We start from the raw sequence: 123,450 nt of genomic DNA, 5'->3' as shown, positions 1-123,450 counted from the left end.
AGTGAAGTGTCCTGTTGTGGTTGGGGCGCGCGACCTGAAAGCTCGCTCCACTTTGTTTTTGTCCGCTATTGAACACAGTTTATTCCGTCTTAAATTTGATCAATTATTTACATAAAAAATACCTAAAGTTGTATTAGGAAAGTTGTTTGAAATGTTTGGATCAGGATTACAGCTAATTTATTAGATATTTTGTATTTATTTTGTGTGAGTTGGAACCAGTTTATTTTCAGAATCAAACGCGCCAAATAAATGGACATTTTGGGGATATAATGACAGTATTAATCGAACAAAAGGACTATTTGTGATGTTTAATGGACATTTTGGAGTGCCAACAGAAGAAGATCTTCAAAGGTAAGGCATGAATTATATATTTTATTTCTGACTTTTGTGTCGTGCCTGGTGGTTTGAATTATGATTTTCATGTGTATGTTTGATGGGGTGCTGTCCTCAGATAATAGCATGGTTTTCTTTAGCCGTAAAGCCCTTTTGAAATCTGACACTGTGGCTGGATTAACAAGAAGTTCATCTTTAATCCGATTTATAACACTTGTATGATGTATTAATTATTATTATGAGTATTTCTGTTTTTGAATTTCGCACACTGCTATTTCACTGGGTGTTGTCAAATCAAACCCGTTAACGGGATTAGTGCGTGAAGGGATCACTAAGAAGTTAAGTGTGCCTTGAATTCTAAATAAATTACGACAGTGTCACCAGCATAGCACACCCACACCATCACACCTCCTTGCTTCACGGTGGGAACCACACATGCGGAGATCATCCATTCACCTACTCTGCGTTTCATAAAATACGGTGGTTGGAACCAAAGATCTTACATTTGAACTCATCATACCAAAGGACAGATTTCCACTGGTCTAATGTCCATTGCTTGTGTTTCTTGGCCCAAGCAAGTCTCTTCTTATTATTGGTGTTCTTTAGTAGTGGTTTCTATGCAGCAATTTGACCATGAAGGCCTAATTCACGCAGTCTCCTCTGAACAGTTGATGTTGAGATGTGTCTGTTACTTGTACTCTGTGAAGCATTTATTTGAGCTGCAATTTCTGAGGCTGGTAACTCTAATGAACTTATCCTCTGCAGCAGAGGTAACTCTGGGTCTTCCTTTCCTGTGGCGGTCCTCATGAGAGCCAGTTTCATCATAGCACTGCATTGAAGAAACTTTAAAAGTCCTTGAAGTTTTCGGGATTGACTGACCTTCATGTCTTAAAGTAATTATGAACTATCTTTTCTCTTTGCTTATTTGAGCTGTTCTTGCAATAATATGGACTTGGTCTTTTACCAAATAGGGCTATCTTCTGTATAACACCACTACCTTGTCACAAATGCATTAAGGAAAGAAAAGAAAATCCAAAAATGTACTTTTAACAAGGCACACCTGTTAATTAAATGCATTCCAGATGACTACCTCATGAAGCTGGTTGAGAGAATGCCAAGAGTTTGCAAAGCTGTCATCAAGGCAAAGGCTACTTTGAATAATCTAAAATACATTTTGATTTGTTTAACACTTTTTTGGTTACTACATGATTCCATATGTGTTATTTCATAGTTTTAAAGTCTTCAATATTATTCTACTATGTAGAAAATAGTTTTTTTTTTAAATAAAAAAAACCTTGAATGAGTAGGTGTGCGCAAACTTTTCACAGGTACTGTATACACTGTATATAATGCCTGTTTTGCATGTTATTTTGGCAATAATATGTGTCACCTATCAGTTTGCAAACATTTTAAAAAATCATATTAATTGAGTTAATAAAGCTGCATACAAACATGTTCTCTTTTTATTTTCTTGAGTAAGGCAGCTCCAAAATGCAGGTGTTTCAGCCTAGTTCAGTGCTTTCTGTGGTGGTGGGGCAGCCAGTGGAAAATACAGAGCGCAGTTGTTGGTAATGTTCTCTAGTTGCGTCGTGATTGGCTCAGTGTTCTGTCACTCATGGGGACACTACGTCACTGCAAAATCTACGTCGAGAGCTTGAAAATTCTAGTCCCTTGGGTGCTGCCATAGATTTACATTATAACTGCCCATCCAAGAAGGCTCGAGGTAGTTGACCACAGATAAAAGGACATCAAATCACGTTATATCTACCGTAGCTTTGATTGGACTGATGTCAATCTCATACTTTCAAAATCTTAGCTAGCAAGCTAGACAAGCAGTCATCTTCATGAATCAAGTCGACAATCTACTGGCAAATCCTTTTCAATCCTTATGAAGAGAAATTATAGATAAATGTATCAGTGCTCATCGGTCATTGGACATAAACATTACACAACAAGTTGGAAATCGCAAATTCAACAATGAGTGGTTTGGAAGGAATCAGTGGCTAACTACAAGCTTTGCAAAGCAATCACTAGCCTGCTATACAGTGGAGACGGTGTGTTGTCCAAGTCGCGGTTTAAGGGTCTCTTTTCCAAGCTTTAAAGGATAAACATCAAATCAAAGTTTATTTGTGAGAAACATCAGACTCGATTACCTCTCTGCGCTATATTTTGAGTGGCAGTTAATAGAAGCACATCTGAAATTGTTTTAATATAAGTGCAGTTTTCCTTTTTTTTTATGGTCCTCATTGATGACATCTAACATTGATGAGTTGCTGTCAATAGCCCTTTTATGCTGATTCCAAGCATACATAGCATTGATATGATGCTCTGCCTTTGAATGGAGCTTAAACCCAGAATCTTTAAACAGCGCCTTTTTCCAGTTAAAAAATCATGACTGGGATGTGAAGGCCGATTCAGGTGTATTGGGCAGAGAAAAATGCCTACAGGTGAAACATTAAGTTGAATCTTGACTTACAGAATATTCAAGCCATGAAATGTCCTTATACCAGGAGCTCTTTTCCTAGTGCCATGCTGAGTTCTGGGAAATGTTTTCAAACACGGCTGTACAGGACCCTCTTCTCTGGATCTTGAAATGTCTGAAATACACGTTAAATAATGTGTCATATCTCTATGGAAATGTAGAATTAAGGGATCCACAAGATTAGATACTAACAGCTGCTAACTATAATGTGTAGTTTAAAGTATAGGCCTGGCCTACCATTGGGTGTAGTTTAAAGTATAGGCCTGGCCTACCATTGGGTGTAGTTTAAAGTATAGGCCTGGCCTACCATTGGGTGTAGTTTAAAGTATAGGCCTGGCCTACCATTGGGTCCTTCTGGAACAGCATATCTGGTGCTTGACGCAGTTGGGAGGGACTCGATGACATCTCCTGGCAGCTCTGGCTCACTGTCTAGCTCAGAGTCAGAGGTCTCTGTGTCATTCCTTGATACATCTATTACATTAAAATAACACAAGAATAATTAGTGTATAATCACAATAAAAATGCCACAGCCATCAAAACAAGAAAACATATGAATCAACAACCAACATTTTAAAGTGAGGCTTAATCTGACAAAATCATCTATTACAAGATTAAGCTAAATTTAAATTCTGAACTGGGCATGTGACTGACTGCCTGGTAGATGCTCTGACGTGGTGGTGGTAGACTGGGTCCTTGTGAAGTTTGACCACACTGACTCTGATTAGCCTGACTCTAACTAGCCTCAGGTAGGGAGCTGCTCTGGGGTTCGGTGGTGATGCAAGGGCTGGGGTCTGTTTGCACCTGATCTGCCTGTTTGTGCTTATTTAAAAAGAGTCTGATATCTCTCCATTTCTTTTCATGTTTAATTTACCCTATGCAAAAATAAGACAGTCTAAGCATCCAATTACCCACATTTTAGTGCAATCTCAATCTTAATTACAAATCCCCATTATCATAACTGTACCTTCAAATCAACTACCAGCCTAAGTTACTGTTAGATCACGGCTAGCTCTGCTCTGCAGTAAGTAACTTAGCTAACTATAATTTCGTACACCTTTACGATAGCAAACAGGCTATCTGCAAATTGTGGTAATCTTTTGAGTAACGTTAACAGATTGATAATAATAACAATTGCTCGTTTTGAGTTCAAGTACGAAAATCTAACAGAGTTAATGGATTTCAAATTGCTGAATGTTAACTTGCCTGACAGATGTAGCCTACTAATTACCCCACATTAGTTAACCATTCATATACTGTAACTTACGACACTGCACTGTATATGCGTGTATTACCAGCACAGATGTGAACATAATGTTAGGCTCCCTCTTCTCTGATTAACTGTCTTTTTTAATGGAGCCAAAGGTCTAACGTTAACTTACACAGCGACTCAACTTTCATAAAAGTTGTTCAGGAAACCTAAACCCGATGCTAAACCTTAAAACTTACTTCAAATATGATGCTTTCGCCAATCGCGAAAAGAGCTTGTGGAGCTGTGGAAATATTCTCTCTTCTTCTTCTGTATGTTATTCTTATTATTATTCTTCTGTATCTCGCAACCTACATTAATATTTTCTCTTCCTCGTCCTCGATTAGAAAAATGCGCCACCTAACGTCAAAATAAATGCTTCTTTCAACAACAGGTGAAATGAGATGTCAATCAGCATCAAACTGCCAGTAGGGAATTCAATTTTGAGGTGGCACCCAGGGTGGCCAATCAGATGTCAGGGGTGTCCAGTGCCCACCGGAAACTCCTCTGGCTTCGCCCCTGCTTATTCAAAACAACTGGAAACTCGGAACTGGGAAATCTCAGACTTCAGTGAGTTCAAGACAACTGGGAACTCGAACAAAAACTAGCTTTGTTTGGCTGGGAATGGTCATCCAACTCAGAATTCCATGTCGGGAACTTGGGCCTTTTTTTTAGAGCGGTAACCTGAAGACCACTGACGTCATGATTCAATCTTGAGTTCCCAGTTGTCTTGAAAGCACCACAAACTGGTGAGGACCGGCCGCCCAACAACCTGCCCACTCGACCCCATTACCTTCTCCCTCCTCCAGACCCCATTCCCTTCTTTCTCCTCCATCTCTGGAGACCTTCTCACTTCCCTCATCAATTCATCCCTGGTTGCATCCCCTCTGACTTGGCAAGAGTTGCTTCCCTCATCTAGAAACGAACACTCAACCCATCTGTCAAAAACTACACACCGGCATCCCTTCTTACTTTTCTTTCCAAAACACTTGAGCGTGCTGTGTCTGACCAACTGTTTCGCTATCGCTCTCAGAATGATCTTCTTGACCTTAACCAGTCAGGCTTCAAGACCTGTCACTCAACCAAGACGGCTCTTCTCTGTGTCACGGAGGCTCTCTGCACTGCCAAAGCGGACTCTCTCTCCTCTGTTCTCCTCCTCCTAGATCTATCTGCTGCCTTCGACACCGTGAACGCTCAGATCCTCCTCTCCACCCTCTCACGGCTGGGTGTCTCAGGCTCTGTACACACGCTCTTGGATTGCATCCTACCTACGTGGAGAGAATATGTGTCTGCACCACGTACTCTCACTATTGGCTCGGTTTTAGGCCCTCTCCTCTTCTCTCTATACACCAAGTCACTCAGCTACGTCATATCCTCACATGGTCTCTCCTGTCATTGCAATGCGGATGACACTCAGCTACTTTTCTCCTTCTAACTTTCTGACACACATCTCTGCTTGCCTGGCAGATATCTCAGCTTAGATTTTGGCCTACTACCTCAAGCTCAGCAAGCTCAGCCTGCCTAGTGTTCAACCTTCCCAGGTTCTCCTATGTCACCTCGCTTCTCTGCACACTTCATTGGCTTCCAGTTGAAGCTCGCATCCACTACAAGACCATGGTACTTACCTACAGAGCAGTAAGAGGATCTGTCCCTCCTTACCTTGCTTCTTCAAAGAGTATCATAAATAATCCCACAGCACCCCCTCACCCCATGCCCTCCCACCCACAAAAAAACGTGCCTTTCTTGAACTAACACATGTACTTGACTTTTCCCCCTACTATCCCTGACTTTGTTGATAACTACTTTATTTAGGAAAAATATACTTACTATGACTGAGATATGTGGTTGTCCAACCTAGCTACCTTAAGATGAATGCACTAACTGTAAATCACTCTGGATAAGAGCATCTGCTAAATGACTAAAATGTAAATGTATTTCATGTGATTAGTGATTCATTTACATTTGTACCTCATTTTAAGGTCAACCCTTTTACGTGAATTTAACTCTCATTTTAATATGGTGAAACTATTCCTTTTTAAATGATTTTTCAAGGAACATTGAACATCTAATAGTCAAATCATAGTCTAAAAGCAGGTGTTCTTTCTGACAGAATTCTAAAATTAGATGAAATAAATAAATAATTAAATCGACTATGCAAAAGGCACTCTATTGATGGAATAGCCTAATTAAAGTGTATATGAATTACTCCTGTGTAAATATTGTTCTGTGATGTTGGTCTATGTGATTTCAAGTCTATACTAATTAAGACATTTGCCATCTGTAATACATTAAAGCCCCAATGCAGTCTTTTCAATTTGATTTTTAAATCATCACTAATAATGTCTAATAAATCACTGGGTTTTTATTTCATGAAAATAACTCCAAATATATTTTTTATAAATTATTTCTCTGAGCCTCTGCCATTGAAATGCTCAGTCTGATCGTGTGGGCGTGTTGATACAAATGTAGTCATATTTCCATACACAACCCTGATTGGCGGACAGGATTTCTAGACCAGGGGTCTCCAACCCTGTTCCTGGAGAGCTACTGTCCTGTAGGTTTTTCCTCCAACTCCAATCTAGTGCACCTGATTCTAATTATTAGCTGGTGGATAATACCCCACCTACCCCTTGGTTACATCTGCAAATAAAAGATGACTGGTCATTGGTCAGAGTAATCAGATCTGGGTTCAAAATCTCCATCCCACCTGAACAGGCAGAAATTCCAGGCAATTACACAAAAATCACATTTTTGACTGCACTTCCCTTTTAAGATTATTAGCACTTCCAAAGGGAATTCAATGAAGAAAATAGCCAATTGTCAGTGTTTGTTTATTGAGAATTTTACACATAATTGCATGCAATCACTTAATAAGGACAGGCATTTTATATAGCATGACACAAACCACAGAAGGCCATTTATTACAAAGGGATACATAACAACTTCAGCAAACCACCATTTTGCTTAAATGTATTGAAAGTGGGTAGTCTTGTGGTTTGTCTAAAAAACAAACAATGAGAATCAACACCTGAGTGAAACTTTCTGGAGTTATGATAATCAGTCAATAATGCAATCATGCAGTGGCAAGCATGACCTTAGCAAATGCCTAACTAACACCTAATTCTGAATGACTGTTTTCAGAGGCGTGGTACATTCCCCACAAACAAAGATATGCAAGAGACTGCAATAAAAATGAAGAACTTAACCATAGGGGGAAAAAGCTCACCTACTGTTTTATTAAGCATGTTTATTCACAGGGTGCAGACAGCGAGATCTGTAATCACATCATTCGGCAGTGCTCCAGGGATGTGCAGTCCAACCTGGACTCGGTTAGACGTAACATAGTAAATGTAAATCCAAGTTACTTCAATTAGTATGATATTTGACTTCTGGGTATGGTATGTATTAGTTTGTGGATGTCCATTATCCATTTTGTATGATATATTGCGAATTACAATTCATATGATGCATTACGAATTGCATTTGTACAATACGTTAGGAATTGCAAATCGTACAATATGTTATGAATTTGCAAAATGTATGATATGTTACGAATTCCAATTTGTTGTAGCTAACATTAGCTAGGTGGCTAACATTTGCTGGGTGTTAGGTGTTAAGGTTAGGGTGAGGGTTAGGAGTTAGGTTAAAGGGTTAAGGTTAGGGTGAGGGTTAGGAGTTAGGTTAAAGGGTTAAGGTTAGGGTTATGATTAGGGGAAGGTAAAATGCTAAGTAGTTACAAAGTAGCTAAATAGTAGTAAGTAGTTGCACAGTTGCTAATTATCTAAAGTTGTCCGTGATAAGATTTGAACACGCAACCTTGGGTTAGTAGACGTTCGCTTTAGAACCCATCCACCCCGACCAACCACCCTACTTTCTGTTTGTAACCATACCAAATGTATCATATCATACTAATTTGGGTCTTTACAGATTTACATTTACTATGTTACATCTAGTCTATGAGACCAGGCTGACCAGTCTAGGGACCAAACCTGCAGTTGACTATTAACACAATAGACAGAAGCATACTGGACACTGAGTTGAGTTGACATTGTATAGTCTGTCCACTGAGTGCTGCACTCTAACTTCAGCAGACAGCTGTCCTCCTGGATGAATGGAAGATGTCTTCCTGTAGCAACTACTGTGATGATTACTTAACTAATGGTATTATTTACAAGACCTCTTATGAGCATTGACAACATTTTGTGGATTCAGATTTTCCTGTTTGCTACTGTTCTCCTAGTGTTAAACATGAATCTCTCGTGGATAGATTGACGGGAAGTGACATCTCCCCCTCTCTCTCTCTCTCTCTCTCTCTCTCTCTCTTCCTCTCTCCCTCCCTCTCTCCCTTTCTCTCGTCTTTCGTCTCTCATCTCTTGCTCTTTTTGTCTATTGAATTTCACCTTCTTCTTATTGTTGTTCAATCTGCTCATTTAATGATTATTTCCAGTCAATCACCTAATTTATGTTCAATTGATTTGTTTACCTATGAACAATGAGGAAACCACCTCATATCTCAATAATCAGCTGTAATTCCAAGATTTCCTGTATTGTTCATGATGATCTCTTGTTATGTCTACATTAGGTCACAAACAAACATGAACATTATCAGGAAATTGGACCTACAACATGCTTACACAGGTATCACAGGTCTTGTGTCTCTTCTATCTCCTTGTCCCTGCACAGTCAGAGGACCACACTGGCCATAGCACAGTGGTTGGTGGGGATGCCGATGCGGTGGTGGCAGGTGAACATCTTGCGCAGCTCAGCACGAAAGCGGTCGTGCAGCCAGGCATACAAGAAGGGGTTACAGCAGGAGGAGCTCATGGCACACAGGTGGCACAGCAGCTGAATGAGCAGGAAGTGGCGCTTGTTGATTAGGCGGATATCGATGTCACGCAGCACGTTGAACACATGGATGGGCAGCCAGCACACCCCGAAGGCCGCCACCACTAACGCCACCAGACGGAAGATCTTTCGCTTTCGGGCTCGCTGTGCCTCTGCCTGGTCTCGGGACCGATGTCCCGGCGCCACGCAGTTCCTCAGCTTGAAAGAGATGCAGAGATAGGAGGTGCAGACAGCGGAGAGTGGCAGGACATAGGTAACCAGCAGGGTGCTGTAGGCGTAGGCTAGCCTCTCCTTCTCCTGTCCCAGCCAGAACTCCTCACAGATAGTGAGGCCCTCCTCTTTGAACTCCACGTGGTACGTGTGGGCCACGGCCGGAGCCACCAGGCCACAGGACAGCAGCCAGATCCCTGACAGGACGTAAGCACAGGTGGACACAGAGGTACGCTTCTTCAGGGGATGCACAGTGGCGTAGTACCTGGCAGGGAAAGTGCACAGCAGTATTCATTTTAATGAATTGAAGAAAAATAAATCATAGATATAGATCAACAATTACAACGTCATTATTCCAGATGTGGTGTTTAATTAATTTTTATTTTCACAGTTCATGTGTTTCACTTAATTTGAAACTGCCCTTTGAAAACCCATGGGCTTTTCGTTCTCTCGAGTCAAAGTGGGTACACTCACCTGTCAACAGCGATGGCGGTGAGGGTGAAGACAGACACATAGACGGTAACCGGCTGGATCAGGAACACCAGGTAGCACATGAACCTCCCAAACACCCAGCCACGAGGGTTGAATGCATAGGCCAGGGTTAAGGGTACACAGGTCACACACATCAGCATGTCTGAGAAGGCCAGGTTCCCTATGAAGAAGTTGGTGACATTGTGCATCTTGCGAGTGCGGCAGATGACGTAGAGCAACAGGTAGTTCCCCAACACACCCACCACCACCACCAGGGAGTAGCAGGGGATGATGAGCAGCTTGAAGCTCTGCAGCAGAGCCACGTCTGCAAACAGGGAGCTGTGGTTGGCCGAGTCATTCTGAACAGCCATCTCAAAGACCGAGTCCCCCTCTGTTGTCTTCTCGCTAACAGAGGGCAGCAGACCTCCAGTCCAGCCACTGCCACTGCCGTCCATACTGTATCTGATTAACCGCACAGCAATAGGGAGCCCTGGGTAGCAGCCTCTTAGCACCTTACCCTGAAAGAGTCAGAGCACAAAGGTTGGGAAAGTTTTAGTGACAAACAATAAGCAAAAATGTATTTTAACTACCGGTAAATTCATCATAACTGGAAATGAATGGCATTCAAACATGTGAATGATTACACAGTAGATCATACATTAATGTACAGTATATATTCATCAACAAAGCCAAACGGACTTTAACTTTTGCTTTTACATGACTTTTTCCCTTCGATGATTGGTTAAGAGTTTGATAGTCCCCAGGGGCAGAACAAATTGAAGGAAACGTACAGTACTATACAGAGCCATGAGTGCATGGAACTCCCTTAATCTTATATAGCCCAAGTGAACAGCAAACCTTTGCTTTGTTTGTTTAAAACAAAAACAAATAAAGCAACACCTCACAACGTCTCTCCCCCATGTGACCTACTTGTTGTGTGTATGTACTAACATGTATGTGTAACTGATAGACGCACACACAAAACTACATGTTCATATTTTTAAATGTACTGTATGTAAATTGTAAAGTACTTTTTTGTCTTTTTCGTGATGTGTCGGACCCCAGTAAGACTAGCTGTCGCCATTGGCGTCGGCTAATGGGGATCCTAATCAATCAAATAATGTAAAAAAGATCCATGACTATCTACATTACTTTAATCAATCAGAACATGCCTGTAGTGTGGGGCTTGCTACAGGATGTCTATTAAAGTGAATTAGCTCTGGAGTGATTGAGAAAATGTTCCCAACCCTTCAGATAGACTCAGCTGCACAGTATTCCAAATGCTTTCTGGGAACCGAGTTTTGGGGAGGGGAAGCTCTTGTGAAATGTAAAGAATTTTCTACAAAAATATCTTATAGGATAAGTGCATGCATGGCCAATTAAAGGCCCATTGCAGTCAAAAACGGGAATACCTGTGTTGTATACACAGTGCCAGTCAAAAGTTTGGACACACCTACTCAATCAAGGGTTTTTCTTTATTTTTACTATTTTCCATATTGTAAAATAATAGTATAGACATCAAAACTATGAAAGTAGCCGCCCGTTTCCTTGATTACAGCTTTGAAAACTCTTGGCCTTCTCTCAACCAGCTTCACCTGGAATGCTTTCCCAACAGTCTTGAAGGAGTTCCCACATATGCTGAGCACTTATTGGCTGCTTTTCCTTCACTCTGCGGTCCAACTCATCTCAAACCATGTCAATTGGGTTGAGGTGGGGTAATTGTGGAGGCCAGGTCATCTGATGCAGCACTCCATCACTCTTCTTCTTGGGAAAATAGCCCTTACACAGCCTGGAGGTGAGTTGGGTCATTGTTCTCAAATCAAAATCAAATCAAATGTATTTATATGGCCCTTCTTACATCAGCTGATATCTCAAAGTGCTGTACTGAAACCCAGCCTAAAACCCAAAACAGCAAGCAATGCAGGTGTAGAAACACGGTGGCTAGGAAAAACTCCATAGAAATGCCAAAACCTAGGAAGAAACCTAGAGCGGAACCACGCTATGAGGGGCGGCCAGTCCTCTTCTGGCTGTGCCGGGTGGAGATTATAACAGAATATGGCCAAGATGTTCAAATGTTCATAAATGACCAGCATGGTCAAATAATAATAATCACAGTAGTTGTCGAGGGTGCAACAGGTCAGCACCTCAGGAGTAAATGTCAATTGGCTTTTCATAGCCGATCATTGAGAGTATCTCTACCTCTCCTGCTGTCTCTAGAGAGTTGAAAACAGCAGGTCTGGGACAGGTAGCACGTCCAGTTCTGTTGAAAAACAAATGATAGTCCCACTAAGCCCAAACCAGATGGGATGGCGTGCTGCTGAGGAATGCTGTGGTAGCCATGCTGTTAAGTATGCCTTGAATTCTAAATAAATCACTGACATTGTCACCTGAAAAGCACCATCACACCTCCTCCTCCATGCTTCACGGTGGGAACCACACATGCGGAGATCATCCGTTCACCTACTCTGCGTCTCACAAAGACACTGCGGTTGGAACCAATAATCTCTCATTTGGACTCATCAAAACCAAAGGACAGATTTCCACCGGTCATTTTTCTTAGCCCAAGCAAGTCTCTTCTTCTTATTGGTGTCCTTTAGTAGTGGTTTCTTTGCAGAAATATGACCACGAAGGCCTGATTCACACAGTCTCCTCTGAACAGTTGATGTTGAGGTGTGTCAGTTACTTGAAGCATTTATTTGGGCTGCAATTTCTGAGGTTGGTAAACTCTAATGAATTTATCCTCTGCAGCAGAGGTAACTTTGGGTCTTCCTTTCCTGTGGCGTTCCTCATGAGAGCATGTTTCATCATAGAGCGTGATGGTTTTTCCGACTCCACTTGAACAAACCTTCAAAGTTCTTGAAATGTACCGGTTTGACTGACCTTCATGTCTTAAAGTAATGATGGACTGTTGTTTCTCTTTTCTTATTTGAGCTCTTCTTGCCATAATATGGACTTGGTCTTTTACCAAATGTGCTACCTTCTGTATACTGTACCAGCCCTATCAGTCCCACCTGTTAATTGAAATGCATTCCAGATGACTACCTCATCTGACATCCCCAGGTGGTAAATTAGTTAATAGACCAATAAGAAAGAGAGTTCCACATCTCTGCCATAACAGCTAGTTTTCAGTTTTCTCCTCCCCACTCCGACCACTCCCAGACAGTCCGAGCAAAAATTATCGCTTGAGAAATTGCTCTGTGCTAAGAAGCTATTTAAAAATATATTCTTGACAATTTTGGCTTTGATGAAATGAAACAGTTCAGATTGCTGACATGCCTACATGACCCTCAATTTGATGTACAAATACCTCTGGTTAATAATGAGTGTTATAATTATTAATACATACATTTAACATGATATGATGCAGTGATGGGCAACTTTGATGGGGGTGGTGGCCACAAAAACAATAGAACTTATCATGAGGGGCCGCAGGGGATCGTGGGTCTGATTGGAGACGAAGTAGAGAATCTAGACTATTATTCATCTAAGCATTACACCCACATTACACACACTGCCTAAGCTAACAGATACAACTATATCGAGATAAAGATGGATGCAATGTGAGATATACGCATTCTATTTAAAAAAAAAAAAATCTAGTGGCTACCTGGCTGCAACTCAATAATATGCAATTATTTTAAAACCTGCACTAAATAGATATGTTCTCAATATCTTTATGCCAATGGCCTCTTGGGCTCCAATAAAGTATGGGTTAATGAGAACTATTGTATTTTATTATCTTCTTGCCTGCTAGTCATTTTTATTCAATTCAGAGTAATTGTTTCCAGGCATCTTTTTTCATATTTGCTAAAAGGACAACTGCAGGGTGAATGAAATAAAGGTTTAGACATTAATTCGATGTGGAATCTTGTTCTAATAAAATACTAGTGTACTCTTGCTATACTTATTTTACTACCACTTCTATTATAACTACAACAACAACTTACTACATAACATAATGATAACCACAGTAATATCCTGATTAATATCAACAACAAATTATTTTTGCAAAATCAACACTTGATCAAACACTTTTTATAGTAAAGATAAGAATGATATCAATTAATAATAGTAAATCACAAATTAACTTATCCTACAACTCTTAAGGCTACCTTGCTTATGAGGTCAAAATGAAAAAAAAAATAAATGAAGGAAACAAATATATTTTATCAAAGGCATCGTACCTCAAGTGCTGATGAGCAAAAGGAGAAGGGAACTCCTTGAAAGACTGAGAACCTCAGTGCGCTCTCGACACATTCATATCCTTCCTGAACAGTGGTGAGTACACAGTTGCAGAGCCACTGATGCTGATATGGAAAGAGAGAGCAAGAGAGAGAGAGAGAGAGAGAGAGAGAGAGAGAGACGGGAGGTTATCTCTCAGTCGGGTGGAGATTTTATTTTCTCCAATGTCAGACTCTATTATACATTTTATTATCATTTTAGTAGGCTGCCCATAGGCTATAAAATAATAGCCAGAAAAAAATGGGTATCCTGGTAATTCACTTGGTTACTGAGCTTGCAGGATGTGTTTTGAAGAAAACCAACTGATTGATCAAGATTGATCTCTTCAAGTCCATTACTTACAGACACCACGTGGTCCTCCTGTGTCAGTCATCCATGTGCAGGGTGACATAGTTATTGTCCAAATTGTTCAGTTGGTTGGAGAATGCTCCTGGCAAATACAAGCTGTTACTGCAATGCTCAGGTGAAAGGGAAACATTTAAAAAATGGCACACACAATGTGCCTCAATAGTAAGTCACATGAACAAAGGTGTATTTTATCAACTATTCTATGGCAATCTAATCCTGGCTTACCTACTGTATTGTCACTCCAGGGATGGGATGAGGTTTAGGGCTCATATTTCCAAGGAAATGTACTGCACTGGCATATTCATGAACTATTGGGAACATGCCTCCCATGTTTTCCATGAAGTACAATATAATCTAGATAGATTGGTAAGACTTTACAACAGGATAGAGGTTGAACTCCATTCACCTGTTTTAAAGCTAGAGTCCTTAATTGAAACAACAACAAATCGGACACCCCACCTCTGTCTTGGTAAAAAAGCTGAGGTAGGAGCCTGGAGAAATGTTACCACTCTCAAATTCATTCACAGAGCTATGGATGCAAGGACTGACCATTCATGATATCAAAATGATAGTTCTAACCAGGTTTTTAGTGGTTGTTTACATTTACTTTGTTTACAAACATTGGAGTAAAACCATCTATATTTTGTGTTCTGGTGGGGTACAACAGTTGAACTAAGCACATTAGGCATTTCTAAGTTATATTCTTCAAGAATCAGCGGGTATACAGTATATCATACATTTATACGTCCAGAAATGGATGTAGAAACTAAGGATTCTAGCTTTAAGTCTGCCCTGGTCTGCTCTACTGATCTGTGAAATTAAGACAAATTGCCTGCACGGGATGACTGTTTTGGGGCAGATTTAGGATCTTAATTTGAGCCAGTTTACTACAGCAGGAAAATAATCCTGCAGCAACAGGAAATTGTAAAAAAATATATATATATATATTTATGTGGATTGTAATGAAACTACATGTAGGAAAATTCTCAGCAACCAAATATGATGACCCTTTGGCTGGAGAGGATCTCTGTGAGCTGCAGACATATTTATGAATAATCGTCTCTTCACTGAGAACAGCCTACCTGTTTACTCAGTGCACTCAAGGATGTTGTTATTTCAGTGTTTTATTTGTCTCTTTCTTTCAAAGATGTCTAGTTATCTGTGTCTGTGTCTATTCAGACCTCTCCAAACCACATCATGTCTGAAGAGCAGGTTGAGAGCATTAATACCTCTTTCAAACACAGCAGAGGACAATGGAACAGAACAGAAAACAAAACACTTACAATTCCTATTTCATTTGCTGGGTTAGGCTTGGGTGAGTTTTACCTTATACCTTTCGGTATAATGAAGAAGCCGGTCAGTATTACCAACAGTGTAGGTAATGGCGTTTCCATTTCATCGGTCCTCCCTTATCATCTGATAACACGTATTTCATGTTTCCATGGGTACCTATTTGTGTGCTGCCGAACTATTGGGTTGTTACCAAGCCATGAACAGTCACTAAATATCACACAGGGAAAAGTTCTCCTTTGAATCAATTGATCACTCAGGGGTGAGTTCGCCACAGGGTTTCTACCTGCACATGAATCTCTCTACCTTGAAGGGATTATTGTGCCGAGGTTAAACTCAGTGAAGTGCTGATGGTTTTCTCACAGCCCATTCTGTCCATGTCTCAGAACCATATGGGGGAACGTTATTCATCGACGGTGTGTAATGCATCACATAAAAAATCCATTTCTATGGTGTAATAATAACACCACTCCCAGTATTTCTAGTGGATGCATCAGTAACAAAGAGTCAAATAATGACGAGCTTAAAGAAAGCTTTTACTAACCGTAGGAGGTGCAGGTGCAGTTGAGGGGGGGGCCTGGGGAAATGGAACAAGACTAAAATAACTGTCTCTTTTCTTTATACGTATTTGACATTTAACACAATGTGTAGAAAACCTGTTCGCCGTGGAATATTCTGCGAAATGTCAGTATTAAAAAAAGAAAGTCACAGTAGAACTTGAGTGTCACATCACCAAAGCAACCCAGCTCACAAACATAAACATTTGTCAAGGTTTCCAAGAATACAGTTGTGTGCATAGCTCTGAAGAAGAAAGAAAGAAAGAAAGCTGCTCCAATTGTTCTGTTCTGAGAAAACGGTGATGGGTCCTGACTCCTCTTTGTACCATGAACCAGAGGATGAGATAACGAGAGCAGCCTGAACATTGGGATGAATGCTGTCCACCCCCTGTAACCAGGTGCTCAATTTGTAAATGCATGAATTACATCAACAATCAACACATCAACCAAAACATCTCTTACCATGTCCAGTAGCAGAATATCCTCTCTGCATAGGTTTTCATATTATATAACAAGGTCATTTGAAAATTGAATTATTAAAAAAGAGAGGTCTCACTTGACTGTACCTGCTGTTGAGATGCCCCTGCATGCATTTTATGTTGTGTGAGATGTAGTTTTCCAGCTGCCATCTCCTTGTTGAGATTCATCCTCTATTTTTACACTGTCATTGGGGTTTCAAGTGTGCCTGTTCATTTAGCTGTCTGTGTGACCAGTGTTAATCAATTGAGAGAGAGAGGCATTGTCCGCTTGCTGGCACACTATGCCCCCATTTCCCCACACCTCTTCTCCTCTTACCCAGGCTGACATTTCCATTAGGCAAATGCTGCATACTGCTTCCTGCATGGCATTACCCCTGTGTACCCGCTAAGATATCTGCCAGCGTGGTTCCAGGACAACAACCTCTCCCTCGATTTCAGGAAGACAAAGGAGCTGATCGTGGACTATAGGAAACGGAAGGCCGAGCATGCCCCCATTCACATCGACGGGACTGTAACAGAACGGTTGGACTCACTGGACTCTACCCACACACTCACAAATACGACACTTACATTCTAACACACGCACACACACACACACACACACACACACACACAGACACACACAATGAGACAATATTTTCGTGTTGCACACCTTTAAGTTTTCTCATTAAAAGCTTTCAATATTTGTACATGGTTTCTACAATTTACAGTTGGTTTGAAATTTGTAGCTATTGGAATTTTAACATATTGTCCCATGTACATTGTGTAATTTACCCATGATCCCTAACCAGCCCCATATGGATATCCAAAGTCAACCCACATTTACTTCAGGCATTATGATGGGGTCATATGAAGCTGCACTCTGAATTGATGATTACTTCTGTTTTGCCAGCTGTGGGCAGAGCATTAAAATGAATGTGCTGATGCTGTCATGACCACAAGACTGACTTTATGACCAAAATTATCAATGCCACATATTGTAGGCTGTTTTCTCTAAATGATAAGTCGTTTTTTAGGGGCTGTTGCTCTTTAAAGGTTTTTGCCAATGACAGGTTCAAGCAAACTACCTTTGACATTTACTGAGGTTGAGACATCTTAGGAGGAGGAATGAGCTAAAAATAGAAAATTGCAAGGTCAATTAAATGATTCCAATAGAGACAATTCCATTCCAACTTCTGCCTTGACACTGACACCATAATGTATCTTCAAAAAGGCTTGTCTGCCACCTTCAGCAGCAGAAGCTGCTGTAGATGACAGCTCTGCTACCTGCATTGGTAGAGGCTACTGCCTATGTCAGCACTGTTACCTCCACTGGCAGCATTAGATGACAGGTCTGCAGTCATTCTGGGTAGTGTTTATTTATTCTCCAAGACAAATGATAATACACACGAAATGAATGTGTTGAACAGTGGAACAATTGTAGTTATAAGAGCTGTCATTGTTTTGACAAATGATTTATGTATAAACTAGAATACTAACAAGGGGAGCTGTTTTGAAGCCACTGGGCCTCCATCTTGGCACTCCCCCACCATTATTTTTTATTTATTTAGAAGCTATAGAAATGCATTTATTCATGTCTGTATTTGTTTTTGCCACTATATTCTATTACAAAAACCTTAATGCATACTTCTGCATAATATTATGTGAGCTAAATATAAACAACTTAAAATATTAAAATATAAAATAAACGTTTTCGTTAAAGTATAATTTTTGGAAAGTTATAATGTCACTGTCCCCACTACAACAACAAAATATTTAAATACATGTAAATGTGTCATTGAAACATTTAATTGAAATACTGTATAATTCCATTCATTCCAATGGAGGACTGCTTCTTCTGGGGAGTTCCAATATGGCAGATCATTGGCAACAAAACCTGGCCATTAAATAGCATTACCAATCTAGGGTTGATAGATAGGTTGGTTGTTTAACAACAAAACCAAAATGTCCACAACTATGGAGCAAACAGGCAGGATTGGCTTCATTTTTTGACCACATATATTTAGTCTCCAAATGTTTATTGAAAACATAAACCCATTTGCACACTGAGCACTTATTGTCTCTGAAATACATTGTTACAGTTGTTGGTTAAATATCTAGCCAATTTTAGTCATATTAGTATTGATATGAAATCAGTCAAACACCTCAAAACAAGATGTGGTATCAAGAACAAGCTAAAACTGAAACGAGCCACCTACAATTCCCCACATGGCAGCTTATTGCTGCTAGCTATCTGGACGTCCAGAATCATAACAAAGCATGGTTTCCGATCCCCTATCGATGGGCACGCATCATTTTCATGATGTTGTCAGCTAACCCGTCTATATACCTCATTGGTTTTGACAGTCAATCAAATCTAGATTTATTTTCAAAATGGTATTTGTTTACTTGGATCCCCATTAGCTTTTGCAGAAGCAGCAGCTACTCTTACTGTGGTCCAGAAAGAACACAAAACATGACAACTAACAAAACACTGATACACTTATAGACAAGGACATTCACACAAATGCTATAAGTCATTACTGAGGAAAACTGTCCACAGCAGCAGCAACAGAATGAGATGACAACCCCCTCAGGTGTTTCAATCTTTCAATTTTGGATATATCTTTTCATTCATTTGTCATCTTAAATGCAGTCAGTGTCGTTATTTTGTTGTCTCAGAACTAATTATCTGCTGTCTGCCTCTTCTGCCTCTGGCTATTGTTGAGGTATGAATTTTATTCTGAGTTCGTAGGTGGAGAATGATCAAATATAAGAGAGAAAGATCCCATTTATAATGCATGCAATTACTATGGAATAACATTAGCATGCAAAACTGCTAAGAATCCCATGATGAGAAAAGCAAAGTAATCCCACACTTTTGATTGGTGGGTTAAATATAATCTTATCTTGTCAGCACTAATCACACTGTTTCTATTACCATAATCACACACTGGGCTCGAAGTAATCTGGAGTCTTTTTATGGTACTGTACACTGAATATGCAGACAGGTAAAGACAGCTGTGTGACTGCTTGATTATCTGCGATGAGCCAAGAACGGCAAAGAGCTGACAGCTTGTCCAACAATGCCTGTTGCTGTTGTCAAGGCTGTCGATCTCGGTATTTTCCTCTCTATATATCTCCATCAGTCACGATTCACAGAGCATCTTACTCTGTTCTATTCTAGATCGCCTCAAACTGCCTGCCTACGTCACAACTCTGTTTTTAACTCCATTCGTCTCTTCTGCCCCAATGTCACTAATCTGTCAAGGAAATGGGCAAGCAATTTTCTTTACCTTTGCAGATGATATGGTGTCCATTATAGTCTGTTGCTTGTCAAGTTACCATTCTTGGCTCAAAGAGTTCTCATTTAAAGTTTCAAGTTGTTATATAGTTTCAGTCTATTTCTAGTCATATTAATGATCTGTTCTAATAGGACACGACTACCGTAAAACATTTTCTATTTTCTAAATCACAAACAGCCCCAGAATTAAGCTTATCCACGTTTTGCCCTGGTGATATAGAAGAGATAGTGAGAATTCTAACATCTGATTTGTTGCTCTCATCAGTGGAATCATCTCTACAATAAGACTTTAGTGAGTGTGAGCACACACTGATTCAGTGTTTTCATTCAATACTAGCCTTTGTTTGTGTCATCGAAGCCCCCAAGAAGCCCAGTTAAAATCTTCCTCTAACACTTTCATGTGCATGGATTGACTTTATTTATTTATTTTTATTTCACCTTTATTTAACCAGGTAGGCTAAGTTCTCATTTACAACTGCGACCTGGGCAAGATAAAGCAAAGCAGTGTGACACATACAACAACACAGAGTTACACATGGAATAAACAAACATACAGTCAATAATACAATAGAAAAGTGTGCAAATGAGGTAGGATAAGGGAGGTAAGGCAATAAATAGGCCATAGTGGTGAAATAATTACAATATAGCAATTACACATTGGAGTGATAGATATGTGATAGATATGCAGAAGATAAGTGATACAGTAGAGATACTGGGGTGCAAAGGAGCAAAAATAAATAAAATAAATAACAGTATGGGGATGAGGTAGTTGGATGGGCTATTTACAGATGGGCTATGTACAGGTGCAGTGATCTGTGAGCTGCTCTGACAGCTGGTGCTTAAAGTTAGTGAGGGAGATATGAGTCTCCAGCTTCAGTGATTTTTGCAGTTCGTTCCAGTCATTGGCAGCAGAGAACTGGAAGGAAAGGCGGCCAAAGTAAGAATTGGCTTTGGGGGTGACTAGTGAAATATATCTGCTGGAGCGCGTGCTACGGGTGGGTGCTGCTATGGTGACCAGTGAGCTGAGATAAGGCTGGGCTTTACCTAGCAAAGACTTATAGATGACCTGGAGCCAGTGGGTTTAGCAACGAATATGAAGCGAGGGCCAGCCAACGAGAGCATACAGGTCGCAGTGGTAGGTCGTATATGGGGCTTTGGTGACAGAACGGATGGGACTGTGATAGACTGCATCCAATATGCTGAGTAGAGTGTTGGAGGCTATTTTGTAAATGACATTGCCGAAGTCAAGGATCGGTAAGATAGTCCGTTTTACGAGGGTATGTTTGACAGCATGAGTAAAGGATGCTTTGTTGCGAAATAGGAAGCCAATTCTAGATTTAATTTTGGATTGGAGATGCTTAATATGAGTCTGGAAGGAGAGTTTACAGTCTAACCAGACACCTAGGTATTTGTAGTTGTCCACATATTCTAAGTCAGAACCGTCCAGAGTAGTGATGTTGGACGGGCGGGCAGGTGTGGGCAGCGATCGGTGGAAGGGCATGCATTTAGTTTTACTAGAATTTAAGAGCAGTTGGAGGCCACATAAGGAGAGTTGTATGGCATTGAAGCTTGTTTGGAGGTTAGTTAACACAGTGTCCAAAGAAGGGCCAGAAGTATACAGAATGGTGTCGTCTGCGTAGAGGTGGATCAGAGAATCACCAGCAGCAAGAGCAACATCATTGCAGTATACAGAGAAAAGAGTCGACCCAAGAAATCAACCCTGTGGCACCCCCGTAGAGACTGCCAGAGGTCCGGACAACAGGACCTCCGATTTGACACACTGAACTCTGTCTGAGAAGTAGTTGGTGAACCAGGCGAGGCAGTCATTTGAGAAAACAAGGTTGTTGAGTCTGCCGATAAGAATGCAGTGATTGACAGAGTCGAAAGCCTTGGCCAGGTCAATGAATACAGCTGCACAGTATTGTCTCTTATCGATGGCAGTTATGATATTGTTTAGGACATTGAGCGTGGCTGAGATGCACCCTGAGATTGCATAGCGGAGAAGGTACGGTGAGATTCGAAATGGTCGGTGATCTGTTTGTTAACTTGGCTTTCGAAGACCTTAGAAAGGCAGGGTAGGATAGATATAGGTTTGTAGCAGTTTGGGTCTAGAGTGTCACCCCCTTTGAAGAGGGGGATGACCGCAGCAGCTTTCCAATCTATGGGGATCACAGACGATACAAAAGAGAGGTTGAACAGGCTTGTAATAGGGGTTGCAACAATTTTGGCAGATAATTTTAGAAAGAGAGGGTCCAGATTGTCTAGCCTGGCTGATTTGTAGGGGTCCAGATTTTGCAGCTCTTTCAGAACATCAGCTATCTGGATTTTGGTGAAGGAAAAATGGGGGAGTCTTGGGCAAGTTTCTGTGGGGAGTGCAGGGCTGTTGACCGGGGTAAGGGTAGCCAGGTAGAAATCATGGCCAGCCGTAGAAAAATGCTTATTGAAATTCTCAATTATCGTGGATTTATTAGTGGTGACAGTGTTTTCTAGCCTCACTGCAGTGGGCAGCTAGGAGGAGGTGCTCTTATTCCCTATGGACTTTACAGTGTCCCAGAACTTTTTGGAGTTTGTGCAACAGGATACAAATTTCTGTTTGAAAAAGCTAGCCTTTGCATTCCTAACTGCCTGTATATATTGGTTCCTAACTTCCCTGAAAAGTTGCATATCGCGAGGGCTATTCAATGCTAATGCAGTACGCCACAGGATGTTTTTGTGCTGGTCAAGGGCAGTCAGGTCTGGAGTGAACCAAGGGCTATATCCGTTCCTGGTTCTTAATTTTTTGAATGGGGCATGCTTATTTACGATGGTGAGGAAAGCACTTTTGATGATCAACCAGGCATCCTCTACTGATGGAATGAGGTCAATATCCTTCCAGGATACCTGGGCCAGGTCGATTAGAAAGGCCTGCTTGCTGAAGTGTTTTAGGGAGCACTTGACAGTGATGAGGGGTGGTCGTTTGACTTCAGACCCATTACGGATGCAGGCAATGAGCCAGTGATCGCTGAGATCCTGGTTGAAGACAGCAGAGGTTTATTTTGAGGGCAGGTTGGTTAGGATGATATCTATGAGGATTCCTGTGTTTACTGATTTGGGGTTGTACCTGGTAGGTTCATTGATAATTTGTGTTTGAGGGCATCAAGCTTAGATTGTAGGATGGCTGGGGTGTTAAGCATGTCCCAGTCCCTAATGAACTTGAGAGTCTGATATTTTGTCAGACATCCATGCAGCTTATTTCTTGACCATTGCAAAACAAATAGTTTATTAATCATTTATTAATCCTTACTTCCACATTTATAAATGTTGGTAACCTAGTTATTCACACATTTATAAACAACTTTTAAAGTATTTAATAATCATTCATAAGATCATTCATATGATGTTTAATATACGTCCTTATAAACCATTTACTAATCGTTAGTTAAGTATTTTGTGTGGCCTCATCTAAAGTGCGGGATATTTATACTTTATAGACATTTTATAAATGTTTTGGATGACCAATGTAATTTCTCACAAAAATAGGGACATGCCATTGGTAGACATTCCAGCATAGTGATCTTAAACATAAACTGTATATGACATGAGTTTTATGATATGGAAATGTGAAGTGCACATTTGGTCTCACGGGTGTTTGGCTTGTATGACATTAAAGCATTATTTATTATAATCTTTAACGTCTCATCTTTCAAAATACATCGAGTCCTTTTACTTTACAGCATTTCTCTCACTCAGACAACAAAAAAAATGTGCATAAGTTGCCCAATTAGCGGGAGGGATGGGGGCAACTTCTTGTCACATGCAGTGCTCAAGTGTGTTGGATGAGGGAGCTGAACACTGTGGGATATTTGGCACTGCCTAGCTTGCTTGCTAGCTTGTTAGCACCCACATGAGGGTGAGGCTAGTGTTTCTAGGCAAGTGCCACTTGTATAGTGTAAATGAGACAGCTCTGTGAAATGCAGAGCCTGAGATCTGATGTCATTTATAGCATGTTACACTTATCAGGACACAAATCTGCCATTTTCAAGCCATGTACGGGTAGGAGTGGAAAGGTCTACACAACAAGCACACAATACCAAGGATGTTTAAGAAAATTGCAATGTGTAACTTCTTGGGCAACCGACCAAATTCACATAGAAATGTGAGTTATAGATCTGTCATTCTCATTGATGATTTATAGACCTGTCATTCTCATTGTAAGCAAGTCTAAGAAGTGGAAGATATGTTCTATGTATACTATTTCTATGCATCCCAATCTTAAATGTAGTTTTTGCTTTTACTTTTGGTTTTCTACACCAGCTTCAAACAGCTGAAAATACAACATTTTGGATTATTGAAAATATATTTCACTGCGGATTAGTACAGATGGTACAATGATTGTCTTCATTGCTTGTTTTCTCACATAAACTGAAATTATGCGAAATATTTGAATTTTAGCGACCAGGCAAAATATCAGAGCAATTTTTGCATATTGCACCTTTAATAAAACATATTGATCATTTTATTCCAAAAACAATCACTGTTGTAATAGTGTGATGTGTAACTTCAGACACTATGCTGAGTAAAATTGAGTTTTTAGTCTGAAAGTGCTAACATAAGCGTTTCCTGGCAATGAATGTTCTACCTATGTGGATTGCAGTCACTCTTTAGAGCAGTCTAATATTGGTTAACACAGAACTAAAATCTTGCGTAATTTAGGCAACCAGGTGATTAAATTCAGCTCCATATGTGTTTGAGAAGTTTCTCCACCCTTGCAACTCTCAGCCAATTATTAAAGTGCCACCAGGTTATTCTTTCTAATGAAGATTAATGAGTGTATGAGACGTGTGTGTACAGTTGAAGTCGGATGTTTACATACACTTAGGTTGGAGTCATTAAAACTCGTTTTTCAACCACTCCACAAATTTCTTGTTAATTAACAAACTATAGTTTTGGCAAGTTGGTTAGGACATCTACGTTGTGCATAACACAAGTAACTTTTCCAACAATTGTTTACAGACAGATTATTTCACTTATAACTCACTGTATCACAATTCCAGTGGGTCAGAAGTGTACATACACTAAGTTTTCTGTGCCTTTAAACAGCTCGGAAAATTCCAGAAAATGATATCATGGCTTTAGAAGCTTCTTACAGGCTAATTGACATCACTTGAGTCAATTGGAGGTATACATGTGGATGTACTTCAAGGCCTACCTTCACGCTCAGTGCCTCTTTGCTTGACATCATGGGAAAATCAAAAGAAATCAGGCAAGACCTCAGAAAATAAATTGTAGACCTCCACAAGTCTGGTTCATCCTTGGGAGCAATTTCCAAATGTCTGAAGGTACCACGTTCATCTGTACAAACAATAATATGCAAGTATAAACACCATGGGACCACACAGCCGTGATACCCCTCAGGAAGGAGACGTTGAGATTAACGTACTTTGGTGCGAAAATTGCAAATCAATCCCAGAACAACAGCAAAGGACCTTGTGAAGATGCTGGAGGAAACAGGTACAAACGTATCTATATCCACAGTAAAACGAGTCCTATATCGACATAACCTGAAAGGCCGCTCAGGAAGGAAGAAGCCACTGCTCCAAAACCGGCATAGAAAAGCCAGACTGCCTTTTTGCAACTGCACATGGTGACAAACATTGTAATTTTTGGATAAATGTCCTCTGGTCTGATGAAACAAAAATAGAACTGTTTGGCCATAATGACCATCGTTATGTTTGTAGGAAAAAGTGGAATGCTTTCAAGCCGAAGAGCACCATTCCAACCGTGAAGCACAGGTGTGACAGCATCATGTTGTGGGGGTGCTTTGCTGCAGGAGAGACTGGTGCACTTCACAAAATAGATGGCATCATGAGGAGGGACCATTATGTGGATATATTGAAGCAACATCTCAAGACATCAGTCAAGAAGTTAAAGCTTGGTCGGAAATGGGTCTTCCATATGGACAATGATTCCAAGCATACTTCCAAAGTTGCAGCAAAATGGCTTAAGGACAACAAAGTCAAGGTATTGGAGTGGCCAAAATTCGAAAGCTTGTGGAAGGCTACCCAAAACATTTGACCCAAGTTAAACAATTTAAAGGCAATGCTACCAAATACTAATTGAGTGCATGTAAACTTCTGACCCACTGGGAATGTGATGAATGAAATAAAAGCTGAAATAAAATGTTTTCTCTAATATTATTCTGACATTTCACATTCTTAAAATAAAGTGGTGATCGTAACTGACATAAGACAGGGAATTTTTACTAGGATTAAATGTCAGCAATTGTGAAAAACTGAGTTTAAATGTATTTGGCTGAGGTGTATGTAAACATCCGACTTCAACTGTATATGTGTGTGAACGTGTGGGTGGATGTGTATGTGTGTTTTGTCTCGGTGTGAAGCTGCACATTTTGAGTCCATTTAGACCATGTGTAAAGGAAAAATGTATTGATTAATTATTTTCCAGTATTTGATTTACTTTCAATATTGATTGATATACAGTGGGGATATCAGTATTTGATACACTGACGATTTTGCAGGTTTTCCTACTTACAAAGCATGTAGAGGTCTATAATTTCTATCATAGGTACACTTCAACTGTGAGAGACGGAATCCAGAAAATCCAGAAAATCATATTGTATGATTTTTAAGTCATTCGTTTGCATTTTATTGCATGACATAAGTATTTGATCACCTACCAACCAGTAAGAATTCCGGCTCTCACAGACCTGTTAGTTTTTCTTTAAGAAGCCCCCCTGTTCTCCACTCATTACCTGTATTAACTGCACCTGTTTGAACTAGTTACCTGTATAAAAGATACCTGTCCACCCACTCAATCAAACAGACTCCAACCTCTCCACAATGGCCAAGACCAGAGAGCTGTGTAAGGACATCAGGGATAAAATTGTAGACCTGCACAAGGCTGGGATGGGCTACAGGACAATAGGCAAGCAGCTTGGTGAGAAGGCAACAACTGTTGGCGCAAATATTAGAAAATGCAAGAAGTTCAAGATGACTGTCAATCACCCTCGGTCTGGGGCTCCATGCAAGATCTCACCTCGTGGGGCATCAATGATCATGAGGAAGGTGAGGGATCAGCCCAGAACTACACGGCAGGACCTGGTCAATGACCTGAATAGAGCTGGGACCACAGTCTCAAAGAAAACCATTAGTAACACACTACGCCATCATGGATTAAAATGCTGCAGCGCATGCAAGGTCCCCCTGCTCAAGCCAGCGCATGTCCAGGTCCGTCTGAAGTTTGCCAATGACCATCTGGATGATCCAGAGGAGGAATGGGAGAAGGTCATGTGGTCTGATGAGACAAAAATATAGCTTTTTGGTCTAAACTCCACTCGCCGTGTTTGGAGGAAGAAGAAGGATGAGTACAACCCCAAGAACACCATCCCAACCGTGAAGCATGGAGGTGGAAACATCATTCTTTGGGGATGCTTTTCTGCAAAGGGGACAGGACGACTGCACCGTATTGAGGGGAGGATGGAAGGGGCCATGTATCGCGAGATCCTGGCCAACAACCTCCTTCCCTCAGCAAGAGCATTGAAGATGGGTCGTGGCTGGATCTTCCAGCATGACAACAACCTGAAACACACAGCCAGGGCAACTAAGGAGTGGCTCAGTAAGAAGCATCTCAAGGTCCTGGAGTGTCCTAGCCATTCTCCAGACCTGAACCCAATAGAACATTTTTGGAGGGAGCTGAAAGTCCGTATTGCCCAGCGACAGCCCCAAAACCTGAAGGATCTGGAGAAGGTCTGTATGGAGGAGTGGGCCAAAAGCCCTGCTGCAGTGTGTGCAAATCTGGTCAAGAACTACAGGAAACGTATGATCTCTGTAATTGCAAACAAAGGTTTCTGTACCAAATATTAAGTTCTGCTTTTCTGATGTATCAAATACTTATGTCATGCAATAAAATGCAAATTAATTACTTAAAAATCATACAATGTGATTTTCTGGATTTTTTATTCCGTCTCTCACAGTTGAAGTGTACCTATGATAAAAATTACAGACCTCTACATGCTTTGTAAGTAGGAAAACCTGCAACATCGGTAGTGTATCAAATACTTGTTCTCCCCACTGTATAAGGGGAAGGGAAACAGGAGTTAACCATTTATGTTGAAGTAAGTAGTTTGCTAGTCTATAGTGATCTGTTTTACCTACTATACGTACTGATGTTCTAACTTTGACCTGTATAGCTGCCAGTGTCAAATGTCAGCTGTTGAATGTTATCATTAAAGCTTGAGGCCTGACTGACAGGCACACTAATAATGTATCTGTGACACTATGCGATTCTGTAGCAGCTGATGTTGTGACTTCCTGCAAGCCTCTCGGGCTGGTGTTTACAGGACAGAAGGTGCTGTGTGATTATTGTATAAGTGATTTTCTCTGCTTCTGTGCTGGAGGTGAAACTTGTATTAGACCAGATTTACTTCATCTGTGACTGCTCTTCTCTTTTATTCACCTTTAAAATCGCCATGTGACTTCATCCTCTTCCCACTCAACATTAAGAAACACTTTACACGCCGTCACTAATGATGCTCATTCAGAGAGAAGAACTTGTTTCCCTGCTGAGAGAGGCTTTTCATTCAGAGAGGGAAGGTCGATTTGACTAAATGGCAGCAGGGACGTGGGAGTACTTGTTTAGTTTTGTGAGTTTCTTGAGGGTAGTCACATAAGGGGCAGAGTTGCATGCTGTTGCTTTTGAGCAAAGGGGAGATTCAAGGATTCTGCGTGTCAAAGTCGGCATTGCTCAGTATATTTTATTTTATTATGATCTCTTTTAGTCTTCATTTGGACTAATCTTCCAAGAGTCCTTAAACATTCAAATACAATTTACACAGGGAGCTTTGCAAAGAACATATTCGGCCCAAACTAAATGTACTAAAACTGGGAGTGCAATGCTCCCAGTGCAATTCAACCTCATGTCCAGTACACATAACTCTAGCTACATACTGTTTAGCACATGGGGATGTGTAAAACTTACTCATCAGCCTGAAGTGTCCCCACTTGCGCCAGCAAATAGGTAGCTTTTAGCTTGGCTCCCACTGGTAAGACGCTTCAGGAGAGTGGTCACGTGCTAGCAAGGCAGAGGTCCCGAATTTATGCCAGGTATGGGCTGAATCGTGAGGAGGTGATACTCGCTAAGCAAGCAGCGTGGCATTCTTTACACATGCCACTCAAAATAATGTAATAATGATTAATTCCCTTAGTAGGCACTTTCATCCAAAGTGACTATAAGTACAGGGACTGCATACAAAAATAGGATTATATGTTCTTTGCAAAGCTCCCTGTGTTACTTTGTCCAACAAAGACCCTTTGTGATTCCGTTGGGTGCAGCCTGTCAAAGGACACGTCTTGTTCCAATGTCAATGTGTCTCTGGCGAGAGAACAGTGTACCTCAGCAGTCCTGCTGCTATTTCATCAACTACAGTTCACTACTCTGACCATGGGGAAAACAATCCTAACCTGAAATATACATGGCATTTTACTTACATTGTCATTTTTTCCATGACTGAAAATAGAATGGAGAGCTACAGCACAGTGGGATTTCAGACATTGCAACAGGGTCATAGCTCTCCACTTTTACTACTCCAACTCATCCTTGTCTTCTAATGTGTTCTATTACATAATTACAAAGCAGCTCTGTCTGTCTGAGAGGATGGCACAATTTGTCCATGTTCCCAGCTGGGGACAATAAAAGGCCACTCTAAAATGTGCAGTTTTCGGTGAGCGGTTCACTGATGTCAATGTTGTGAACAGAGTGTCCCAGGGTGGCGGTGGGGTTATGGTATGGGCAGGCATAAGCTATGGAGAACGAACACAAGTGCGTTTTATTGATGGCAATTTGAACGCACAGCGATACCGTGATGAGATCCTGAGGCCCATTGTCGTGCCATTCATCTGCCGACATCACCTCATGTTTCAGCATGATAATGCACAGCCCCATGTCGCAAGGATCTGTACACAATTCCCGGAAGCTGAAAATGTCCCAGTTCTTCCATGGCCTGCGTACTCACCAGACATGTCACCCATTGAGCCTGTTTGGGATGCTCTGGATTGACGTGTACAACAGCATGTTCCAGTTCCCACCAATATCCAGCAACTTCGCACAGCCAATAAAGAGTAGCTGGACAACATTCCACAGGCCACAATCAACAGACTGATCAACACAATGCGAAGGAGATGTGTTACACTGCATGAGGCAAATGGTGGTCACACCAGATACGGACTGGTTTTCTGATCCACGCCCCTAGCTTTTTTAAAGGTATTTGGGACCAACAGATGCATATCTGTATTCCCAGTCATGTGAAATCCACAGATTAGGGCCTTATGAATTTATCTCAATTGACTGATTTCCTTAAATGAACTGTAACTCAGTAAAATCTTTGAAATTCTTGCATGTTGGTCAATGCTTTTTGTTCAATTACGTCTTCAAGAAGCAGGCCAACTCAAGAGCATCTGAAATTGATTGAAAGAAATAGACTGTATAGGAACATGCCCAACTAATGACCAAACTATGTATGATCTAATGTCATCTCCTATTTCAAGACTCTCAGTTTGATATAATAGAACATTTTGAAATGTTTCACCTTCAGACCTGGCTGAAAATCACTGGAGAAGCAGCAAAGATTATTGATCACAGAGCTCATTATATTAGGCTTGCTTGCTCATTCCTCTCCTGTATCTCCAGCACTCACCCCCTAATCCTTATTTCATGTTGCTGTGCTTAGTCACCTCACATCATGTGGAAGTTCTTATGAATTATCATGACACCTCAATTGTGAAACATGTGGCAGCACTTAGAGGGATCTCTCTCTTGGGTTCTCAGTTCCACCTTATGGACAAGAGCAGAGCTCAGATACCGATTGTGAGTAAACAGAACTTTCCTTCCCTCTGAGCAGCCAGCAATGTGCAAATAATGACACAACCAGCAGAACCACTGCTTTGCAGTCATCAGAAGCAGAGGGATAAGAATAAATGCTTTTATCCAGCCCAGCCAATTCACTTCAATTCACTCTGATTGAGAACATGATATTGGTGGAAGGAGAATATTACTTTCCCCAATGCGACAGCGGGTTGGTATATCCATGTGAACATTAGAGGTGTGAATGGAGTCACGAGAGATTGGAAATATTGAAATCGTAAATCAGATGATGTGAAACGTGATTATTTCCGAGTCACGCGCTCAGATCATTTCCTATTTGATGGAAAACCTCTGTGAAAGGAGAATAGTTGAATTCTGCTGCTGTTATTCACTCTGATGAGTCTTTTCAGAATGAACGGCTCTTTTTGAACGTCTCTTTTTGTTGAACATTGAGAACCGAATCTCATTTGTGAAAGAGCTGTTCATTTGACTCTGATTGACATACTGTTACTACTGCTTAAGTTCTAAAAACATTCTCTGACGATTTTGATTCCTCACTCCAGGAACAATAGATAGTGAGGAGAGATACTTTTTATGGGCCACACACATTTTTACAGTGCGTTATTTTCAAAAAAATTTGCAAGCCATCTAATAATTTGGTCAGGTAAAATGTGTATTAACTCACACGTCACGATCTGACATAATGGCAGGCAACTTTGTAGACTTTACATTAGAGATTTGCCATTTTTAAGTACTACTGAACAAAGAGCTGATTGGGAGCCCGCTTGGGAGCCAAATGAACATCTCTTTTAGCTGAACGGAGCCAAATGATACGGCTCACTGGAAAGACTCAGAATGCCCATCACTGATTTACTCCCTCTGACCGGTAAAAATAATGCATACAACCTTGTGTGCCATATGTCTTCCTGTGGCAGGTCATCACCTTAGATGGAGCGTCCATTTGCACATAATTAGCAGATTTCATTTTGACTGGGCCATTCTCTGTCTCCATGGAGGTCATGCATAGAATGAAAGATATGTGGAAAAGGTCTGTCTGACCCTGTCCTAAAGAAATAACTTTAACTAAGATTAGTAGTTAATACAGTTAATACTATTTTCCTAAATTCACAGTTAATACTCTTTTCCTAAAATGTATTTATTTGTTCCTCTCAAGTTTTTCTTGGATAGCAGTAATGAGATTTTTCCAAAAATTACCTTGGTTATTGCATTCTTAAACACAGGCAAATATTTTGTCAAAGGTTCTGTGTGCTCAGAATAGTTGCCCATTTATTTTAGCTCCTCTTGCCAAGCCAAGTGCGAAGAATTAGCATTTCTACTTGTCTACACAATTATAAACCATAAGCAAAATATGCAGAAAGTTTTCATACCCTTCAATTTATTCCAAATGTTTTTGTGTTTACAGCTGGCATTCAAAATTGATTAACAGATGTTTTTTTTCCTCACCCATCGACACACAACACCCCATAATGACAGTGAATTTTTGGTTGTTGAAATATCTAATTTGCATACAGTACCAATTTAAAGTTTGGACACACCTACTCATTCCAGGTTTAAAAAAAACTATTTTCTACATTTGTAGAATAACACCGTATACATCAAAACTATGATAAAACACACATGGAATCATGTAGTAACCAAAAAAGTCTTAAACAAATCAAAATATTTTTTAGATCTTAGATTCTTCAAAGTAGCTACCCTTTGCCAGCTTTGCACACTCTTGCCATTCCCTCAACCAGCTTCACCTGGAATGCTTTTCCAACAGTCTTGAAGGAGTTCTCACATATCTTGAGCACTTGTTGGCTGCTTTTCCTTCGCTCTGCGGTTAAACTCATCCCAAACCATCTAAATTAGTTTGAGGTCAGGTGATTGTGGAGGCCAGGTCATCTGATGCAGCACTCCATCACTCTCCTTCTTGGTCAAGTAGCCCTTACACAGTGTGGAGGTGTGTTAGATCATTGTCCTGTTGAAAAACAAATGATAGTCCCACTAAGCGCAAACCAGATGGGATGGCATATTCTGTGGTAGCCATGTTAAATACATCGACAGTGCCTTGAATTCTAAATAAACACTGACAGTGTCACCAGCAAAGCCCCCCCACACCATCACACCTCCTCTTCCATGCTTCACGGTCGGAACCACACATGCAGAGATCATCCGTTCACCTATTCTGTGTCTCATAAAGACACGTGCATCTCAAAGTTTGGACTCGTCAGACCAAAGGACAGATTTCCACTGGTCTAATGTCCATTGCTTGAGTTTATTTGGGCTGCAACTTCTGAGGCTGGTAACTCTAATGAACTTATCCTCTGCAGCAGAGGTAACTCTGGGTCTTCCTTTCCTGTGGCGGTCCTCATGAGTGCCAGTTTCATCATTGAGCTTGATGGTTTTTGCGACTGCACTTTCAAAGTTCTTGAAATTTTCCGGATTGACTGACCTTTATGTCTTAAAGTAATGATGTACTGTCATTTCTCTTTGCTTATTTGAGCTGTTCTTGACATAATATGGACTTGGTCTTTTACCAAATAGGGCTATCTTCTGTATACCACCCCTACCTTGACAAAACACAACTAATTGGCTCAAATGCATTAAGAAGGAAAGAAATTCCACAAATGTACTTTTAACAAGGCACACCTGTTAATTGAAATGTCTTCCAGGGGACTACCTCATGAAACTGGTTGAGAGAATGCCAAGAGTGTGCAAAGCTGTCATCAAGGCAAAGGGTGTCTACTTTGAAGAATCTCAAATATATTTTGATTTATCACTTGTTTGGTTACTACATGATTCCATATGTGTTATTTCATAGCTTTGAAAAACCCTTGATTGAGTAGGTGTGTCCAAACTTTTGACTGGTACTGTATGTTACAGTGCTAATAAATATGTTTTAATGGAACCAAATGATCTGTTTCTAGTAAATCCCTTCTAAATGGCTAGATGGACTAGATGGGTTATATGGCCTACGGTATAGGTCAAATGTGATCGTCTGCCTATAACCAGCCTGAGTAGGCCTATCACTCCATTCCTATTCTATTCAGAGTTTAGAGAAATTCATTGAATTAGGAATGAGCTAATATTAGGCTGGTTAATGCAATGCATGTCTGTTGAATTTGGAAAATCCCCCTGCACTCGGCCCCGGCCTACCTACTCAGCCAGTCAGGATCTGCTACTGCGTTGCGGCCATGCATACTGCATAGTTTTGACTAAATGATACGTGCTAAATAGTATGTCACAATGAGTACATAGTATGTCATTTAAGTATGCAGTACGCTGGTATGGGTATTTGGACACAGCCGTTTTTTGCGGCTTCATGCTGAGAGTCTCCTCTGTAAAGGAATTCAAATAAATAGTGTGTCAGCTCTCCCAGTCTTAGTGTTTAAAGCAACAATCTACCACAATGTTAACTACACTCTTAGAAAAAAGGGTTCCTGAAGGGTTCTTTGGCTGTCCTCATGGGAGAACCCTTTTAGGTTCCAGGAAGAAACCCTTTTTGGTTCCACGTAGAAACCCTTTTGGGTTCTAGATAGCACCTTTCTTTCTAACAGTGTACAGTATTAAAACAACAGGGCTTCTGTTTCTGTGCCATGTTTGTCTTAGTGGTAATTGTACCCCGACATGGAACCTGGCACTGAACGCCAACCTGGGTATCCATCACCTGGTATAAAGATGGACATACAGGATCACGCCATGTTGTGTGAAGTGGAGACACGACATAGTGTAATTACCAGTGCTTTTTCTTTCAAAAACACGGACTCATCTAACTGCAGACATGAAACCCTGTTTGAAGTGTGCTGTGCTGGCTCCATTTCACCAGGATCTTGTCTGTTGGTGTGCTAAAGTGAAGTGTTCTGATCAGTTTCACTATAATAGCTTGTATAACGGCCTGAACCTGGAACCTGATATATACGAACCTGACACAGAGCACTAGAAACCAAGTTTGATACAACCCAAACAAAACAGTACATTCCCATGGAAATATGCTTATAGAATGTGTGTAGTGACGAGGTTCCTGTTCCAACTGAAGTGACCCACTAACTGTAAAGCTTATGGAAAAATCTTTAGTTTAGACCTACCAAAAATATAAATCATGTTTCCAGCCACCTAACATTGCACTAAATGAAGCTGCTTTTTATCAGAACTCATAACTTGTTTCTGAGTTTACCATTCCAGAGAATGGTAAGGGCTCCTCCCCATGGTTTTACAAGGTACTACTACATATCTATTCCCTATAAAGGATAACATTTCAAGGTTTGAATCTCACAACTCTGTGATTAGGCTGTAGGTGTATGAGGTATGGGGGCCTGACTAAGTTGATCAGCTACATTTGTTTATTTTATTTACCTTGTATTTTATTTTATTGTAACTTATATTTACCATGCTGAACCATGAATGACCTGGTGTACTGAGGCGGCACAGGAGTAAATAACTGTATAATCCACGTAGAGATGAATGTTACAGGTTTTAACAGATAGACCAATATTATTTACATAACTTGTGAAGAGAACAGGGCCCAAATCTGACCCCTGCGGCACACCTTTTGCAATATTGAGGAAACTAGATTTGATACCGTCAGTAAGCACACATTGTGTTCTGTCAGTTAGATCGTTTTTGAACCAATTGCATTTCAGACAACCTTTGAACAAGTAATAAATGGTCAACCGTATCAAATGCCTTCGACAGGTCAATAAACAAGGCAGCACAATGATTTTTATAGTCTAAACTATAGCACATCATCTAAGACACATGTAGCTGCTGAAACAGTGCTATGACCCAGTCTAAAACCAGATTGGTGCTCATTAAAAACAGAATGAGAAGTTTAAAAGTTCTAAGTTGAGAGTTGGCCAGAGACGAACATTTTGTCAAGGCACGATAGCTTGGAAATTGGACAGTTGTTATCCAAGTCAGAAGGATCTCTGTCTTTGTGTAGGGGGAGGACTTGTGCCGTTTTCCAGATCTTAGGGATAACCCCAGAAACATCTGTCAAGTTGAAAATATAGGTTAATGATTCTGCAATAAGTGGGACTGAAAGTTGCAGCAAAAAAGGATCAAGCATTTCACTACACCCACAATAATCTTCTAAACCCTGCCTACCCTGGGGCGGCAGGGTAGCCTAGTGGTTAGAGCGTTGGACTAGGAACCGGAAGTTCAAACCCCCGAGCTGACTAGGTACAAATCTGCCGTTCTGCCCCTGAAAAGGCAGTTAACCCAACTGACTTGCCTAGTAAAATAAATAAACATGTGTAATGTGACAAATCCATGTTGATTTGAAGTGAGTCAGCCCCAGTGTATTTGTTTTACATCAATCTTCAATAAGGTACTTAGTACATCATAGACATCAAATGGTTGAAATGAAAATGAGGAATGTATATCTGGGAATGTATCGTTCTCTGCAACCTGGCTCGAGGTGAGTAATGGACTCCCTCAGCTGGAATCAAAGTTTGCAGAAGCTAGATGGCCTGCTGAGGCAAAGTGGTTATTAAAATAAATCACCACAAATGTCCATCTTATCTGTTATGGGACCAGAGGCTGTCATAACCTGCTGGGGTAATGAGGGATTGGAGTTTTGTTTGAGATTTCACTACCTTGCAGAAGGCAGTTGGATTCCCACCATTAGTAGAAACACAGTTCAGTAATTATGTCGATTTTCATTTTCTAACCAGGGATAGACATCTATTTCTTAAGCGTCTGAAGGACTGCCAGTCAGACATAGAATCAGTCAGCCTAGCCTTAACCCAAGCTAAATGGATCTTCTGAAATGTCTCTGATAGTTAATGAACCAGGCATTAGCTCTATCCCTTACCCTTAGTTTCTTGAACGGATCAGGCTTATCTGTAATAGAGTTGAGCAAAGAAGTAAAAAAAATGTAGGGCCCGATCCAAGTCTGAGATATCTGACACAACCTTCCATTCACACAATCCCAGATCAGAAAATAATTGTTGCCTATAATTTATCTTTGTAATAATACAAGAGTGAGATATAGGTAGCTTTGCATCTCTTATGCAAGCAACGAGACAATGGCCACTAATTACCAAAAGTTCCATTTGGAGCATTTGTCAAAATAATATCTAAAAGAGTAGATTTTTCAGGGTGTTTAAAGTTGGGGCGAGTTGGTTAATTTATCAACTGAGTTATATCTGCATTGAGCTAAATCTCTTTCAGCCTATCAGAAGCTGGCATTTAAACATTTAAGTTGTCCTTTGTAAATATGGCAACACATCCATCAACTGTCAGATCTAAAAAAAAAAAAACATAACCAGCCAGATACACATCCGGCATAGTCTTATTATGTTTCAGATATTACCAGAATGTCCATGTTGGCTTAAGAAGCAAGAGTTGAAACTTCTGGCATGCCGCAGCTGCGGGATTTCAGACCAGACGGAGTCTCTAATACAAGCATAGACCTACTTTGCTCAGTTGGTAACCCCTTATCTGAAAATTCCACAGGGCTAGTTTGAATTGTTATAGATACAAGATTGGATGGATTAAAACAAGTGGATTAAAGTGGATTAAAACAAGTCAATGAGGGTCACCTGTTGCGCGGGCCTGTGGTAGAATGAGAATGCGGATCATTTATGGTTGGGATTACCTGAGTGAAAGTCTCAGCGCAGCCTTGAAATGCGAGGACAGGGTCTAGGCACAAAGATGACGACATACTTTGCCTTCAAAATCAGACTAACATCCAATTAAGGTAATTGAATCAAATGACTCAGAGCTGACTCAATGAACAAGCCATCCAAACAAATTAATTAAATGGACTTCAAACATTAAGAGATGAAGATGGCTTTCTGCTGAGATGGCGGTTGGGAGGCAGAGGTTCAAAAAGTCCATATTTTATGCTTCCTGAGATGTGGCAACAGGGGATCAATAAAGAGAATGCAAGCAGGTGTAAAATGTCACCCGTCTTTGGTTTAATCAGTATTACAAACTGTGAATAAAGGCATCATGGTCAGTCTAAAATGCTCTGGCTACAGAAGAGCAGAGGATATTGAGAGACCTTTAAGCAAAGGAAACAGAAGATAGTAGAGGCACCAATGGTGTTTTTGCAGAGTGAAGTCGTCGCTGAACGATGTCCTAGATGTTCAACGTCCTACTCTCCACATAGCTCCAGCAGGATTTTGCGGTAATCTCCAGATGTGTCTCCCTAAACAATACAGAAACACTCAGATTACATCAAAATAACAGAAAGAAATGGGGACAAATCTAACTTTTACTGAGACAAACCATTACTTCATCTCTCGTGACCAGGGTCTCACCTTGATGAAGGAATGGAGAGTCTTGCCGTACGCTTTCAAGAACTCGGTCTTGATGTCCAACATGTCAATCTCGGCCCGGGCCACCATGATTCTAATCAGTATGCTGTCTGTAGTTCCCAGACCCTGAAAAGACAGGAGGGAAGGAGCGGTCAACATTCTGATGAATTCAGTCTGATAACCCACAAGTGTAAACAGATATAACACACCTCCATGGGAGGTGTGTTAATAAAAGTCTCAATTTCAAAATCTTTACCTTCATGGATTTATATAACCGCTCTGCAAAGAATGCTGGCTTGTTTTTAAGGCATTTCACTGCAAAAAAAATTAAATCAGATCGATACATCAGGCATGATAGCTCAACAAGCTTAAGTTTTGCTTATTTTCATCAGAACTGATTGGACTCTGTCTTATCAGTCTTCGGTACATTATTACAAGAGGCACTGAAACAAATTGGATCCGTCTGACCTATTGCCAGAAAGACATTCTCCAGAGAGCCAGACATCTCCCTCTTAATGCTGTCCTCGATGTCCCTCCCAGAGATCTTCTGATACTCCTTAAACACTGAGACAATGTGAGAGAGATATGGAATCAATCATACTGTTGTAGTGAGTAAGAAGCACATGACAATGTTGGTTCCTGAAATAACCAGAACAGGTCAGCAGAACAGTGTTTGTGCATTACATTTTGTGCCAAAGTCAGTGTGGAAGTAAGTATCTTAACTGAAGAGAAGTGTAAAAGCGTAATAAACAAACAACAAACAAGTACACTGTGAGAAGGTCACTTCTGGTGATGTGTAACTTGTTACTCTGATCTTAAACGTGAGTCTCGACAGAAATGTAAAAATATCTCTTATTTTATTATGATAAAATATTTTGGGAGTGTACCACTGGGGCGACGGTGGTGTACCGCTGCTAAATGAATATACACTGAAATATTTTTGTGGGGACAATACCTTGGAGTAGGTGATTTCTGTTCCTCACACAGAGCACAGTGAGGAACTTGACCTCATCTGTTCCCCAACGAGCCTCCCCAGCCTCGTAGATATCCTGAGAACCCACGGCAAAAGTACTTCACAAACCCAAACAGAAAATCTCCCAACACTGACTGTTTTGGGACATATTTGATGTGAGATTATGTTTTTAAAAACTATGTCTAAAGTTGATCTTACTGTTCATCTTCCTAACCGTGGGGTGATCCTGATACCCCAGCATGTGCTACTATGCGAGATAGACAGAGCCAGGTCACCTCCTCTCTGGGTCCATATTCTCACCTTAGCATCCTTCACAGCCTGGGCCTCATCCACAGTGTTGCTCTCATCTCGCCCCGCCTGTCAGTCACAGGACAGACACAGAGGCCATGTTAGCAAAGAGTCAGACAATGACATGACCATTACCTGGCCATAAGAGGCCTCTAAAAACTACAAACATCCATTATGTGTTAAATTGTACCCAAGTGATGAAGTGAAGTGGGAGTGACTATTTCCTTTACAACAATTCATGTACTGTAGTTTGGTTGGCTTTCCTTTGATTGTTGGAATATGAAGGTCAACCAGGTGTGTATTCAGAGAGTTCAATATTGTCACGGTCTATTCTCACCGTGAGCAAAGACACCAGAACCCTCTGGAACATTCCGGAAGTATCACCATCGATATCTTCCTCCAGGTTCTTTTCATAATCTGCCATCACACACAATTAAGCAAAAAGTAGGAGTTAAGAATGACCTTAGACCCAGTCAGGGATCTGACTCTGCAATTATAACACACAACACTTGAAACGGTTTGTGAACACCCTGTCAAAAGCTATGGCCGGCAACAAAAGTTGAATATTGCTCTATAGAAGACACTAATAAATCATTCATATCATGCATTGTGTTCATGTTATGTGATTCATTGTTTGCCCGTACACTCTCAAGAGGGTGAGACACTGATATCCTAGATCAGATTTCCTCTTCATATACAGTGATCAATACTAAAGTATTGACTTGTACCATACACCGTATGCGATACCTCTTCTACAGGTGGAGACTCAATACATGGCACAGAAAGGCTGTGTACTGTGTAGCTACTACCTTTGAAGTACACCGCTGTGATGGCTCTAATTTCAGCGTTCGTCCTTGAGGCAAGGATATCAATGAGAGCAGCCTCCTCTGTTCCAGCACCCTAGCATTCAGTAAAATAGAGATGTGGAGAGCTATGTAAGTACCTCAAAGAGTAGTGTGATGCAACACATTTATGGGTTGTGGATGAGGTGAATAGCCCGATACAATGTCAATAGCTATTGAAAAGCGTTACAGTATTGAAAGCATTACATCAATCCCCATTGTGATGGTGTCTCTAGCAGTAATAACCTCTGACCTTCATAGCGTTCCTCAGCTCGTAGGCATCATACACAGGAGCGGTCATCAGGAGGCCCAGCACCACGTTCTCAAAGTTCCCCGTCAGCTCTCCCTGCAGATCATCGGTCAGGTCCTACAGGGACAGAGACACAGACATTTAAAATGGGCCCCGACTGACACAATCTCCTGCCTAGTGCTCAAGTAAGCATACACTACTTCTCTCATTACACTCGTATCTCAGAGGTGATAAACAAGGCTTTCAAAATGTTTAATCTGTCAGACTAAATGCTTCAGACATTCCAGATACGAGTCTGCTTCCAGAAGGGCGTGGCTGCGAAAGAGCTGTACACAGAAGGTTTGTAGTAGACACATTCAGCTTCTTCATGAGCCTGCCTGTGGGCGTCCCCGTGCACTGTATGACTCACTGTTTCTGACCAGGAGGATTCCACTAGCAATCTTTGTCCTTCCCTGTGGCAAGCTTCCTCATTCATGGGAACCTTTTAGATAACTTTATCAATGATTTATTGTATGCCAGACTGTGCCAGCTCCTATCTAATAGTGTCAATAGAGTAGACATTGATCAGACTTCCCTTTTAGTTTTAAATGTCGAGTTTAGTTGTCGTTTAACATGGGGCCTGTCATTCTATAATCTCCCTACTTCACTTAAACACAAAGTGCAGTGTCCTGACTGACATTGGTCTTCAATTAAAAATCAGGTTAACCTCAACCCTCATGTAGACAAGCTTCTCTCTATTCTCTGAAACACATAACCATCTTTGTGTAAGAGTTAATGATCAACCTGAGGCACCAACTGTCTGCACAATGTTACCAATAACACCAGACACCACCACACCCATAAAAACACACACACAAAGCCACACACCAGAAGGGTATACTATAACACATTAATAAGTTAGCCAGCTAAAATTTAAAAAATTGCCAGAAATATTTGTTGATTTTCCACTTCATTAAGAAAGCAAAACTTAGACATGTGTTTTTGGTTGTTGAGTCAATTAGAGAATGCCCATTTCAAGCTTATCTTAAAAAAAAAGTAAAAGTTATTTCAGAATATTTAGGCCAGTTAGCTGGCTAACTCCATGATCCTGCTTTGTAGTATATCCATCCATGACTGATCACATGATAAATATAACCATTTACACAACCCCTGCACTCTCCTGTCACTATAAACTATTAAATACACCCCCCCCCCCAATTACTGGAGCTGGTGGTGTTTAGATTTGGGAAGGTTTTGAGAATAGTCTGATAATTCAAACGGTGATATGAGAAATGTAATAAGACAGGCATAAATCAGCAGAACACTTACCTTCCCCACGGTCTGCTTGTAAGCCTCCTTGATGCGTTGCCTCTGAGCAATGCTACGACGTGCCAGGACCTCAATGACAGCTGCCTCGTCCGTGCCTATAAGAAACCATCACAGGGTTACATTACTGTATACCTTCACATTATACTGATCCATTAGGTAAATTAACTTGCTGTTGATAAAACTGCATCAATCACCATTGAAATATCCTAAATATCTCCCCGATATCACACAGTTACAAAGAACTCCAGATTTCAACCTGGATGTTGAACAGACATACTTCTGGCTTCCAAGCTCCTCTCTCACCCTGGGAAAAACCCTGGTCCCACAGGCACAGTTGGTTCTCAGTGCATGTGCCATCTGTTTCTAATGCATCTCACACTAGAATCAGGTGAAACCTATTACATCTAGCTAACAGCATCAGCATTCCCGAATGTGGAGCTAAGATTCACCCATTCAGAAACAAATTGCACAGGCTGTATACTATCTTGTAGGCTTGTGTTTAACGGCGTGTAACTTGTCTTCTTACAATGCTCATTGTATTTTCTGCGTTGTATCCCTACAGCATAGACGTGTAAAAAGCATAGACACAAAATATAACACAGGTGCAAAGATTATGCAATCGTACAGTAACTTTTGACTAGAACAGAAGGCAAAAATAATTATGAAAATGGAGGGGAAAAAAGGAAAAAAAGATGAGTCAAGTATACTGGAGAAGGAAAGAAATGACTCCCAGGCCACACAGAGGAATGAATGAGGTCTTAGAAATGGAAAGTAACTACAGTCCCGTGTAGAGGGCCTGTAGAGAGTTCTAGAATAATTACAACTGATGTGAAAGTACTGGTAGCATACAGTTCAACAGGAAGGTCTTTTTGAAGCTTTCGTTGAAAGGAAAGACGTACAACTATTTTAGAATAAAGACCTATTTATCAGTAGAAAGGGGATCCTACCATACTAATCCAAAATTGTTTTCGGAATGTCTGAATTGTTCATAGAAACAAAAGGCTAGTCATCGCTTAGAATGTTGGGATCACTCACCAGCCCCCTTCATGGCTCCTCTCAGTCTGTTTACATCCTCCTCTACCTTGAAGCCAGCGGCTTCAGTCACAGTTCCACGGTTGCCAATCTGCAGTGGCAAATATTAAAATGGCATACATATAACTCCCTATGAATTCAGCAGCTGGCATTTATCCAGTCACTATCCAACACCATTTGGATATTGTACTTTGAGTCGTAGGCGATCGCCCTCAAACTCAACTCTGGACCTCTGTAAGTTCCACTGCATTTTTTCATTGTTCACCTCTAATCAGTGAATGATTTTGACCTGGGACATCAGGTGTGTGAAATAACAGAAAACCAGCAGGCTCTGGACATCGTAGGGTAAGAGTTGAGTACCCCTGGGCTATAGGTACACACATGCACAAACATACACATCTCAACAGATCCGTGTGTGTTTGTTCAGTAACAGCAACGCACATTTATTATGTACAGTATAGGTGTAGCCTATATGTCAGTCTCAGTAGTATACTGTGGCTGCTACTTTCAAAAAGCTCTCGTCTGTGCTGTCAGTAGGATTACAGCAGTAAAAATTGAATTGGACAATTTCATTGGTAGAGTACATCATACATGTTTTATGCAAGCTACAATGAACATACTGTTGATAATTAAATCCTTTCCAATACTAAGCAACGAAAACAAACAAATGGAAATCTGATCATGCAAATGTATGAAAATGTTGAACACTACAATCATTTAGTTCACTCACACTACAGTAGACACGTTTGGGAGCTGAGACTTACCGCTGCCATTATGCCAGTGAGATAGAGTTTCCAAACGTGAGCAAGAGAGATGGGAAAAGCTATCGAAAGAAAAACAGTTATATTATTTCTCAGGATGGTTAATAAACGCACATACCGCATTTTTCCTGAGATGCGCATTATGTTACCATTATCCATACAATACCTCTGACCCTTGAGTAACAGATAAAGATGGGCTAACAAAACATAGACCATCTACATACATTTGTTAATTCCCACTTTGGTCAGTTGATCAAAAGCAAATGGTCCTGTTGCTACATTACCTAAACCAGCTCTGTAGAGAATAACAATGTGGTGGGCTTTCACAGTAGGAAAGACTGGGTTAAATACTCATTACCCTCATTAATGTTTCATTACCACACACACACACACACTTTAGCTTTTTTTCCAACCCCCCCCCCCAAAAAAAAATCACCTCTACCAACTGAAACAATTAGCCGACAACACTTCCCCCAAAATCCAAATCAGACAAAATCCATCTCTGGTCAGAGCTGATTTACTTCATGGTGTCACTCAATATAGTTTATGTCGTTAATTATTATATTAATAGGAGACAGCATCTTTATAGTCCGGGGTGTTGTCCCTTTTAGTGTCCCTTTTAGTCCAGGGGTGTTGTCCATATTGTGCCTCTTCATTAGCCAAGGATGACAACTCATTCAGAAATGTGCTGTCTACATCTGCTCAGTTTGGGGTGGAAATACCTGGCACAAGAAGAACCCTTTTGACCCCTGCCTCTGTCACACTGCCATATCAAAACATTACTAGATCTAAAGTCACACCTTTCTGAACCTCTTTTTACATCAATAGGCCTATATTAGTAACCTACATTAGCCCACTGAAGTAAATGCAATCAATGAAATGCAGTTTTCAAAGTAACAACTGCGCAGACTCTACAAACCTTTGGTAAATATGGAGACATTGTTACGCAACACAGTTCTTATAGTTAATTGTTAGTTTCCAAGTTGCGCCGCTTGTGATTGTAACTTATGGCCCAATTCAATAAGTATATAGTTTGCAGGAGGCGATGTATGTCTGTCTGCTGGCGGCCAGCAACGGAATAATAACTTTTGAAGTTCATTTTCTGTTCGAGACACACCCTTGAATGTGTCAGATAGTAGGTATTCTAAAGCTTCTAGCTAAAAACAACACAATACACATCGAGCCTATATTTCTCGTTTAACCTCAACCTATAAAATTACATACAAATGTTTACTTACCCTATAGACAGTAAAAACGACCTATCTTTTCAAATGAGGAAGACCGAAAGGAAGCTCTCTTCTGCGAACGTCGGCCGTTAAAACGCAACAGTGGAAGGCATAAAGAGGAGTTTTCGGTCCCACCCCTTTGTGGTTACACTAGGGCAGGCTACATTATATTTTGCAGTGAAGAACACACACACACACTCTCTCTCTCTCTCTTTTAATTATTATAAAAAAATGTTTTACAATTCTTAATTGTGATGGCAGATAATTGTGATTCGTGTACCATATTGTTTGTTCTCTCTCTCTCCACCACAAACTTATTGATTGTATTATTATGCTTCAAGAGGAAAATAGCCTGTTATCCCATTCTCATATTCTAGTATACTAATGAAAAAAAAGTTAATTAAATGAATTAATTTGAGAGATGCTCCCTAGTGGCTGCTCACCCGCGCCCCCACCAGTGTGCCCCCCTCACTACAGACCTCATGACTACAGATCCCATGACTCCACTGCAGTAAAGCGGTAGCTGCTGATATGTTGGTGTGGTCGAAGTAGCCGAAGCTTGTATATCTTGCGTACATCTAACATATACTAACTGACTAGCTAGCTATATCTTATCTATATTTTCTAAGGGAGCTATCAAACCAAACTGAGATCGAAAGTAGCTACAATTGGTACATTTTCGGAATTACCATTTCCTGTCATTTTGATAGGCATTTCCTGTTGCGAAATAGCTAGGTAGCGGTTCGTGGCAGTAAGCTAGCTGACGTTGGCTAATTGGTAGCCTAGCTGGCTAGATGATGAATTTGTAGCATACTTGGAAATAATCATTATTTGCTGAACGACATTGAATATGGAAGGATCGTGTAATATTGGCACGTTTTACCGGGGATATATTACAACGGACATAATTTTTACAGGATAACCTTAGCTACATGAAATGTCATAACGTTAAGATAGCCGCGGAGATGGAGGGACCCACAACCCCCTGAATAGCTGCACTGATGGAGAAATGTCCTCCTCCAAGATGAGCAAGTCGAATACTGCACAAGGTTTAGCGGAATTATATTAGCTTCTATCTTATCTCTATAGCTATATTAGTCTGTCAAGCAAATGGGAGACTGGTTATTCGGGCATAGCTCATAATTGACAGCTAACGTTAGCTAATGGTGAAGAAATCACTGCTGTTTTTGGCATCTGCAAACAACAAGACTGGCTTTGTCAGACAAACCTTAGGCCTTGTCCAGAAAACAAAGTTAATTTGTGAAACTGACATCGCTGGAAATAAGGACATTTGACCTTTCTGCATCGTCATTTGAGCATTCTGCGTCGTTTTGATTGAAGTGAGGATAATATTTCCTCATCATCTGACTGATTAGTTATCATGAGGAAGTTCTTTGATTCATCTCGTCGGGAGTTGGTCAGTTCAGGACCTGGTTCTGGAGGAGGTAGCAGTGGATCCAGCCATGTAGGTGGCAATTTAATTGGACGTTCATGTACCATAGGGCGGCACCAAGTCACTATTGAAGAAACAGTGGCCGAAGGTGAGTGAGATGGAGGAATTGAGGCTTGTCTTTTGGAAATGTTTTGGTGCCCATGCTGACTGAGAACATGAAATGTGACATTTCAGTCAGACCGCAAACTGCCACAATGTTTGAACATTGATCAGTCATTACCAGTCAGGTAGCTGCTACACGCATGATGACATTCAGTACTGCTTAAGCCAGAGGCAGGCCTAGGTTTCAGAATGATATGGCTACATTACAGTAGGCTATGTCATTGGCAGACACACATATTTGTCAATTTTTCACTCAATGCCATGATGTAATCCTATTCCTGACATTTGAATATCGGACACACCCAGCCCAATTACCATTTCAATGTAGGTGGATAAGCAATTCAAAGGTGCCATGCTGTTTGTAGTATTCCAGTTTTTGATGATCAAGTGTAAGGGCTGCTGCCTGCCAGTGATTTATATGTCGCGTGACTGACAGCTCTGTCTGTTTGAGCAGCAGCTTAATTTGGTAAATCTGTTGGCAGGAAATCCCCTTACATATGAGGCGCTGATTAAATGTACTCAGGGACAGTCTGTTTTGGGTGTTGTATGGTTTATTAAAATGTGTGACCATGGACATGAGAAGATGCTCATTTTCAGGTACTGAAGAGCACTGCGAGATGTCTGGGGTGTGGATGTATCTGTAGGCCTACTCTTAAACTAAAGTCCATTGGGGACATTAAATCTGGTATCTGTGTCCTTTTGACAACCCAAGACCATACAGTTCAACTTGCTGATCGTTTGGATATCACTTGGGTACTTGGTAGTGAAGTCCAAAGAACCTGAAGAGAATGCCTTGATGTGAGGAAGTGACGTAATATTAGGCTAATCCCTGACTTCCTGTGCAAATGGTAAAATCGCCTCCAAAACAGTATATTTTTAAACTTAAGCAGCCATCTTGTTCAAGTTTATGTAAATTTAATCAGTTCTTGAAATGAAATAGAATAGAAAAATTAAATGGCCTTTAAAAATGCCAAATGCATAGCCTAGCCTAAATAAACACAATATACATTACAATAATTGCACATCTCAATTCTCAAATTTATCCCAACCCCTGGTACACATTCAACGCTTTTGTTGGTTTCGAAGGCAAATTGCATCTCATGATTTCTGCCTATTCTGTCCATCCTTCTGAAGCGCTGCTTTGCGGTGTACACTGTTCAGGAATCGAGTCTAAAACATGCTGAATAGAGAGAGAGTCAGTGTCTTGCATATCGTTGAAGTAGCCTATCCCTGCCCAAGTCTTATTTCAGCAACTTGCACTGCAACACTGTATAGATCTCAGTACACTGCAGTTTCAACACACTGAAATTGAACACCAGTATGTTATAACATATAGCCTAGATAGGTTATCAACATTAGCTAAAGACAGTGGATTCCATGCTAAGACAGGCCTTCAGTTTCCCTGGGGCAATGCCATCATGGAGGCTTGAGTTGCACTGAAAGTCAGGAATTAAACATGATGCCACTAAGGCAGTTGGCAAAAGATGACTAATGATGCTGTTATGGATGCTACTCCAGGGTTTCTTTATGTAATTCTATGTGCTACGCACACTATTATGGATGCTACATTTTACCGAATGGTTAGGCCTATTCGATTTCTTTACTCAAATATCTTGCATTGTCTTCTAATCATATTGTTTTGTAATGGGACGCGAATCACCATTTTATAAGAGTATTTATTTAATATTTTGTGTGACTTGCTTCAGCAGTCACATTCTCAACCTTTCACTCTTGTATCCTCATTCATTTCAATGGTGGAATACAGGCTTCAACATACTACACTGAAATCACTGCCACAAAACTTTCAGAATGTTCAAACGGAAACATTTAGAGAGTTTAAAGACACATTATATGGATTATGATGCTGTACTACTCAATCTAGCCTACTATGCTAACCCACTATAATCCGCTGTAATAACTCCACACCTACTAACCACCCAAAAATAGGTCAATATAACTAAACCAGAGCCTATGAAAACCCCATTGCTACAATACCATTACTACAACTACCACCATTACTACTGCCGTCACTAGCACTACTGGGTCGTTCCATTTGATTGCAATCAAATTTTGACCACACCCCTTTGGATTTGAACAAAAATTTCCATAAATATTGGTCCATTGGTAGAAGTGGTCAGAAAGTAACTTTTTGGACCTGAAAGCCAAAACATTCAGGAATGTTGACCCAATTAGCATACCCCACCATACCATGAGACATGTCTTCATCACTGGAAAATATGAACCCTCTAGTTTGATATCATTTAAAAGCAGGTGATGAAGGGTGAACTCCTAGGAGTAAAGGGAAAGGGGATACCTAGTCAATTGTACAACTGAATGTATTCAAATGAAATGTGTCTTCCGCATTTAACCCAACCCCTCTGATTCAGAGGTGTACCCATCAATATGTGCTGTGATTTGTTGATGTTGAACTCAACTGACATTACAAAAAATACATTCCATTGCATGAGCCACATCAGTTAACATAATCTGAATGAACATTCTATACCAGGCAGCCATTGCGAGTTTAATAGTCATATTGCCAGGGCTAGATATTCCATGCCTGTTCAATTCATTCTATTTCTATGTTTGCTGTTGCTGCAGGGAGGGGGGTGTTGCCTAGGCAACCGAAGACTTGTTTGCTACAACACCCTGCTTATTTCAGCAAGGAGCAACAAAGTTTCATTTTTGTTACCACACAAACAGACCCAACCGCACCAATGCTCAGCTGTACTGTCTTTAATCAGCTGTTATTTAAAATAAAAAAATGATTTTTTAAAATGATTTAAAAAATGATTAAGACAGTTTATTTTCTGTAATTGTGCCAGCCCTAGCACATAGTGGTGTTGCCAACACTTCAGACTTCCAATGGTTGCTTGCCTCCAAACACTGAACCTTAATTCGGTCTCAATCACTCTCTTTCTTACAGGGGGTTTTGCCATCGTGTTCCTGGTACGAACCAGCCAAGGACTCCGCTGTGCCCTCAAGAGGATGTATGTCAACAATGAGCACGACCTGCAGGTGTGCAAGCGAGAGATCCAGATCATGGTGAGTAGCTGTGAGATTACCCCACTCCCACGGCATGCTTGGAGGGGAGCTGTTCTGTTTATTATTCTCTTCTGCTTACATGAAAACACGGGAAGGCCCGTGAACTCTGCACTACATTGTCTATCAGTTATATTTCCCTTCTGGGGACAATCAAGTTGAACTTGAACTTAAATGGCATGATAATGTTCACTTTGTCTGTTAATGTAATCTGGTTGTGCATGTGCTCTTGCAGAAGGACCTGGTCGGCCATAAGAACATCGTTGGGTATCTGGACTCTAGTATCACCACTTGTGGAGGAGGAGATGTGTGGGAAGTGCTCATCCTCATGGACTACTGTAAAGGTGAGTGCTTACTGAAGGGTCTGTGTTCAATCAAGTGTAGTTGAAAGACAAGAATAAAGCCAGACAACTGTCACTCCACATGAGGGCGCTCTCTGTTTAACTATTAGTCTAACTTCCATCTAGGCCACGGGTGTCGAACTCAGTCCATGGAGAACCTAGTGTCTGCTTGTTTCGTTTTTTAATTTTTTATTTCAATTAAGACCTAGACAACCAGGTGAGGGGAGTTCTTTACTAATTAGTGGCCTTAATTCCTCAATCAAGTACAAGACAGGAGTGAAAACTCAGACACTCGACTCTCCATGGAATGAGTTTGACACGTGATCTGGGCCTACCACTGGTGTGGGGACTTTGTTGTTGTACTTGTCTTTGCATATCATTTGTGTTCTGCGCTGCACCAGGTTTTTTTCCATGATGTGATTTTATGTTATAGGCATAGTAGATGTACAAAAAGTGTAGAAAACATAGGAACTCCTGCTCGTTCCATGGCACAGACTGACCAGGTGAAAGCTATGATCCCTTATTGATGTCACTTGTTAAATTGACTTCAATCAGTGTAGACTAAGGGGAGGAGACATGTTAAAGAATGATTTTTAAGCCTTGAGACAATTGAGACATCGATTGTATACATGTGCCATTCAGAGGGAGAATGGGCAAGACAAAAGATTGAAGTGCCTTTGAACGGGGTATGGTAGTAGGTGCCAGGCGTACTGGTTTGAGTGTGTCAAGAACTGCAACGTGCTGGATTTTTCACGTTCACCTGTTTCCCGTGTGTATCAAGAATGGTATACCACCCAAAGGATATCAAGCCAACTTGACACAACTGTGGGAAGCATTTGAGTCAACATAGGCCAGCATTCCTGTAGAACGCTTTTGACACCTTGTAGAGTCCATGCCCTGTTGAATTGAGGCTGTTCTGAAGGCAAAGGGGGTGCAACTCAATATTAGTAAGGTGTTCCTCATTTTTTATAAAGGCCCCTATTGCGAAGTGGGCATTTTCAATCAGTGGTATTCAAAGTTGGGGTCATGACCACTAGTGCGGGCGGGGGAACTGCCGTGGGGTAACCCCCAAAAAACATTAAGAATACATGTTATTTTGTAGGACAATATACACAAGTTTTAGAAGAAGATTATTCAGTAATGGGGGAGGGGTTCTTGAAAATGTAATCAATTGAAGGTTATTTATTGATGTGAAAATGTGAATTTACCGATTTTATGCCTGTCATTTAGATTTGGGGTGAGGTTTGGTCACGAGAAACTCTTTTAGAAAGAAAATGGTGGTGAAAAAAATGGCGTCCCCGCTGAAAAAGTTTGAGCACCACTGTTTTACATGATCAAGAGACTGAGTGTCTGAGTGCGAGACGGGTGTACTGAGGAACCTTGCTAGCTCCATACCTTGTGTGTGTGTGTTCAGTAATGAGACTGAGCGATGTATCTCTGCAGGGGGCCAGGTGGTGAACCTGATGAACCAACGTCTACAGACAGGCTTCACAGAGGCAGAGGTGCTGCAGATCTTCTGTGACACATGTGACGCCGTGTCTCGACTGCACCAGGGCAAGACACCCATCATCCACAGGGACCTCAAGGTGCGGAGGAATAGAATCCTTCTCCTGTGTTTTCTCTCACCTCCTTACTCTGCTCCCACTCCCTCTGTCTCATCTCGTTCTTGGCTAAGTCTTCCTTTCATATAAATTATATATATCACACACACACACACACACACGGTGTCTTCGGGAAAGTATTCAGACCCCTTGATTTTCTTTTACATTTTGTTAGCTTACAGCCTTATTCTAACATTGATTAAATTGTTTGTTTTTTCCATCAATCTACACACAATACCCAATAATGACAAAGCGAAAACAGGATTTTAGAAATGTTTGATAATTTATTTAAAAAAAATACAAATGGAAATATCACATTTACATAATTCAGACCCTTTACGCAGTACTTTGTTGAAGCACCTTTGGCAGCGATTACAGCATCGAGTCTTCTTGGGTACCTGTATTTGGGGAGTTTCTCCCATTATTCTCTGCAGATCATCTCAAGCTCTGTCAGGTTGGATGGGGAGCGTTGCTGCACAGCTATTTTAAGGTTTCTCCAGAGATGTTTGATCGGGTTCAAGTCCGGGCTCTGGCTGGGCCACTCAAGGATATTCAGAGACTTGTCCTGAAGCCACTCCTGCGTTGTGTTGCCTCTGTGCTTAGGGTCGTTGTCCTGTTGGAAGGTGTAAATTCACCCCAGTCTGAAGTCCTGAGCGTTCTGGAGCAGGTTCTGGAGCAGGTTTTCATCAAGGATCTCTCTGTACTTTGCTCCGTTCATCTTTCCCTCGATCCTTATTAGTCTCCCAATCCCTGCCTCTGATAAACATCCCCACAGCGTGATGCTGCCACCACCATGCTTCACTGTAGGGATGGTGCCAGGTGTCCTCCAGACGTGATGCTTGGCATTCAGGCCAGAGTTCAATCTTGGTTTCATCAGACCAGAGAATCTTGTTTGCATTTTGGCAAACTCCAAGCATGCTGTCATCTGCCTCTTTACTGAGGAACGGCTTCCGTCTAACCACTCTACCATAAAGGCCTGATTGGTGGAGTGCTACAGAGATGGCTGTCTTTCTGGAAGATTCTCCCATCTCCACAGAGGAATTCTAGAGCTCTGTCAGCGTGACCACCGGGTTCTTGGTCACCTCCCTGACCAAGGCCCTTCTCCCTCGATTGCTCAATTTGGTCGGGCGGCCAGCTCTAGGAAGAGTCTTGGTGGTTCCAAACTTCTTCTGAATACTTATGTATATGTGATATTTTTTTATTTCATACATTTGCAAAAATGTATGGGGTATTGTGTGTATATTGATGAGGGGAAAAAAACGATTTAATCCATTTTAGAATAAGGCTGTATCGTAATAAAATGTGGAAAAGTCAAGGGGTCTGAATACTTTCCAAATGCACTGTATACCGTTCAGCAGACACTTTCATCCAATTCACATTATGTGACTCATATTTGATCCTTCTCTGGCTTTGCTTCTCTTTTGTATCTCTGCAGGTGGAGAACATCCTGTTACATGATAAAGGCCACTATGTGCTGTGTGACTTTGGCAGCGCTACCAATAAGTTCCAGAACCCACAGATCGAAGGAGTGCCAATAGTCGATGATGAAATAAAAAAGTTTGTGAACTTGCGTAGCTTAATATATACAATATGCTGCCGTTTTGTTTCCTTTGAACTTATTATTATTATTATTATTTATTTTTTACAGCTGTAGAAGAATACAGTTCAGCCGAGCCTCGTCAGAGGTTAGCCCTGTGTTAGTTCAATAAGCATCATGGTGTTTTTTATCCTCCTTGTGGCCTTTTCCTATTCTCTCTCAGGTATACCACTCTGTCATATCGTGCCCCTGAGATGGTAAACCTCTACAATAGCAAGATTATCACTACTAAAGCTGACATATGGGTGAGTGGACGTTGTTTTTTTTAGATCTAGGCTTTAGTCATGGTATCAGTGCCAGCTTCTGATTTGTATGGGGCTTTTTTTACAGTCCACGTTGTAGCGTATCTTTCACAGAATGCTCATGAAACTAAATGAAAACGTCAAGCTAATATTTGGTTTAGTTATTAGTACAGTAGGAAGTTAGAAGAGCCATATTTGTGTGGAGAATCCTTTTCCCTTCAGGCTTCTCGAGGCATTTGGGTGTTGGCTCGAAATGGTATGTAACTTTATTATTGTGTGTGTGTTCTCTCCAGGCGATGGGCTGTTTGCTGTATAAGCTGTGCTACTTCACTCTACCCTTCGGGGAGAGTCAGGTGGCCATCTGTGATGCCAGCTTCACCATTCCTGACAATTCCCGCTACTCCTACAACCTGCACTGCCTCATCCGTCAGTATTCCACCACTCACTGTATCTGCTATGGAAATTAGTGTAGATTCTACAACGTCATTACGTATTTTATGAGCCCTGTGCTACATGTTACCTCCTTATCTAACCATGCGTAATCTATAGGTTGTGGGATAGTCAGTGTGTCGCTTTTCTCTCTTCTGGTGTGGTTCAAATGGGCTCACTTTTTCTCTCACATTTCCACCTCTCCTCCTCACTCTGTTGGTGTTTGTCAGGGTACATGCTGGAGCCCGACCCTGACAAAAGGCCTGACATCTACCAGGTGTCCTACTTTGCTTTTAAATTGGCTCGTCGGGACTGCCCTGTTCAGAATGTGAAGGTCAGTCTCTCTCTGCTCTGTGGTCAGGGTGACATCTGTAGGGGGGTGACCTTTTCTAGTCTGTATGTCTGTCTCTCTCTCCGTTTGGGGAATAGTCTGTGGATTGGTCTCTAATGGGCTCTGAGCCAGACCTACCAATGGTCTATTCAGTCCATGCCCTGATGCTATTGAATGTGCTTGTCGTCTGTTGTCATGTGGTTCCATTCCCTCCTAAATATAAATGTACAATACTTTCATCTCTAATCTACCCCCATATAGAACTCTCCAATTCCTGCTCAACTCCCTGAGCCAATCAAAGCCAGTGAGGCAGCTGCAGCGAAGAAGAGCCAGAGCCAGACACAGAGTAAGGCCAGGTAAGTCTGTGTGCTGGTGTTTGTCATACAGGGGCGCTGCCTGAGTAATCTTCTGGTTATACACGCCAGTATTGAGGCTAGTATCCTTATTTTTTGTCAGTTGTGTGTTCTCTGTTCTGTTTTGATATCATTCATGAGGTAATTTCGTACCATTGACAAGTTGACCACCAACTCTTACCTTTGTCCCCCAGGTTGACAGATCCAGTCCTCACCACTGAGACCTCCATCACGCCACGGCAGAGGCCCAAAGCTGGCCATGCCCAGCCCAGCACTGGCATCCTGCCAATTCAACCGGCTGCCCTCACCCCTCGCAAACGGGCCAATCTCCCTGCCCTTCCTCTAGGTATGTACCAACCGGCCACTCTGCTGTTGTACTGCAACTAGGCTAACATTGGTTTATTTGGAGGCATGTTAGGTACTCGATACGTACACAGAAGCGACTGAGTTAGATTCTCTACCCCAGGCCGGAACTTACTTACTAATCATTTGTAGACTGCAAATTGACTGCAAGAAGCCCAAACGGATACATTATTTGACAAAAAAATAATAATTAAAAACCTTCCTTACATCAGCATACGATCACATGTACCTCTATTTATTTTGCAGGAAGAAATCTCTTCAGATGCACCATCTTGTTTTCAATAGTGTCCAAATGAAGAAAAAAACAAATACTTGGTAACAAGAATAATATGGCAGCTACTGTATAATAACAATAAAATAATAATGTAAATGTTCCATAAACAGCATAAAGTTAAACAACTACTAGGCCTAAAACAAATAAAAACTACAGATATAACTACTTATACAAACAATACAACTAGGGACCTATAATACTGTATATTAATGCATACATATTTACAAATATCTTCATGTTGATGTTTGTATTACAAAACAAATCCTCCTCACCCTGTTTGTTTTTGCTCAGAACCCTGCTCTACCCTAATGGTAGCATGCTAAGTTGGACAGAATTGAAGTAGATGGAGGACATTGAGTATTAGCCACGATAAATACATGTCTGCATAAGTGGGCATGTACCAGAAGAAGCTAGGTAGCTCACAGAGCTGTACCTGAACTGACCTGAAACATACTTGTTTCCCCCCCAGTTTTGATAAATCAAAAATATTCTCTTAAGGCTCAAACTGCTCAGAACATTCTGCCAAATTTGGTTGAATTATTTCTCAAATTAGATCCAAGTTATATTTGACTAAAAAAATGATTGGGCTCTCATTAGAAACCAATGGAGAGAACACTTGGCTGGTCTGTTTAGTCTGTCTCTCAACAGTCTCATCTAATGAGGTCTTGCCAGAGAGTTGCCGTGCTCTGATTATTTTTCCCGCCTCTAACCAGACTGACTGCTCTTGAGCAGAATGACGTCACTTTGTTTTTGTGCTGCTTTTCAGCCAGTGATCGACAGGACACTGGAGAGTTGTGTACTTGTTTGCATTTTGATGGGGAATTACCTTCACTCTATTATTTAACCAAGCAGAGCCAAGCCACTCACTGCTTGTGGCACCTTCATTGTCTAATTATGTTACTGTATTTCTCAACAGGGAGGTAATGCGGTTAACAAACAAAATAACACTTAGCAGCCAATTAATTTCCGTATCTATTAGACCACATTACCATGGCAGCAGCATTATGCAGATGGGACATAGGCTAAGCTAATTCCCTATAAATCCTATAGGACATGAACCGTCATTGTTGCGAGAAAAAAAAAATCCCTTTCACCAATTACACTTCTTCTCAATGACAACTCTTCCATGAACCTTATGGTTTGCGGGAAGCGTATATGGCAGCCAAAAAGATGGTTGCGTTACATTGGCAAGTGCCTCCCTCTCTGCCATGGTATCAATGGGGGTGCTTTGGAAATTGCTTACATGGCACTTTCTCTGTCCCATGTGCTTGGTGCTAAAGAGACAAAGGTTGAGCTGTGGACTACTGTTATTGAACAAATAAGATGACTGCTATAATATCTGCAGTAAACGGGGTCCTGTGGGGATGGGTGGGTGTTTAGTCTAGTCTTTAGTCTTTTGTCCTAACTGTTGTCTTGTCTGTGTACCATTAAATAAACCAATGGAAATGCATTTTATATTTCTGTCCTTTAATGTAATGTGTGACCATGACATTTTATGTATGTATATAGCATGAAAAATATATTTTAATTGTTTCATGGCTTGTATAGTAACCAGATTCTGTACTCCTTGCAGGAATCAACTTAAACCTTGCCCAGCAAGCGGCAGCCCTCCAATCACAGAAGGCACAGATCACAGCTCCGCCTCAGCCAGTGACCGGCCGTTCACAGAACCCTCCTAGTCAGGCCACATTTCAGCTGGGTGGAAAGCCCCAAGCTGTTGCTCAGCAGAAGCAGGTAAAGTCAGGCAGCCACCCAAGCCCACAGCCATACCACCCTGCATCCCACTGCTGGCTTGTCTCTGAAGTCAAGCAGTGTTGGGTCTGGTCGATCCCACTCTTAGCAGCGTTGGCAGAAAGTGGATGTTGACTATTCTCAGGGATACAATGTTTCAGAATGAGTGCTTATCTAGGATCAGGTCCCCCCTGTCCATGACGTAATCTTATTTATTGTTATTGAAAAGGAAAAACTGGTCTCAAATCAGCATTCCTGCTCTGAGAAGCGACCACAGATACTGAAGATTTCTAATTTGCATTGTGATAGTTGTAAGCTTTCTGGTCCAAAAATAACTGCCATCACCAGGTGGGTGCTTCCATGTTGGTGGTGGATGACGTGAGTTTCCTCCATAGTGCTCTGAGGATCTGGAAGTTTTTAAAGAATTACAGTACAAACCACAGAGTTTTATTTGTTGTTTTGTTTTTACACATGTGTTAATATAATTGCTAAAAATCCATTTGAATGAAAATGTTCCTCTTTACACTCTAATGGGTCAGGAAAAATGTATTTCAAAGAAATGTAGAAAATGTGTAGGATTTTGTTGCTTAGTGAATTCAGGACACTTATACCATCTGTAAGGTGAGTTGCTGCTCAGGGTTGGGTTATTGTTCAGTCGCCCTTTGTATAGACTGTGTCATGGAACAAGCTTAGGAAAGGAGAGTCAAGTGCTGTTGACCAAACTGTTGACCAAACAGAGAAGAAGTGAGCATTAAAGAGGAAAATGGACCAAAGACCGTACCACACAATGGTTCCCTTTTACATTTTCATGAGATGACATGTTTTACAGTCTCCGATTTTATAACAAAGGCAAAAGCAATGGCGTATGGTGTCCTTAGTTTTTAGGTAGGGAAGGCAGTTCTCCGGTATTATATGTATCGTTCTGAACCCACGATAACAGCCACATGTATTCTTAGTGGCACGCTGTGTTGTCTGTGTGTAAAGCAGCTTTGTCTTCATTGTCATGGTTTGTTGACGCTGTGTGCTGTCGTCCGTCTTTGTGTGGTAGCCAGGGCAACTGCAGCAGCAGCCAATCGCGGCAGCAGTCACCGCAGCAGGGGGAGGAGTCCCACCTGTGCAGGCCAAGACGGAGGCCCCGAGCGCCCCACTACAGGCCGTTCCTCCCTCGCTGGCCAGTCCCACCTCCCAGAAGGCCCAGGTCCCATCTAGCCCAGCCCCACCCAAAGCCCCAGCACGTCGTAAGCAGGCCGGCCAGAGCCAGACCCAGCAGCAGCCAACCGCTCAGCCCACTCCAGTCCAACCTCCGGCTGCACAGCAGCCTACAGCTCAGCAGCAACCAGTTCCTCTACAACCTGTTCCTCTACAACCAGTGGCCCAGCAGCCACCTGTCCAGGCTCAGTCCATCCCTGCTAAAACCAGTCAGAACACAGCTGAGACAGAGACGGTAACATACCTGCAGCCTGCAACGAGTCTGCTCCCTGAGCTGTCAGACACACTCCAAGCTTGCTTGAAAGTGACATCAGGCCATCCGTTGTTTCACCCAGCCATCCATCGTCATGGCAATGCCATCAGCCTTCATCGTTTTCCTGTCTTTTCGGTTTTGCTCATTTGAGTGTTGTTCTCTTAGTTCCTTAAAACCCCCTGCGAAATCCATTGTGATCCTTGCGAATGTTTGAATTATCCTCATTTTGGTGTGATAGACTTCTGTTTGACCTTTTTGCCAGTCCATTATGTTCACTTTAATTGTTATTATTTTACTTTGTTCGCCTCATTTTCTTTTGTGTTGTATGTATTTGGCATTGACAGTTATTCATTAGTGAGTGTTATTGGGTTTAGTTCTTTAAAAGGAGTATCCTCTTCTTCCCACTATTTGTGTTGTTTAGATGATCTGTTTCTTCTTCTCTCTCTCTCTGTCACTCCAGACTTCTCTTCCTGCTCTGTCCAAGACTCCGCCCCACTCTCCAAAGGCTGCAGAGCACACCCCGAGTGACTTTACCCAGAATTCGGTCGGTGGGCTACCTGGAAGTGACTCCACCCAGCCACTGCAAGAGGCCACAGCAGAAGATGGCCTCAACCAGTTAATGTAAGATATGGAGAAATGACATCATCACCTGAAATATCAGCCTTAATTAAATCTATTTATTTTTGAATGTGTAACAACAAGATGACCTGTTCCGGCCTTTTTTTGTGTTTTTCCAGATCTGTTGGTACAATTCCACCCAATTCTACCCAGTCCCTTCAGCAGAGTATGTGTGAACCAGCCCAGGATGGCAACTTTGCTGCCTTTTCCCCTTCCCCTGCCTCTGCCCCTGGCCCTCCCATCGGCTCCCTCAGTCACCCCGCCTGGAACCCTTTTGGTGATGATGACTTCTCCAATCTCAGTGCGGAGCATCTGAATAACAAAGACTTGGTTGACGAACAGGCTGATGGTAAGGCTGTGCGCGCGTGTGTGAAATAATGTGTTCATAATTCTAAGAGATGGGAGCTAAAAGTACATTATTATACCTAATTTGTAATATATCCTCTGCTGTAATAGTATTTCCAACCAGATAAAGCTGCAGTAGAAGTTACTTTGTCTTTTTCGCTGTTAGACGTGTCTGCAGAGGTGGAGACGGCCCCCATAGAGGACCTGATACCTGGCCTGCTGGAGGTCTCCTCCCCTGGGGAAACAGCCCCTCAACCTGCTGGTGAGACCCTTCTCATCTCCATCACTCATCTCCCTACTGTATATCTCTCAGATATTCCCATAGCTCCTTTGTTCTTCCTATCGCAATCACTTCCTCTATCCTCCATTAAACCGCTACGGTGACATACCCATAGAAATCCTATAAAACACTGTTCTATGTCATTCTATGGCCATAAGGGAAAAGAACTCTGTTGCTACCCAACTCTCATGAAATGAGGAGCAAACTGAAGAGAAAATTCAGCAGCTCTTGGAGGACAGTAGAATTTGATAAGTGCTTCTATATTCCTGCTGAGTGAATGGTCCTCTCTGTGACCTCATCAATGGCCCTCAGAAATGTATTGGCGTTCAATCTGAAAGCTTTCATTAACTCTGTATGCTCAAATCCCTAGCTAGCCATTTAATGGGATGTTCTTCACTGAATAACTTTCCAAGTCAACACTGTCTCTTTGCCTTGAGCTCTCCATGCTCCTTCATATCTTCTTCTAATCAGACGGAGATGGACATGCCGTACTTTGTGTACCTCTGAAGTGTTCATTAGTGTGTCTGTTTTCCCCACGCCTTGCTACTTACTGTACAAGTAGAGCAATCTGAAGACCTCCTTGGCCTGGATACAGGAGAGTCTTTGACTGTTCCGGTCCCGTTCAGCATCCTAGCACTCTCACACACTCCAGGTAAGGAAGTGTCCTTTTCTATACTCCAAATCACTTAACTCGTGTATCAACATGACATACTGTGATGCTGGCAATCTATTGTCAACGTTAAGACCAGAATTAGGGTGCGTTCGTAAATTCAATCTGGGAATCTACTTTAAGTTCAGAGCTCTCTGGTTTGAGAGTGCTAGAGTACAGAATAGTTAATGAATTTACGAACAACGTGTCTGTTAGGACAGGTGCCAGTAAACATTGACTAAAAACTTTATTAAATTGTTGCCAGTAACACCGTTACAAGGAATAACCCTCTAGGGGCGGCAGATAGCCTAGTGGTTAGAGCGTTGGGCCAGTAATCGCCCCTGAACCAGGCAGTTAACCCACTATTCCCCGGTAGGCCGTCATTGTAAATAAGAATTTGTTCTTAACGGACTTGTTCTTAACTGACTTACATTTTTTTTTTAATAATAATAATAATAATAATTACATGAAAACAGTCTAACAAGCTCTGCTATGGTGAGTAAAATGGTTAGAGTGATCTCTCTCTGTGTGTCTAAAAGTAGCTAGCAATCTAGCCAATGTTCGCTAGTTAGCTTCGGTGCTTGACTGCTGTTGTGAGGTCAGAACGCTCTGATCAACCTTACTCCTCGGGCCAGTGTCTCCAGTATGCACCCTGAACGCTCCGAGAGCAAAACGCTCTGAATTTACAAACGGCCCAGAGTTAATTTACGAAGGCACCCTAGGTATCCACACACAATTAGTGGTCATGGCAACCCTGGACTGTTCTACTTAGTGGTTCTCAAAAACCTTTCAAAGCCTCCTCTTTTCTTGATTCAGCCTAAAATAAAGCTCCAAATATTGCAGCACTTCAAATTGTAACGTGGCATTTTGTTCCAAGGAAGCCAAAGTACTGCTAGTCACGTTGCTAGCACTGATGTACAGTGCTCTCTCCCCCCCAGTTTAAGGGGCTGTAGTGGACTTGTTTTCTGTACCTTTGGTCCGTGACAGTCCACTGGCTCAGCTGTAAGTACATAGTAGAGAGACAGGTGTGGGTTGTGTTGTGAGAACTTGGTGTGCAGAGTGGTCTTTAGGGTTAACCCCAGCTAGTGGATGTAGCTACTAGCTAGCGCTCTCTGTGTGACCGTTTTATTCATCTGGTGTGAAAGTAACATTTTGGGTTTTGTGGCTATGTGAACAAACATCTCTTTTGCTTTGAGAGTACTAATTCTAAATGCATTTTAACTGGCCTGATGGAATGTGGTGGAAAGAAAGCCGATATAATTTTTTTTTCTCAATGTGAGCGGTTCCTCAAGCAAACCGTTTCTTTGCCCTAGAAGAACCTCTTGCTCTCCTGTAGGGAGAGATTATTTCCTCTATTTAGCTCTGTCTCTTGCTTCTTTGTCCTAATATGTCATTCTGTTATCACCTTTGTCTTATCCATCTGTAATCAATGAATTCATCCCCAACCTATTTGATCAATTTTCTCATTTCTTTCTCTTTTTTGTTTAAGCCACTGGTACGTAAAAAAAACAAAATTTTCTACTATTATTGTGGCATTTATTTATCAACATAATCGATTTACAAAACCCTTCAAAGCTAATGAAAAAGTCAATAGCTTAATTTAACAATTGAAAACTTTTCCAGTTTTTTTTGGGCTTCTATTGATTAAAACAACATCAATGTTGATAATGTACAGTAAATACCATGGTAGACTATTTCCATGGGGGCTCTCAATCACTACTGACTGGAATAGATTGTCATATCATTACATCTCATATTTGGAGCTAGGGGACAGTAGTGGCCATCCGTGTGACCCAGTTGGTAGAGCATGGCACATTTTTTTTATTTAACCATTTAACTAGGCAAGTCGGGGGAGAACAAATTCTTATTTACAATGACGGCCTAGGAACAGTGGGTTAACTGCCTTGTTCAGGGGCAGAACGACAGATTTTTATCTTGTCAGCTCGGGGACTCGATCAAGCAACCTTTCGGTTACTGACCCAACGCCCTAACCACTAGGCTACCTGCCGCCCCAAACATGTCACACCAGGGTTGGGGGTTTGATTCCCACGGGTGACCAGTACGAAAAAAGTTGTTTTAAACTATGCCCTCACTACTGTAAATCACTCTGGATTAGAGCGTCTCCTAAATTACTCAAATGTAAATATGAATTAATCAGCAATGTTCCTTCGTTGGCTCCCCATGAACTGCGGTGCTACCGTTTACACTATACCAGGAAATGGCCCTTAACGATATGCGTGGATTGAGTGTGGTCATAGTTGTATAGGCATATACATAAGCGATAAATAATGATGTTCTGTACATTCTCTGCAAATAATGGGTGACGCAGGCTTGGAGGATCCACGGAGTGCATCTTTGGAGTAGATTGGCTCATGTACATTTTCTGGAACTAATCTATATAGGCCTATATTTAAAAAAAAAAAAAAAAAATGTAAATACGATATTGTGGTCTCTATACTTCCATCACATGATGTGCTGAAGCTGTGCCATCATTTGTCCTCATTGAACACCCATCCTCCCACATTCCCTACAGCATTTCTTCCTTTCTATTCATCACTTGTCCTTTACCCTCTTCTCTCTCTCTCTCTCTCTTCACCCCTTTTCTCCATCCTCACTTGCACTGCTCAATTTGATGGTGTTTGCTGTCCTGGCCATGACTAAATGTAATGCTGTACTCGCTAGATGGAGTAATACTGCCTCTCACTTTTTCTTACTGTTCTCTCTCTCTCTCCATTTTCTCCTCCTCGCTATTCTTTTCTCTCTGGGCCTATAGAGAAGCTTATTGAGGGACTGAAGTCCCCAGATACACACCTCCTGCTCCCTGACCTCCTGTCCATGGCTGATCCTTTTAGTGGAACTATGGAGGAGGCTGTCAATGGTAAAAAGTACTTTGTCTTTCAGCCTCTCCTGGAGATTTCACAACTTTACCCACTTTTACATTGCTCTCCAAAAGTCAAGGTTTTCCGTTGAATGCTCCATGGGCAATGTCCTCTATCTGCCCTGTGTTTATCTTATTTTGTTCTCTTGTGGGTGTCCTCTTAATCCCTCACTTTCTCCCTGTCTCCACCTCCCTTCCTTGTTCTCCTCCTCCCTTTCTCTGCTTCCCGCTCGCCTTCTCTTCCCTCTCTCTCTCTCTACGTGTACAGTAGTGGGTCCAATAGAGGAGTCTCTGGTGAGTCTGGACTTTCTCATCCCTGGTCTGGAAGCTCCTGTGTCCCAGTCTGAGACAGACTCTGCACTGCTTCCTGGTTAGTTTCTGTCTCACAGGCAAGACGACACACAATCTAGATGTTCCCAGAATACAATGCAACAGTGGAAGATGATGATTTAGATCCGAGGAAACAAAAAGGTTTAGGTTGACATTTTTACTGATAATACCAGCTCCACAATGGTATTGGGTCATTGTGTAAGGTTTTCAGAGGATGGAATGAAGCCATTGAGTACAATGACCACAGTTGATTGATATTTGGAGTGTTTGTCTATTATTAGCCTGGTTAGTCCAGTTACTAACATGTCATTCACAACCAATGTTCTGATTCAAACTGACATGAAATAAAATGGCTAATTGAAATGAAAAAGCATAGGCCCACTTCAACTCTGTGAAAAACAGATGACGTTGTCCTGTTATTTTGAGAATTGGGACGTTTATTATGCTGTGTATGTCATGCAGGGCTCTGTAATTGCATCACCAGGGGCTTTGTTGAATGATTTGATGATGCAAGCAAAAATACACCTCACATCGGTGTCTGCTTATTACTGGACAGGGCAAAGTACAATGACTCACTTACGGTTGGAGACTTTGATGTGTAGTGCCTCTATTACCATATATTCTATTTTTATAACAGTAGCAAGGGCGAAAGTAGCTTTTTTTGCCCCAAAAAATCTCAAGCAAGAATTTTGCTAGGACTGTCTGGGAATGGTGTGGGTGGGGAAGGGAAAACTGAAAACTAGCTGTTATTGGCAGAGAAGTTTAGAACGTTCTTTGTTATCTGTCTATTAACCAATTTATCACATGGTGACATCACCATGGGAAAGCCAAAACTCCCGCCCATGCAAACCTGCTGGTTAGAAGGTCCTATGTAGACTGTACACAACCAGCAACCCTCCGGAATAACACTGATCAAATTTTCTCACACTTTTACAGTGTTCGTTTCATCAGCTGTTGTAGAATATGATACAAAACACAGGCAAAACAGAATTTTGACTGCGCTGAGCCTTTAATAAGTGCTACTAGGAATATGTATAGCATTATTCATACTTTGTCCTTGGTGCTTTAAAATGTTTTACTAAACATTATACAGTGATTCATTTATCCTGAACTAACAATTCCTGTTACCTTGTCTAACTCTCACCTCCTCTGCCCTCCCTCCCCCAGACCCCCTGTTTGGGGAAGACACTCTGCTGGGCTGCTCTCTCATCTCTCCCCCCTCTGGAGCCTCCTCTCTCTCCTCTGCTCCCGCTTCCACTGGCACTGGGTCTGTTCTGGATGAGTTTGACCTGGTATCTGCGAGTTGCACCCAGCTGCTGGCAGGTAAGGCACACCCACAAGCCCGAACTGTGCCACTTAGGCTTACAATTGGAGAGGCGAGTGTGCTCCCGTTTAAACGTGATGTGTCCCGTAGGAACAACTGATTAGGTTATCCCTGTTAAGAGGCTAGCTCTAGTCACAACTACGCTAGCAGGCTCTACTGACTTGCATTCTAACTCTGAACCTCTGTAGCTGCGCGTCACCGCCTCCTATTCCTCCTTTATCTCTATTTCAGCCATTTCTTACTCCTCTCCCAAACACCTTAACCTCCCCTTCCTCCTTTCTCCGGCTTCTTCCTCTGCAGACTCCTCTGATCTCCTGATCTCAGGCTTTGAGCCTGTGCCAAGTGCAGATACGGGCAACGAGGATGAGTTTGACCCCATCCCTGTCATTGGCTCCAAAAACTCCTCTCAAGGTAAGGACAGGGTGGTGTTCAAGGCAGCCTTCATGCAGGGCCAGGAGGAAGGGCAGAGAATGGGTTTGTGGGCCTTGTCCCACACTCTGAGATGATGATGTCCTACTGTTCCTCAGCCATGGTCAGATGAATTCTGGGATTGATTTCAGTCAGTGTCCTCAGTAGTGTAATTGAACCCTGCTCCTCTTCCCCTCTTAGATTAATCTGAGTAGCCATTCTCCCTGTGTGTAGTTATTCCTTCTTCTAACGACGCTCATAGATTGTATGTGGAGAGCAATTCCGCTTACTTCCTGTCTTTCTCTGTCTTCTGTAACTGCATCTTCTCTTCCTCTTTTCCCTGGCTTCTCTGTCTGTTCTTTATTCCTTCCCCTGCTTTCTCTCCCTGTCCTTCCTCCCCCCTGCTTCGCCCTGGCCCACCCCCTGCCCCCCTCGTCTCTGTCCGGCCAGTTTCAGGAGGCCACTCTCGCAGTAACAGTGGCAGCTCTGAATCCAGCCTGCCCAGCCTGGCCCGCTCCCTGCTCATGGTGGACCAGCTCATCGACCTGTAGAGGGCGCTGGGGAGCCGGGAAACTAAATAGAGAGAGAGTGGAGTAGGGGGGGGGGGGGTAGAAGTAGTGACGCTCGAGAGGAGAGTAGACCCCACCATTAATTGTTACACCCCCGTTCCACTATTCGTTCCCGTGACTAACGCTTGTTCCATGTAAACTCTATCTGTGATTCCAAACACACTGGGCCATTGTCCTGTTCGTGTTTGTCCCATGCCTCTGGTATTTATTCCCATCATGCCTCTGGTATTTATTCCCATCATGCCTCTGGTATTGATTCCCATCGTGCCTCTGGTATTTATTCCCATCATGCCTCTGGTATTTATTCCCATCGTGCCTCTGGTATTGATTCCCATCGTGCCTATGGTATTGATTCCCATCGTGCCTCTGGTATTGATTCCCATCGTGCCTCTGGTATTGATTCCCATCAAGCCTCTGGTATTGATTCCCATCAAGCCTCTGGTATTGATTCCCATCATGCCTCTGGTATTGATTCCCATCATGCCTCTGGTATTGATTCCCATCAAGCCTCTGGTATTGATTCCCATCAAGCCTCTGGTATTGATTCCCATCAAGCCTCTGGTATTGATTCCCATCAAGCCTCTGGTATTGATTCCCATCAAGCCTCTGGTATTGATTCCCATCATGCCCACCACTTTTCTTCTTCTCCCCTCTGCCCTCTCATTTCATGCTTTCACAGCATTTATATTCTCTTGCCCTTCTGGGGTCATCATGGCAAACAAGGTCACGGCATGCTGCTTCTACCTTTTTGCGTTCACGACACACTAACTTCATCCAAGAGTTCTTCTTTCTGTAGAATGTTTCACCATGTTTTATTCCTGTCTCTGGTATGTCTAGGAACAGTGTCCAGTCACACGGCATTGTGTCCTATAAGGACCCAGAGAACTCCACTCTTGTAGTTGTTGGCTCGTTGTTATGGTGCACAAGTAGATGTGTTGTCTCCTTTTTCCACTGTTGTTTCACTTGGATTATTATTTGTTTGCGCACATTTGGTAACACCAATATCACACCGTTGATTTATTGTATATTGTAGACAGAATTATTTCAAGGGTATATCTGCCAATTGAATGATCTACCTGTTCAGTGGCCGTGTTGCCAGGGCTTGTGTTTTAGCACTTAGCATGAGGTATCATAGCCTGCAGGCGGAATGGATGGGATGTCAGATCTAAAATGACTGGAACAGTCCACCAGCTGTTCCCGAGGTTGAGCCTTCCTTATATGTGTAAATGAGCGAGTAAGTTCTTCTCAAAAAGCGAATACGTTCGCACCAACATAAGGCTTTAAGCCTACAATAACAGAAATGTGGAGTTAACATTCCCAAAGGAAGAAGCTAAGATGTGAAAGCACGAGCTTGGCTAGGGAGTCGGCTACACGTTGACAACGTTGATGCTTTTCGAAAGCATTTATTTGCTAGTTTTTCTTTTCTTGCCTGACTACATGTATACAGACAGTCCATATCATCCCTTTCATTTCAGGCAGTGTGTGCCCACGCAATCATTCCCTGCAAACGTGCATTCCTACGTGTACATAGGTCCTATATCATAGTCATTTATCGGCCCTACATACTGTAAATGTATGTTTACCTGCAATACCCACGGACCCAGTGGTCTTTACGTTTTGGTTCCTCAAAAAGTAATTGGTCAAATGTGCTCTGTTCTTCATCTGTCATCATAGCGTTACATTGTGAGAAGAAAAGAAAAATCTATATATAGAAAAATTAATTTCATATGTAACTAATATTAAATGTGAGTATGAATAGTGTTAGAGAATGAATGTATGAACTGAATATTAGTCTATAAATAAAGATGGATAATATATATATAAATATAATTCTTAAGATGACTATTATAGAAGAAATTCATTATGTTTTTCCTGTTTGTGCAGCTGTGTTTGAGAATGTGTTTCTCGCCATATTTTCTCCCCGGATTGCTATTGTGACATTAGTAAAAACATACAGTTATGACAATCTTAGCTTTGATCTGTTGAGGGTCGGGTAGGATTTCTCCAAGTAGCATCTGTTTACTTGCCTTCACCTAAGGAGGATTGTAATTATAAACAAACTAGTTTGTTGTGCAATGGGACCACGACACAGGGAACTTGACCATGTCTTATACTGTACCATACTTACTCACGCTGTACAAAGGCAGAACTACAGTCTTCGCTGAAATAGTGCTGTGACTCCATGCTTTCTCCGCACAGATTTGACATGATCAAAAAGATGCATATCAAAGCATGACCGTGTTGTTGAATGTTCTGGTTTGTTGGTAGACAGTGTTGTCATTGGTGTGTGTGTGTGTGTGTGTGGACATAGAGTAATGTAACTCCTAGCCAGTCTGAGTTGTTGGATGTGATGCGGTTGTGTTGTTGTTTGAACTCGCTGCAGAAACAGTGACATCGACAGTGGTGTCGGTGTTCGTCATATTGAAAAGCACAGGCCGTCTTGAATTGCGCCGAGTCACTCTGTTGCCTATAGAGGAAGCAAGCCACTGTATCTGAGAGTAGAGCATCTGTGTCTTTTTGAGTGGGACCACTGGAGTCCGTGATCTGATTTGAATATGGTGAACGGAAAGAAATAATGACTCGTCATATCATGTTGTCACTACTGCAAAGTGTGTAATGAAGTGGTTGTGTATCAGACATGGGGGCAAGCACTACACAGGACTCCACGACCACCACATACACGCCCTGATAGGACTGCTCGCTATGCTGTTATGCTGTTGGGCATTTAAGGAATTACAGATAATTGCTCTACTGCAGTATTCGAAAACGAGGCATGCCAAGCAACAACACTTATTGACAGTATTCTGAAATCCAATGTTGTGTCCCATCTTTCTCAGGCTTTTGTAGACATGTGCAACCAATGGAAGGCTTAAGTTCACATCTTAGCCCCCCCTCTTCACACCATCTGCAGATAGATAGATACTCATGTGGCTATTGACCTATGCAATCCTTGCTTCTTCCTGTAGACACCACTGTGCTGTTGTAAAGGTCTTGCCCTCCAGGTAGTTACATTTGTTGTTGTAAAAAAACGAGAACCTTCATGTTACCCTGTTGTTATTGCAAAAAGTGGAAAAAGCTGTTGTTCTGGATCCCTGTCCGTTTCTATGACACCCAATCCTGCGTCAGAGCTGTGATTTCTGTGTGCACAAATCTATTTTTGTGAGATAACTAAAGAATTACAAAGAAAGGGATGTCGAATAAACATATTCATGTAAATGTACTGTTGTGTGGAGTATTGATTGAGTGACTGGGGGGGGGGGGGTTGTTGGGAATTTGACGCCCTCACAGTGGCAGTCATGTGGTTAATGTAATGGATTGGCAGAAAGATTGATTCAGAGGGAGAGGGGCGACACATTTTAACTATATGTTGTCTTTCAACAAAAAAACGCTTCTACTGAAGTACCATCAATTCAATCATGTACTGCAAATTAATCACTAGTTATTTTTACCTTATTTACACATGCACAGAGGTTTAATTACTCATGTTTGGGAGATGACATTCGGAGTGGATTTCATAGTTTCTTGAGAAAATATGATGGAAAATATTCCTAATCCTTGTTTTGAATACATTCACACACTTTTAGAATTTTGATAGGGATAACTCCTATACAAGAACTCACACACATACTTATTTCCATGGTGGCTCTCATGTCATATTAACTCTTTTAAATTGGGGTTAACCCCATTAACCCTCCCCTTCTGGAACTGCAAGCTAACACTGCTCTCTGTCTGCTCCCTGTCTACACAGGTAAGACTGCCTCTGTGGAAATGCATGCCTGCCTGCCTGCCTGCCCCTCTGTCTCTTCCTTACTGTGGACCAATTAGTTTTCTTTTATATCCTACTATTAAAGAGAGGCACAATCAATATAACTATTATCATGGAAAATTGCATACAGAACCTACAAACCCTTTGGATGATTGAATTATTTTCCTTCCATCTGTTTTCATTTTGTTCCTTTGCAAAAACATATTTTGATCAAATGTCACTGAGTTCAATGCGACTAGTTTTTTTTTCTCCATCCTGTTCATATTTATATCTGATTCTATAACTCTTGTTTATCATGTATTGTTTTTTAAATTTATTTTCATTCTGTATAAATACATTTCAAGTAGGTTTTGTTGTAAATATCATACTCTAGCCCAGGGTTGTCAAACTCATTTTGCCCCGGGGGCTGCATTCAGTCTTCAATGAGGTCTGGAGGGCCGCACTGAAAATGTGTCATTTCTTGCCATCACAATTTGCAGAAAATAGTCATCTCCATATTTTCTATGATTCCTGACTGTCAAGCTTTTATGTTGGTGATTATTAGTGAGGTGGACACAGTCAAGTCACACTCCTTGACTTTTTCCATATTTTGTCTTACAAAGTGGGATTAAAATGGATTTGTAATCGATCTACACACAATCTGTCTTGTCAAAGTGGAAGAATCTTTTGGTTTGATCATTGCTACACAGCCATTTTCAAGGCAAAACTGTAATTGTTCCTAAGTGGCATAGTGTTATCTTGGCAAGCAACTCAAGTGTATATTTGGCTTCGTGTTCTAGTCTTGCTGAAAGGTACATTTAAAAAAAAAAACTTTCACCTGATAACTTGACTGAGAACACAGTCAATTAGTTACAGGGGATGATTAGGTGGCCAAGATGGTATGAAGGCCAGATTGGGAATTTAGCCAGGGTTTAACGCCCCTACGATAAGTGCCATGGGATCTTTTGTGACCGCAGAGTCAGGACACCCGTTTAATGTCCCAGCCAAAAGACAGCACCCTACACAGGGCAACGTCCCCAATCACTACCCTGGGGCATTGCGATATTTTTTTAGACCAGAGGAAAGGGTGCCTCCTACTGGCCCTCGAACACCACTTCCAGCAGCATCTGGTCTCCCATCCAGGGACTGACCAGGACCGACCCTGCTTAGCTTCAGAAGCAGCAGGCAGTGTGATGCAGGTTGGTATGCTCCTATGTCTGTTGGAAAGCAGAGCGAAACAAGTTTTCCCCTATGATTTTGCCTGTGCTTAGCTCTAGGTTTTTGTCCTCAAAAAAACACTTCCCTGGTCTTTTTTGATGACAAGCATACCCATAACATGATGTAGCCACCACCATATTTGAAAATATGAAGACTGGTACTCAGTGATGTGTTGGATTTGCCCCAAACATAACGCTTTGTATTCAGAAAAAAAAAGACAATTTCTTTGCCACATTTTTTTGCAGTATTAGTTTAGTGTTAAACAGGATGCATGTTTTGGAATATTTTTTCTTCTGTACAGGCTACCTTGTTACGACTTTTACTTCCTCTAGATAGTCAAGTTTAATCGTCTTCTCTGTCATTTATGTTAGTATTGTGGAGTAACTACAATGTTGTTGATCCATCCTTAGTTTTCTCCTTTCACAACCATTCAACTCTATAACTGTTTTAAAATCACCATTGGCCTCATGGGGAAATCCCTGAGTAATTTCCTTCCTCTCCGGCAACTGAGTTAGGAAGGACGCCTGTATCTTTGTCGTGACTGTGTGTATTGATACACCATCCAAAGTGTAAGTAATAACTTCACCATGCTCCAATGGATATTCAGTATCTTCTTTAATTTTACCCATCTACCAGTAGGTGACCTTCTTTGCGAGACATTGGAAAACCTCCCTGGTCTTTTGTTGTTGAATCTGTGCTTGAAATTCACTACTCAACTGAGGGACCTTACAGTTAACTGTATGTGTGGGGTACAAAGATGAAGTAGTCATTCAAAGATCATGTTAACCACTATTATTGCACAACATCTTTACTCCTTAATTTATTTAGGCTTGCTATAACAAAAGTGTCGAATACTTATTGACTCAAGACAATGTGTGTAGATCAGTGACACAAAATCCAAATGTAATCCATTTTAAATTCAGGTTGTAACACAACAAAATGTGTGAAAAGTCAAGTGGTGTGAATACTTTCTGAAGGCACTGTATGTCCATTATCAAATTGACACTTTCGATTTGGTTTTACACCTTCTAAAGTATTACTGAGTGCATTCCCCGCCCAATTTTGTTTTATTTCTAAATATCAATATCTTATCTGTTAGAGCTTGCTAGTTCTCAGAAAAGGATTGCCCCACTCCCCTGTTCTCACACTACTTTCTGAGGGGCAATGGCAGCTTCAGATTGCTCTCCTGTCTGGTCTTGTTTGACTTACCTTTCAGAAATTCAATTGACACATTTAGATTTTCAGTGCCGATTACAAAAGTAACTAGTGTATGTGAATGGTATGTCAAATCATATTTAGATTGTATATCATTTTCCGTCACATTCTGTGCACACCATAACAAAACTAGTCATTACAATGTGTAATGAACTTGAATGTTGGTTGACTATCCTGGTTTATTTAAACGGCCTGTCAGTCTGACTGTTGTCCTCTGTACCCTACAGACCTGCAGAGGGAACCTAGCAGCTGTGAGACACTACCAGGTTCCTCCAGGACCGACAGCTCTGGACCAGCTGTTGAAGAGGAGCACAGACAGAGACTTCCCTTTGCCCACAGCAGCATCATTCCCCCCTCACTGTACCCAGATGAGACAAACTCCCACCCGTTGCTTTCTAAGTCCTCTGACCAGCCAATCAAGCCTGGCCAGAAACAGTCCCAGTGTCTCTCACCTCCTACACAGCAGCACACAGTCCCCTCCCCTGATATCTTCCTGCAGGCCCCTTTCAGGATTGCAGGGAAAGAAGGGAGAGATGTGTTTACCAACTCCCCTTTCCCTCTGGCCCACAAGCCTGCTCTGCCATCTGATCCTTTCCTCCAGGCCCCCTTTGGGAAGAGGAATGAGATAGCTGGGGCTGCTGTCTCTGTCTCCCACCCTCCACAGCCCAACAAACAGCCCCTCTGCCAGGTCCAGCCAAACACCCACCATCCCCATAGTCTTTTACATCCCAGTGTCCAGGGGACGGCCCTGTTCACACCTGTTGCTGCCCCTAGGCCCATCATCTGGCAGGCCCAGCCCAGGTACTCCCGGTGCTCAGAGGTCCCCCTGCCCCAGCAGCCTGTCGCAGCCCACCGAGTGGTCTCCAGTGTGGGGCAGCAGGCTGCTGTGGGCTCGGTGGCTGTGGGCCCCCTGCACTCCTGGACCATTGGAGGCAGAGCTATAGTGGATCCATTCATCAGGGCCCCCTTCCACCCCAGATGCCAACAGGGAAAGCCTTGATATCTGGACCCCCCTTCCCTCTCCCCAAATTCAATATCTGGCCCCACACCAAATGCCAAAGCTGGCCTCCATCTAGTGCCTACATGTAAGGGGGAGGTTATCAGCGGAAGTCTGTCCCAGGCCAGCCCTGCTCTTTCCCCCTGTGGAGGGCATAACCCAGTCCCAGCAGCCCTCTTGTAAGTGTGCAATCTAGATTCATCTGGCTCCCTCTGTTGAGGATGTAATAGGTAGACTGACTGTTTTTCTGTGCAATTGCAGTATTAATCATGACTCGCTCCACCTTGCCCATATTCAACTTGTTTTTTTACACGCTCGTTCTACCTCAGCTTTCTGATTTGCCTTCAGATGAAACACTGGTAGATTGCAGCACTTCATTTGCATTTCATGAGGATTTCCAGGACACATCAAACTGCTAAAACTATATTGAAAATAAAGATTGTCCAGGATCGTTTCACTTTAAAAGTACTAATGGCAATCTACACTTTCTGAATTTGAGAAATCTCCCGCGTAAAAGGAAAAGAAGAACAAAGGATTTTGTTTTATTTGTTGAAGGTTTGTGTTTGTATACTTACTGTATATATTTTTTTTTTACATTGTTTTCAACACCATGTTAATAATATACTAATGTTGTGTAAATCACATTGGGTTTATATGGTTCGACTTGATATACTATGGTAGTTCTAAATTACATCAGTTGAGTATTTGCCTGCCTCTGTCAAACGTATATATTCTCCCTCTATTACTCCATACTTTTTAACTGTTGTTTTACGCAGTTTCCTTCTTAACAGGTCTTTAAATGTTTTATAAAAAGACCTGTTGTCAACAGCAAGAGGAAAGGCTTATCGTGAAGGATACTTAGCTTTGGTCCATAACCATAGCAGGAGTCTCTATGCTGTATTTGAATGTCTTGGTAAGTTACTATGGATCAAAATGCACTCTAACATACAGTAATGTTATATGGAGGCCAACAGACAGCAGCTTGACACTGAGTATTCCAAACATTAGGAACACCTTCCTAATATTGAGTTGCCACCCCACCCCCACCCCCCTTGTCCTCAGAACAGCCTCAATTCGCATTGACTCTACAAGATGTTGAAAGTGTTCCACAGGGATGCTGGCCAATATTCCGTCTAAGCTGCGCTCGGGCACGCAGCTCCCTGGGACTGCTGCAAGAAATATCAGAGTGCGCAGAGAAGCACGAGATTGAACTTCACGCAACTTTCTAGTTTTCCCTGTTAACACAATCACCGTTTCCCTTTACTGTGGGAATTGTGATCAAATCAACACAATATTAGCAACTTTCAATGCAACATCTCGAAACAAAACAAAATATGCAAGACTTAGTATGCAAAACTAACTTTACAAGAGATTTTGTTTGTTGGCAGAACGCATCAGAGCAGGATTCTATTACATTGACAGGCACGACTCGGGCACATACTCAACATAGACCGGTGCGGCATAACCAATCAAAGCTGCAGTAGGCCTATATGCAAATAGACCATTGCCATATATGTATCAGTGCCATTCCTTTGAACTGGACTGTGTTTACAGCATCAGCGGTCATGGGTAGATGCACTTGTTTTGATATCAAAGTGAACACCACACATTGGCTGCTATTGTAGGCTGAATGATAGAACAGCTATTTCCATGTTAAAATCTTATGGGATGCATTTCCCCATTTGTTTTTGATGGTTGGCCACTCTTGTTGGACTACATTATGATCAAATAGCCACAGTAGCCTACTTGAACACTGTTAAAACTAACTTTTAAAGCGGGTACAGCGTCAGTGTTCACAGAAAACGCGTGCCGGAAGTTGCACAGAATTTGCACATTGAAGTTTGCGCTCAGCAGAAATTTGCTCAATGATGAAACATTTTTGAGGGAACATTGATGCCTGCCCATATTGACTCCAATGCTTCCCACAGTTGTCAAGTTGGCTGGATGTCCTTTGGGTGGTGGACAATTCTTGATACATATGGGAAACTGTTGTGTGAAAAGCCCAGCAGCATTGCAGTTCGACACAAACCGGTGCGCCTGTCACCTACTATCATATCCCGTTCAAAGGCACTTAAATATTTTGTCTTGCCCATTCACCCTCTGAATGGCACACAATCCATGTCTCACCTGTCTCCAGGCTTAAAAATCCTTCTTTAACCTGTCTCCCCACTGATTGAAGTGGATTTAATATGTGACATCAATAAGGGATCATAGCTTTCACCTGGAATCCCCTGGTCAGCCTGTGTCATGGAAAGAGCAGATGTTCCTAATGTTTTGTACACTCAGTGTATATTGTACACCTATTTCCCTTTAATGCATAATAACCTACTTCTAGCAATGATTCTCAAACCTTTTCACCCTACAGACCATAGGAAAAGTCTCTATGTACCACCCAAAGGCAAAACATTTAATAATATGCCACATAATATTGATGACGTAAATGAAAGACTTCCTTGTTGTGCCTTACATTGCACTTCAGATTAGGAACCTCTGACTTATCATTTTCCACATTCGATTAATACTGTGTGGATGGCGTATGTTGCCGTATTTTTTTCTCTCTCACTTTGTGCGCGTCATTTGGACGAATGCTGTTACGGATTTAATATGCTCTTGTTATCTCTCTCACTCTGGATGTGTGTCTATTCCTGGTATTGATCTATGAAGTTCCATTCATATGAAGGGGGTGTTGAGGACAAGCACAGCAGTCTGATGCTCTCACCTGTGATTACTGTTCAACAAAACCCTCACTGGTCAATGCTTTGTTAACATCTACACTGTGCTGTAAACAGAATGAAGGATTTTTCATGAAATGATGTAGTAGGCTGCTTGTTTCTTATTATTCAGTCGCTTTACATGTCTACCAATCTAATTAAACATTCATGTTAACAATATGCTTATTTACACATTTGTGATTGTCCTCACTGTCAAGTGGCATTCTTACCACTAATGACTCAATTGTTTGGGTCATTGTTTGGGTCCAGAGTGATCGGTCAGAAGGGTATTTTACCAAATGTAGTCCTTCTACACCATGGAAGTGAAGAGTCTTTTATATCTCTGATTGCTTCAGATGTTCTCAGCATCATCCTCACCATGTAGGACATTGCAACAGAAATAGCGGTAGTAGAGAGATCTACCTGTCTGTCACACAGAAGGAGTTGATCCAGGGGCAGGCCAGAGGCTCAGCGCTCCCTTGGGTGTGTGAGTCTAGTGCCTAACCTTCTCTGCCAGGGCTCTATGGCATCATAGTTGGCCTTTGCTTTTACTGCCTCCAGCCCCTCTGCCACCTAGTTTAGCTCGTTGCCGTTGGCACTGTGATTTGCCACAGGCATGCCTATATGAGGTCACTCCCGACAGGATTGTGTTTCTGTGTCCTTCTATAATAGCTCATTTAACCCATTTTAATCCCATCAGTCACAATAGTGGGGGGGGGAAATGTTGTACTTTACAGGCTCTAGAGAAGTTAAAGTTGTACTTATCAAAAATAAGTATTATATTATGAATGTGTCTAGTGTGATTCAGAGCTGTTTCATACGATTTTTCAAAATGGTCACAAGACCACAAGCATTCATCTACAAGGTGTACTTTTACAGAAACATTTGGTACTAGAAGTCTGTATTCAACTGTTTAAAAAAACAAATACATTGTTGAAATGTTCAAATATTGTCCTTTGTACCTGTCATTTTTAAAGGGTCTAGTCTACATGTGCCTTCATTTTTGATACATTGCATCCCTGATGCTCGTGGTATATGAAAATATCTTAGTGGTCACATTTGTGACCAATGGGAAAATATAGTGGCTCTAATTTCATAGCAGATTATTTATTTTTCAATAGATTGAAGTTGAGTTAGGTAATGGATATACATGATCAAGATGATCTTGTAGATGATTTGACCATTATCCATTAGCCAAACACATATTTAAATCAATGATTTTAATTGTAAATGTCATATTGTGTTATTTCAGGGAGAATTGGCCATGTGTAGACCCATACACTCAATTAGTGTAATATAACTTAAATATATAATGTCAATAGGTGTGTTTAGTATCTCTTTCACAAGGATAGACCTGGTTTATCAGAGTACTGGGACATAGCCACAGGTGTACACCTGGTTTTTATGGGTATTTGGGCTGAGATATGGAGGTGTAGATCTGGTTTAAATTAGTATTGGGACTCAGTCAAAGGTGTAGACCTGGTTTGTACTTGAGCTGAGGTGCAGGGGTAGACTTGGTTTACAGTTTGAGTATTCCGGCTCAGGCCAGGCTTAGTTGACTAATTGGATTCAAGCACAGGTGCAGACTTTAGGTACCGTGTGTAATTTGGACCTGAAGTACAGGTGTAGACCTGTGTATAAATTGGGACTGATATGTGGAATTACACATTTTTATGACAATTGGGGCTCACATGTAGCAGTAGACCAGTTGTACAGATGAAGTCGGAAGTTTACATACACCTTAGCCAAATACAAACTCAGTTTTTCACAATTCCTGATATTAAATCTAGTAGAAATTCTATGTCTTAGGTCAGTTAGGATCACCACTTTATTTTAAGAATGTGAAATAATAGTAGAGAGAATTATTTATTCCAGCTTTTATTTCTTTCATCACATTCCCTGTGGGTCAGAAGTTTACATACTCAATTAGTATTTGGTAGCATTGCCTTTAAATTGTTTAACTTCGGTCAAATGTTTTGGGTAGCCTTCCACAAGCTTCCCACAATAAGTTGGGTGAATTTTGTCTCATTCCTCCTGACAGAGCTGGTGTAACTGAGTCAGGTTTGTTGGCCTCCTTGCTCGCACACACTTTTTCAGTTCTGCCCACAAATTTTCTATAGGATTGAGGTAACGTCTTTGTGATGGCCACTCCAATACCTTGACTATGTTTTCCTTAAGCCATTTTGCCACAACTTTGGAAGTATGCTTGGGGTCATTGTCCATTTGGAAGACCCATTTGCGACCAAGCTTGAACTTCCTGACTGATGTCTGGAGATGTTGCTTCAATATATCCACGTAATTTTCCTCCTCATGATACCACCTATTTTGTGAAGTGCACCAGTCTCTCCTGCAGCAAAGCACCCCCACAACATGTTGCTGCCACCCTCGTGCTTCACATTTGGGATGGTGTTCTTCGGCTTGCAAGCCTCCCCCTTTTTCCTCCAAACATAACAATGGTCATTATGGCCAAATGGTTCTATTTTTGTTTCATCAGACCAGAGGACATTTCTCCACAAAGTACGATCTTTGTCCCCATGTGCAGTTGCAAACCGTAGTCTGGCTTTTTTATGGCGGTTTTGGAACAGTGGCTTCTTCCTTGCTGAGCGGCCTTTCAGGTTATGTCGATATAGGACTCATTTTACTGTGGATATAGATACTTTTGTACCTGTTTCCTCCAGCATCTTCACAAGGTCCTTTGCTGTTGTTCTGGGATTGATTTGCACTTTTCGCACCAAAGTACATTCTTCTCTAGGAGACAGAACGCGTTTCCTTCCTGAGCGGTATGACGGCTTTGTGGTCCCATGGTGTTTATAATTGCGTACTATTTTTGTACAGATGAACGTGGTACCGTCAGTCGTTTGGAAATTGCCCCCAAGGATGAACCAGACTTGTGGAGGTCTACAATTTTGTTTCTGAGGTCCTGGCGGATATATTTTGATTTTCTCATGATGTCAAGCAAAGAGGCACTGAGTTTGAAGGTAGGCCTTGAAATACATCCACAGGTACACCTCCAATTGACTCAAATGATGTCAATTAGCCTATCAGAAGCTTCTAAAGCCATGACATCATTTTCTGGAATTTTCCAAGCTGTTTAAAGGCACAGTCAACTTAGTGTAGGTACACTTCTGACCCACTGGAATTGTGTTACAGTGAAAGATTACTTCACTTATGTCTGTTAACAATTGTTGGAAAAATTACTTGTGTTATGCACAAAGTAGATGTCCTAACCGATTTGCCAAATGACGAAGTGTATGTAAACCTCCGACCTCAACTGTATGTACAGTGTATATATATATATATATATATATATATTACACACACATTTTATGTCCATTAAAATAACATAAAATTGATCAGAAATACAGCGTTGACATTGTTAATGTTGTAAATGACTATTGTAGCTGGAAATGGCTGATTTTTAATGGAATATCTACATAGGCGTACAGAGGCCCATTATCAGCAACCATCACGCCTGTGTTCCAATGGCAGGTTGTGTTAGCTAATCCAAGTTTATTATTTTAAAAGGCTAATTGAGCATTAGAAAACCCTTTTGCAATTATGTTAGCACAGATAAACTGTTGTACTGATTTAAAGAAGCAATAAAACGTGCCTTCAGACTAGTTGGGTTCGATTTACAGGCTCAAAATGGCTAGAAGCAAAGTACTTTCTTCTGAAACTGGCCAGTCTATTCTTGTTCTGAGAAATGAAGGCTATTCTATGCGAGAAATTGCCAACAAACTGAAGATCTCGTACCATGCTGTGTACTTCACAGAACAGGGCAAATGGGCTCTAACCAGAATAGAGAGAGGAGTGCGAGGCCCTGGTGCATAACTGAGCTGGAGGACAAGTACATTAGAGTGTCTAGTTTGAGAAACACACGCCTCACAAGTCCTCAACTGGCAGCTTCATTAAATAGTACCCGCAAAACACCAGTCTCAACGTCAACAGTGAAGAGGCGACTCCGGGATGCTGGCCTTCTAGGCAGAGTTCCTCTGTGTTCTTTTTCCCATCTTAATCTTTTCTTTTTATTGGCCAGTCTGAGATATGGCTTTTTCTTTACAACTCTACCTAGAAGGCCAGCATCCTGGAGTCTCCTCTTCACTGTTGACGTTGAGATTGGTGTTTTGCGGGTACTATTTAATGAAGCTGCCAGTTGAGGACTAAAGCAATATGGATTACATGTTAGGGTTACTAATAAGATTTGCACAGTGTCATGTCTGGGAAAAATTTGGATAAGCATTTTCTATTTAGCATTAAGGAGTTATCAGTGGCTAACTCAAGCAAATGACTTGGTCAGCATCCAGGAAGTGTTCTAAGCATAGGTAGCTTGGGGCATGAATCTTATAGAGCAGGTGTATCGTCTCTGTGCTGGCAGGAACACTGCACCGGGTCTTGGCAGATGGTGGTTATATCCAGAGGTATTAAGGATATACAGTACAGTCGCTAATGAAAGTCTACATACCCCTTGCACAGTCTTCACATGTTGCTGCCTCAAAATGTAATCATAAAATTGATTAAATTACATTTTGTATTCCTATCGATCTACATAAACTAATGGAAAAAAATATATATATTTTTTAAAATGACTAACATAATACAAAATGAGGATGTATCAATTGCGTATGTCTTCACACCCGGGAGTTAATACTTAGTGGAAGCACTTTGGCTGCCATTACAGCTGTGAATCCTTTTGAAAAAGATTCTTCCAACCTTGTACAACATACTGTATATCATGTTTTGGGGATCGAAATTGCTGAAGCTCAGTAAATTTGGATGGGAATCATTGATGGACAACAATATTCAAGCTTTGTTTCTGACTTTTAAGCTGATTTAAGTCAGGACTGAGACAGGACCATTCACGAACACGCAACACCCCTTGGAAAGCCATTCTAGTGTGTTTTTGGCATTCAAATTTGTGTAATTGCCATGTTAAAAAATAAAACTCTATCCCAGGGTTCGATTTTCAGAAGAGGAAGGCTTTTAACTTTTTACCTGGGCTCTGTTCTCATTTCATATTTCTTTTGATTTTATCACACTTCAGTATATGCCAGTGACAAGCATACCCATAACATGATGCTGCCACCACAATACTTAAATACAAAGGGATCAAAAACATTGCATTCACTCCACATTACTGGCCTGTATGATGAAGTGAAAAGGAGCCTGTGTTAAAAATTCCATTACAAATTTTCCGTTCTGTTATCCATTCTAAATACAAAACTACAGGTTTGGGTCAAATCAAATACAACAAAACACAACGTGAAGCCCTCTCTATATTGAAATAGTGTGGTCGTCATGTTATGGATATGCTTGTCATTGGCAGGAACTGGGGAGTTTGTCAGGATCAAAATAAATATGAAAGGGGCAAAGCCCAGGTAGAAAGTTAAAGGAAAACCACTTTCAAACGGTGCTCACCATTCTTCAACAGTCTTTGAAGTATGTTTGCTTCTGTTTGGTGGGTATGGCCTGATCCGTATGGATGTGACCATTTGAAATGTCAAAACTTGTGTGCAGCACACTACATACACATTAACCCTCTAAGCCACCATAATCACACAGTTTTTCAACTGGTCGATCAGTACAGTACCGTTTCTGTTTTGTTGTACTGAACGCACCTCTTGTGTGTCTATCTGGGCCAGGGAAGATGAACTGGGAGAGCAGCGGGAGATAACATGAGAGTTCATCTAAAATGATATTACAAACACATAAAGCTCATTGTACAGGGGATATTTACTGATTTATCAGTCTCACCTCAAACCCAGTACAGACTTCTCAATGCATTATTCATGTCTAGCTATTTCCTCTGAGACGCATTCTGTTTGACGTTAAGTACTCCGCATGAAATAGCCTACAGCGTCCTTACTTTTCCTGAACTTTATCTGTCTACTCTGCTCTCATGCAGTATGTATTTTTGGTTAGTTCTAGAATATAGGTGAAGCTTATCAGCAAAAGTGATAATGAATGACATAACAGGCCATCTTTGTTCTGAAATTCAATTTTATTACAATCTGAAAAAAAAGGCCTGGCTGGTTTTGGATACATTCTGTACATTCTATACATTAATTGGAGGTACTCAGTAAGCATATTCAATACACACTTATCTGGATTGGAAATGGAATTAGACCCTAGTGGATTCACAGAGATCCTCATTCCTAGTTCTGCTGTAGGAATGGTTACACAACCAAAATTCACCATTTAACAACAGCCAAAGGTCACGTCAAAAGGTCAGTGTGCTCTGGCTGGTCCCTGATTTGGCCAATGCTGATTTTAAAGGCATAATCTGTCAGATTTGGAGATTTCCAATGGTAATTTGAATTAATGATATATATTACAATAATGTCGTATGAGCTCAGTACAACTGTCATAACCCAATATCTAAGGTTGCTAGTGTTTTTTGTAACACTGTAAAGGTTCAAAATATCAATAAGCTCCATCCATCAGCTCAAGTAGCAGGATCCGGCTGTTGAAATCACGTATTGTGCATTTAACAGTCCACAGGACATGCTTTTCATTCCTTTGGCTTTAAAAACTCTTCACATGATTTCTGTGTAAACAAGCAAATAAAGTAATCCGTTCTTCCCCAGTCAGAGGTTTTCCTCATTGCTAATGTGTTTGACATGTTTGTCATTCCTTGCAATATACTTATTGATTGATTTATTTTTAAAAATCATTCAGTGATTCATCCATAATACACATAGGTTTGTATCAATCAACATGTAAGTTGTACCTATATAACACATAAAAGACAGAGTTAAAAGCTGAGCCCTTGATCTTTTAACTTGTGAAATACTTTGTTTATCCCTTCTGCTAAAGATGTCAATATTATGTTTCCATTGATTAAGCAAAGCAGTAAAGAGTTGGTATTAACTTCACTGTAGTCTTGTGAGTCTTACAGTAAAAAATTATACAACTTCCTGATCAGTTAGAATAGAGAACATGGAAAATCTAATGGAACTTTGTTTTACAGATCAATTGCTCAGCTTCTCTCTGAACCGTTGAGTGAAGTAGAGCTGGATTTGCTGTCCTGCCTGTCAATCTGTTGATAGTGGTTTGGATTGGTGGAGAAGAGAAAGGCACAGTATTCGGGACATTTTCAGGGGCCCTCAGGGTCCTTGCAGCTCAGTTCTTTAACAGATGCATTGGCCTTTCTTTTTCCTCAGAGAAATTGGTCAGATGGGTGTGGGGGAGGGCGGGAAGGGGGAGGGGCTCTGCATGAGGGTGGGGCCTGAGAAAAAACAGGTGGAGGGTTGGGTGGAGCAGCAGGTAGGGGAGGGCTTACAGAAGTTGGGGGCAGAGCTTGGTTTGGATGGGGGGTGTAAGGAGGGGGTGATGCAGGACGGAGGGGAGTGGATGGCAGGGGTGGAAGAGTGGAGGTGGGAGAGGGGGGCATGTGGGAGAGGTTGCCATGTGAGGAAGCGTGACTGTAGGTGTGAGGCAGACTGTAGATTGGCGTTGAGGGCTGGTGGTAGATTGGATAACGAGGAGCCGGGTAGGATTTCACCCGGGTGAAGCTAATGCACCTGCCCTGTAAATTAGGAGAGGGGGATAAAAACAGGGAAGAGAGCAATAAGAGGCAGTCATCAGGGCCCAGTTTATTTAAAACTTTTTTCAATTTTAGCAATCGAATTCGATTAAATGTTAGAATTTGTTATTTAAAAACGAAAAAAATTACATTCTGAACTTCCGGATAAGGATTCAGTTATCGAATCAGGATTAAATGTTGATTTTGCGTTTTTCAAAATTCTAAAGGCAGTGATTAATATAGTTTTGATGCAGAAAATCAGGATAATCTTGAACCCACAGAAAGGGTGGATTTAGAAAGGTGAAAGGCACTACAACGGAGATATTTAAAATGTAACTAAAATGGGGAGGCTTAAAAAAAACGTTCTTTATTCTGGTAATTAAAGCTTCATTACGTTAAATTTACTGCAATACTGTGGACACCCCTTCGTAGATTCGGCTATTTCAGCCACACCCATCGCTGAAAAGTGTATAAAATTGAGAACACAGCCATGCAATCTCAAACAAACATTGTCAGTACAATGGCCTTACTGAAGAGCTCAGTGACTTTCAACATGGCACCATCATAAGATGCCACTTTTCCAGCAAGTCAATTCGTCAAATTTCTGCCCTGGTAGAGCTGTCCCGGACAACTGTAAGTGCTGTTATTGTGAAGTGGAAACGTCTAGGAGCAACAACTGCTCAGCCGTGAAGTGGTAGGCCACACAGGCTCACAGAACGAAACCACTGAGTGCTAAAGCACATAGCACATAAAAACCATCCTCGGTTGCAACACTCACTACCGAGTTCCAAACTGCCTCTGACAGCAACGTCAGCACAAGAACTGTTAAACGGGAGCTTCATGACATGGGTTTCCATGGCCGAGCAGCCGCACACAAGCCTTACCTCACCATACACAAAGCCAAGCATCGGCTGGAGTGGTGTAAAGCTCGTCGCCATTGGACTCTGGAGCAGTGGAGTGGTGAATCACACGTCACCATCTGGCAGTCCAACAGACGAATCTAGGTTTGGCAGATTCCAGGAAGCTACCTGACCCAATGCATAGTGCCAACGGTAAAGTTTGGTGGAGGAGGAATAATGGTCTGGGGCTTTTTTTCGTGGTGCACAAATCGAGATCCATGCAGAAATGGTTTGTCAAGATTGGTGTGGAAGAACTTGACTGGCCTGCACAAATCCCTGACCTCAACCCCATCGAACACCTTTGGGATGAATTGGAACACTTGACTGCGAGCCAAGCCTAATTGCTCAACATCAGTGCCCGACCTCATTAATGCTCTCGTGGCTGAATGGAACCAAGTCCCCGCAGCAATGTTCCAACATCTAGCGGAAAGCCTTGACAGAAGAGTGGAGGCTGTTATAGCAGCAAAGGGGGGACCAACTTTATATTAATGCTCATCATTTTGGAATGAGATATTCGACGAGCAGGCGTCCACATACTTTTGGTCATGTAGGGTAAATGTATCCAGTCAGTTGTTATATTGAGTAGTGTCAAATAAATACAGAAACATAACCTGTGCAACCTGGGCTTTTTTTTATTTTATTTTTTTTACATTTAATCAGGATAAGAAACAATGCCACTTTATATAATGTTTACATACCCTACATTACTCATCTCATATGTATATGCCGTTCTATACCCTCACTCATATTTTTTCATTTACATATTCTTATTCATTCCTTTACACTTGTGTGTGTATAAGGTAGTTGTTGTGAAATTGTTAGGTTAGATTACTCATTGGATATTACTGCATTGTCGGAACTAGAAGCAGAAGCATTTCGCTACATTCGCATTAACATCTGCTAACCATGTGTATGTGACAAATAACATTTGATTTGATTTAGAATGACCTGGATATTGTAATCCCCTTTTTTTGCCATGCAATCTGATTGATTTTGACCAAGTGTTTCAGAAAAGGATCAGATACCAAATCAAATCAAATTTATTTATATAGCCCTTCGTACATCAGCTGATATCTCAAAGTGCTGTACAGAAACCATACCACAATATTAAGATCACAGAATCCAGATTTGTTTGTGCTTTGAACAGGCCTACACCTTGCCATTTATTGGACAGGTTATGGTACTACTTCTACACTGTCAAAGGGGAATGGATATGAGTGAACTACACTGAACAAAAATATAAATGCAACATGCAACAATTTTACTGAGCTACAGTTCATATAAGGAAATTAGTCAATTGAAATAAATTCATTCGGCCCTAATCTATGGATTTCACATGACTTCACAAGGCTTCTTCTTTCCCACAATAAGTAAAAAATAAGTAGGGCCATGGATCAGAAAACCAGTCAGTATCTGGTGTGACCACCATTTGGCTCATGCAGCGCGACATCTCCTTCGCATAGAGTTGATCAGGCTGTTGATTGTAATTTGCACAGATTTTTGCAACATGGGGCCGAGCCTTATTATGCTGTTTCCAGCTACAATAGTCATTTACTACAACATTAACAACGTCTACACTGTATTTCTGATCAATTGTATGTTATTTTAATGGACCATTTTTTTTGCTTTTCTTTCAAAAACAAGGATATTTCTAAGTGACCCCAAACTTTTGAACAAGTCCGTTAAAATTACACCTACCCCAAGACCTGTGACAATCATATCAGATCCGACCCAGACCTGTGACATTATTTAGAATTCTGGATCTGAACCCGCTCAGGTTCCGGATCGTGTCTCAGGTATTCGGGTACAGGTGGATCAATGAAGACCTCTAACAGGGAGTACAGAGAGGGCTGAGGACACACCCCTGGGGGGCCCATGTGTTAAGAGTCAGTGTGGAGGAGGTGTTGTTGCCAATCCTCACAACCTGCGGTCTGGTCTGCCTATCAGGAAGTCCAGGATCCAGTTGCAGAGTGTGGTGTCCAGACCCAGGGCTCTGACATGGAGGGAACAATAGTGTTGAATGCTGAACTGTAGTCAATGAACAGCATTCTCACATAAGGGTTCCTTTTGTCCAGATGTGTAACATCCGTATGAATAGAGATGGAAATGGCATCTTCCAGGGATCTGTTGGAGCAGTAGGTAAATTGGAGTGGGTCCAGTGTGCCTGGGCCTTGATGTGGGCCACGACCAGCCTCTCGAGGCACTTCATGATGGAGTGAGTGCTATGGGGGCGATAGTCATTTGGGCATATCACTTAGTTTTTCTTTGGCACTGGGATGATGATGGTCTCCTTGAAGCAGGTGGAGACTACAGCCTAGAAGAGGGACAGGTTGAAGATGTCAGAGAAGACGTACGCCAGCTGTTCAGCACACACTCTGAAGAAGCAGCCAGGGATGCCATCTAGGTGTTCACTCTTTTGAGAGTTTTCCCTCACATCAGCCTCGGAGAGCGAAAGCACCTGGTCGTCCGGAGCAGCGAGAGTCCTCCAGGATGGCCCGGTATTGTCTGCCTCGAAGCGAGCATAGAATGTGTTGAGCTCGTCTGGGAGGGAGGCTTCGGTGGGTACCACAGCTGGATTTGCCTTTGTAGTCCGAGATGGTCTGTAGTCCTTGCCAGATGCGTTGAGAGTCTGAGTTGTCCAAACATCAATTGAGTCTGTATGAGCTTTTTGCATCCCTAATGGATTTGCAGACCTCTTACATGCTTGCCTTGTACATGTCACACACCATGGAGTCATCGAGGTTCATTCTGCTGACATTGAATGCTGCAGTACAGGCTCTAGCATGGTACGCACATCTCCATTAGTTTGGGGTATGTCCGGATTGTTATCGTGGATACATTATCATCAACACATATCCTAATGAGGCCTGTTACTGACCATGTATTTTCCTCAATGTTAATGTATGTGTCCTGGGTGGATGAATCTTTGAACATATTCTAATTAGTATGACCAATCTCTCATTATCTTCATTGTTTTCCTTTCTGAATATTATGCTGACTCCATCTTGTCTTTTGTTTGGCTGTAAATGTTCAATTCAGTCATACAAAAACAAGGAGATTTAATGAGGTAGCAACAGCTTATGAAAGATGGGAAGGGAGGAAATTGTGTGGATGGTTCGCCCTATCCTACTATCCACAGCTGTCATTGAGGCCATATAAAAACAAAACTCCCAGCTAGGCTTGAGTTACGGGAAGGTGGGGATGTGGGTGGTGACTAGTCATCTGTCTTTAATGGCTTCAGCAGATTTAAACACATTCCTTCAGGTTGGAGCAATATTAGCACCTCAGCTTCTTCAGCCTGTATATGCCAGGATACGTTATGCCTTCCTCACAGCCGCTCTGTCTGTACACCGTTATTATTTCAATCAGCTGCAACCTTTCTAGTGGATTATTTACTGCCTGGCTGGAAGTGTTTTAAAAGCATTTGGCCAGGGCAGATGATTTAATGAAGAAATGGGCATTGAAGGCATTTAAAAGCTTTAATTGGCTTCCAAAACTGCCAACGTGATGAGTTTAAGGAGTTCATCAAAATTCCCTCTCCTCAGCTGCCTGGTGGAATAGTTTTGATGGAGATTTTTTTTTAGAAAACTGCTGGAAGAACCATTGAAAAAAAAATGTAATGTGCAAAAAGAGAATAAAAAATAAAGATGGTACTGAAGCCTCCCCCTCTCTATTTTCCATTCTGTCTGCTTTGCTCCTCTGACTGTGGTCTTGGCTCCAGACCTTCTTCTTTCCCACAATTTTCCAGGGGTTTGAGTTCTTTCTGTTGAGGATTTGCAACGGAGTGGGCCTAGGCATTACATATTGTGGTCTCTACCTCCTAAACGGTTTCATCTGATTGCATTTTTAAAAATAATTTTCTTACATAACAGTATAATGAAGTGCTGGGCCAGTGGGCCTTACCATCCCTTAGAAGAGCTCTGAAGGAAAAGCCCCTGGAAGCTATCCTTCTCTGACCTACATGTAAGCCTCAGTCACACTGGCTTTCTTAATGAGTTGCTAAAAGTGCCTTCCATGACTCTGCATATCCTCGTATCATCCCGTACAGTGCAGTGACAGCTGGTAGCAAGTGTGGGACGTGTCTTTCTCTATGCCGTTTGTTTTTTGTGTCTTACCTTGTCTCCAGGATAGGGTCTCATCAGAGACACTCTATCATATCCTTTCCTCAGAAACACCCACAGAGCATCCAGCTTGCCCTGAACAGAGATGGGCACAATAAATGAAAGAGAAGAATGTCACATAGATGACAATATGATGATAACAATATTACCTGCCTGAATGCCTGTCAGATGCTTTACTCCGCTCTGGTTTGTTTCTATTCTGTATATGCCAGTAAACAGGTCTTTAGATCAGTCTAACAACTATATGTGTGTGTCTGGCTGGCTGACTATCAAAAGCTAAGCTCCATGACATAATAATAGTCAGTGAGGAGAGTAAGTAGAGATAAAGGGCAAAGAATGTATTGTGTTGGGACTAGTACCAGCTTCCCTCTGCTCTGCAGATTTCATCTTCCTGAGGTCAGCTCAGTTCATATAACAACTAATCCAGCTGACTGGGATGTTTTGAAGCAAACTTCCTGGAAACAATGACACTTCAGGAAGGCTGCAACTAATTAAGAAGTGTTTTGATCATAGATTGGGTTTTGGTAGGGGTTGGAGTCAATTCTGAATACTACACATCACCATGAAAATGTTTATACCAGGTAGCATAAGGTTGAAACATTCTTAAAAAATTAGAAACAATTAGAGGTCTGGAAATATTATAAGATTGTGTTGTGGGTTGTCTATGATTAATAATTCCCTTAATGTTTTTAAATATTAAAAAAACACATTTCCCAGGATGCATTCGATCGGACATTGTAGTATGGATGGGAAAAATAGAATATTTGTATATATTCTTTTTTCAAATTTAAGCAAGTCATTTAAGAACACATTTCTTATTTAGAATGATGGCCTACACCGGCCAACGCTGGGCCAGTTGTGCGCCGCCCTATGGGACTCCCAATGACGGACGGTTGTGATCCAGCCTGGAATCGAAACCAGAGTGTCTGTAGTGATGCCTCAAGCACTGGGATGAAGTGACTTAGACCGCTGCGCCACTTGGGAGCCCCAACATCTCATGACAAAGAAACATACTGGTTGAGGTCTTTGAGTTACAATCAAACTAATATTTCAAGTGGTATGTGTATTCTTTGAATTAGTACTGTATGTGGCATATCCTTTTGATAAAAGATTTGTCAAAGGAATGAGACTCAGGTTTCACTTCTCAGTTGAATTGCTCTGATTTGAATTCTATTTAATTTAATTGAAATTAATTTCAAATTCTGCTTCCTGTGGGGTGTGGCCAATTCAAATTCAATTCAGAATTTTCCTAATCGACCCCAAACCTGATTGGTAGATAGATTATCAAGTGCAAACTATGTCTAATATATACAGTATATAGAGTGCATTCAGAAAGTATTCAGACCCCTTGACTTTTTCCACATTTTGTTACATTACAGCTTTATTCTAAAATGTATTAAATTATATTTTTTCCTCATCAATCTACTTACAATACCTCATAATGACAAAGCAAAAAGTTTTTTTCAAATTTAATAAATAAAAATATTACATTTACATAACTATTCGGACCATTTACGCAGTACTTTGTTATAGCACCTTTGGCATCGATTACAGCCTAGTCTTCTTGGGTATGACGCTACAAGCTTGGCACACCTGTATTTGGGGAGTTTCTCCCATTCCTCTCTGCAGATCCTCTCAAACTCTGTCCGGTTGGATGGGGAGCCATTTGTAGGTCATTCCAGAGACATTAGATTGTGTTTAAGCCGGGCTCTGGCTGGGCCACTCAAGGACATTCAGAGACTTGTCCCGAAGCCACTCCTACGTTGTCTTGGTTGTGTGCTTAGTGTCATTGTCCTGTTGGAAGATTTTCATCAAGGATCTCATGTACTTTGCACCGTTGAGCTTGGCCTCGATCCTGACTAGTATACCAGTCCATGCCGCTGAAAAACATCCCTACAGCATGATGCTGCCAGCACCATGCTTCACCATAGGGATGGTGTCAGGTTTCCTCCAGACATGATGCTTGGCATTCAGGCCAAAGACTTCAATTTTGGTTTCATCAGACTAGAGAATCTTGTTGCTCATGGTCTGAGAGTCTTTAGGTGCCTTTTGGCAAACTCCAAGAGGGCGGTCATGTGCTTTTACTGAGGTGTGGCTTCCATATGGCCACTCTACCATAAAGGCCTGATTGGTGGAGTGCTGCAGAGATGGTTGTCCTTCTCGAATGTTCTCCCATCTCCACAGAGGAATTCTAGCTCTCTGTCAGAGTGACCATCGGGTTCTTTGTCACCTCCCTGACCAAGGCCCTTCTCCCCCGATTGCTCAGTTTGGCCAGGTGGCTAGCTCTAGAAAGAGTCTTGGTGGTTCCAAACGTCTTCCATTTAAGAATGATGGAGGCCAGTGTGTTCTTGGGGACCTTCAATGCTGCAGAAATATTTTGCTACCCTTCCCCATATCTGTGCCTGGACACAATTCTGTCTCGGAGCTCTATGGACAATTCCTTTGATCTCATGGCTTGGTTTTTGCTCTGACAGTGTGGTCTCACACTGGGATCGAATATAATTCCATCTGGAGACGATCCTAACCACGGAGCATCTTGGTGCACTACGAAGCCACACGGAAAGAAGTTAACATTCTTCAGTGTACAGTACTCCTGTACAGCCACTGGCTCCATGTCCAGCCCCCTCTTCATCTCCATGGTCTGCATACACAGAACACTTCCTGCAACACAGGAGCAGTGGCTTTGGACCACTATCACTGGTACGGAGTGCTTTAACACCATCTGTGAAGATAAGTGTGATGAAAGACTGAAGTGAGAATGAATAACAATAAACATAGTAGTGTCTAGTCTTCTTAACTAGGGGCTCATTTAACTATACAGGAATACATTGTGTTTCAGTAACAAAACTACCAAACACTGCATCAACAGATCTTTACCAAATAACCTGTTAAGTGAGCAATTCTAAATTGGGATTGGGACCCATCCTTAATATCTATCTTCTGATAAGATTAAATGTTGACACTTGTCTCCAACACATTTTGACCATGATGACAGTGTCTCACAGGAGATGTTTAACAAGGTCCCTAGTAGCTATCTATAACCTTTCCCTACTCTCATGCTGTGCGGCTTTTCACTCATCCTGTGGACCTGTGGCAGGCAGCCCTCACGGTGATCTCCCATGTCAATGTATATTTGTTAGATACTGTGTAGAAGACATGAATAACAATTATTTTTAGCTAGCAAATATAGCTAGCAAGCATAACTTAACCAAGCTAACGAAAACACACACATTCTCAGGTAGATTCAGTCAAAGTCACGTCATTTTACTAACTAGCTAGCTACAGTTAATAGTTAAATTAGGTAGCTAATGAGTGTAGCTTGCTAACGTTATATATGTCACTGATTTGGTACTCACCTTCATAGTTGTCTATGTAGCTTCCTATATACATCTTGAACCCCTTTTCAATCTTGCTAGCTGGAGTCTCGGAGGCTGATGTAACAATTCGATGTACAATATTAATTTGAGGCAAGTCCTGAAGACACCTAGTAAAAAACTGCGACATAGTGGTGGTAACGTTATATCGTCGATAACAACTAGACTGACCGGAAATTGCCAAACCGATAGGAAGTGTGTTTAGAACGCTCGATCATGGAATGTGCATAAGGCCCATTTCCTACAGGTTTCCTCATGGTTCTATTTAAAGTAATGTTCTCAAATTGTTTCAAGAACATTAAGAAACAACGTTCTAGAAAACATAAACATTCTAAGAATGTTATTTTAAAACGTATACATTCTGTCCTCAGCGTCAACAAAACTCTCACTAACCTCTATCTTGTTAAGCGTGTTCAGGTGTGTTGGCCGCGCCCACTAATTGGGCACACCGGATCTTAATGAGTCATGTTTCATTTGAAAGTGGGCCTATTTGAATAGACTAAAATGAAAAGCTTTGTACGTGTAAAAAAAACATGAGATGCTAGCTCCATCCCGGTGGTGCAGTGGACTAATTCCATGGATAGAGAACAGAAGATCATGGGTTTGAATCTCACTGAGGCCATGCCACAATTTAAAAAAGGGATGTGTTTGCATGGTTAAAGCAAATACATGTCCAAGTGTCATATCTGGAGTTCAAAACAGTTAACCTAAGCTAGCAGTGTTATTAGATGTCTTATTGAAACATGTTCTCAGAACATTATTTTATTACCTATAATTCACACAACTTCCAAGGAACCAAATATGCTAGCTGGATACAATACCTTTATAGGAGAGTACCACTTCTGGGGACTGATTGGTTTGTGAATGCCATTGTTGAAAGTGTGTGTTAGTGGCATGTCAAACTCCTGCTCTGGCATCCTGACACGGGCATTCTTGGCTTTCTCCAGTTTGGCCCCCTCCTCAGTGGACCCCTTGTCACCCCAGCGGACCTGAGCAAGGACAAGCAACAGCAGCCAGTCAGTGGCAGGGGAATGGTATTATAATGAGCAGAGCTGAGCCGTAGTTGGATGAAGGGCACACCAGGCCGAGTACAACAGTCAGTGAATGTCTTTCTCACCTCCATTCTCTTGATGCCACCAACACCTCGGCCACCGTAGTATGAGGCATCCACAGTGGGCCACCTCTTCTTGGGACTCCCGTCCTCATCCTCATCCTAACACGGGGGAAAATAGATCCCTCAGATGGGAGCTTTGCCCTAAAATGTTCATAATATCAGATGCCTACTACTCCCTTTAGCCAGTTCAAGTCAACAATACCAGTGGTATTGTGCCAAACAAGTAAGGCAGGCATCACGCTAAACTTGATGTCCTGATCAAGTTCAACCAAGTCTCACAAAGAAGTAGGTAGCATGGCATCCCTGTGTGGTGTGGCCAGGGAGTCATCCTGTTAGAGAGCCTGAAAATAGTTGTAACTAAACTTGTAGCATAACTAAACTCCTCTCTACCTAAAGAGCTGGGCTGCTATCCAGTTTACCGGACAGAAAAAACATATTTAAAAAAAACAAACAAGATCAGACAATCTGCTCAGTCTGGTCCTGGCTGCATCCAGCACCATTGAGTGGAACTTGTGTCGGGTCAAAATGGAAAATGTCAGCTGTGAGTCAATAACTCAGTCTAATCCCTATTATGCTTCTACAGGTTCTCGGAGCTCTGGTAGAGGTAGAGGCTGCCGGCTGTTTTCAGATCGGACAACAGGAGACAGAGAGAGACACAGAGAGTCTGATTTTATGGTATGATAGTGGCGTTTCAACTCTACAGGAGGCACGGGCCTAGAGACGGTAAATAATAAGAAAAAAAGCTTTACTCACTGAGCTGTCCTCCATTACTGGAGGTGGAGGCTCGTGGATGATCTGCAAAGATGGAAAAGACACGGAATCCTAATATTCTGTTCCACAGGAGTTAATGACTATCCTATTGACACATGCATACAACATGGCAGAGTCTCTGCTTGGGTACAGGAAATTGTTTTGAATGTGAGAGGTTGATAATGAGAGAGATGTTACCACTGTGCAGCAGAGAGGCCAGAACCACCAGAGCAGAGCCAGCATCAGCAGGAGCAGCAGGATGAGCAGAGCTATGGCCAAGAACGTGCCATCAGACTAGGGGAGGCAGGGAGAGGAAATAAGGTTAGAAGCAGGTTACTCTGCTTGAACACAAGCTCTATCCCCTCTTAGGAATAGATACAGAAGAGTAAAGTACTAAAATAAACCATTCTATTAGAAGCACAATACTCCATGTAACCATGGTTGAGAGATTTTCCTGTGTAGAGAGGTGGAGAAGGGTTGGTACTTACACAGCTGACTGTGGTGATGGTGACGGAGCTAGATATGAAACTCAGGCCATTGTTCATACTGACGTGGAGGGTAGCTTCACTGAAGGAGGTGAGAGGGGATAGGGGAGGTGAGCGGGAGGGAGGGAGGGAGAGGTGAAAGAGCGGATGGGGAGGTGAGAGGTGAGAGAGAGGGGATGGGGGAGGTGAGAGGGGATGGGGAGGTGAGAGGATGTGAGAGAGAGGGGATGGGGAGGTGAGAGGGAAGGAGATGGAGAGGTGAGAGAGAGAGAGGTGAGAGAGAGGGGATGGGGAGATGAGGAGGGAGAGGTGAGAGAGGATATTGAGAGGAGGGAGGGAGGGAGGGAGGTGAGAGAAGGGATGGGGAGGTGAGAGGGAGGGAGGGGAGAGGTGAGTGAGAGAGAGAGAGGGATAGGTGAGAGAGAAGGGATGGGGAGTTGAGAAGGAGGGAGAGAGGGGATGGGGAGGTGAGAGGGAGGGAGGGAGGGGATAGGTGAGAGGGAGGGGAAGGGGAAGGGGAGAGGTGAGAGGGAGGGGAAGGGGAGCGGTGAGAGGGAGGGGAGAGGTGAGAGGGAGGAGAAGGGGGATGGAGTAGGTGAGAGGGAGGGGAGAGGTGAAAGGGAGGAGAGGGGGATGGAGGAGGTGAGAGGAAGTGAGAGGTGAGGGAGGGTATAATTACCTACACTGTTTATTTGTTTTCCTCTAATCAACACATCCCTCTTTCATTCCAGAGACCAAGGATAGCTGCTTTTCTGAGAAAATACTGTATTGACTTGAGAGCAAGAGAGATGGGTTGCATTTCATGAGTTGGGTTTGACATCTATCAATTAAAGCAGTGGGGATGTGAGAGTTAAAGAGTCACTTACGTCCCTTCTTCTTCCAATACGGGAGCTGGGCACAGAAGGTAGGTGTCTCTCACTACCAATGGCCTTTTCACTATGGGATTATAGAAGATAACACTTTAGATTATGTGTGTATATGAATACCTAATACTGTATACAGTAGACAAGTCACCTGTATATAGATAATCCCCAGACTAAAAATCCTATAGCTATGCATTCAGCAAGAGGTGCATGGAAATAAAAACAAAAACAAGCAAAATAGAGTACTGGAGCGAGTTCATTTACAAACTGTAGTATTAACGTAATAATCATAGTTAAATTAGCATAATTCCAACGAGTTGTAGTTCAAAGTGATTCAAAGAATATAGTTCAAATTGAAATACATTGAGACAAATCGTGAAAATTCCTTGCTTTGTTATTGTCTTTCTAGACCTTAAATCAACTGAAATCCTTCAGCGTGAGTATGGTTTATTTAGCCTGGCTGACAGAATGTCAGGAGATCCACATTCCCTCTGTACATCTGAGAAGCCTTAAGTATTAAACCAGCTGAAGGAAAGCTCTGTGTGTGTGTGTGTGTGTGTGTGTGTGTGTGTGTGTGTGTGTGTGTGTGTGTGTGTGTGTGTGTGTGTGTGTGTGTGTGTGTGTGTGTGTGTGTGTGTGTGTGTGTGTACACACAGACCAAAAATCATTAGGATTTGTAAGAACAGTAGGCATGCTAAACCCCTCTTGACAGCCTGGTCTCATAGACTAGGTGTAACATAGTAAATGTAAATCCAGGACACTCAAATGAGTATGATATGTTACATTTGGTCTGGTTACAGTACATAAGGCAGAAGGTTGCTTAAGGCAAAAATGAAAGGAGGGTGGTTGGTTGGGTGGGTCTAGCAACCCAAAGTTTGCTTGTTCGAATCTCATCACGGACAACTTTAGCATTTTAGCCAATTAGTAACTTTTGAACTACTTACTACTTTTTAGCTACTTTGCAACTACTAAGCATGTTAGCTAACCCTAACCTTAACCCTTTTACCTAACCCTTCCCCTTACTCCTAACATTAACCCTAACCCCTAGCCTAGCTAATGTTAGCCAGCTAGCTAACGTTAGCAAACCAAAGTAGAATTCGTAACATATCATACATTTTGCAAATTCGTAACATTATTTAACGTTTTGTAAATTCATAACATATTGTACTTTTTGAAAATTCGTTACATATATGAATTGTAATTCGTAACATATCATACTAAATGGATGATGGACATCCACAAATTACTAGATACCATAGGAAACGTAACATACAGTATCATACTAAATGGGTGTCTCGGATTTACATACAGAATCATATGAGACCAGGTTGCTCTTGCTTGTGGCCAAGGCAAACATAGCCCAATTTCCCCTACTGCCTGAGGGAAGAATGCAGAAATTAGACTTCAGTGTAAGAATTGGACTGCTCTCTATACTTAAGATTGCTTATCAAAGGATGTGATTGCAAGTCCCTGATCTATTGGAAATGATAATTTTTTACTGGAAATAAACCCTGGCTCTTGAAGCTTCAGAGAGCCTTTTACCTGGCTTGATCCCCAGAGGCACCCAGCCTACAGCAGATGTGCTATATTAGTTGTGGATGAATGCAAAGGAACAAAGAAACCACATTACATCGCTAACTCAGATCTGTCAATGCACTGCTGCAGACTATATTAGTTGTAAATTGCTGCCAGTGAGGGTCTTGCATCAAAAGGTTTGTACCACAGTTGCAAAGAAGTTCTTTCTTGGCCCAAAGTCACATTTTTTGTCATGTGTAGGCCACCTTGTGGGATTCTGCTGCTCTACATTGGCCCAAGGTTCAGAGAACTTTTTACTCTGGTTTTCATGGGAGGTTTAATTAACGCTCTTACTTTTAACAATACTGCTACCTTATTTTGGGTTAACTTTTTAAAACTAAGCACAGAGAGAACACAGAAATACATTTCCTTAGATATTAATCATGCAAAAACATGTATTTTTTTTTATTGTGACACAGCATTCAAACCCATAATCTTCTGTTCTTTAGCTATAGAATTAGTCCACTGCGGAACCAGGATGGGGCTAGCATGCCATTTTTTGACATACAATGCTATTCATTTTAGTCTATTCAAACGGACCTAATTTCATAGGAAACAAGCACTCATTAAGATCAGGTGTGGCCAATTAGTGGGTGCGGCCAACACACCTGAACACACTTACAAGATAGAGGATAGAGTTTTGTTGATGCTGAGAATGGACTGCATATTAAATAACATTCTTAGAACATTCTCTGAACTTTACTCAAGGTTTCTTGCGTTTTTATAGAACGTTTTAACGTTCTCAAAACAATTTGAGAACATCTTAAATTGAACCATGAGGAAACATGTATGAAAAGTTATGCTGAAGTACTGAAATTCCAACAGAAGAATGTTGTTTCTTAACATTCTCTAAACTATTTGAGAACATTCCCAATGTCAAACCAGTTGGAGAACGTTTCTAGAACATTACCAAAATGTAAATGAAATGTAACTATGTTTCAACTCCCAAGTAAACATTCTGGTAAAGTAATGAATTACCAAGAAAATAACAAAATTCCTTCATTATTAAATGTGGTGAGAATGTTCCAAAGCCAAGCCACTATCCTGCATCATTCCCAGAAAGTTGTGGAAGGTTGTATGCAAAACAACCATAGGACAACCAGGCTCTCACCAAGCTCCAGGAAACATATGGTTCTCAGAATGTTATTTGCTAGCTAGGCCAACTGGTGCCTGCTTGAACTAATGAGTATTCTTTCAGGCTCATTCCTTTAAGCTCTTTCATTCAGGATGGTTGAAATCCTTTCTCCTTGCCTTTTTCTCACACAGCCTGATGACACAGTCAATAACAGCCAACTCACTGTGGCATTGCTGAAATAGATGTCTTTCTAAGCCTCATTACCCTGCACCTAGAATCCTGTGTGAAAGTTAAAGAGATTGTTTCCTGCTCATTAAAAACAGGGGTGTTGCTGATGAGATTCATTAGGGTTAATGGTCGGAAATTGTAGGTACCGTAACTTCCACTTACTCAAAGTGAGAGTGTCATTGATGCGGAAGCTACAAAGGACCTTCCCCACCTCACGGGCATGTGAGAAACCATTTCCTTTCACTACCACCTGGAAGGACTCTAAGACAGGATGAAAGGGAGGGAACAGGGAGAATCATCAATGGCATTTGATCACCTTGATAACATTGGTAAAGAGGAATTACAGTTGATAATAATATTTTCAAGTCCTTATTTCCTGAGGCCAAAAGCTCAGCAATTATCCATAATGATCTGTGATTATCTGAAATCGGACAATATTCAGGCCAAATGCAGGCTAGGCTGAGCTAGAGAGGATGTAACGTTTTAACCGTGCCTATTTATCTTCAGCTGGCACTTTTCATTTACACAGAGTCAAACACATATTTAAGTCAATCTGTTTCCCCCTTGCTGTGTCATTAGACACAGTTGAAACACATAGTGGATTGATCCGTGTCGTCAGCTTATCAATAAACAAGTGGCAGTGTCATGCAGCTGGAGCCCATTATGAAACCCACTCCAATACACCACTCACCTCCTGCACAGATACTAGAGGGCTCTGCTGCCAATATCTCAATGCATGATCTCTTCAGGATCTTAGGAGAGAGAGAAAGAGAGAGAGAGAGAAGGATGTGGGTAATGGAGACAGCGGTGAACAGCACAAACTGTAAATATGTTAGAGTTAGATTTGTTGAAAGTACGTATGCCTTGGTATACTTTCAACCATGTTGAAACTATACCTTACTATAGTGAACAGATGTTTACATCATTCTACCGGCCCCTAACATTGTTGCCCTACTTACTGAATCAATGGCTCCTTGCAGTGCCTCAAAGCCATCATTTACAGGGAAAACATGGTCCTTACTGTCGGCTATTGTCCAAAGCTGGGGAGGGAGAAGAAGTTTGATTTAATAACAGTGTAATAACAATAATGTGAGACTAGCCAACTGCTAAACCCCCTGCTCACAACAGAAACATGTGGCTCACCTGGGTTTCATTGAAGTCTTTTACTCCCACACAGTAGACAGAGGCACCCAGTTGACGCGATCGGCCGGCCTAGTGACACACAAGTAGACATGAAAGCTCTTTTATAACTCTATATATTGACCAAAGTAGAGAGAACTTCATTTGTGGTGTCAGATACTTTGAAAACCAATACAATGCACTGTATAAAGGTGTATCCGTAAAGGACGAGGATGGATTTTATGAAGCATCTATGGAAGGCTTGCAAGACAGACGGGTTTCTGTCTAGCCTTCTCAGTTTGTGCAACCAACTCAGTGGCCTGGTGGTTAGATTGGCACTCAACATTAAGGAGATCGATTCGGGGTAAGGCCCTGTGGCAGACTAGCATCCTGTCCAGGGGTTGTATACATGTACATTGAGCTGCCTTACGCTACAGAAAGATAGGCTCTTGGCCGTATGGGCATTTTCTGACTCGGACAACGCGTACTTGTCCAAGGCTTACTTACTGCAGGTTTGTGCAGGTACTTAGCCTTAAATCGTGACTGACGTTTGGAGACACAGGCGTTTGCTGTCTATAATGGCGCAGGCGATTTTGTAGCAGTCCACCCTATCGATTGTTGATGGTTAAATGTAGTGCTTCGAGTGTTCTTCCACAGCCAATGATGACTTCTTGGGTCTTGATGACATTTAATCAAGTCTAGGAAGTTCTGCACTACTGGCCACCGGCCAATGTATAAACAAGATTGAAACATCCGGTAATTAAAAGCCTGAAATGACCAGCTGAAACAACTGATATAACCAGCTGTATAGATAAATGGAAATGGCAACTCTAATAATAATAATTACATATGATGACAGGGAGTAGAGTATGAAATTCTGCTCTTCCAGGACTGGAATATCCTGTGGAACGTGGCTGACTATTTCCACTCGGCCCACGCTGAGTGTATAGATAGATATTGCTGTCACGTTCTGACCTTAGTTATTTTATTATGTCTTTGTTTTAGTATGGTCAGGGGGTGAGTTGGGTGGGTTGTCTATGTTCCTTTTTCTATGTTTTGGGATTTCTGTGTTTGGCCTGGTATGATTCTCAATCAGAGGCAGCTGTTTATCATTGTCCCTGATTGAGAACCATATTTAGGTAGCCTGGTTTCACTTTTGAGTTGTGGGTGATTATTTTCCGTGTTAGTGTTTGTTACCACACGGGACCGTTTCATTTGTTTCACTTTGTTATTTTGTATTTTTGTAGTGTTCAGTTTGTCTTATTAAAATGGACACGTACCACGCTGCAAATTGGTCCGACCTCTCTTACTCCTCATCAGAGGAAGACGACGAACGTTACAATTGCCAATAGATCATCCATTACTGCAGGTCTAAAACAAGCATTTCTCTCACCTCTCTCTCTGCCAGATCGAACTGATTCTCCCTCAGTTCGCCATCTGTCAAGGCAATGATGACGCTGGCTGTACGGAAACCTGATGGACCAGGACAAGACAACAAGACAACAGTTAGAACAAGACAACAGAGCAGAACAGAAGACTTCTCAGAGGACATACTGTACTGTCACTGAAGGGGAAGAAAATAATAGGATAATTCAATCGGACACCTCTTCAATTCTAACACTTCTGACACCATAGTTTCTTGGTAAAGGGTTCAACAAGGATCAATAGGTTTGAATTGTACTGGTAGCTTTTCATCCGTGTCTGCTTATGACTGGGAGCATAATGAGAGTTCTACCCAAATCATTTTTCCAAGTGCAAATAACAAGAATAATTTACTCACTGTCTCCAGCATAGTAGATTTGTTCACTGGCCTGGAAGAGCAGATAGAAGGGTTTTTAGAAGAATACTTTATTGAGACAGCATTTTGTCTTCTGCTTTTACCCATATAGAGAGATAAGAATGGTTATTGGAACACAAAAATATCTTGTTCTAATTTTTGCAGTAGGAAGTCAAGCTGTTGCCTAGTTACCTTCAGCTACTGGCTTCCAATCCACTACTCACCCTTTGGAACCCTTTGTGCATGAAAGTGTCTCCCCCAGGGTGCACCATACGGAGCTCCTCCAGGCCTGCCCGAATCTGCTCCCTGCTCACACACACACAAAAAAATTACAGGCCATTTGTACTGTCAGTGTATCATGTGGGCTGTACCCCACAATAGAAAGATTGTCACACAGTACCTTCCACAAAAATATTGACCAATGAAGAAAATGAGTAGGTCACTAAAGGTGGTGTATTGTATAAATCCTGCCTGTGTTAGTTGTGAGTAGTTAAAGCATAAGCACAACGGTTTGAGGGATTATGCCTTGCCTGTCTTCTGTTAGTTTCATCAGGATCCGTCCCTCTGTAGAAAACACAATGAAGGACATCCGCAGCTGAGGACTAGCGAGAGAGAAGGATGGGGGGGTTATTTCCACAGTTGACTGACATAATCTCTTTGTGTGTTGCTGTTTTGTCCAAATAGTTTGTTCAATAACATGTCTGTTTACATCCTTACTGGACTTGACCAGTGTATATTAATTGAGCTCTCTGGGACATGTAGTGGTGTATCCAGGTAACACTATACTATACCTTATGAATTTATGAGCCAGATGATCAACAAAGTAATATATCTCATTCCAGTGGTGCTGTACACTCCCTGACCTGAAAGAAAGGTTGGAAGATGTCTGTTATTGTGGAGCTGTAAAGCTACCATGATTGACCTATCCACAAACCAATCACTGCTCCTGTGTGTCCTCCAATCAGCTCACCGGCGCCCCACCTACAGAGCATTACCTAATTTGATAAAGGTTGTGTTCCCCTGCTCAGACGTTTCTGATGCATGCCAGATATTACAAATCCTGGATAGGTATTTTAGGTTTCAGCTAACCACATCATATGTTATATCAATCTGGTGCATGACGGCACAGTCAATGACATGGCACCAAAGTCATACAGTCGATGAAATCGACAGACGTAGCAATAAAAAAGCAAATCCAAGGAAACTCCAAGGAGGCTGAAAAATGTAATCTCTACAAATAATTTACAGGACACCTGGAGATTACTATTCCCAACTACAAAAGACAATACATTTTTTTCTCCAAGTAAGAAATGCTATTCAAGAATTTATTACACTTTTATTTAAAAAATGCTCTCTACAATTAACTGGGTTAAAGAAATCCATGACATAGTGATATTGGATCATTCTCCTGGATCATGCTTAATTACACCAACAGTAAATGCACTTTTTGTAACCTTCTGTGCAATTGAGGGAGAAGGGCCTTGATCAGGGAGGTGACCAAGAACCCAATGGTCACTCTGACAGAGCTCCAGAGTTCCTCTGTGGAGATGGGAGAACCTTCCAGAAGGACAACCATCTCTACAGCACTCCACCAATCAGGCCTTTATGGTAGAGTGACCAGATGGAAGCCACTCCTCAGTAAAAGTCACATGCCAGCCCACTTGGAGTTTGCCAAAAGGCACCTAAAACTCTCAGACCATGATAAACTAGATTCTCTACTCTGGAGAAACCAAGATTGAACTCTTTGGCATGAATGCCAAGCTTCAGGAAACCTGACACCCTCTCTATGGTGAAACATGGTGGTGGCAGCATCATAATGTGGGGAAGTTTCTCAGCGGCAGGGACTGGGAGACTAATTAGGATCAAGTGGAAGATGAAGGGTGCAAAGTACAGAGTGATCTTAGATGAAAAGCTGCTCCAAAGCACTCAGGACCTCAGACTGGGGGCGAAGATTCACCTTCGGACAATGACCTTAAGCACACAGCCAAGACAACGCAGGAGTGGCTTTGGGACAAGTCTCAATGGCCTTTCGGTGGCCCAGCCAGAGACCAGACTTGCACCCGATCGAATATCTCTGGAGAGACATGAAAATAACTGTGCAGCGACACTCCCCATCCAACCTGACAGAGCATGAGAGGATCTGCAGAAAAGAATGGGAGAAACTCCCTAAATACAGGTGTGCCATACTTATGTAAATGTGTGATTTTAGTTTATATATTTGTATACATTTGCTTTTGCTTTGTCATTATGGGCTATTGTGTGTACAGTCGTGGCCAAAAGTTTTGAGAATGACACAAATATTCATTTTCACAAAGTCTGCTGCCTGAGTGTGTTTGATGGCAATTTGCATATACTCCAGAATGTTATGAAGAGTGATCAAATTAATTGCCAAGTCCCTCTTTGCCATGCAAATGAACTGAATCGCCCAAAAACATTTCCACTGCATTTCAGCCCTGCCACAAAAGGACCAGCTGACATCATGTCAGTGATTCTCTCATTAACACAGGTCTGAGTGTTAATGAGGACAAGGCTGGAGATCACTCTGTCATGCTGATTGAGTTCGAATAACAGACTGGAAGCATCAAAAGGAGGGTGGTGCTTGGAATCATTGGTCTTCCTCTGTCAACCACGGTTATCTGCAAGGAAACACGTGCCTTCATCATTGCTTTGCACAAAAAGGGCTTCACAGGCAAGGATATTGCTGCCAGTAAGATTGCACCTAAATCAACCATTTATCAGATCATCAAGAACTTCAAGGAGAGCAGTTCAATTGTTGTGAAGAAGGCTTCAGGGCGCCCAAAAAAGTCCAGCAAGCGCCAGGACCGTGTCCTAAAGTTGATTCAGCTGCGGGACCGGGGAACCACCAGTACAAAGCTTGCTCAGGAATTGCAGCAGGCAGGTGTGAGTGCATCTGCACGCACAGTGAGGTGAAGACTTTTGGAGGATGGCCTGGTGTCAAGAAGGGCAGCAAAGAAGCCACTTCTCTCCAGGAAAAACATCAGGGACAGACTGATATTCTGCAAAAGGTACAGGGATTGGACTGCTGAGGACTATGGTAAAGTAATTTTCTCTGATGAATCCCCTTTCCGATTGTTTGGGGCATCCGGAAAAAAAGCTTGTGCGCAGAAGACAAGGTGAGCGCTACCATCAGTCCTGTGTCATGCCAACAATAAAGCATCCTGCGACCATTCATGTGTGGGGTTTCTTCTCAGCTAAGGGAGTGGCCTCACTCACAATTTTGCCTAAGAACACAGCCATGAATAAAGAATGGTACCAACACATCCTCCGAGAGTAACTTCTCCCAACCATCCAGGAAGAGTTTGGTGACGAACAATGCATTTTCCAGCATGATGAAGCACCTTGCCATAAGGCAAAGGTGATAACTAAGTGGCTCGGGGAACAAAACATCGATATTTTGGGTCTATGGCCAGGAAACTCCCCAGACCTTAATCCCATTGAGAACTTGTGGTCAATCCTCAAGAGGCAGGTGGACAAACAAAAGCCCACAAATTCTGACAAACTCCAAGCTTTGATTATGCAAGAATGGGCTGCCATCAGTCAGGATGTGGCCCAGAAGTTAATTGACATCATGCCAGGGCAGATTGCAGAGGTCTTGAAAAAGAAAGGTCAACACTGCACATATTGACTCTTTGCATCAACTTCATGGAATTGTCAATAAAAGCCTTTGACACTTATGAAATGCTTGTAATTATACTTCAGTATTCCATAGTAACATCTGACAAAAATATCTAAAGACATTGAAGCAGCAGACTTTTGAGAATTACACACATATTAATTTTCACAAACTTGTGGCCACAACTGTAGATTGATGAGGAGAAAAAAACAATTCAATCCATTTTATAATAAGGCTGTAACCTAACAAAATATGGAAAAAGTCAAAGTGTCTGAATACTTTCCGGATGCACTGTACATATCCAGTGGAAATGTAATAAAAAACAGTTTTCTGTCCTGAGCTCCCTGGTGCAGGAAACTCTGAGGGCCCGGAATAGGCTGGTTGATATAATGTTGCAAGTTTGCTAGCCACTGCTTCAGGCTGGACCCAGTGATGATTTGATACTAGCAATAGCTCAAGTCGAGACAGATAGAAAGGGAGGCAGAGAGAGATGAATATGATTGAAAGAACCGCCATTTTCATCAAGATATTTTCTACTGTTTATATTTGTCGGCTTTAGGCCTACGTATTTTAGTTAGTTGGCGATGGAAGTTTTAGGCCTACTGCTGTATTGGTCTATAGGCTCTCTCTGAGTTCTATGCTCTCATTTCTTTATCTGCCAATTGATCACAGTGTATCAATGTGTCCATATGCAGAGGTTAGTGCTTTTGCCATAGTTCAATTTGAACTTTTAGATTTTTATAATTTCACTTTAGATTGTTAACCACAAGACAATGATTTAGAGAAATGAAAACGTTATTATTGAAATGAAACTATCATGCAAATCGGTAGAAATGGTTGGATGCAATTGTAAGTTTCAGCCAAACTTGAAACTCACGAGCTGCCTAAGGGCTTTACTATTACAGCCATATAAAACAAATTGGAAAATGCAAGCACCTGCACACATAAACAGAAATATGGAAATCAAAGGCCCGTCCAACTGATTCATTCTGGCACCTGGTCTGCTGCAAAGAGACATGTTTATGGAGTGAGATAGCTGCCAAAAGGTTGAACGTACGTATCATTAGGATTGTAAGAAAAAACATACCTAAATTGTTAGGATCGTAAGAAAAGCCATGCGTGAAACATGAAACGTAAACTTGAAATTATATCTGTAAACGTACAAACCCTATGTTACAACTATAAATTAACATTTACACGTTCAATTCTTACTTCTTACGTCTCCCTTTACTCGGTTACAGATCTTTTTTTATATGTACAAACATTTTGTCAGTAATGTGGCATCAGTAAAGGACATGAACCGAATGTATCTAGTCGAAGTTAGCTAGTCAATCAAGCAACTCTAGCCCAGACATTAGAGTTGCTTTGCATCTTCGGGTTTCATTTCCAAAATAAAAGTCTAGAGCTTGTTTTAGAACTGCATTCAATGACGACATGATACCAGTAGATAGCGGAGAATAGGCTTGGGCCTTCAGCAAATGACTTCTGTGAGAATGATAAACGGTACAGAAGAGCGTTGTCTAGAATAACCGCTTGAGCTGCAAAATAGAAAGTATTTATGACTTAGGCTTGGCCTATTCCGCTCTCTAAATATGCCATGCTGTTGTGTTATTTAATGGCCATACAATTGCATTATTTATTTTTATAGCTGCGTGTGGCTACTGTGGTGATCATGTAACCTAATGAATCACACTTTTTCCAGTATTTGGGAGCACAGACTGTAGGACTTATATTAGGCATTTTAACTGTTGTATTAGTAAATTCCACTCTGTATGTTGGCTTGTTATAGCCATTTGCATTGCACATTCCATTGCACAGCCTCTGTACCCATATCAATAAATAAGACAAAACAAAATATTGATAAAATCTTGGCTATAACCTGTTCTGGGCGAAATATCCACGGGGTCCCAAATGATCAAGACTATTTGTAGCCTATTCGTCTTGCCAGATCTGTTTTCCCTATCGCCCACTGCACATGCTTCTTCAAATAGTTTGTTAAACATTTATTTAGAGGCTATATTTATAGGCCTGTGATAAAAACAGTTATAAAACACAAAGAGTTCTAAATTACTTTGCAAGATACCAGCACACAAAATTATAGCCTAAATTGCAATTTCTACAAGTCGAAGGACTATTTTTTATTTGGATATAATGGTGGAAAATGACAAGATTGTTTTAACACTGTTTATGCATCGAATAGCTTTGATGAGTACTCTGTCATCTGTGTCTGTGTGGACTGAGTTGGGCCTCTGGGGCTTGGCGCTGGCAATTGATTTATGGTGATGGTACCTAGATTGAATTGGTGTTTGTGTACTGAGGTACCAGGGAGGAGATGGCTTTGGTATGGATAGCGGATAAGAAGAAGAACGCTGATTTCTATACAATTGGAACAGTCTTCACAGCAAATGCTATCTGGCTGGGGGATACTCCTTTCTCACATCCAAATCCTAACCTTTTGACTCATTTGTCGTGGCAGAATCAGAATTCTTTAGGTAACATTTATAAATAAGATGTTTTGTTCATTTTATAGCATGCTTATGTGGGAAAAAGTTACTTGGGCCCAGAGAGGGGAGAGGTCTGGTTAGTCTTATCTGTGAATATGTCATGTGTAAACGTATCTTTTAAACCATGTGAAGGGATGATTGAGGGGGAACCAATTATCTCTTGGCTCCACAATGTCTGCGTGCCAGTCACTGTCTCTCTGTGATCTTGTCCAGGAGGGGGTGTATTTCATATATGCCATTGGAAGAGGTAGTGTTTTTGGTTCTGAGTGGTACCAAGAGCGAGATAAGAACATAGTTCAGGAGACCAAAGCTGAACGATAATTTGTAGCCAATGCTGTCTGGCTATGTGTGTCTTTGCTATAAAGGATCTCAGTTGCAATGTGTAAGCACTCTCAGAGAATTCATTTATAGACACTGAATTGATCTGAGAGTCACAGGGTTGTGATGGAGCTCATATAATTAAAGATGGACTTTATGATAACTGTCTTGTGTGTGGTTTGCTCTCTTGTGATTTGGTAATACAGGACATTTCCACTACACATTCCACACATCTGTTGTTAGTCATGTATTCAGGAGGATGTGTCTTAACTATAAAATGCTGTGGCTCAGTTCTACTCGTTGGGTTCTCAGCAATCAACTTGGAGTGATTGTTGACCAGCTCCATTACTGCAATAATTCATCAATATTAAAGTATGATTGTTTGAAGCATCTCTCACTTGGTTAGAATTTCCACCACAATAGGCTTACATTTAACATTGAATTATTAAAGTGACAGGCTAAAGAACTTGAGAATTTAGATCATTTTGAATACTCACATGGATTTCAATAAAGAAATGGATAAGTCTGTTCATTTCCCTTTGATTGAGTTCCTATTGCAACTCAGACAAATGACTGACGTACTGACTGACTGAAGTAAATGAAGGATGAGGCACTTCCGGGTTGGAGCGAGCGGTTGGAGCGAGCGGTCGCATCTGCACTCGGTCCGCAGGTAGTATTACATTTCATTACATTTCATTATAGTACAACGGTTTGATTTGTCTAATCTTATCAATTTCTTCTTAGCTAGCTACACAGCCGTCTTTGTTTCATAGATAATTGCGTAATTATCGTATTTCGTCGTCCTAACGCAGTCTACACTGCCCTGCAGCTAGCCAGCTAGCTAACGTCCACCGTTAGCTAGTCCACCGTCTACCGATTAGCAGCACAACTATTACACTCAACTGAACGACTTGATTAGTGTAGTGTTAGCTAGCTACATAGTTGTCTTTGCTGTCTTCGTACCCAAGATAATTGTGTAGTTTAGAGTGTGTAGTTTTATGTCGTCCTTAACATAGGAGACTCTGCTAGCTAGCCAACAGCTAGCCAACGTCTACCGAACAGAACTTCTGCACTCAACAATCCGGTCGCATTTCGCTCGCTCCACAGGTAGTATCACATTTTTCATTTCATTTCATTACAGTACAACGGCTTGATTTGTTTGATCGTAGCTAGCTACATAGCTAGCTACACAGCCGTCTTTGTATCAAAGATAATTGTGTAGTCTAGAGCGACTTCCTAGGTTAGTTAGCCAGCTATTGTCGTTCTTTTAACGCAACGTAACGTAATCAACACTGCTAGCTAGCCAGCTAGCCCCGAATAGCAGCACAGTAGAAACTATTACACTCAACGGAACGACTTGATTAGTGTAGTGTCAACAACGCAGCCAATGCCAACTAGCCTACTTAGTCAACAACGCAGCCTCTGCCAGCTAGCCTACTTCAGCAGTACTGTATCATTTTAATCATTTTAGTCAATAAGATTCTTGCTACGTAAGCTTAACTCTCTGAACACTCGTGACGTGTAGTCCACTTGTCATTCCAATCTCCTTTGCATTAGCGTAGCCTCTTGTGTAGCCTGTCAACTATGTGTCTGTCTATCCCTGTTCTCTCCTCTCTGCACAGACCATACAAACGCTCCACACCGCGTGGCCGCGGCCACCCTAATCTGGTGGTCCCAGCGCACGACCCACGTGGAGTTCCAGGTCTCCGGTAGCCTCTGGAACTGCCGATCTGCGGCCAACAAGGCAGAGTTCATCTCCGCCTATGTCTCCTCCAGTCCCTCGACTTCTTGGCACTGACGGAAACATGGATCACCACAGACAACACTGCTACTCCTACTGCTCTCTCTTCGTCTGCCCACGTGTTCTCGCACACCCCGAGAGCTTCTGGTCAGCGGGGTGGTGGCACAGGGATCCTCATCTCTCCCAAGTGGTCATTCTCTCTTTCTCCCCTTACCCATCTGTCTATCGCCTCCTTTGAATTCCATGCTGTCACAGTTACCAGCCCTTTCAAGCTTAACATCCTTATCATTTATCGCCCTCCAGGTTCCTCGGAGAGTTCATCAATGAGCTTGATGCCTTGATAAGCTCCTTTCCTGAGGACGGCTCACCTCTCACAGTTCTGGGCGACTTTAACCTCCCCACGCCTACCTTGACTCATTCCTCTCTGCCTCCTTCTTTCCACTCCTCTCCTCTTTGACCTCACCCTCTCACCTTCCCCCTACTCACAAGGCAGGAAATACGCTCGACCTCATCTTTACTAGATGCTGTTCTTCCACTAACCTCGTTGCAACTCCCCTCCAAGTCTCCGACCACTACCTTGTATCCTTTTCCCTCTCGCTCTCATCCAACACTTCCCACACTGCCCCTACTGGATGGTATCGCGCCGTCCCAACCTTCGCTCTCTCTCCCCCGCTACTCTCTCCTCTTCCATCCTATCATCTCTTCCCTCTGCTCAAACCTTCTCCAACCTATCTCCTGATTCTGCCTCCTCAACCCTCCTCTCCTCCCTTTCTGCATCCTTTGACTCTCTATGTCCCCTATCCTCCAGGCCGGCTCGGTCCTCCCCTCCCGCTCCGTGGCTCGACGACTCATTGCGAGCTCACAGAACAGGGCTCCGGGCAGCCGAGGGAAATGGAGGAAAACTCGCCTCCCTGCGGACCTGACATCCTTTCACTCCTCCTCTCTACATTTTCCTCTTCTCTCTCTGCTGCTAAAGCCACTTTCTACCACTCTAAATTCCAAGCATCTGCCTCTAACCCTAGGAAGCTCTTTGCAACCTTCTCCTCCCTCCTGAATCCTCCTCCCCTCCCCCCTCCTCCCTCTCTGCAGATGACTTCGTCAACCATTTTGAAAAGAAGGTCGACGACATCCGATCCTCGTTTGCTAAGTCAAACGACACCGCTGGTTCTGCTCACACTGCCCTACCCTGTGCTCTGACCTCTTTCTCCCCTCTCTCTCCAGATGAAATCTCGCGTCTTGTGACGGCCGGCCGCCCTACAACCTGCCCGCTTGACCCTATCCCCTCCTCTCTTCTCCAGACCATTTCCGGAGACCTCCTCCCCTACCTCACCTCGCTCATCAACTCATCCCTGACCGCTGGCTACGTCCCTTCCGTCTTCAAGAGAGCGAGAGTTGCACCCCTTCTGAAAAAACCTACACTCGATCCCTCCGATGTCAACAACTACAGACCAGTATCCCTTCTTTCTTTTCTCTCCAAAACTCTTGAACGTGCCGTCCTTGGCCAGCTCTCCCGCTATCTCTCTCAGAATGACCTTCTTGATCCAAATCAGTCAGGTTTCAAGACTAGTCATTCAACTGAGACTGCTCTTCTCTGTATCACGGAGGCGCTCCGCACTGCTAAAGCTAACTCTCTCTCCTCTGCTCTCATCCTTCTAGACCTATCGGCTGCCTTCGATACTGTGAACCATCAGATCCTCCTCTCCACCCTCTCCGAGTTGGGCATCTCCGGCGTGGCCCACGCTTGATTGCGTCCTACCTGACAGGTCGCTCCTACCAGGTGGCGTGGCGAGAATCCGTCTCCACACCACGTGCTCTCACCACTGGTGTCCCCAGGGCTCTGTTCTAGGCCCTCTCCTATTCTCGCTATACACCAAGTCACTTGGCTCTGTCATAACCTCACATGGTCTCTCCTATCATTGCTATGCAGACGACACACAATTAATCTTCTCCTTTCCCCTTCTGATGACCAGGTGGCGAATCGCATCTCTGCATGTCTGGCAGACATATCCGTGTGGATGACGGATCACCACCTCAAGCTGAACCTCGGCAAGACGGAACTGCTCTTCCTCCCGGGGAAGGACTGCCCGTTCCATGATCTCGCCATCACGGTTGACAACTCCATTGTGTCCTCCTCCCAGAGCGCTAAGAACCTTGGCGTGATCCTGGACAACACCCTGTCGTTCTCAACTAACATCAAGGCGGTGGCCCGTTCCTGTAGGTTCATGCTCTACAACATCCGCAGAGTACGACCCTGCCTCACACAGGAAGCGGCGCAGGTCCTAATCCAGGCACTTGTCATCTCCCGTCTGGATTACTGCAACTCGCTGTTGGCTGGGCTCCTGCCTGTGCCATTAAACCCCTACAACTCATCCAGAACGCCGCAGCCCGTCTGGTGTTCAACCTTCCCAAGTTCTCTCACGTCACCCCGCTCCTCCGCTCCCTCCACTGGCTTCCAGTTGAAGCTCGCATCCGCTACAAGACCATGGTGCTTGCCTACGGAGCTGTGAGGGGAACGGCACCTCAGTACCTCCAGGCTCTGATCAGGCCCTACACCCAAACAAGGGCACTGCGTTCATCCACCTCTGGCCTGCTCGCCTCCCTACCACTGAGGAAGTACAGTTCCCGCTCAGCCCAGTCAAAACTGTTCGCTGCTCTGGCCCCCCAATGGTGGAACAAACTCCCTCACGACGCCAGGACAGCGGAGTCAATCACCACCTTCCGGAGACACCTGAAACCCCACCTCTTTAAGGAATACCTAGGATAGGATAAAGTAATCCCTCTCACCCCCCCTCCCCCTGAAAAGATTTAGATGCACTACTGTTCCACTGGAGGTCATAAGGTGAATGCACCAATTTGTAAGTCGCTCTGGATAAGAGCGTCTGCTAAATGACTTAAATGTAAATGTTAAATGTTAAATGTTCAAATGTGTTGGAATGACGAGTTGCACGCATCATGCACGCTCTGCACTTTATTTGGCTAGTAGGCCAATATTAGAGTATAATGACTCTATTGATGCATGCCTCCAGAAGGGCATCTTCTGAGGCTGAGATGTGCTGTTTCGAAGGCTCATAGTACTGTGTTGCTGCACGGAGATCACAAGCTCTTCAGCTGGGCAACAGTGTCGTGATGGAGCCTATACGGAGACTACCCAAGACCACTGCAACAGAGTTATTGTAAAGTGTGGGAATAAGCTTATGCCAGATTTAGCCTATGTATAAGGGCACAAGGCGAGATCTATATGCAGACACGAGGCAGAAGGTTGAGCTCCAATATCTATTATAACACAAGTGGTAGGCAAAAGGCAGGTCGGATACAGGTGAGAGTTCATAAACCAGGTCAGAGTCCAACCAGTACAGAGCGTTAGACAGTCTCGAGGTCAGGACAGGCAGTGGTTCAGTAACCAGGTCTGAGTCCGAACAGTACAAGACGTTAGGCAGGCTCGAGGTCAGGGCAGGAAGAATGGTCAGGCAGGCGGGTTCGGTGTCAGGACAGGCAAGGGTCAAAACCAGGATGACTAGGAAAAATAGAGATTGGAGGGGAAATAGGAGCTAAGAGATGACATCTGGTTGACTTGGCAAACCAGACAAACTGGCACAGAGAGACAGAAAACACAAGTATAAATACACCAGGGATGATGAGCGACACCTGGAGGGGGTGGAGTCAAGGACAGGTGAAACAGATCAGGGTGTGACACTATGTTTAACCTCTCCCTTGTTAATTTCAAAGTCCATATGTTCATGACCCGATTCATATAAAGTCTTATTAACCCCTCCTACAGAATATGCTTTGGCAAGATTTTGAGTGATGAAATAAATATGAAAAGAATCTATTAAAAAAACAAACATTTTGAGTGGCAAAGAATCCAGTGGTCATACCTAATTCATAGATTCACCAAACATCTATTATATGTTTCATTATTCCTGGTAGATACTACTGTTTATGATTGCAGACAGAGCCCAGAGAATGGGATGGTGCAATGTTTAATTAGTCATATTTTGATAAGGTGCATGCATGGGGATGTCCACGTCACCCAGAGATAATTATGCCCATGCTATAGAGACACACCTAGTGAACTGAAACTTCACTGTTGTAGGCATAATACAGTTATTGCTACCTATACTTGCGCTGGCAAACAAATACATTACATTAGCTACCTAAATGTGATGTAAACTTAACTGAGGAGTAATAAATGGAGACTTTTAACTTGAAAACGTGCAGGATACCTCTTTCCGGTTTCCCTGGCTTACATTTTTTTATATTGTGTTATGATTGTTCACGAGGCACTCCTGAAAGGCCATGTGGGGAATTTGTTTTGTTTGTTGGTGAGATGAAACTACCAAAACTCCGTAAGGTGTTATTGTACGTCAAAATTGCAACACAAGATATGTTCAAGCCTAAAATGTTAGTCCGTAATCGGAACACGGTGTTTGTACATTCACAGATTAAATGTTACGTTTCATGTTTCACGCATGGGTTTTCTTACGATCCTAACAATTACGTAGGGAGTTTCTTACGATCCTAACAATTACGTAGGGAGTTTCTTACGATCCTAACAATTACGTAGGGAGTTTCTTACGATCCTAACGATACGTACGTTCAACTTTTGGGAGGTATCTCGCTCCATACATTTGAGTCCTTGTGACTGCCATTCAAATTCTCTACATCGTTCTGTTGCTTAGCCTAGGCGAACACCTTGCTTAGCCTACAGTATTTTAGAGAGTCTAACAGCTACAGATGTAAAATCTTAAATTGATTACTCTTTTGTTGCTGAGAATTTTCCTGCATGAGGTTTAAAAAGGCTTCTAAAGTGTGTAATTTCCACTTTAAAATGTCAGACTTGATTTGCCCTAATGGAAGATGTATCAACCCCTAAATAAATATGAATTCTAATCCACATAATAATGACCATTTCCTGTCGCTGCAGGATTATTTTCCTGCTGTTGAAAACTGTCTCAAATTAAGACCCTACATCTATAGGTTTATATGACCAAAGGGAAGTTCATAATAACAACTTTATTCAACTTTAACAACTTTATTCATGGTGCTTTACTAACAGTAGTATTTCCAACCTTATGGCAACTATCTTTCTAATGACTGTAGGTTAGTAGTCTACATGAGCAGACCCAATAAAACAAATAATATTGAGATTCTGGAGACTGGGGGCTGTGCTTGTGTAGCCTGTGTGTCTCATGTCAACCCGCCCTCCAAATTCGCAACAACACCTCCTTTTTGCAGGCCATTATAACCCTACAGTGGCCCACTAGATTGAGTACCCATTACCTGAAGGCGAATAGTTAGAGTGGGCAAGTGAAAATAATTAGAATATGGTGGGTGAAAAGAGCCAAAAATGAGCCAAACTACCTACTGTCGCCTACCATTAAACCACAGGAGAATGCTGAGGGGAGGATGGCTCATAATAATGGTCAGAACGGAGCAAATGAAATGGCATCAAACACCAGGAAACCATGTGTTTGATGTATTTGATACTATTCCACTGATTCCGCTCCAGTCATTACCCCAAGCCCGTTCTCCACAATTAAGGTGCCACCAACCTCCTGTGGATTGAACGTCTAACTGACATGTCCTGATACCAACGCCTGACTAACCTCTGCTTGACACCTGCGTCTTAAAAAATAGCATTGAGCTATATTGGTCATCTGCAGGCTTTTATAATACCATAAACCTCTCAACTGCGGCAAGGTCTACTCATTAAATTTTGATTCTATTGTCTTTATTTTAGGTAACAAAGAAGTCCTCTGCTGGCAACTGTAGCCTATATTCTGCTGTTGTTGTTTTTTTGGCACCGTTGCATTTGATGTAAACCGCATGGCAATTACGCACTCCAACGGTAATTATATGCAATACAGTTGAAGTTGGAAGTTTACATACACCTTCCAATTTACATTCCAATTTAATCCTAGTAAATAATTCCCTGTTTTAGGTCAGGTCAGGTCAGTATACTGGTTTTAATGTCTGTGATCTGGGTTAGCTAACAACATTAGCTAAGCTAACGTCAGCAAGTGAACAAGATAGCGAGCTAGCTAGCATTAGCATTCTTGGTTATGACATATTTAAAGACCTAGGATTTTTTGCTATTTACTTTGTCTGTGTAAATTAGGTTAACGTTCATCTAAAAGCCAAAGTCTCAGAATGGGTCAAATTGTATTCTTCTTTTAGCTAACTATATTTGGTTAGATCACTCAGATGATGTATGAAAACAGAATAGCCAAATATCACATAGTTCAATCACATAAAATGTATATTTGCTGGGTAAAACTTTACAATAACTGCGGCCAGTGGTGGAAAAAGTACCAACTCCCATACTTGAGTAAAAGTAAAGATACTTTAATTGAAAATTACTCAAGTAAAAGTGAAAGTCACCAAGTAAACTCCTACTTGAGTAAAGGTCATATTTTCAAACAGCTCTTACACTAAAAGGGCATTATCACAATTTTCACAGTGTTATTCCAACCTCATAGGTTGGAAATATATATAAAATACAGGACAATTTAGTTGTTGACTGCTCTGGGCCTTTAAGCAGGCCAGAAGCCAGTTCATTCAATATTCTGCATTCTGAGATGAATGCAATTTCAACTCATGCAGTAGTCACAAGCATCTAAGCATGTAAGCATGTTGATACACTTGCCATGGATAATTTTATCTTCAAGTCTACCTGGGCCTGCTTACAGCTTATTCAGCCATATTTGTTGATATAACATCTTAATGTCATAAGGAGTTGGCCAGAGAGCAGAAACAGCTGCATTAAAATAAACTATATACAATTATATACCGTATCTGGGGTGATAGAGAAAGAAAGAAACCAAGAGAAACTCTGTAATGACAATGTTACCGATAAAACCACAGAGCAAATCAATATCGTTTCCCCCCCGACTTTTACTGACACCTCTGAGAATACTGTGTACTTTCTTAGCTTTTTTCATTTCGACAAGAGATGTGGTGGAATAATCCTTTATCCTCTTTGGGGTGTTAATTTGAATGCATTTTATACAAATGTCATTATGATTTACTTCTGTCAGGCATCTTTTCAGAATCACATCAAAGTTAGTCTGAGTGAAGAGATGATCTTTGCCCTGCAGAACCAGCAGAACGAGGATTGTGTGTGTGTGTGTGTGTGTGTGTGTGTGTGTGTGTGTGTGTGTGTGTGTGTGTGTGTGTGTGTGTGGGAGAGAAAGAGAGCAAGAGAATGAGAAAAAGTGTGCACTAATGTAATACGTTTTCATAGAAATATGTTTTTTTAGTGCAGTCACAAAAGCAGGGACCTTTTGAAATGGGGAGTAGTTTGGGCAGCATTAAGGAAAAATATTATTCAGATGATTATTCACTGGTGCAGCACAAAGTGAGCACAGCATTTTCCAAAACACCAGTCAAATAGGATAATGTCACTGCGACTTTGAGATGTGAACACTTTAGACTTTAGAAAAGTATGGCACATAGAGCAATGCATGGATGGATGGATCGCAACACGTGCCTTTTTCTATAAGCCCACAGATGTGCCAGAGGTTTTGAGTGATTGGCCGATTCCGACTGACACAATAGCAATACTGCAGATATGAATAGTTATAGAATGTCCCACATATTTTCTGGATCCGTTTAATTTCAATACTTCAAAGATGTTGTTTCTTGAAAGTCTGAATACATTGATTGGAAAGGATGAATCAAAAGATCTCTCTTTTTTCTCTCTCTCTCCACCTCTCTTTCTCTTCCTCCCTTTGCTTCCCTCCCACTTTTCCATCCTCCGTACTGCGATATGAGTCCCAGTCCTGACACAGCTGCCAGAAACTCTGGAGCTTTGGAACATCTGGGCCTAATGGTGAAAGGGTTCTGCAGACCAGACAGACATGGAGAGGGGGTTGGGGTCTAGAGAAAGACAGGAGCTCTCCCAACTCACTCCACATTACACTATGAAAGGGAAGTGAAGGAGCCTACCATTCATTGTCCTGCATGCTCTATGAACACAGTCACACACATGCATACTGCATTATGATTCAAGTGTGTGAAATACTGCATGTGATCTATAGAACATTCCATCTGAATGATTTGAATTTGCTCTGAGAGATGAACGGTAAAGTAGTAAAGCAAATCTAACGTACCAATGCACTGTTTTGCCACTTCCTAACTGATGTGGTTGCTTTTCCAGTTTCAAGAGCTGACTTTAACTTCTTTTATTTTATTGTTCTCTTTATGGTAAGTACCATATGCATCCAAATAACTTGTAAAAAAATATATGAACTAATGGTTTCGCAAGGCTATTTTGTTCCAAAATCAATCTTGTTTGCGAAGCAACTTTCCTACATCCTGAATAGTGTGACTGCTCACAAGAGGATGCCTATTGAGTAAGACAGCACTAACTTATTCTAAGGCCAATAAGAGCACGGCAAGTTTATAGATATGTTTAGTTGGCAGTTTTTTCCATTTCTACTTTCCATTTTCCTGTAGAAATTTATGAAGCCTCGTGATAGAGCAGGTGAGGAAGCTGAGGAACTTAATTTACTTCCTCAGATTTAGTCCCCCCCCCCCCCTCCCACCTAACACACTAATACATTTCCAATGAGCCCTGGAGCGATACAGTATGGCTAATCTGGCTATCAAAACATTAATATTAGACTACCTTTTGTTTAGAGAAGTTTGTAAAGAAAAGTGTAATTGCTCAGTGTATTTATCTGGGTAAAATTGATAAGAATGCAGAGAAACGGCCAACGTGGTAGGTGACTTGTTGGGACTAAATGGAAGCAGAATCTTACAGAGCCGCTATGGATGCTTCTACAGTAAGGTGAGACTGGGAGCTTGCAAGAAGACAGAGGAGCACACTCACTTGTCCAAAACGAAGTAAAGGTCAAACCCCCCATAGCAGGAGGACCCTGCCTCCCTCCTGTCAGGGCTTTGTCCTGCAGTGCCTGCCACCAGAATGGCCATCAGTGTGCAGATCTCTGCTGCAAGCATGGCCTGCCTGCAACTGCACAGAGACATTATTCCAGCTTCAGGAGAAGGCTCCAACGACAAAATTAACACATAAAAAAATCCAGAACAAGTCCAAATGATCTCCTTTCAGATTGTTTCAAGTAGTTCCTGTGTTCCCCAGTACCTCACAATGCTCTAAAATGTAAGATTCCAGGCATGAAATATTCCCAGTCTGGATCAGCGTCCCATCTCCACAGCAGCAGTCCTGTGCTGGGAGACGGGAAGTGGAAGAGCTGTTCCAGGACAAACACACTCCCTCTCTCAAACACACACACACACACACACACACACTGGCAGAGGGGATACACTTTTGTCCCTCAATACTTTTTTCTTTCTCTCTTTATTTTGTCTTTCTTTAAAAAAATATTTTGTAACTGTTCCCTACATCAGCAATAGCGCCACTTAGTGGAAGGTGTGATATGACTACATTGATCATGATTCCCCTTCAGTCTCTTGTTCCTTTTCATTTTAAAACACATTAGCACACTTTTCAAAATACTTTATGTAAAGTTTATAACAGCAAAAACTTGTAACAAATCCTGTCAGATGTACAATATGTTAAATTATGCAAATGTTTTAGTGGATAAGTCTTTCATATTTGTTGCTTCACATGTTTTGAAGCAACACATCTACCGTACACTGGAACTAGTCAGTAGCAGCAGTTTAATTGAAACCTGTCACAATCAATCAAATCTGGCTAAATTGGTAAAAGTCATTGCTTTCCAATAGGTTGTAGTGATTACAGGTTTAACTTGTTACACACTCAAAGACACAGATCTAAGAACATCATCTTATTTTCTACATAAATGATATTTTAATCATATGCATTGACTAACCTAAGGGTGCTAATTATGTTGTTCAATATGTTTCTAAACCCTTCTACATTGATATGGATGCTACTATGATTACGGATCATCCTGATGAATTGTGAATAGTGATAAGGGAGAAATTTACAGAAGCACATCACACCCCCAAGACATGCTAACCTCTCACCATTACAATAACAAAGGAGGTTAGCGTTTTTTTAAATGCATGATTCAATTAGGATTATCCGTAATCATGATAGCATCCACATGAATACAGAAGTGTTTAGAAACATATTCTATTCTTATTTACAATTAAAGTGACTGCAAAATGATACAATACATTATTTACCATTCATTTCTATTGAATAAGACAGCACTGACTTCTATTGGGCACAAAATAATCTGAAACACATCCAAAATACAGAGCGAATGCATCCAACAAAATGTTAGAGTCACAAACTTCATGTAGTCATGGTGTGCGATAAATATGGGACCAAATACTTAACCTTTTACTACTTTTATACATATATATAAGTGAAATTGTCCTAATACTTTTGGTCCCCTAAAATGGGAAGACTATGTACATAAAGTGCAGTAATCTCTAAACGGTTCACCCGATATGGATGAAAAGCTGACAATCTGCATTTAACCTCATAGTCATTAAATAATTTCAAATCCAAAATGCTGGACTACAGAACCCAAAATAAGAACAAATTGTGTCACTGTCCCAATACTTTTGGAGATCACGATGAGGTTTATCCTTGAAAGTTGAGGAGGGCCTGATGCAAAGTGCACATTGAATTCATGTGATACAGATCGCCTAAACGTATCTCATAATAATGACTTACTATCTCATAATTAGGACTTAGTATCTCATGATTATGACTTACATATTTCATAATAATGACTTGCTATCTCATAATAATGACGTACTATTTCATAATTATGACTTACTATCTCATAACTCGTGGTCAGATTACATGTATTGCATGGTGGGAACGAGCTTCCATAGACAGCAATGTACAGTAGTTGGCAAGAGCACAAACAGATCTGGGACCAGAATGCTTAGCAGTTTGCTTAGCAGTTTTAACATGATGACCAATAAATCTCCTCTATGTCTTCAGAGGTTGATGAATACCAGCATTGTAAATCACATCATGAGTCATACTGACCATTGTCTTTTTTTTCAGTTCTGTATATCTTTATTGTCCCCGAAACATATGAAAATACACAACATAAAATAAAACCATATAATCCAACATACAGTTGAAGTCGGAAGTTTAATACACCTTAGCCAAATACATTTAAACTCAGTTTTCACAATTCCTGACATTTAATCCCAGTAAAAACTCCCTGTTTTAGGTCAGTTAGGATATCCACTTAATTTTAAGAATGTGAAATGTCAGAATAATAGTAGAGAGAATGATTTATTTCAGCTTTTATTTCATTCATCACATTCCCAGTGGGTCAGAAGTTTACATACACTCAATTAGTATTTGGTAGCATTGTATTTAAATTGTTTAACTTGGGTCAACAGTTTTGGGTAGCCTTCCACAAGCTTCCCACAATAAGTTTGATGAACTTTGGCCCATTCCTCCTGACAGAGTTGGTGTAACTGAATCAGGTTTGTAGGCCTCCTTGCTCGCACACACTTTTTTAGTTCTGCCTACAAATGTTCTAGGATTGAGGTCAGGGTTTTGTGATGGCCACTCCAATACCTTGACTTTGTTGTCCTTAAGCCATTTTGCCACAACTTTGGAAGTATGCTTGGGGTCATTGTCCATTTGGAAGACCCATTTGCGACCAAGCTTTAACTTCCTGACTGATGTCTTGAGATGTTGCTTCAATATATCCACATAATTGTCCCTCCTCATGATGCCATCTATTTTGTGAAATGCACCAGTCCCTCCTGCAGCAAACACCCCCACAACATGATGCTGCCACCCCCATGCTTAACGGTTGGGATGGTGTACTTCAGCTTGCAAGCATCCCCCTTTCCTCCAAACATAAAGATGGTCAATATGGCCAAGCAGTTCATCAGACCAGAGGACATTTCTCCACAAAGTACGATCTTTGTCCCCATGTGCAGTTGCAAACCGTAGTCTGGCTTTTTATGCCGGTTTTGGAGCAGTGGCTTCTTCCTTGCTGGGCGGCCTTTCAGGTTATGTCGATATAAGACTCGTTTTACTGTGGATATAGATACGTTTGTACCTGTTTCCTCCAGCATTTTCACAACATCCTTTGCTGTTGTTCTGGGATTGATTTGCACTTTTTCCACCAAAGTATGTTCATCTCTAGGAGACAGAACGCGTCTCCTTCCTGAGCTGTATGATGGCTGTGTGGTCCCATGGTGTTTATACTTGCTTACTATTGGTTGTACAGATGAACGTGGTACCTTCAGGTGTTTGGAAATTGCTCCCAGGGATGAACCAGACTTGTGGAGGTCTACAATATTTTTTCTGAGGCTGATATATTTTGATTTTCCCATGATGCCAAGCAAAGAGGCACTGAGTTTGAAGGTAGGCCTTGAAATACATCCACAGGTACACCTCCACCTCCAAATGATGTTAATTAGCCTGTCTGAAGCTTCTCAAGCCATGACACCATTTTCTGGAGTTTTCCAAGCTGTTTAAAGGCACAGTCAACTTAGTGTATGTACACTTCTGACCCACTGGAATTGTGATACTTTGAATTATAAGTGAAATAATCTGTCTGTAAACAATTTTTGGAAAAGTGACTTGTGTCATGTACAAAGTAGATGTCCTAACTGACTTGCCAAAACTATAGTCTGTTTACAAGACATTTGTGGAGTGGTTGAAAAATGAGTTTTAATGACTCCAACCTAAGTGTACGTAAACTTCCGACTTTAACTGTATATACATAAGGAATACATGCAAGTAGGTTACTATACAGTGGGGCAAAAAAGTATTTATTCAGCCACCAATTGTGCAAGTTCTCCCACTTAAAAGGATGAGATGAAAAAATGAGAAGAAAAACCCCCCAGAAAAATCACACTGTAGGATTTTTAATGAATTTGCAAATTATGGTGGAAAATAAGCATTTGGTCAATAACAAAAGTTGTTATATACCCTTTGTTGGCAATGACAGAGGTCAAACATTTTCTGTAAGTCTTCACAAGGTTTTCACACACTGTTGCTGGTATTTTGGCCCATTCCTCCATGCAGATCTCCTCTAGAGCAGTGCGGTTTTGGGGCTGTTGCTGGGCAACACGGACTTTCAACTCCCTCCAAAGATTTTCTATGGGGTTGAGATCTGGAGACTGGCTAGGCCACTCCAGGACCTTGAAATGCTTCTTACGAAGCCACTCCTTCGTTGCCTGGCCGGTGTGTTTGGGATCATTGTCATGCTGAAAGACCCAACCACGTTTCATCTTCAATGCCCTTGCTGATGGGAGGTTTTCACTCAAAATCTCACGATACATGGCCCCATTCATTCTTTCCTTTACACGGATCAGTCGCCCTGGTCCCTTTGCAGAAAAACAGCCCCAAAGCATGATGTTTCCACCCCCATGCTTCACAGTAGGTATGGTGTTCTTTGGATGCAACTCAGCATTCTTTGTCCTCCAAACACGACGAGTTGAGTTTTTACCAAAAAGTTATATTTTGGTTTCATCTGACCATATGACATTCTCCCAATCTTCTTCTGGATCATCCAAATGCTCTCTAGCAAACTTCAGACGGGCCTGGACATGTACTGGTTTAAGCAGGGGGACACGTCTGGCACTGCAGGATTTCCCTGGCGGCGTAGTGTGTTACTGATGGTAGGCTTTGTTACTTTGGTCCCAGCTCTCTGCAGGTCATTCACTAGGTCCCCCCGTGTGGTTCTGGGATTTTTGATCACTGTTCTTCTGATCATTTTGACCCCACGGGATGAGATCTTGCGTGGAGCCCCAGATCGAGGGAGATTATCAGTGGTCTTGTATGTCTTCCATTTCCTAATAATTGCTCCCACAGTTGATTTCTTCAAACCAAGCTGCTTACCTATTGCAGATTCAGTCTTCCCAGCCTGGTGCAGGTCTACAATTTTGTTTCTGGTGTCCTTTGACAGCTCTTTGGTCTTGGCCATAGTGAATTTTGGAGTGTGACTATTTGAGGTTGTGGACAGGTGTCTTTTATACTGATAACAAGTTCAAACAGGTGCCATTAATACAGGTAAAGAGTGGAGGACAGAGGAGCCTCTTAAAGAAGAAGTTACAGGTTCGTGAGAGCCAGACATCTTGCTTGTTTGTAGGTGACCAAATACTTATTTTCCACCATAATTTGCAAAGAAATTCATTAAAAATCCTACAATGTGATTTTTCTGGATTTTTTTTCTAATTTTGTCTGTCATAGTTGAAGTGTACCTATGATGAAAATTACAGGCCTCTCTCATCTCATTTTTAAGTGGGAGAACTTGCACAATTGGTGGCTGACTAAATACTTTTTTGCCCCACTGTATGATGAGAAGTGAAAATATGCTGTTGTGAAAAATACAAGGTCAACAGAAGCAACACCAAGCACCGTATGCGCTATTGAGGGCACAGTGATGTCCAGTCGGTAGAACCTCATAAAGGTATGGGGAATACCCCAACATGCCACATTTCAGATCTCTTGAACAGAGATGCCTTTGAACAATTTCCATGTTGTAGCCATAGCTCTGGTGAAGTGAGCCCTCAGGCCCTCCAGGGGTAAAAAAAAGGCTTTCCCTTGGTCCAATAGGTCCTGTTGTTCTGTCACCCTGAAGAGGGTGGCAAGAATTAAACTGAGAGGGGGGAACACTTAAAGTTGTTGGTCCATTGGTGTGCCAACTCGTTTACCCCTATTACCTGTTTGTGAAAATTACAGGCAGTGTGTGTTTTTGCGCAATGCAAAGAGATCTATAGATGCCTGTCCTTAATTGTCCCATATTTGGGCCAGTATCTGGTGATGGAGTGCCCACTCCTCATATAGGGTATTCCCCCTGGACAACAAGTCCGCTTCTGTTTTCATTACGCCTGGGACATTGGTCGTGCGTAATGATAAGAGATGTGCTCTGTTCCACAAAGGGAGTTTGTGGGCTAGTTTGTGCAGGCACAGAAATCGGGCACCACCCTGGCGGTTGATGTATGCCATTGATGTATGCCCCCCCCCGCCCCCACACAACCCTTTTTGGGAATCAGGAAGTAAGGAGAGTAGAAGCCCTTTTGCTCAACAGAAAGGAGTTCTTCTCCTCTAGTATTCGAGCTAAATCGCCATTCGCCACTGAAACCACCACTCCGTTGAATGAGGGGAGTTTTCTGGCGAACTGAAGCCTCTCGACCCAGGACCCATGGACTGCCTGTGTGGCGAGGTGGCCACTGTTCATTTGACTCATATATTCATATCGTTGGCG

At 41.8% G+C, this 123,450-nt stretch overlaps 4 protein-coding genes across 11 annotated transcripts; 1 reads left to right on the top strand and 3 right to left on the bottom strand.

Annotated features, from left to right (window-relative positions):
• Positions 1–6,875: 6,875 nt before the first annotated feature.
• Positions 6,876–13,888, bottom strand: LOC115128923 (prolactin-releasing peptide receptor-like). The gene is made up of 3 exons (XM_029659061.2): positions 13,772–13,888; positions 9,591–10,105; positions 6,876–9,381 (listed from the first exon to the last, which is right to left on the bottom strand). The coding sequence occupies exons 2-3, from the start codon at positions 10,040–10,042 to the stop codon at positions 8,745–8,747; spliced, it is 1,089 nt and encodes a 362-aa protein (XP_029514921.1). The 5' UTR covers positions 10,043–10,105; positions 13,772–13,888; the 3' UTR covers positions 6,876–8,744.
• A 23,656-nt stretch (positions 13,889–37,544) lies between these two features.
• Positions 37,545–44,709, bottom strand: LOC115124527 (annexin A4-like). The gene is made up of 13 exons (XM_029653966.2): positions 44,601–44,709; positions 43,366–43,424; positions 42,605–42,692; positions 41,570–41,664; positions 40,265–40,378; positions 39,979–40,069; positions 39,507–39,586; positions 39,182–39,238; positions 38,864–38,957; positions 38,377–38,472; positions 38,165–38,223; positions 37,912–38,034; positions 37,545–37,799 (listed from the first exon to the last, which is right to left on the bottom strand). The coding sequence occupies exons 2-13, from the start codon at positions 43,372–43,374 to the stop codon at positions 37,746–37,748; spliced, it is 960 nt and encodes a 319-aa protein (XP_029509826.1). The 5' UTR covers positions 43,375–43,424; positions 44,601–44,709; the 3' UTR covers positions 37,545–37,745.
• Positions 44,710–45,108: 399 nt separating this feature from the next.
• LOC115124474 (AP2-associated protein kinase 1-like) lies at positions 45,109–76,147 on the top strand. Of its 8 annotated transcripts, none has more exons than XM_029653916.2 (21): positions 45,109–46,129; positions 49,070–49,188; positions 49,421–49,529; positions 50,970–51,112; positions 52,563–52,684; positions 52,888–52,969; positions 53,260–53,392; positions 53,626–53,729; positions 53,988–54,082; positions 54,274–54,425; positions 56,290–56,450; positions 57,496–57,891; positions 58,370–58,530; positions 58,647–58,876; positions 59,039–59,134; positions 59,715–59,804; positions 62,575–62,679; positions 62,948–63,049; positions 64,177–64,332; positions 64,634–64,744; positions 71,716–76,147. In XM_029653916.2, the coding sequence occupies exons 1-21, from the start codon at positions 45,970–45,972 to the stop codon at positions 72,486–72,488; spliced, it is 3,600 nt and encodes a 1,199-aa protein (XP_029509776.1). In that variant the 5' UTR covers positions 45,109–45,969; the 3' UTR covers positions 72,489–76,147. The 8 variants fall into 8 exon arrangements, with proteins under 8 accessions (XP_029509776.1, XP_029509769.1, XP_029509815.1 ...); XM_029653909.2 differs by having other exon boundaries at positions 59,712–59,804; XM_029653955.2 differs by lacking the exon at positions 71,716–76,147 and adding an exon at positions 69,059–69,715 and having other exon boundaries at positions 59,712–59,804.
• Positions 76,148–81,173: 5,026 nt separating this feature from the next.
• antxr1b (ANTXR cell adhesion molecule 1b) lies at positions 81,174–117,547 on the bottom strand. Its single transcript, XM_029653899.2, has 18 exons — positions 117,129–117,547; positions 100,890–100,961; positions 100,629–100,700; positions 100,323–100,404; positions 100,102–100,132; positions 99,715–99,794; positions 98,346–98,414; positions 98,162–98,242; positions 97,894–97,954; positions 97,365–97,463; positions 94,328–94,397; positions 93,465–93,543; positions 93,175–93,270; positions 92,980–93,021; positions 92,230–92,325; positions 91,934–92,101; positions 87,733–87,813; positions 81,174–82,721 (listed from the first exon to the last, which is right to left on the bottom strand). Exons 1-18 carry the CDS (start codon positions 117,281–117,283, stop codon positions 82,353–82,355), a joined length of 1,803 nt encoding a protein of 600 aa, XP_029509759.2. The 5' UTR covers positions 117,284–117,547; the 3' UTR covers positions 81,174–82,352.
• Positions 117,548–123,450: the final 5,903 nt, after the last annotated feature.

Source organism: Oncorhynchus nerka, linkage group LG4, assembly GCF_034236695.1.
Source record: "Oncorhynchus nerka isolate Pitt River linkage group LG4, Oner_Uvic_2.0, whole genome shotgun sequence".
Lineage (NCBI taxonomy): Eukaryota > Metazoa > Chordata > Actinopteri > Salmoniformes > Salmonidae > Oncorhynchus > Oncorhynchus nerka.
The sequence above is the reverse complement of the archived record's forward strand: the minus strand, read 5'-3'. Positions and strand labels throughout refer to the sequence as shown.

What these genes read in the sequence shown, in the direction of transcription:
- LOC115128923 (XM_029659061.2), bottom strand. Translation starts at nt 10,042, where the DNA reads ATGGACGGCAGTGGCAGTGGCTGGACTGGAGGTCTGCTGCCCTCTGTT. An exon ending in ACCGCCATCGCTGTTGACAG is followed by an intron (nt 9,382 to 9,590) that starts GTGAGTGTACCC and finishes TTTCCCTGCCAG; the next exon opens with GTACTACGCCACTGTGCATC.
- LOC115124527 (XM_029653966.2), bottom strand. An exon ending in ACAAGCAGACCGTGGGGAAG is followed by an intron (nt 40,379 to 41,569) that starts GTAAGTGTTCTG and finishes CTGTCCCTGTAG; the next exon opens with GACCTGACCGATGATCTGCA. An exon ending in GGTTATATAAATCCATGAAG is followed by an intron (nt 38,035 to 38,164) that starts GTAAAGATTTTG and finishes CTGTCTTTTCAG; the next exon opens with GGTCTGGGAACTACAGACAG.
- LOC115124474 (XM_029653909.2), top strand. Translation starts at nt 45,970, where the DNA reads ATGAGGAAGTTCTTTGATTCATCTCGTCGGGAGTTGGTCAGTTCAGGA. An exon ending in GCCCTGTTCAGAATGTGAAG is followed by an intron (nt 53,730 to 53,987) that starts GTCAGTCTCTCT and finishes ACCCCCATATAG; the next exon opens with AACTCTCCAATTCCTGCTCA. An exon ending in TCTCCCTGCCCTTCCTCTAG is followed by an intron (nt 54,426 to 56,289) that starts GTATGTACCAAC and finishes TACTCCTTGCAG; the next exon opens with GAATCAACTTAAACCTTGCC.
- antxr1b (XM_029653899.2), bottom strand. Translation starts at nt 117,283, where the DNA reads ATGTCTCTGTGCAGTTGCAGGCAGGCCATGCTTGCAGCAGAGATCTGC. An exon ending in CAATGACACTCTCACTTTGA is followed by an intron (nt 94,398 to 97,364) that starts GTAAGTGGAAGT and finishes ATAATCCCATAG; the next exon opens with TGAAAAGGCCATTGGTAGTG. An exon ending in CAGTAATGGAGGACAGCTCA is followed by an intron (nt 92,326 to 92,979) that starts GTGAGTAAAGCT and finishes CCCCCGTGTTAG; the next exon opens with GATGAGGATGAGGACGGGAG.